This window comes from Parasteatoda tepidariorum, chromosome 3 (assembly GCF_043381705.1).
Source record: "Parasteatoda tepidariorum isolate YZ-2023 chromosome 3, CAS_Ptep_4.0, whole genome shotgun sequence".
Taxonomy (NCBI): Eukaryota; Metazoa; Arthropoda; class Arachnida; order Araneae; family Theridiidae; genus Parasteatoda; species Parasteatoda tepidariorum.
Genome location: NC_092206.1, coordinates 36,330,224 through 36,472,896, shown reverse-complemented (window position 1 = coordinate 36,472,896; position 142,673 = coordinate 36,330,224). Strand labels below are relative to the sequence as shown.

General features: G+C 29.9%; 7 protein-coding genes and 1 long non-coding RNA gene across 17 annotated transcripts in view; 3 read left to right on the top strand and 5 right to left on the bottom strand.

Moving 5' to 3' along the window:
* The window catches only part of LOC107438201 (serine-rich adhesin for platelets-like), a gene marked incomplete in the record, with an annotated part of 4,034 nt that extends 3,425 nt beyond the window's left edge, over positions 1-609 (bottom strand). The window contains 1 exon segment of the mRNA XM_071178494.1: positions 30-609. Within this exon segment, the coding sequence (XP_071034595.1) occupies positions 30-485 (456 nt within the window).
* A 4,679-nt stretch (positions 610-5,288) lies between these two features.
* Positions 5,289-12,295, bottom strand: LOC122274064 (uncharacterized). Its single transcript, XR_006227867.2, has 3 exons — positions 11,574-12,295; positions 7,196-7,289; positions 5,289-5,582 (listed from the first exon to the last, which is right to left on the bottom strand). It is a non-coding gene; the product is annotated as an uncharacterized lncRNA (long non-coding RNA).
* A 9,741-nt stretch (positions 12,296-22,036) lies between these two features.
* LOC107438204 (uncharacterized protein PF3D7_1120600) lies at positions 22,037-52,294 on the top strand. Of its 6 annotated transcripts, XR_006227850.2 has the most exons (11): positions 22,038-22,274; positions 23,752-23,907; positions 26,984-30,190; positions 32,730-32,882; positions 35,412-35,496; positions 37,573-37,694; positions 41,674-43,681; positions 44,560-44,835; positions 46,906-47,076; positions 47,215-47,367; positions 51,361-52,294. XR_006227850.2 is itself a non-coding variant. In XM_043057963.2 (10 exons), exons 2-9 carry the CDS (start codon positions 23,875-23,877, stop codon positions 47,067-47,069), a joined length of 6,048 nt encoding a protein of 2,015 aa, XP_042913897.1. In that variant the 5' UTR covers positions 22,039-22,274; positions 23,752-23,874; the 3' UTR covers positions 47,070-47,076; positions 51,361-52,294. The 6 variants fall into 6 exon arrangements, 5 of the variants coding, with proteins under 5 accessions (XP_042913918.1, XP_042913912.1, XP_042913922.1 ...); XM_043057963.2 differs by lacking the exon at positions 47,215-47,367 and having other exon boundaries at positions 22,039-22,274; XM_043057984.2 differs by lacking the exons at positions 32,730-32,882; positions 47,215-47,367 and having other exon boundaries at positions 22,037-22,274.
* A 359-nt stretch (positions 52,295-52,653) lies between these two features.
* Positions 52,654-77,314, bottom strand: LOC107438199 (ras-related protein Rab-32B). Of its 5 annotated transcripts, XM_043058005.2 has the most exons (10): positions 76,975-77,156; positions 74,954-75,082; positions 73,070-73,102; positions 68,856-68,952; positions 66,497-66,553; positions 66,369-66,401; positions 65,140-65,167; positions 61,611-61,685; positions 60,636-60,744; positions 52,654-56,721 (listed from the first exon to the last, which is right to left on the bottom strand). In XM_043058005.2, exons 2-10 carry the CDS (start codon positions 75,072-75,074, stop codon positions 56,582-56,584), a joined length of 693 nt encoding a protein of 230 aa, XP_042913939.1. In that variant the 5' UTR covers positions 75,075-75,082; positions 76,975-77,156; the 3' UTR covers positions 52,654-56,581. The 5 variants fall into 5 exon arrangements, with proteins under 5 accessions (XP_042913939.1, XP_071034603.1, XP_042913933.2 ...); XM_071178502.1 differs by lacking the exons at positions 52,654-56,721; positions 73,070-73,102; positions 76,975-77,156 and adding exons at positions 72,040-72,072; positions 77,170-77,314 and having other exon boundaries at positions 60,590-60,744; XM_043057999.2 differs by lacking the exons at positions 52,654-56,721; positions 76,975-77,156 and adding an exon at positions 77,170-77,313 and having other exon boundaries at positions 60,590-60,744.
* Positions 77,315-87,119: 9,805 nt separating this feature from the next.
* On the bottom strand, positions 87,120-112,152 carry LOC122273995 (inter-alpha-trypsin inhibitor-like). Its single transcript, XM_071179171.1, has 6 exons — positions 111,994-112,152; positions 108,028-108,214; positions 106,495-106,502; positions 94,688-94,855; positions 89,483-89,650; positions 87,120-87,241 (listed from the first exon to the last, which is right to left on the bottom strand). The coding sequence occupies exons 1-6, from the start codon at positions 112,037-112,039 to the stop codon at positions 87,237-87,239; spliced, it is 582 nt and encodes a 193-aa protein (XP_071035272.1). The 5' UTR covers positions 112,040-112,152; the 3' UTR covers positions 87,120-87,236.
* Positions 112,153-119,513: 7,361 nt separating this feature from the next.
* LOC107454952 (PI-stichotoxin-Hcr2f-like) lies at positions 119,514-122,597 on the bottom strand. Its single transcript, XM_016050433.3, has 3 exons — positions 122,439-122,597; positions 120,959-121,126; positions 119,514-119,632 (listed from the first exon to the last, which is right to left on the bottom strand). Exons 1-3 carry the CDS (start codon positions 122,488-122,490, stop codon positions 119,628-119,630), a joined length of 225 nt encoding a protein of 74 aa, XP_015905919.2. The 5' UTR covers positions 122,491-122,597; the 3' UTR covers positions 119,514-119,627.
* Positions 122,598-138,748: 16,151 nt separating this feature from the next.
* On the top strand, positions 138,749-139,291 carry LOC139425228 (uncharacterized). Its single transcript, XM_071179170.1, has one exon. The coding sequence runs from the start codon at positions 138,749-138,751 to the stop codon at positions 139,289-139,291; it is 543 nt and encodes a 180-aa protein (XP_071035271.1).
* An 885-nt stretch (positions 139,292-140,176) lies between these two features.
* LOC139425227 (uncharacterized) lies at positions 140,177-140,692 on the top strand. Its single transcript, XM_071179169.1, has one exon. It carries the CDS (start codon positions 140,177-140,179, stop codon positions 140,690-140,692), a length of 516 nt encoding a protein of 171 aa, XP_071035270.1.
* Positions 140,693-142,673: the final 1,981 nt, after the last annotated feature.

Sequence of the window (142,673 nt, the reverse complement as noted above, 5' to 3'; positions counted from 1 at the left end):
GATGCAGAAGTAACAGAAGATTCGGAATTAGAATACAAATTAAAATCCTCGGAGCTGTCTTTAAATGAAACAGATGAATTCTTGGATGTTCCAACTTTAGATGCAGAAGTAACAGAAGATTCTGAATTAGAATACAAATTAAAATCCTCGGAGCTGTCTTTAAATGAAACAGATGAATTCTTGGATGTTCCAACTTTAGATACTGAAGTAACAGAAGATTCCGAACTATAATCTTTAGCCGATAATGGTTGGATAAGTTCTTCAGAACTGTCTGCCGTAGGTGAATAAATGCCAATATCTTCAAAACAAATCACTTTAATTCCCGATGATTTATTAACCACATTCTCCTGTTCCCATGCATATTTTTTTACATACATTACCGATTTACTTCGTTTTCGGTTGAGCAGTTTCTTAAATGTATTTACTTGTGTAGGTTCACATTTTTGTTTTTTACTTGGTGGAGGTGACGGATTTCTTTGATCCATGTATAAATATTATTTACCTTGTATACACTATGATAAAAATATGATAAAATTAATTTGATTTTTAGTTTGTGTCATATGAGTAAAATAAATTTTCATCGAATAAAAAATGATATCTTTAACTGGTGGAGGCCATTATCAAATAACTTTTTATTTATTTATTTTGACTATATTTTTGAATAAAATTTTTGTTTATCATGCTGATGCGAATTTCATTATGATGATATCCATAGATAAAGATATTCATGAATAGGTTACAAATCTTTTTAAAATTTAATGATGACCAAGACCTACTTTCATTGACTCATTATCAGTTTCAAAAAAATAATTAGACTGATTGCAAAAGAACATAGAAAGGGAAAGAAGTCCAGCTTTTTGAATACATAACTGACGCGTTGAGCTGCTCGGTTCGGATTGCTATCCCAGAAAAACAACTTACTGGGTGAGCAACAAGCTCAGATTTAGTACAGCATGATATGTACTAAGATGCAGCGCATACGCATAAGAAGCAAAAGACAAGGTGACAGTCGGGATGTACATACGTCACCTGTGAACCGGTTGTAAGTCAACTCTACAAGTATGGTCGTGTACGCTGCCTCCCGCCATTTTATTCTTCCTTTTTAGGCCAAAATGTGTCAGTAGATTTAATCAACATGGATGATATAACGTATTCTCAATTAAATATCTTAATTAATAGTACAGTATACTGTTTATCAATAGTGTAAAAATCTAGAATAAGCGAAAAATAAATTAAAATATACAACTTTTCCTCTCTCCCCCCCCCAACCCCAATAGTGGTTGGGAGGTAAGAAGAGTGCAAACCCGTTTTCAAGACTTCTACTGCTGTGTCCCTAAATGTTGTGTTTTCCTTTATACATCTCACCAAACCTTGGAGGACTGGTTTACATTATGTCAATGGAAGATAGCCTTCTTCCGCTATGTATATTCTTTACTGATATCAAAAATATGAAGAAAAAAAATTGATGGGTATATAAATTTTTCAAATGTTTTGGTATCTTTGTTGATTTTGAAGAGTGGAGACATCTCCAATTTCTTCAATTTTTGCATCAGTCGAGAGAAGTTTACGAACGATTTGCAACTAATGGAATAAAGAAAACAGTAAGTAGGCAATGAGCACCAAATCTTATCATCCATTAAATTTAATTCGATCTTTTATAATCAATTGTAATTTCGACATTTTACAAACGGCTGCTGGTTTAAACTTTTTTGGTGTCGATTGTTGGCACAACTATTTAAAACAATAAAAGTTGTTCAAGTTACGATCGTGTTTATTCTTGTTCGAGAATAACACAACTGAATTAACTTTCTCGTCTCATTACAATCTCTCAAATTCGTGGCGAGTTTAAACATTAGCAAGCCCCTTTCAAGATCTTCCAAATCTTTTTGTTTTGCGAGGAAAAAAATTATATTTTTTTCTATCACTTCACGCAGAATAAATAAGGCCGGGATAGCCTGATTGGTAGGGCACTGAGTCCATGTCCAAGAGTTTGATCCCCGCCGGCTGAAGACTCCCAGTGTAGTAAATGGTGACTGATGCACGTTAAATCTGCCAAGTCGCAAAATCTTCCATGTTCCCATAACAAATCAATACCTCTGGGAGTACTGATCCAGGAGTTTCCTTGTCTTATGGATCAGTTCAGAAAATTACAAGGCTCCGGAGTTGAACATAAGTAGTCGCAAACCCAAAATTGAGTCGGCTGTTCAACGACGGATATAATACAAAATAAATAGAGAAAATCTAATAGAGTTAATAACTTTAAAAAAAATTTAATTTAAAATCCAATCTTTTTCCACGTGAAAGCTCATTATTCTGTTTTACATAATACGTGTCTGAGCTGAGTGATTTGTAGTTGTGATAACGTTTACAACTAAATGCTCCAACTTTTGAGTTTATTTGGTTGAGGTCAATTAATAGGTTTTTACAAATGCTAGACGAATTAACAGATTTAAATAATTGGAGGTAATCTCTAACAGATCCAATGAACAAAGATACCCAATGTACCGTAAACTCGCTTGTATACTCTCCTGATGTTATTATTACTGTGTTTAAATCAAATAAAATACATTCTATTTTATACAGTTGCTATCTTGCAACGTTTTAGAGTCGATGCTTTATAAAGACTCTTCAAAATATAAAAATAATTTATCGGAACAGGAATGGTACAACCATAAAATAGTAATTTGATTTTAGTTTTGAGTAACGTATTTCCCAATCACAGCTGCGTAATGTTACCTTGAGTGAAGATTTTATGGTCTATCACATGTTGATGAGTCAGTTATAGCTTGAAACCTTCGAACAGTTTTATGACAACTAAGTGAAGCACCTGCAAATTAAGCAAACATCGCGCTGCACGATGATATCTTGTGGAAAGTGCTGAACATTGATTGGTGTTCTTAGCTTTATTTATCCACGTACTAGTTCGTAGAGGGCATTCTATTGCACGATTTTTTATTACGCAACCAGGAAAAAAAAGTTTAATACGAAGAAAAACTTTCTCGAGCATTGTCGATTAAACACAGCAACAAAACAGTAAAGGTTAAAAATGTGGTTGATTATTTACAACAAAATACTCCTGCATTTTGAACTAGGTATTCTAAATTTAAAAAAAATTTGAAATAAAAATTTCGAAATGAACTTCAATTGGAATTTGTAAAAAAGGTTGCAAAGTATTTAAAAAAATGTTATATGAAATGAGTTGATGTAATTCATATGCCTTGTACAAGTTTAACAAGTTCAGATTATACAAGTTTAACAATTGTTGCAGAATGATTCAGTGGCGAATGGGTGCATTAATAAAGAAACCATATTTAATAACAAACAAATTTAATAAACAAAATAAATAATATGATACGAAATGGGGCTCGCCAATGAGCCATCCAGTTCAATCCATTGCCTGCCACATAAGTTATACAGAATTATTGTAAGTGATTACAACGCCCTCTTCTGGTCAGGCAGAGATTCGTAACATTAATATTTTCGAAATTATTACGCACGTTATAATAAATGATAGAGGAAATAAAAGAAAAATATACCAAGTTTGCGACAGCTAAAAATTGTTAAATGTTTAGCCTTTTTGTTAGACAACAAGAATCTAAATTAATCCCACACATTTTATAACTTCACACCACCAATGGCTCCCAAAGCTACACAAACGCGCTTTTAAAGCTCTTGCAGTATTTTCAGCAACAGCGGTTCCTAAAACTACGCGTTTGACGTAGCTCATTAAATGAAATCACCTGGTGTAAGGTCCGATAATCTTCGTTGCCACGTGATTAAGGATAAAATTACGAATCATTGCCATTCCTAAACAACAAAATGTATGGAAAACTTGATTAGGGTTTAGTTGTTCGCCACGTGACAAAAGGATCGAGCATCGGACATTTGTAAATAGCATATTTTCCGTTAATTTAGTGTTCCGCTTATTGTAATAAGTGAGGCAATTTTGAAAAAATTAATATTTAAAATCCGGTCATTCATTTGTGTTAATTCTGTATTTGGTAATCTCACAATGAGCTAGCTGATCGTAAGACAGGATTCCCTGTAGATCATCGAAGTCAAGCATCATTGGCAGTGGTTAATATGTGGGGGACTCTCATATCAGCCTGCGAAAGGACGGAGGGTACACGATATCGATCCTTGTTAAACTGTTCTACCGTAAAGTGCTCGACATTGCTCGCAAGTCGTCGGGCTACCATGCTACCAAAGCAGGGGGGATAGAACTTTATCCTCTGCAGAGGGTGAAAATTGTGATGGCATATCTTCAGCTCATCCTCAAGTATGTTTCTTGGTACCCATTTGCCAATAGCCTATAATGAAACTCTATTGTGACGTAAATAAAGAACTACTCTCGTTCCTGTATTTGGTAAGAGACCAGACAAAGCTTTCACGAGCTCCAGATTAAAGTATTTCAGAGTCCCTATGCTTTGTATATATAACACTATTAGTATAATACTATTGGCAAAAATTTGCTAATGGTATCTTATTTTTTACTATTCTGTTCTTGGTTTGAGATATCGACACAGCCTCACTTCGTCACTTCTTTTCTCTCAATGTTAGTCGGAAATAAAAGTCTTATATGTATGTGTGTGGTAGAGAAAACATTGTAAGGTAATCGTAATCAAATGATAGCTTTGTACATGTGATAGTTAAAAAAATATAAAAAAATTTTGAAAAGGAAAGTAAGCTAAAAAAAGAAAAAAAAAGAACTTAAAATAGAGAAGGATTGGAATCGCGTTTGTGTCGAAATTCGTAGCGGACAAACTCTGAATTACACTTTACTAGTCAAGAAGAAGGATTTACCTTATTGGCGTGCTGTTATTCACTGCGTCTGGGTAAATAAGTTCATTTTACTATGTCAACTAATACGTTTTACTACGTTTATTTGTTTTTAAGATAGCCTTATTTATTGGTCATTACTAGAGCCCGGATTTTGATGACCTAAAAAATCCCAATTAATGTCCTTAAAAAGTGCAAAAATGCCCTTAAAAGGTGCAAAAAATGCCCTTAAAAGGTGCAAAAAATGCCCTTAAAAAACGAAAAATGATCTTAAAAAGTGCGAAAAATGCCCTTAAAAATGCGAAAATTGCGCTGAAAATGCCTTATGACATGACTTAAATAAAGTAAAAATATTGAACTAAAACAATATTTTACTCTTTAAAATTATTATGAGTCATTTCAAAGAATATAAGGAAATGCAATACTTGTTCTACGTTCATTAAAGTTTGAAAAATATGTTTTATATCCTAAAATAACAAAAAAAAGGAAAATATATTGACTCCAAAACATTTTCATTTTGTATAGAAACTTTAATGAATACAACAACTTCCATCTAATAATATTACTAAATATCAAAATTACATTGGATTATAAAATTTTTTTGTTGATATTTTGAAATGTAAACGAGTGTCTCATGTCTGAAAGTAAATTTTTATACCTGGAGAAACTTCTTTCAACGTCTACTGATGTTATTGGTGAGTACTTGAAAAAGACGGTCTCACTTACTGACAATTCTTCTTCAATTTGAAAAGATGCTGCTTCACCTGTTAATATCCTAGAGATTTTCTTCACTGTTTGGAAGCCTGTGTAATAATAAAAAATGATAAAAAAAATAATAAAAATTGGAAAAAGATAACAAAAAATTTAAAAAATGTTTTAAAATGCAAACTAAGCCAAAAAATTTAATGAAAAATGCCCTATGAATCTAAAAAAATGCTCTAAAAGACAAAAAATGCCCAAAAATGCAAATATCATCAAAATCCGGGCCTTAGTCATTACGGTTACGAAAAATTTTTTAGTCCACTTTATTATAAGTTTTTTTAAAGATTCATACCTTAACAAACCGTAAGGATTTTTTCCAATAGTAGAATTGTTGTGTAACGTTTTGATAACCTCTCCTCTCGTGGGGAAAAATAGGTACTATTCGATTTTGCCCCTACCCATTGATGTGAGACTATGCTGGGCCGAAGAAAGCTGAAGTGCAGCGGCGGAAAAAGTTTCACATCTAAATTAAGTGTTTAATTTTCTTAAATTGTCACAAATCAATTTCTTCGAATGTTCCTAATTATTATTACTTTTTCAATGGCGGGCACTTGGGGTTTGTTCTATTGGCCACAGAAACGCCAGAACTGCTACTCTCTTCTCGTTACCCAGTGGGCACCTGTGGCGAAGCCACGGCGGTGGAGCAGCGTCGCCCACGTCACACAACCAGAAACCCGTTTATAGGGCGGGTCACATTCACACAAAGGAGAAAGGACCTAGAACACAGAGAGAGAAAGAAATATCCATGCCCTGAGCAGGATTCGAACCCGCGGCCAATGGCTCCGCAGTCAGACACGCTAACCACTCGGCCACCTGGTCGGCTGTTCCTAATTAATAAATTGTCAGAATAGGAGTGCCTGCTACTTTTTCACTGGCCGAAGAGTAAAGTGACTGATACACGCTAAATCTGTCGAGTCGCGAAAGTCCTCCATGTTCCCATAACAAATCAATACCTCTGGGGGTACTGGATTGGAGATCGATCATTCTCTGATTCAGGTCAAAATTACGATCTGTGGATGAATGAATGGGTACGCCCTATAAACGGGTGCGACGCATGATGTGGCAGAAGCCGAATTCTTGGCCATAGATAGCACCACTGAAAAACAAGAAACGCACTCTCTGCCTTAAATTTGCTCGGTTTCACCAAGCAGGCTTGCCCATGTGGCAAATGGCATTAGAATCAACCAACTTTTTCACTGAAATTCTAGTAGCATTCCCATCGAGTTAACATGTGCAGATATCGGGTGATCTGACTTTTCCAATATATATATTACTACTACTCAACTATTCTATAATAGTCAGATTGAATTATGATAATCAGTGAGTACTTCTCGTGATAGCAAGATAGTACCGCTTGTTTGGGTGAACAGTCTATCAACGTTATGGTAAGTATCTCATACAAATTACATCTTTGAGGCAGATTTCTTGTGAAAGACATACAAATAGCAGCTTGAACTTATGGATTTAACCTTAGAAAATGGTTTTATATATTTCTGGACATATAACACGTGTGTGGTAGCATGAGAAATGGTCAATTTTTCTGGTTATTACGCCTCGTCATCATATTTTCTAAGCTAATTAATCTTGTTCTTTCCCTGGGCGTTTTGAGTAAATTATTATTGGATAACGTATGGTTTAAAATTGATTTACTTACTATATTTCCTTAACATTTTCCTTAACATTTCATAAGCGTTTTCCCGATGAATTTATGTTCTCAGATTTTCCACTGAACTTGTCAATTCTTTAATCTGAAGAAAAATGTCACATATGTAGAAATAAAAAAACAGTGTTTTGAGTCGAGTTACATTTTCAAAAAGTATTTACCAAAAGAGAAACAATTAATTAAATAAAAAGTTCCAAAGAAACTCGATTAATGACGATGAAGGGATTACAAAATCGGTTACTGTTACACTCTCCAATAGAATAAAAAAATCTTTTCAACTCGTCTATTATTTTGTTTCATAGACGGCGTTGAACAGCCGGCACAATTCTGAGTTAACGATTACCAATGTTCACCTCTGTCGGCTTGTAATTTTGAATCCAATCCAGAAGACAAAGGAACTCCTGGATCAAGTAATGGGAGAAATTTTACCTTCGTGAAGGACTTATTGATGGAACTACCCCTCATTGGAGGCGAACGCTCTACCTCCTGAGCTCGTCTACTGGACAACTATATCTTTTAAAGACATCTATTATCAGCAAAAAATGTAATAAAAGTAGTTTTCTTCAAACAGACAAATTTCGTGCTGTGATCTCGATCACTATACCATTCTGTAGAGACAAAAGATAATTCTTTGAGCAAATTTGCAAGCGTCCTTGACATGAGGTACAATAAATTAACAACAATTGAAAAGGGAAAAAATAAATAAATATATAAATAAAATAAGTATAGAAAAACTCTTGCAATGGGTGCGTGGAACGAAGTTGAAAAGGAATGTTTCTGCCTGAAGCCAATTTGTCTGTTAGGCAACTTTTTGTATCAGCCCAAGAAAGAAAACTCATGGCGTGAGATGAATAAGTAATTGGCTAATAAGCCGATGGGCATATACTAAATATCGGTTGAAATATGTTCTGTAGGCTGTGAGTTTGGAAATTATTCAAGTACAAGTTCTGACAGATTACTTAAGACGCGTTACTTGTCTGAAAATGCATTTTGGGGACTTGTTTTATTTGAAAATGATGTTCTGTCATAAACTATAACATTTACATGCATATACGATAACGCATAAGCAATAATTACTTCTGTAAAAATATTTTTACAGAAATAATTATTGCTATTAGTAGTAGTTATTTTTACAGAATTTTTTATTGAAGTATGTAAGAATATTTTTACAGAAGTAATTATTGCTATTAGTAGTAGTTATTTTTACAGAATTTTTTATTGAAGTATGTAAAAATATTTTTACAGAAGTAATTATTGCTATCAGTAGTAGTTATTTTTACAGAATTTTTTATTGAGGTATGTAAAAATATTTCTACAGAAGTAATTATTGCTATTAGTAGTAGTTATTTTTACAGAATTTTTTATTGAAGTAGTTGAAAATATTTTTACAGAAGTAATTATTGCTTATACGTTATCGTATATGCATGTAAATGTTACAGAGTATGACAGAACAGCATCTTTAAATAAAACAAGTCCCCAATTGCATTTTCAGACAAGCAACGCGTCTTAAATAATCTGTCAGAACTTGTACATGATTCATCTTTAGTCTTTTCTTTAGTCGTGAATCATCGTTAGTTTAGATTCATCTTCATCGTTACTCCATAGTCTTTTCTTCTCTAGCAGTATAGTTTTATGGGACTAAGTATAAATTCATTTAATAATATAAACGCTTCATACAAATGCAAAAGAATATCCGCTGGTAGTGATGAGGACGATGCATATTCAGGATGTCTCACAAAGATAACATTGAAACATCAAACATTAGTCATATTTAGCATTTTCACGAAGCATCCCACATGTTCATGTGCGTAAGTTCTGTGTACTGAGTTTAAATCCGAATACAGTTTGGATTTTAACCAAGCCTTTGCAGTACAACTTCTTACATCCGTCGTTGAACAGCCCACCCAATTTTGAGTTTACGACTACAAAGGTCCAACTCCGTAGCCTTGTAGTTTTGAACCAATCCAGAAGACAAGGAACCTTCTGGATCAGTACCCCGAGAGGTATTGATTTGTTAAGGGAACATAGAGGAATTTGCGACTCGACAGATTTAACGTGCATCTGTCACCATTTACAACACGGGGAATTTTCGGCCGATGGGGCTCGAACCCACGAACTCTTGGACATGGGCTCAGTGCCCTACCAACCAGGCTATCCCGGCTTTTGCAGTACAACTTAGGAGTTACCAACGACAGCCGGTAAAAGTCCGAAACAAGGGATTAAAATCGACTTTAAATAAGTCCGTCGCCACACTTTTCTGTTCCTGCCAGTTTCCAGGGGCTTTCGAATAAATAATTTGCCCATTGTGCAGCTCTAGTGCGACGTAAATTAACAACGACAACAATCGAATAAATAACTGTGAGACAATAAAATTAGGTAAATAATTGTGGGAAAATTACTATAGTTTTAAAGAAAAAATGTTCTGTGTTAAACTTCAAGAACTTATTTAATCAATTTATGCATCATTGCAAGGTAGATGTTATTTTTAAGAAAACAATTACTCATCCTGTCCTTTAAACAGTTCATTTTCTGCTATATATTCAGAGGCAAGTGGATTACCTTTTATCATCAGAAATTTTTCGTTACGGAATTCACTGAAGTGTAAATTTTTTCATTTGTGATTTCCTATTACCTTTTTTTTTTGGTCTTCTTCCTGACTTTCACCTCTCACGAAGCATCAACAATGGCAGAAGAAAAGAAAGAAAAAAATCATCTCACCCTGAAAAAGATAGTGACGTCGCTTTCGATTCAACCGACGTACACTTTACTTCAGTCGTCCGATTCGGTCGAGCTGATTTTCAGCTCGAATGGTTGTCATTGCCTGTTTATTGTTGTAACTGTTACTGAATTGGTGATCACGTTTTCAAACAATTCAGTTCCACGCTAGTAAATTTTACGTTCATTTTTTCCCCACCTCTTCTCATAAATTTCATGCTTTTTTATATAACAGTAAAATATTGATCACATTTCATGTTCTATAATTTCCGGATTGGAGAAATGTAAATAATGTGCACATTTTCTAATTATTCTAGAGAGGTTTTTAGTGGGGTAAAAAACACGATTTCCAAAAATCAAGTAAGATGTATACATATAGAATGCGCTATTGATAATTCCGGAAGCTTGTTTAAATTTTACGTTAGTTTTTTCCACCTCTGCTCATAAATTTCATCTGTTTTATGTAACAGTAATATATTGATCATATATCATGATATATTATTTTTGGATTGGATCAAGGAAATAATGAGTCACATTTTCTAATTTTTCTTGAGAGGTATTTAGTAGGAAAAAAACACGATTTCCAAAAATTCAATAAGATGCATCGAAGAAATAGATCCAATATATGCATAGAATGTTCCACAAATTTGTTAAGTACTTATCTTAAAACTAGTACGCAACAATTCAAGGTTAAAATGTCACTTGTTGAAAAAGAGTGGTTTTGTCACTTTATTGCCCCGATTTCTTTAATTTAATGAATTTTGTGGCTTAACAACAAACATTTTAAAATAAATTTCCCCCTTCTTTTAACCCTTTGATTGGGGACTAGGAACCTTTGTGCATTTCTGCTAAGGGCAATTAGTTACATACATAAGCAAAGACTATTCCGACATTTCCGTATCACCCACATCAAAGTTACAATTATTTACCAAAACCAATTTTATTTAGCCCATCGTGTATTTTGCTGTATAGTTCGATTATCCTACAATATCGACTTACAATATTTACTTTAGAGAATAAAGAATGCAAGGTGTATAATTTATTCATTTCTCCTGTTGGTCAACACATTTTGTGCATAAAACCAAATTCTTATATTACTCACAATCAAGCTCAATAACACTTATTAATTTTTTTTTTTATAACCGGTATTGCACAGTAGTTGCCAACCCAATTCTGAGTTAACGGCAATCAAGGTTCAACCCCATAGCCTTCTGATTTTGAATCCAATCCAAAACACAAGGGAACTCCTGCATTAAGTGTTGGGCCATGAATCTAGCCATCGTGGAGGACTTATGGATGAAGATTAACAGCATTTGCATTAAATAGAGAGGAAAACCACAAGGTGCAAGGTCAGCACTGTAGTGGGTTCGAGCCGGGAGTCAACTTCGAATCTACCAGGCAGCGTTAGGATTCGAATCTTGGTCCCTGCAGAGGGGAGCGAGCTCATTGCTCTATCCCCTGAACCATCGCGACTCATTAAGGAGAGTTTTATTTTATTTTATTTTATTTTATAATCATCGTTGAACAGCTGACCCATTCTCTTGCGGCTTTTAAGTTTTTTTTCCTGTCTATTTCATTTCTGTAACATTAAGTGTGGTAAATGTATAGTGTATTCTTATTCTAATATTTTATATTATTATAAAGCTTTACTTACTTTACTCCTTACCTTGCTTTACTTCATACGATAGATACTCTACGATATGTTTTACTTTTAAAGAATGATATTGTCAGAAGGTAAACAAACAACTCTGTATCATCATCATTTAAAGCAAAGTAAATCATACGATACTGAATTTATTATGCTTCATTTATATTAAGCGATATCGCAGGATTGAAGATCCCAAGTACAACTTCTCAAAAAAAAAATTTTTTTTTTACAATAAATATGATCATTAAAGCATTATTTATGAAACTAGAATAATACGAGCACAATACATCGGTTTAACCTTCTCAATAAATTTTGCATAACCAGTTTTATTTTTAAAAGAAAATTATGTAACCGATTTGCAGTCGATACTCAAGCCCAGCACGTCTCATGATCATCTTCTACTGTACCCCCTTCTCTTTCGACATCAACAAAATAGAATCATTAATTCTTTTTCTTATTTTGCAATTACTATCACCGACGCACCTTACAAAGAAGTTGTCAGACCGGAATTCATAGCTGAGTCACTCGCCTTCGATGGAATGTTCTATTACACGACATACTTCCAGTTCTATTTTACTTTTATTATTTGTGGCCTTTCTTTCCCGCCTTTCGACCCACTACTACCTATACCAAAGCGTTTACTTGCTGCGACGTCATCGCGTATTCTTTAGTTTTTTGTTTGCAAACGATCACGAAACGCTTCAGCAGCTGTCTGATGTCTCAACTCGATTCTTTTGTCTTTAAAGCACATTTTTTGTTCTTTTATTCATTTTCTTCTTTTTTTTGTTATGTTAGTACTACTTTTAGTGCAAGAAAAAATTTTAATTCTCAAGTCTGGTTAGTGCTCTCGGCTCTTAGGGGTAGGGTCCTCACAAACGTGTGAGAAATGTGGTGATCGAACCGGATTTTCTGGTAACGTCGAGGGCAAGGTCAGAAATGCTTCGATGAATAAGGAAAAAATAATAATAAAATAAAAAGATCATGTGTAAGGTGTAACCGTTTTCGTTTTTGAAAAGACGAGTATTAAATAGTTTCATATAAATTGAACATGAATCAAAATTAGCTTCATAAAATGAATTTGGACTATCTCTCTCTCTGACAATTTTCGAGTAATTTTAAATTCAGTTCTTCACGCTGCCAAATAAATAAATTAATTTTGTTTAATCAAAAATTCTCCGGGATTTTTATATATCTCAGAAATTTCCCAGGTAGAGTTTCCGAAGAAAAAAAAACTACTTTTCCATTTTTTTTCTTCTCTATTGCTTGCTTGAATATTTAAATAAATATTACTAATGAATGTTCACCTATTTACAGTAATAACGTTAAAGTTATTATTTATTTGAAAAAAATGTTTTAAAATTTCCTTAGAATTCGATGTTAATAAATTACTTTAAAAAAAATGCTGTAACTATTGAAAACGAATTAAGTACCTATTACTATTTACAATTATGAATTCAAAACTTTATATATCATAAATCATTTTATATTTAAATCTTGTAATGACATCTGTAAATAGAAAATATTTCATTCAATTCATAGTCATTAGAGAAAAAAAATTTTTGTATGTTTTTTTTTTTTTTTTTTCTTATTGGTAATAAAAATCTGTACAATTCCCTTTATCTAAAATATTTTGAACACTAAGTGATAATTAGTTTGAAATTTATATTTTGAAAAATCTACAAAATTTTTTCTTTTTCGTATTCGCAGCTGTGGTTGTAAATATTGTTTGGTCCAATCTCCCAATTTTTAGTAATTTGAATTGGTACAGCTTTTTTCTTCTTTAACAAGATTGTTAATTTCTCCATCTAGGGCTAAAAATATTCATTGGTTTGATTGAATACAAGATACTCCGCAATCGTCATCCTTAATATATATTTTTTGAGTTCTTGTCAAATAAGAAATCAGATAAACACTATTTACATTAATGGTAGCGAATTGATATTTTAGCTAGGAAAAAATGAAAACGTTCTCATAGTCTGTTTCAAGTCACTAGTAAGGAAGAAGGTATAGTATTAAAACCAGTTTGAGTGCTGGAATTTTTTCTTTAGTTAAAAAAAACGAGCTTTGTTGCTATTAATTTACGTATGAGAAGGGGACAGTAAATATATCGATAATAATTTTTTTTGTGTGGATATTTTGAACCCTTTGTCTCTCATAAAATATCAAAAATTACTATTCACTGAACCCTTTTCCCATTTGTCATATCGTAGTAAGTAATTAGTAAATATACGTAGTACTTTACACTATTATGACTTTTCGCATAAATTTGGATAATTTTTTTTTTTTTTTACCTTCTTTTCTTATGTTGGTAAATACATATTATTGTTTGTTGCTATTTAATGTTTCCATCAATGCCCAACTCTTACTTTCTTATCTTCAAACTTCATCATTATAATTTCATACTATAAATTCAAATTCTTGCAAGATTTCATGTTTTAATATTTTTTTATTCTTGTTTATTTATTTATTTTTTGAAAAATGCACAAAACATTTATGGTATTATTGCTTTTATGCAAAAAATGAATTAAAATATTGGTAATGTAATTTTCTAGTGCTGCCATCTTACTTCATAATGATAAACTTAAAGCTTCCTCCAGCTTCTTAGAGTTATGGGAACACTTCTATTTTATGTAATTGTCAGTTTTGATGTATATGAAATTTAAATAAAGGAAAAAAGATATAAAAAAAGTAAATCTAACCATTAAATATTTTTGGGATAAGCGGATTTGAAAGGTTTAAGCGAAAAAATAGTCGATACTTACTTTTTATAAAATTTTGCAGATGACGACACTGGAGAGTTAGAGATCCACAGAGGAATATAATGAAGTTGTTTGATCGTGGACACAAAAACAATAAATATGCAAAATAATATCTTTTTTTTTCTTATTTTAATCCAAAGGTAGGTCTTTATTTTAGCGTCTTATGTCAAACTTTCGTATTTAGAATTTCATTGTGTGTTTGCAAGTCTTAGAAAATATCTAAAATTTCCAAATAAAAACATCAACTGCTAAATCTTCCGAGTTAATATCTTCAATACGCAATACGTTTTCTCACATAAAATAAAAACAGCATTTAAGAAAGTTTATATTATAACCGTCATTGAACAGCCAACCCAATTCTAAGTTGACGACTACCAATGTTCAACTCCGTTCCGTAGCCTTATAATTTTGAACTCATTCCAGAAGACAAGGAACTCAAAGATCTAGTTTTGAGAGTAATTTGCCTTTGCGAAGGACTTTTTTTCGGAACTAACCCGCATTTGCTTAACATGGAAAGGAGAAAACCTCCCTTGGTTAGCCTGACGGCAAGGGGACCCTTACCCATGATCCGTCTACCACTGAGGATATTTTACGTCAGCTCTCTGTAATCGGTGCGAAATTCGTATCGATATAATCGTATTCGTACAGCCATCACTGGAATTCAAACCCGGTTTACCTCATTGGGAGGCGAGCACTCTATTCCCTGAGCTACCACGACTCAAGGTAGTAATTTGATGAAATTATTTTTTATAATAAAAAAATCAAACCCACCGCTGTTTTTGATGTTTCCCTTGACGTTACATTTTGTTTTGCTGCAGAAGCTTATAAACTGGAAAATATGAAAAGGTGCAATGGAAAATGTAAAGAAAGTACGATGGATTAAAAAAAAATTTAACATTCGGTTATTAGTTGAAAAATTCTTAGGAGGATGCTATTCCGCAAGAGAAATTTTTCATGGAAAATCATATTTCAGCTCCAGAGGAATTTGAAAGTTAAGAGTAAACAATGGATGTAAGCCAAAGTAAACAATGAAGTTTCAAATGCTGAAAAAATGGTTTTAAAATGCAATATTGCACGATAACCTCTCCGTTAATTTGTTTACTTCTTGATATTTGAAGAAAAAAAAAATCAGCTATTGAATTTTGCAAACGAAATGCAAACAAATTATTGCAGGATAACCTCCCCACTGAGTAATCCTACCATAATTTCTTTTTTTTTTTTGCCTTTTGATATTTGGAACAAAACAAAAAAATCAGCATTTGAATTTTAATGGTTTATTTAAGTTTACCAGGACCAAGTTTTTTTCTATACTTTAAATTACTTATGTTTGTCAAAAAGATTTCGTCCGGAAGAGCTTCACCCGCGGTATACATCAGTAAAGAAAGAAAAAGAAAAAAAAAACGTTACCGCTGAACTTTCTAAATATTGTCAAAGACAAGTCAACGAAGATGAGTGTCTGAATACTTGTGTATACAGTTGAATTTTAAATTGCCTGAAAGATGTGACAAACATAATTTTTCTTTAAACCGAAGGCTTTTTTTAATTTCACTTAAAAAATACTCCCCAAAAACGACTTTGTTTCTTTGTCGATAATTGATTTCTTAGTTGAATCAAAAATTACAAAAAAAAGAAGGAAAGAAAAAAAAAAGATGGCTAAAGTTAATACGTCTTGNCAAATATAAACATCAACTGCTAAATCTTCCGAGTTAATATCTTCAATAAGCAATACGTTTTCTCACATAAAATAAAAACAGCATTTAAGAAAGTTTATATTATAACCGTCATTGAACAGCCAACCCAATTCTAAGTTGACGACTACCAATGTTCAACTCCGTAGCCTTATAATTTTGAACTCATTCCAGAAGACAAGGGAACGAGTTTTGGGAGACATTTGCCTTCGTGGAGGACCTTTTGAGGGAACTAACCCGCATTCGCTTTACACGGATATCTGTCTACTGCTGATGATATTTTACGTCAGCTCTGTAATCGGTGCGGAATCCGTATGGATATAATCGTATTCGTATAGCCATCACTGGAATTCAATCCCGGTTCACCTCATTGGAAGGCTAGCGCTCTATCCCCTGAGCTACCACGGCTCAAGGTAGTAATTTGATGAAATTATTTTTTATATTAAAAAAATCAAAAGGTCCACAGCTGTTTTTGATGTTTCCTACGCATACGTTACATTTTGTACAATACACTACGTTACATTTTGTTTTGATGTATAAGCTGAGAAACTTGAAAATATGAAGGTACAATGGAAAATGTAAAGAAAGTAAGATGGAACAAAAAATAAAAAAAGTATTCGGTTATTATATGGAGAACTCTTAAGAGGAGGAGCTTTTCATGGGAAATCCTGTTTCAGCTCCTAAGTTAAGACTAAACAATGATGTTAGAGACATTGAAGTTTCAAATGCTGAAAAAAAATGGTTTCAGGATAACCTCCTCCCCACTGAGTAATTCTGCCATAATTTGTTTGCATTTTGATATTTGAAAAAAAAATTCAGCATTTGAATTTTTCAAAAAAATGCAAACAAATTATTGCAGGATAACCTCCCCACTGAGTAATCTTACCATAATTTGTTTGCCTTTTGATATTTCGGGAAAAAAAATCAGCATTTGAATTTTAATAATTCATTCTAGATTTACTTGAACTCATTTTCTTCTATACTATAAATTACTTAAGTTTGTCAAAGAGAATGTATACATCAGTAATCGTTAACAATAGTTGTTACAAAATACTGCCTGACCTATCTGCAGCCCAGATGGATTAAAATTTGGCGTGTTGAAAGGGCCAAATTTATTTCTATCCTCAATGGTAGTCAAATTGAAAGTTGTAGTTTTGTTTTGGTTTTAAAAAAAACGTTACTACTGAACTTTCCAAATATTGTTGTGGGGGGTGGAGTTACAGACCATGTCAACCTTCATCTATGAAAAGGTACCCCTACATAGAGTCAAGTTAACATGTCTTATATACTAGTGAATTGTAGTGGTAGCGGTGATTTTCAAACATTTCGGAAGATAATGCACTAAGATAACAGACTACGTACATGCCGTAGATCAATACTAACAGTAAGTTTAAATCAGAGATACTAGCAGTAAGTTAAATTAATACATTAATTTAAACATATTAAAGCAACAGTAATTTTGAAATGACCAATCACAAAAAGACAGCAGAATTTCGATAACATACCCTTAAAATATCCATGTGTCCATCCATCCATATCTCCTTGCAATCACAAGTTTGTAAATAAAAAAAAATTTTCAAAAAATAACGCTAAATTTTAAATTTAGTTCTAAAGGAGCAAAAGTTATTAAAAATTTAAGCTGGTCTTCGCATAAATTTAGAAAGATTGCATAGATTCAAAGCCGGGTCACCAGTGAGGGGGGTGGAGTTACAGACCATGTCAACCTTCATCTATGAAAAGGTACCCCTACATAGAGTCAAGTTAACATGTCTTATATACTAGTGAATTGTAGTGGTAGATACGCTACATTGTCAAAGACAAGTCAACGAAGATGAGTTTAACACTTGTGTTTACAGCTGAATTTTAAATTATTCAAAAGACTGTGCGAAATATATATATTTTTAATCCGAAGGCTTTTTTTTTTATTTCACTTGAAACATACTCCGCGAAAACGAGTTTGTTTCGTTGTCGATTATTGATTTCTTAGTTGAATCAAAAATTACAAAAAATAAGATGTCTGAAGTTAATAAGTCTTGAAAAACAGGAATAAATTTTGTTTTTCTATGAAATTCATTTTTCACAACGAGACACAAAAGTGACTACGAAACAAAAGCAATTGAAGGGCTTGATCAGCAAAGTTTAAAAATAATTAACGGCAAAAAAAAAAAATTTCATATATTAAGTCTACGTAGCTCTCACAAATTATTTATGGTTTTATATAGCAACTATCCTTAAAATCAGGTGAAAAAACGTAACATATCATTATTTAGGCAACAAAAGATGGAAACATCAACGTATCATCAAATAAATAGCTGCTGACAAATGCACTTCACGTAAAACAGTGTTTAACCCTTAACAACTAACAAAAAAGATTTGTTGTTTTCAACAAATTGTTTTTCAATAGTTCTACGTGCTCTATAATTTTTAAAAAATGTAATTCTAGAGACTCGTAAGGGAATCAATTAAAAAAGGTTAATCATAAAAGTAAAATGTGTTGAAGATTAGCAGTTCTACCACGTTTCAATGTCATTCACAAGATAATCGACGTAAGAGAAGAGGTGCCTCTTCAACTCGATTTAATCTGAATTATTTTTGCGTGGCGTGCTGGAATGTTAAGAAGCCAATTGAATAATATTTCCTTAGAACAGGTCTAAGATTTCAAGAAAAGATTATTTTTTCAACAATATGTTAAAAAATAGCCCCTAGAGCCTATTTCACCTTTGAGAAGTGAAAATAAAGAATAGAGAGTGCCATTAGGGGCCGAGGCGGGGAAACGGGCATCACCAAAAATCAGATTAATCTGTGGATTCATTCACTTTGTTTTAAAATTGATGAAGTTTGTGATGTTTCTCATGCATTTTTATTATTATTACAATATAAATTAGTTACAGATGTAATTGTGTTTTAAGTGTTACGAAAAGTTTAATAGTTTACATTTGTATTTTGTACCCCCCAATTTTGAGTTTACGATTACCAATGTTCAACTCCGTATCATTGTAATTTTTAACCCAGTCCAGAAGACAAGGGAACTCCTGGATCAAGTATCGGGAAAAGTTTGCCTTAGTGGAGGACGTTTTGGTATTATAGGGTGAGGAAAAACACAGAAACCTGCTACGGTTAGCCTGACAGCATGGGGACTCATGATCCGTCTAACACTGACGATATTTTATGTCAGCATTATGGTCGGCGTGAGGACGTTGTGGAATTCTTAATAATCAACCATCGCTGGGATTCAACCCGCGCCACACAATTGGGAGGCGAGGCGCCATCGTGACTAGCATTGCGCTATCGAATGATACTAGTTCATCGAAAATTTGTCAAGTAATAAAAAAAAACGAAATTCGCCTTCGTGGAGGACCTTTTGATGGAACCCTTTGATTTGCGTTACATGGAGAAGAAAACCACGACAACTTCCCTCGGTTAGCTGGACTGTGTGAGGAGACTCCATGATTCTTATACTACTGAGGTTATTTTAGGTCAGCACTGTGGTCAGTGCAAGCCGGATGCGGAACTCTAATCGACCAGCTACAGCTGGGCTTCGAATTCGGTTTATCTCAAGCGAGCCCTCTATCCCCTGAGCCACCACGGTTTTTACAACAGTAAACGTTCTCTTTCAATATTTTACAGAGCTTACGGGATAAGATATTTGAAAATGTAACGTTAATCGTTCAGGGCCGCTACATCCTTAGACTCACTCTAAAGATCAGAAATAAATTATTATTAAACACAATATTTTTAAAGAATAAATATGACGTATTAACTTTGTATTTTGTCAGTACCCAAAACAAAATTTTTGATGTTTTTTCTGTGATATACCAAGAGGAATAAAATGGTTACCATCATACCTTCTTGATGGTACTATTAAGGACTAAACCATAATCCCATGATAGAAATTGGAATAAATTTATGTTATAGAGAATTAAACGTACGATCTACAATGAGGGATTTTTATTTTTAGAAGTTATGGCATTGAACGCTTTGACGGAAATGGGACACATGTATCCCTTTTATAGATTTTTTCTGACGCTCTAATAACAAGCAAAAATATGTTTTGGTATTTTTGAATTATAAAAAACAGTCCCATAGTTATTAAAAAAATCTGCCACATTATCAGAATTGTATTCGTACTAAATTTAGAAAGGTAATAAAACGTATGAAGAGTAGGAAAACTTACCATGGGACATAGAGTCGGTGAAAAAAACCGTTGAAAAACAACTATAAAAGATATTACAAACTTCATATTACAGCAGTTGTACAAAGTGGCACTTGTTGACGTCATTGCACAGTCTACAACGACCAAAAAAACGATTCGAAGATGCAAGACGTGCTTTTGATGTCTGCCAAAGCGATGGCGATCTATGAGATCTTCTGTCCTGCATGAGTTTATGGCCTTTTTCACCATCTCATCGTAATTTGCGGTCTCATGTAATCGGTAAATTGTCATCATACTGATGCTCTTTATCACCTGTTTGAATTAGCCGGTCAAATTTTGGAACAGCCATAGTTTTAATGATTTTTAAAAATTATATTGGGCTATTAAAAATATTTAATGTTCTTAGTAGCATCGATAGTGTGACACGGTGACGCGTTACTCTTACCTTGCCGACAAAATAAATCTAACTTTATATTATTAAAAAGAAAATTTCAGTCCACAATTAAATTGTACTAAAACGAACGATCTCATCTGTTTTGAAATTTTGTAAAAGTGATATTTGACTTTGGGACAATTCTTAGTTTTAAGGTTCTCTCTGTTCTGTTGTAGTGTTTTCTCTTTTTTCAAAGATTGGTGCGTTAAAAAGTTGCGTTATATGTATATGTGATGTTTACAAACAACTAAAAAATTAAATGTATTGTGTATGCTTACAATTACTGCCTCAATTTTTAATATTGTGACGTAGCTACGTCACAATATTAAAAATTGACAAGTTCATTACAAATGAAATGAAAATTTTTCATACTTCCATAATGTAATTAAAAGAAGCAATTATCACTAAATTGAATTTGAAAATGCAAAACTAATGAAAAGAAAAATTAAATGAAAATATCATTTAATTGTTCTTTTTTTTTAAATTTTTTTTATGTAGAAATACGTACAGGAAAGAGTGTTGTAGTTAGTTTATTTATTTGCATCACCCTGTGGATAAATTATGCATTCAGTTTACGTATTTGATACCTGTAACAGCAGTAACTGTTTGCTGTGTTCGTGACCATTTCAGGTTCTCTAGGCGTGTGGTAGAGAACATTTTTGATTCATTAGTTTTTTCTTGACAATTTAATTTAAAAAAACACACCAGTGTCAACAACAAACACACAACGCTTATGCATCACGCTAATAATGAACGCTATGCATCATCCACCATTAACATCACGTTGGCATACCCGCCAACTTTTTCGATTTTAACGAACAATATTTCTGAGAGAATAGAAAATTTCACTCTTTAATATTTCACTCTGAACTGGTCTTTACTGGTTTGAAAATATTAATTTGAAGTTAATTTCATTACCACAGTTTAAAGAATTAAAAGAAAAAAAAAAAAAAAAAACATAGGCAAGAGCCGTGAAATTATGCCTTATACGTATAAAGCCTGATAAAATTTTAAAAATTGCTGATAATTTTAATGTTTTTTAATTATCTATGAAAAACTTTTAGCAAAAATTGTAAAGATTAGCTGTAATGACTTTGGCCAATTTCCTTTACTATGCTTATTGTTCAAGGACAGGTAAATATATTTTGAGTAATTCCGTATAACTGGGTAAATTGCTAATTTGCAATATTTTTTCTTGGAAAGGCAATATTCATTTCACATTCTTCCACATTCAACAAAACTTCTTCTTTAACTTTATTCCCTAAAAATCATCCTTCAGTTTTTAAATATTTTTAAAACAAAGGAAGGAATAAAGAAAAGTGTTGCTTCATTTGTTTTAAGTAATAAATTCCCCCCCCCCACTAGTAGCACCTGCTGTTAAATTTCTGTTATTGAAAATTAGGAGATGCAATGAAGAACCTGATTGGTAACTCGCGAAAAAAATTAAAACCAACAACTGTCTCTCGCATCTATAAACTTACATGCACAATTTTTTTAATTGCAGTAAGAATGGCACTTCAGTTCTTTCGTCCATTTTTTTTTAATCCCTCTGAAAACACTCATGCTTTAAAACGAGAAGAAATAAGCCAAATTCTACGTTACATAAAAGAGGCAAAAGCTCTTTAATTTGAATTTAACTTCGGGTGTTCGAGTTTTAATAAAAAGATGCCAAAAGTATGCTGTAATTTTTAAAAGTGTTTTAAAATTAGTTTATATATATTGCTAATTGTTTACTTTTATAATTTCTAAACTTTACTATATTTCTTTATTTATAGCAATGTTTTAAATAACTTTATTTATCAAAAACATTGCGTTTTCTCAGTGTTTTTATTTAATATTTAATTAAGTTGAAATATCATAATATTGTATATTATATATAAAAAAAACATTACTTGTTTAAATGGTTAATGAAACGAACAGTTTCGAATTCCTGAATTAATTTTATGACTTTTTGTAACTTTAACATTATTCCGAAGAAAAAAAAAAAGTTCATTTTAATGTCAGAGAATATCAATCTTTTATTAAACATGATTTAATTTCAGAACCATCATTGATTTTTTACATGGGTATTAATATCTTAATATAATATCTAATATTAGGGAAAAAAATATATAAGGAGTTATTCAGAAGAAAAACTTACTCCATTCTGCATTAAGTTATTGATTTTTTTCCAGCTTTCTTTGACAATGGTTTAATCCTGTATAAATTCATATTTTGTATCATAATATTATTTTCAACTAATTTGTGATTTTTAAACATTTTACTAAATTAGAAAAATATTGCTTGAAACACTGTTTTTAAGTGCAAACATTTTTCAAGTTTCATTAATTTAATTTAGAAAATCAACCACACAAAACTTTTGTTCTTCCTGCATACAAATGATGCATCATGCTCTTTCTCTGTTATTTCTTATTTAGATGTGCTGTGATACTTTGTTTTTGAATAATATTAGAGTGTTCAATTTATGCTAGTTTAATTTTTTTTCATATTGTCATTGCAAATAGATAAAAAGTAGAAATTAATGTTTGTTTGGTCTTCAAAGATCTGAAAAATTTTATAGCTTTTATATTTTAATAGAAAAATGGGAATAAAATTTTTTAAAACGAGTAAAAGAAGAAATAAATATTTTTTTACATAAATATTTTTCAAAACATTTTTATTCTAATTTTAACAATATTCTTATTTGCATCTTTTATTGTAAATAAATTGTTTTCCTTATAATAATACATCCCCATAAAAAATTCTGTTAATTGTGCTGCCATCTGTACATAGGATACAAGCATCATTCGTAATAAAGAAAAAATAATGTTGAATTAAAAGTTCATCAATACAGAATTAAAAAGAAATGATTGGGACTTCGAAAAGAGGTACTGGTCATGGAATATATACTATTACAAAGAAATAGTAATAATTATCATATCGTGGGAGAATAATTTATATTCATTGGCTATTATTTTTTAGTAAACTCTAATAGTATCTTTTTGCTCACACATACAAATGGAACAAAATATTTCTCTTTCAATAATCATCTTGAAAATTGCTCAGGCAGGTTTTTCTTTTCCGAGTTTTGTTATCTTCTGTGTAATAGAAAAAATTAAATTCATAGACACCATATTGTATATAGTGATAAAATATTCTTATTCCATCCAAGAATGAAGATTCTGGGTAATAGTTACTGGCTGGAAAAAAAATGGTTGAATTTCTTGCGAAGAAACAATTTCCAGGACATTCATGATGCCGAAAAAGATATTCCCACTTCAAGTTATGCTATTCCATGATGGAAATTCAATCCAAGGAGCCGATAGTAGTAGTGTGCCAGGCCTAAGCCTTAATTTTTTAAACAATTTCCAGCTTTCCCCAAGTGCTGAGAATTATTTAATTTTGTATGTTTTGGGCGATTTCACAGTATTGTGCATGTTGTGGAAATGACATTTACAAAGTTTGATTGCTCATAATTAAATAATTAATTTAGTTAGGTGACTGGTTTTTTTGCATTATAAAATCAGGAGATATGTCTCCTTTTAACCCAATGAATGTTTAAAAGTTAAAAGTAATTTAAACATCTTTAAAAAAGAAATTTGATGTGTTGTAGACATAACACGGAAAAATATGGTTTTTAGAAAGTTTTTCTACATTCACCAATATCTTTATTGGTGAATCTTAAGAATTTTATGAAATAAATTAAAACTTATTTTTAGGTAAGATTTCAGTGTATATTTCTGTAAAAGAAATCACAAGACTTTTGAAGAAATAAAATTAGTTTAATTGAAAATAACCAAATTAAAAGAAACGTGTATGTTGCAGACATGATGTTGCAGACACGACAAAAAGTTTCTCATTATAAATAATCTTCTTAGATGGTCATATATCATTAGAATATTACAGATTTCTTTTGTTAAATAAAGATTGTTTATTCATTTTTTTTAATATTTTAAAATTTTAAACTTAGAGTTTATTATAAAATTAATTATTGTAAATAGTTTTATTTTAGATTCCAGGCAAATGATGTGTAAAAAATTGCATTACAATTAAAGCTAGACAATTAAAATTAAAGCAAGCAGCTGTTTTTATACAGAGCACTTCCTTCTTTCTTGGGCACATACGGTTAATATCCCTAATAAAAAATTGTTTTACTTTTATTTCAGTTTCCTCTGCTAATTTATCATTCCTGGTTTTTCAACTACTAGTTCCAAAATCTGTTCTTTAAATATGCACCTGTTGCCTTTTCCTTTAAATGGCATTTTTAATTATCTGCTTTCTTTATAATGGAGGCTTTATTGATATATCTGCAGGGCTGATTGTGCTCCGGAAAAAATCCGGATTTCCGGATTTTTCGCTGGCAGTGATCCGGAAGTTTCCGGAGATCGAAGGTCCAGATGTTTCAAAAAAATCATTGATCGTAGAAGTTTCCGAAAATCAAATTTTCAATGGTGGAACTTAAAAATACAGATTATTTGTTTGTAAGGGAAAGCCAGATACTTTATAAGCTTATATTCATGATTAATATTCATTTTTTATCAGTAAATAGTTGTTATAATCATAAACTCAAGAAAGAAAGACATATTTGTAAATTTTAATTACTTCTCCAAGTCATCTTAGGTACATGTAAATGGTATAGGTATCTGTAAAATTTTAAATATATTTTAAGTAAACCAAGAAATATTGAGAAAAAGGGAAAAAAAAACTTGCTTAAATTTTTTTCTAATTTTTCAATTTAAACTGTTTTTTTTTTTTTATTCAAGAAATTTTCCGGAATTTTGACTTGGGCTCACAATCACCCCTGTATCTGTTAAAACATAGTTTCTTCTGAGGATATTTTGGCGAAGCATCATTTATTTTCTTTAATAATTGATACTAATTAATTTTCCCAAAGATTATCTGCTGCTGTAGCCAGATATTTTCTTGCTTCATTTTTTTATCTTTTGCTTTCTTCTTTTTACATTCTTTTGTGCTTCATTAAGAACCTTAGAATGGCTATATTCCTATATCTTCATTTTTCAATTGCTATATCTTCATTTTTTGTTCTTATGTGCTCCTTCTGTTCTTCAGTAAGAACCTTAGAATGGCTATATTCCTTTTTTTTTTCTTCTTTTCTTGCTTTCTTCTGCTTTGATAGTTTCATATTTCACTGCTTCAGCTTTTAAAATCTGTTTTCTCAGTGGAGACTTTTCTGCACTTGTTAATGGCATGAGGAATTTTTATAGTTTTCCATACTTAGTTTAGAATTTTATATTCTGTTTCAAGTTTTATTAACTTGAATTGATTATATAATAAACAAACAAATCAACTGGCAAAGATTAAATCTTTTCAAAACTCTAAGAAAAATTTAATTTCAAAGAAAAATATCTGCAAATAAGCATGTGCATAATCTAAATAATTTTAAAAATGTTCTATTCTAAACAATGTTCTACTCTAATTAATCTTCTATTAATTGTTTTGTTGCTATTATTCCTAACATAATTTAGAACAAATACACATGTTTGCCATAAATGCAATTGTTGTTTAAATTTAAAATACATATATTTTTCCCCCCTCAATAAATGGAGGAATCTAAACATGTTTTAAAATGAAGTAATTTGTCAATGTAATTAGCCATTACGAAAATAAATTACAACAATGCAAATTTTATAAGTTTTATGGTTTGTGATACAAATTTATTGAAAGAGTTTTTTTATGAAGCTCAGATCTTTATTAAAAATTAGTGAAATTTTATTTTGCAACTTCTCATGTCTGTAACATTGCAGACATGACCAATTTAAAAATTCTTTAAAAAATATTAAATAAAAAAATAATAATTTTTTAAAAATCAAAATAATTTAACACTGCAAATAGTTGAAAGAAATCCAAATTTTTTAGAAAATAGATCTTTTAATTTCTTTATTTTAATACAATTTTAAAAAAATCATTAACAAGTAAACATGTTATCTTATAAGCACCCCATATTTAAATACTAAACGTAAAAATGACGTTTTTTCAGTCAATAATTATGTAAATACAATATATTTCTTAAAATACCAGGTTTAATTATAAATATTAAATGCTGGAATTGCAAATTTTTTTTCTCCCTTCTCTTTGTCATGTCTGCAACTTTTAAACTCAATTTTTTACATTTTATGCAATTTAAAGAAAGTGCAGTACCTTTTTTTTTAACAAAACTAATTGAATATTCATAAAATACATTTATTGACCTTTAATTTGATATGTAGTTTATTAAATTTAATGAAAATTTTTTTTGAGCATGCAGGCTGCAAATAGCATGGAATCATTCCTTTTTATGTTCTGACTTCTTTTTGATATTTAACTACATAAATGCATATCATACTGTACATAATGTTTTAAAAAAATGTTTGTTTCTAAAATTATTAAATATTTTTTTTTTTTAGGATTCACCTTGCCAAACTAGTTCTCAAATCAAAAGCATAGTTAACTTATTAGATGATAATAGAAATGTTAAAGACTCTACTTTAGAATTCTCTTCTGAAAATGAGAATATTAATTTTCAAGCTGTTAAACTTGCATTGGAAACTGATATTATAACTTCTTCTAAGGATTTGCATTGCTATAATTCGAAGAAAAATAATTTGTCTGGCCAATCTTTTTTGAATGATAATTCATCTGATGCAAAAGTGAAAGAGTTTGGTTCAAATGAAGTAACTGATAAATATATCAAATCAAAACTGATAGACACCCAAGATTCAAGTACACATGTAAGGGAAGTTATAAATCTAGAATCAAGTGATGATGAGGAATTGTACTACCCAAATAAACTAGATGAAAAAAGTATTGATTCGAATGTAGTGGACACGAAAAATTTTATTGATCATGGAGATGTAAAACAAATTGTTGGTATAAATCTACAATCAGTTGATGATGAGGATCAGTTTCTATATGGGTATTCTGATCCTCCTTTAAATGAGGTAAAAACACGTATTAATGAGAAAAAAACTGAGATTTTTTTAAAGTCAAATTGGAGTGACGATGATGAATTTGACCAACAGGAGAATGAAGGTTTTGTTAATAAATTAGAGTTGAAGGTTAGTGACAATGTGGATACTAACATTGTGGATCATCCTCTGTTGCAAAAAAATAAGTCTTCTTTATCAAGTTTGTCATTAACACCTGATGCTAAGACAGCAGTCAATAAGTTTATAAATGGAAGGGCAGAAGATTGTATTTTTTCAAAGCAAGTTAAAATAAATGCAGAAAGAAAAGCTAATCTAACTTCAAGCAGTGCAATATGGAGTGATGATGATGAGTATGAGATTGAGTTTTTTAAGAACAAACTATGTTGTGATAATAGTAAATTGAATGAAAAATCATCTTCATTGAAAGTCAATGAAAACAAAATAGCTAAAGGTATTTTAAAAAAAATAGTGGGGCAAAGTGAGGAACCATCCTTATTATCAAATAATATTAAAGAAGCTAATAATGAATTGGGAAATAACAGTAAGGAAGCTTCTGAAAAAGATGAAGCAATGTGTAGAAATGAAAATGATTTAAGTGATGAAAAATTAAAAATTCCAATTCAATCAGATCCATTTTTCAAAGTGAAAAGTAAATGGGAGAACAGTGAGGAAGAAAATGAAACTGAATGTAATACTTTATTACTCAATGCAATGATATCTTCAAAGACAAAGCAAATTAATCAACCGAGCAAATTAAGTAAGTTAAGCTCTAGTAAAAATTTACCTGAAAGCGGACAAAATAATTCATCTTCAGTAATATCTTTCAATCCTGTAATGATTGATGATGATTTTGAAAAAAATCCTTCAAAAAACTCTGCTACTGAAAGTTCAAAGAAAAATCACAAATATTCAGTTAAAGATTGTGATAAAAAAAAGTTTCTGAAAAATAAAAATAGTTCGAAAGCATATGATCATCAAAGACGATTGGATCATGATTCTAATTCAAAAAGTAATTTGCCTTCTGGCAATCACGTTTCAAATTCTGGGTCTTACAAACAAAAACAAATTATAGAATATTCTCAGACTCAATCTTATTGGGATGAGCAAGACTTTTATTCTATCAGGGAAAAATATACTAATTATTCTAGAGGTAAAACTTCTACATCAAGCTCACATGATAGACATTGTTATTCACCTTTTAGAAGAAAGGGTGGTAGGCCTAGCATTTCTCCTCCTAGACATAGAAGTTATAGGCAAAGCATTTCACCTCCTAAACATAGAAGTTATAGGCAAAGCATTTCACCTCCTAGACAAAGAAGTTACAGGCATAGCCGTTCTCCAATAAGAAGGTATAGTAGATGTCGATCTAGAAGTCCAAAATATTACAGAAGTTCTTATAGTTCTAAATATTCTGCAGAGGGATCCCCTCACAATTTTTCATATAATAGAAAAAGACACTCATTTAGGAGCAGTGATAGTGAAAGTCTTTCTGATTTCTCTTTTTCAAGCTCAGGCAGTTATGGTCAGCAATCAAGAAATAGGCCATTCTCTAGAGCAAAAAACCAAACTATAAGAAAAAAATCTATAACACCTAAGAAAAATAAAATGAAGAGTTCATCAAGATTAAATAAAAAATTAAAGCAATTTGCAGGGCCAATTGAAGTACTAGATTCTTCAAAAGCCAAAGTTCATGATATTGCTCAGAGTTCAAACTTAATTAATTGCAAACTTATGCAAGATGTAAAAGAAGTTGAATTGCTTAAAAAGCAAAGAACTGGCGAGCAAAATATTGATAAGGAAAATTCTGGTTCTGTATTATCGAGTAAAGTTTTACCTCCAGAACAAGTATTACCAGCAGTTCCCTCTTCGTTTCCAGATTCTCAAAAACTTCATAAATCTTATTCTAAGCAGCCACCTGGCTCTTATTATAACATTCCTTGTTGTGAAGATGCTCCTTCACAGACATCTCCCAAAAATTTAGAACCACGTAATTGTTCAGAATACCATAGTTTTTCTCCAATTGATAATGCAGTGTTTCCAACAGCAGAGAATAAACATTCAACTTGCAGAAAAGTTTATTTAAAATCTACTCCAAGGAACAATTTAGTTCAAATTTCCACAAAAATCCCTAAAAAAGATAAGAACTGTAAAAAAACTTGTAAAATAGCTGAACCTGTGAGTCAAATTATTGAAGAAACCAAACTTTTGCCTGATTTGACTAATGCTGCATGCCTTAGAGATAGCAAAGCAATTGATCAAATCATTCCTTCATCCATAAAATCAAATTTCACTTATCCGTCAATTTCTATATCTAAATTAAAAGAGTCTGCTGTAATTTATGACACAGACCATACTGATCAAAAATATAATGCAGATGTTGATTTTTATAAGAAAAACTTTAAAGGTTCTGTTTTTGATGAGAAAATTTTAAAAAAGGCACTAAGTAGTATAATTATGAATATGGCTGAAACTCGTAATTTTATAAAACAGATAGAAAATAAAAAAAATACTTCTAAAAGTGATAAGAATGTATTAAGTTCATGCAAAAAATTTATTGTTCATGCTGAAAAACAAAGAAATATTCTCCTTGGAAAAATTGAACAAAAGTGTGAAGATTTAGAAACTTTACAGAATATGTTTAAAAAAGAGGACCTTAAAGCATTGGGAAAAGAAATTGAAACTAAGGTAACTAAAAAAGGAACAATTTTATACTATGTAAAAAATAATTGTCTAATTTAAGTTATATAATTTTTATAATCGGCTTGTTTTAATTGCAGCATATTAAACAAAAATTTTATAAATCTTAGCCGTTCCCTTTTATGACTTGTTCAGAAGCATGCGAAGAAACACTTAATACCTAATAATGAAGCGGCACAAGACAACATTTCCTGGCATGGGTTCCTATACAGTTTTAATCCTGGTGGTGTGCCCCAACTCTCTTAGAAATTAGTTGTAGTATTTATACGACCCACTGTTATATGTAACATTTTCACAAAAGGTAGACTGAAAATATCATTAAAAAAAAAAAAAAACTAAGGTGGTAAGAAAAGCATTGTAGATTTAAAATCATCAATGTGAAAACATCCAAGATTCACTAAAAAAAAAATATTCTACAGCCGAAAACTAAGCAAAAAAAAAAGTTGTCCGACAGTGTAATCTGTTTGAGACTATTTTAAAAAATATAACAGTAAAAATTTTTAATACATGCCACAAATCTATAAATTTAAAGAGTCTAGAAAATCATATGTGTTGGAGTTAATAATGTTACCCATGTAAAATATGGATCCCACTCTATTGCAAAAAAGTTCCCTGCACCTGACAGCAAAAATGGTGGCACCTACTTTACACCAAAGTAGTGTATCACTAAGTGTTCAAACTGTACTAAAACCAAAGATAGTTCTTAGTGAAGGGAAACACTACTTGGTGTAAAGTAGTCACCACCACTCTTGTTATTCAGTAATACTAAAATTTATAATTACAGTAAGATATGTTACACATAAAAATTGTTGCTTTTATGATACAATGTTAAGCAGGAATCATAAATTTAGGATGCATATTATATGAAATTTCTTGAAATAAAATTAGGATTTTAATCTAACATATACACAGCACAAACAAAATATTAATATGAATTCAAATTACCCAAGTATATTGAAGTTCAATATTATTTTGTAAAATTAACAGATTTATGTAAAGCTTACGGGAACATAATTATCTTTATTATACTACTAAAAACATACAAGCATTTGATAAGAGTTTTTATGAGTAGTTTGTCAATTCAATCTGACAATAAAAATTCACCAGAACACTTAATCTAAACAAACCACTATCTTGCCCGTCATATTGCCTCTATCTTGCAATTGCACAATTAATCTGCTAATCGTCCAAAAGCATTTATTATATGCTTAAAACATGGCCTGCCATCATTTTTCTTAAGAATTTAGTTAAATAGTTCAAACATACATTAATTATTTGCTAAATTAAGGAATTCCAAATAAAAAGATCTTCTTAACCAACAAACTTTAGATTAGTATAAGCTTTATCAATTATTGGTGTTAAAATTAAACATCACCTTTTGAAGTGTATATAAATGCTGGTTTCAGTACTTGTTTTTGATTTTATAAATTTTCATACATGATTTTTCACCGATCGTTTAATTCAACTGACTTAACTACTCGTTGCTACTTAATTAAAAATTTGGAGTAGACTTATACAACTGGATATATGATAGGACTTTTTTTATGTTAGCTGTCGGCTACCAAATGCAATTATCTTAAAACTAATTAAAACATTTTAATTTTACAGCTAACAACTTTTTCATTAAAGTAATCTAGTGTATCACTGTATATAACAGGAAGGTTTCCCACCCTGAAACAAATGCAAATGCTTTGTGTAAAATAACTTGTGATATTTTTTTCATTTGTATTTTTTTTTAATATTTTGAAATTAATAATTTTGTAAAATTAGGTATACAGATTTGCGGAAATCCCAATGTTATTATTCTCAATATTAAATAAATTTTCATTATATCATCATTGCTCTTCAGTTACCAGATTATCGTGATCTTATCATTTAAGTAATGCTTCTAGTTTTCATGTTTTTAAATCAACCACTTACTCAGGATGTGAAAGCTCAATTTGACAAAAAATCCACAATAATTGACAAAATGCTCCACTGTTTCATTTAAAATATATGTTTATCTTAGAAAAAATGAGAGCAATAAAAAATAAATAAATTGCATGCAAGATCCAAATATCTGAAACAACAGAAAGCTGTAATCTTTCTCTAATGACTGTTTCTCACAATCCATTGATCAAATGGATTGTGAGTAAAGGTCATCAGTTCATTCTATCTCATTATTTGTTTTATACTTTACTGTTCATAACTTTGTTAGATAAGCATTTTCTTATAATTTTTACAATGCATTTGATGGTTTTCATTTCCTCATCATTTAATACTATTAATTTCTTTAATTACATTATACATTGATAGCAAGTCATATTTAGTTAAATTATGTATAATGAATTGTTCATTGCTATTTTGTAGCAATTTTTATTCACATGCTTTAGTATTGTGATTGGAATAAAAAATTTTCAGAGAACTTATTACACCACAAAGATGGTTGTGTATTTTAGTTTAAAATTGCATATAATGTGGAATTTATATATATAAAAATTTAGAAAAAATATAATTTTTGATTTAAGTGCAGACATTTTCTGTTTAGATAGGCGAAAGCAGTTTCATACCTCGTAGAACATCAACTCCGATAAAATTTGCAGCATATGACGCCCAACATCACTGGTGTGATTTTTGTTGCAAAGAGTTTATCACTGTGGGCGAAATATTAACTCATTTTTACAGTTCTGAGCATCTAAAAGTAATTGTTTGTGCTTTATTCTCTCTTTTCATGTCTTCCTTGATCTAATTCTAAGTTTAAAACTTCTAACATTGTATGTAGTCCAGTCAAATTATAATGAATTGTTACAAAAATAAGTTGTTGCTGGATAAGTTTAGTACAGTGATGAAAATCAGTTTTCCAATTCCTCCTAGTATTGTGTGAGCTAATCAGAATAGGAAAACGTCACTGAACCAGCCCAGACATGTCCTGAAACTAGAAGTACCCTAATTTTTGTAATCATTCAAAATTTTTGTGAAAATTTGATTTTAATTTGTATTGCAATGAAACAAATTATTTTTGATATTATAAATTTCTAAAAATGTAAATGTTTTTGTAACTTAATTCTTTTATTTGAATCATATTCCTTAGAAAAAAATGGATTAAATTATTCATTTTATTTACTATGTGCTATAAAGGTGTAGTAAAGCACATACATGAGGAAACGCTGTATCCTCAACCCTAACTAGTTTTTTGACTTAATCCCATTAGTTATCTTTGTACTTTTTTTACATTTATAAAATAAATTTTTTTTTAATCATGATTGTAATTAAGTATAATAATGCGAAGATCAATCCCCAGTGAAAACATTAATATGGTTACTATCAACATTTTTAAAACTCTAAATTACATTAAAAATTAAAACTTTAACTTGGTTTAAATTAAGAGAATTTGAAACGTAATGGCAATGTAGTGAGACTTGCCAAGAGTTGCAGACCTTAAACTGATGTCACTTTACCGGATTCACAATTGGTTTTTACTTTAAAAATGACCCTTGAATATCAATTTCAAAAATGAGTTACCGGGAAATGAGTCTTATTATCAGGGCCTAAGCGTAGGTGTCTGCACCAGAGGGCATTGTTACTAAAAAAGAGCACATTTTTTTTCTTAATTATAAATCTTTTAGGAAAATATCATGCCCTGGAGAAATACCTTTTCCATTTGAAGTATTTTATGACAAGCAAAAAAAAAAAGTTTGTGGGTTTGATCCCTGCCAGCCGAAGTAGTGTAGTAAATAGTGACTGATGCACGTTAACGCTGAATGAGTGACGACAACACAATAAAAAAGATACTGCTTTTTAGACACACTGGAAAAAGAAAGCGGGGAAGGCCGCGGTTGAGATGGGCTGACTCAGTGGAGTCTGATTTTCTCGCAATTAATGAAAAAAATTGGAGATCAAAGATAAATCGGAAGTCGTCATTGAGAAATCTTCAGAGGAAGGCATTGGCTCACATTAGGCTGTCTGGCCAACTATGATGATGATGATGCACGTTAAATCTGTTGAGTCACAAAGTTCTCCATGTTCCCATAACAAATCATACCTCTGGGGGTACTAATCCAGGAGTTTCCTTGTCATCTAGATTGGTTCATAATTACAAGGCTACGGAGTTGTACATTAGTAGTCGTAAACCCCAAAACTGGGTCGGCTGTTCAACGACGGATATAAGATATAATATAAAACATAGCAAAAGGTAAGTTCAAGTATGCCATAAAGTTTCAAATGCTGAAAATTGTTTTCAAAATATCAAAATGCAGACAAATTATGGACAAGTTATGCAATCGAGAAGTAATTGCTTAAAGTTTTTCAAAAGTTTAAATTTAATAAAAGTATGCTCGTCTTTAACACAGCTATTAATAAAATGTTTTTCTTAAGCTGCAGGCTGTTTTCAGCAGTGATTTTTTTTTAATTTTCCAGATTTTACTAGGAGTTTGTGTTGTTTTATTGCTTATAACACAAAGCAGCAATTCCGTTAACTAGTTATCAAGCATGAAGTACGTCAAATATTGTTGAGATACAGAATAAAAAGTTATGGCATGTCTTCTGGGACGTGTGATTCTCCATTTAAAAATTAAAAAAAGGATTTGAGTTAGCAAAATTAAGTAAAATTTTAAAAATAAAAAATAAGTATAAAAAGCTGCATCTGTTACTAAAAAAAATATAAACAAAGAAAGATAAATACTAAAGCTATAAACCGATAATGCAAGAATAAATTAAAAATAATTATGGGGATTTCAGTTCAGAATGCTATCACTGAAGAATTTTAAGTAATAATGTCACTGGAGAAAATGATTGTAAGATATATTTGTTTTCAATAGTAAAAGATTTCTTTTAGTAAGAAAGGTGTCTGAAATAGGAATGTCCCTGGTCCTAAGGACCTGTAGTTTTCTAAGTATTGCGGAACCACTGATAAAGAATTTCCAATTTCATTTCAAAAGCATTCCATTCAGAAAATTAAAATTGTTAAATGCCAGATGTCATACATAATGTTCTAAATTTCAGAATAGTGAAAATGTTTTGGAGGTCACAGTGAAATTTAGAAAATTGTTTTAGAATGGGAAGACTTATTGGCTATTTAATTTAAACATGGATTATAGTCTAATTTTAATTTGTTTTCATTCCATGTTTTAATTCATAGTTTTCTTTTAATTTTAAATAAATTTTTTTTGTTTCATTATGAAGTTTAAAAATGCAACCTTTTACTAAAATGTTTCATTGTATTTTTTTGAAGAGTGTTGATCCATGTCATCCTATTAATTTCAAAGAGCCAGTCAAAGAAGTGATTGAAAGTGATTATGTTCTTAAGCCCATTAAAGGTAATTTAATTTCTTTTTATAATTTTTCAATGGGAGTTGTGAAGACAAATTCATTTTAACTGATTCATTACATACTGTCCTGTTAATTGAATACTTGTTCAATTTTTGTGAAAATATGTCATATTCTTTTCCATGTTATTAGTATAGTTCAAATAAAATTTTTTTCTAATTTATAATTTTATCTTTCCTTATGATAATATGCCTTCCTTACCTAAACAATAGTGATTTTTTTTTAAATTAAAAATAACTTAATTTACAGAAGTTATAAAATGTTTTCTGGAGTTTTTAGCGTGATACTGAATTTATTAATATTTGTAAAAGTAATTGACTGTAATTGTTCATTCAGCTCCTTTTTAGTATATTTAATATGCTAAACCGTTTCAATTAAAATGTTAAATGTTAAGTTTTTCAATATTTTAAGTTATCCTATCAACTATAGTTACAATCAGTTTTAAAAGTATGGAATAGATTTTCTTCTTGATGAGAATTTCACATGTTTTAAAAATTTAGTCGTGGTAATTTTTCAAAGATTTAGCAGCAGATAAAAGGAAGCTCTTTGCCTGTCATATTTAAAATCATGCATTCCTATTTATAGCAAAAAAGAGAAATGAAGAAATCATAGAATCCCAAGAATAAATGAAAAAAAAAGAAGAAGAAAAAAAAACGGCAGAGGTTTCAACTATTAAGATTTATATATAATTATTTCGATTTCACCATAAATGTTACGGTCTTACTAATAATAAACTTAATATGCTAATAAAAATTGTGACTTTAGAGACTTTTCATTATATAAAATCTATTTAAAATACATTTACCTTTAACGACTAAGAGTTATTATGTTTTGTTGTGTGTAGCTAATGTATAATAATTTTTAATTTTTTCCCACTTCTTAAACAATTCTAAAAACAGAAATGATTTGATAGAAATTAGAAATAAAAGTAACAAGAACAATGAACACTATCTCGTCTTTTTCTCTTCCCCTTAGCTATTTTTAAAAAGACCATGATGACTGGTTTAAAATTGAACCGAAAACTAAATTAATGATTTCAGTTAATCAATTTATATTTTTATGAGGAAATGTAAAATTTCAGATATTATTTTATTTGGTACTTTCCACTAAGCGTCACTCTTTTTATTTATCAGTAAAATTCATGCACAATTTTGTTAATATTTATACCTATATAGAATTAAGTAATATATATACACCTTAAAATTGTGTTAATTTAAATTTCATTAACACTAGCGTCTATTAAATATATTTGTGTTATTTTATTTTGAAATGCTGATAGCGGTCTTACTAATAATAAATTTAATATGCTATTTAAAATCGTGACTTTTGAGAATTTTCATAATAATCTATTTAAAATAGATTTACCTTTAACGGCTAAGAGTTATAAAGTTTTGTTGTTTGATATTAATGTGTAATAATTTTTAATTTTTTCTACTTAAGCAATTTTAAAAGCAAAAATGATTTGATTTTGATAGAAATAAGAAATAAAAGTAACTAGAACAATGAACACTATCTCGTCTTTTTCTCTTCCCCTTAGCTATTTTTAAAAAGACCATGATGACTGGTTTAAAATTGAACCAAAAACTAAATTAATGATTTCAGTTAATCAATTTATAATTTTATGAGGAAATGTAAAATTTCAGATATTATTTAATTTGGTACTTTCCACTAAGTGTAACTCTTTTTATTCATTAGTGAAATTCATGCACAATTTTGTTAATATTTAGACCTATGTAGAATCAAGTAATATATATAGACCTTAAAATTGTGTAAATTTAAATTTCATGAACACTAGCTTCTTTTAATTATATTTCTGTTATTTTATTTTGAAATGCTGATAGCAAGTTCGGAAAGTACTCAAGTCTGTAACTTCTATTAAATCCAATGTTACTAGAATTATTCATGATGTTCTTACAGATCAAGTAGTTATTTATTAGTTTAATGTTTCGATATTTGAGACAAAATATCTGATTTGAAAAACTTGTGATTAATTTAACATAGACTTATAAAAACTTGGAAGGCATCTTTCCTTTCCTCCTTTAATCTGTTTCATTTTTATTTCTTAGGAGTAGAATTTGTCAAACCACATCATTCATTTTATTGCACTCTGTGTAATGAATCATTGTTGAGTAAAAGCCATGCTCATCAGCATTTAAAAGGACACACTCATACTTTCAATTACTATATGGTAAGAAAAATCTATATATATATGAAACACAATATATGCTTGTGTGTGTATTCCTCATAGAAATCCACATTCCTGACAGTAAGGACAATAAATATTAAAATGGAAGGTAAAATATGTTTCGATAAAATATTGTTGTAGACGATTATTGTTATGGACAGTTTGAACTATAAAAGCACATGTTTGAAACTGATGATAATTTAAACATATGTGATTTTAAATGAAATTTTACATGTGATTATGAAACTACATTAATATAAAATGTTAAACATAAATTTATTTTACAGCAAAAAAAAATATATTTAAGAAATTAATTAGTTAATTTTGTTTGCTTATTTTTTGAAGAATTCAGTCCATCTAATGAGTTCAAATGAACATCAAATGCCTCTGTAACGTTGAAACAAAATCTTGCAGAGTGTTAATTAATGATATATGGCAATTTCAGAACAGTCAACAGTCTCTTCCTCATAATACAAAATAACTTCTGCTAAAATCTAGTTTTTTGCACCACTAAACACCAACACATCATTGTCCAAATGTAAAAATTTATCCATGTTAAATGTAAAAGACGGATTAGAAAATCTTTGGAAAGCACTGATAATTGAAGTTAAACCAACTACATACTCTACATAGTTTTAGTTAGCTCAATTTCCACATTTTCTTTTTCAACGAGAGAAGCTTCCTTAAAATTTAAGATTTTCAACCTCCAGAAATCTAATCAAATGCATTTTTTACATCAATTGCATAAGGATTTGGTTTTAGTTTGAAGTTCATAATCCAAATTATAAATAACGTTCTGAGCTAATATTTTTTGGTATCCTTCGTAACACTTTATTATGCCCAAATCTGATGACTGTAGAATCGATGTGCAAATTGGAGAGAAAATAAAAACAATTGATTGTTTCTCAAACTTAGGGGATTATTGTGAGGTAGGCAGTATTCAACTATGAGAGCTATTTTCTTTTTATTCTTTTTCATCCCTTTATCCACATCAAGCAGCCAATTGTTAAAGATTTCTTGTAATCCGGGTCCTCATGTTTGCCTAATAGGGGAACTGGTAAACTTTTCACAACTTTAAAACATCTAAGTTTGGCATATCTTTCAATAACTAACAGCTTCAACTTATAGATTCTAGTACTGTCAACCTCTGTTTTGATTTTTTTACCACCATTAAAATTTCCTCCTTTGACTGCCATTGTTTTGTTTGGCATGAGCTGATAAACTAAGCCACTTTCATCCACATTGTACATGTTATCAGGATAATTCATTTTTTTCAATCTTCTCCTTTATTCTTTGTTCCCTGGGTGAGGCATGATTGACTGGAGATAACTTTTCTTTACCTGAGATGCTTTTAAAAAGAATTTCCTGTCGTAATACATCCATTGCTAGCTTTAAAAGTCATTGTTGCTTAACAAGGATGCAAATGTTCTTACTTTTTTTTCTGCAGTCATCGGTCTAGAGCGCTGGAGGTTTGGGATGAAGCACTCTCCTCTCAATTAGACAACTCAGGTTCGAATCCCAGTGTTGGCTGCTTGATACGAATTTTGCAACCGGCTTGCACCAAATACAGTGCTGACGTAAAGTAACCTCAATGTTCGATCAATTATGGGTTAGTGTCCCCTTGCTATAAGGCTGACCATAGTTTCCTCTCCATGTAATGCAAATATGTGTGCAAATATGTGTGCAAATATGTATGAAAATATGTGTGCAAATATGTATCAAAAAGTTCTCCACGAAGGCAAATTTTCCCATAATTTGATCCAAGAGTTCCTTTGTTTTCTGGATTGGGTTCGGAATTACAAGGTTACAGAATTAAACATTTGTAGTCGTAAACTAAAAAAATTGGGTCAGCTATTTGTTGACAATTGTAACGTAAAAGAAAAAAAAAACTAATCGGACCATTAATAGGCATATTTTGTTGCATCATTTCATGAAACCATCTTAAGGTAACTTTATCAACATCCTTGGTCACTGCATCTTAAGTATTTTTCTTTTGCTTTCAATTTTATTTGCTTCCACAGCATCTTCGATATCTTTTCTTCAAAAAAGTAGTATTGTAAAATCCCATATTTTTTAGCGGCATCAACTTGCTGCTATCCATGATCAATTTCCCGAAATGATTTTTAACTTCAAATAATGCTTTACACTGAACCATCATTTTTAACAGAAAAAAATTAAATTTATTGCAAGGAAAACAGCCCAAAGTGAGGTATGACTAACTTACAAAAAATATTTGAAAGTAACTATTCTGGGAAAAAAAAACTCTCCCAACATATCTCTCATTAACAAACTCGAAAATCAGAACCTGTTCAGACTGATGTTTTCCAGATGAAACAGGCCCACCCCTCAAAATCAAGATGTAGAGATGGCAAGAATAAATACATGTCACAGCTCTGAACAAATATTTCTGTACAATGGTGGGGAAAGCTATTATGTTCTTTATTCTCTTTTCCCAAAAGGAATTTTTTTCCTCAGAAACAATGAATGGACATCTGAACGCAAGTAAACAAATTCTTTGGCTGGATGGGGTGTCATTTTTGAGTGATAGAAAAGTCTGGTTATGAGTATCATCAGCTTTCTGAAGAGGGAAAGATATTGTTACAGACTGATTTAGCTGAAAATTGATTATCTATGTTAGCAGGTTTAAAATACATTGAATAAATAAAAATTTCACTAGGACCTTACGGAAATATCTGCGCACCTGGAAAGTCATGAAAAATCATGGAAAGTCATGAATTTTGGTATTGAACAAAATTTGTCATGAAATAACATGATTTTAACTATTTTTTTAAAAAAATTATGGAAAGTCATGGATTTAGGTCTCCGAAAAATTTTATTTTAAAAATGGAATCCCCTCCCCCAATTTCATGGTGTTCCGAATATCTGAATTTGTAACAAAATCATATTTTATTAAAATATTATTTTGCTAAAAATATCATATATTTTATTAAAACATAATTTATTACATATTTTATTAAAATATAAAAAGTTTTTATCATTTTCTTTCAAAATTATGGTGTTCTTTAAAAAAAATGAAAGAAAAAATATCATTTCTAGAGCGAAGTATTTTTTAAACTTCTGTGATTTCAGAATTATTGTTAATATTTCCATTTTATCAATTTAAAATTCTAGCTAAAGCAAACCAGTCATTGGGAGATTTTTTTTATTCCAAAATGAGAACAGAAAAATCAGGAGTATTTCTTTCCTTTCTGATGAACAAGAAAAGTATCTTTAGAATATCATTCCGCAGAAAAAAAGAAAAAAAATTATTTTTTCAGCTATTTTATTGCTTCAACTCTTTCTTTACTCTGTTTTTTAAATTAAAATTATACCTATCATTTTAATTAATGTTATTATAATGCTTTTTGAATTTATTATTCTGTTTTTTTGGGAGAAAATATCTTCGTTAAGTCATGAAAAGTTCATGGGAGTCATGAATTTGAAAATCTAAAATATAGCAGATATCCTGTTTATCTTTTTAAATAAGTTTATCTTTCTAAGCAAGTTTTTACTTTATATGCTATGTGTCAAATTAGGGAGTTAGTTTGTAGGGGTAATAATATTTCAAATTTTTAGACTTAATTATATGCTTTATAAATTAAATAATGCAACGACTTAAAAAAGGGCAAACTATTATCAAAAAAAAAGAAAAAGTTACTCAATATGTACCAAATGCTAATTTGGACAATTTATAGCATGGCAAAAGAGGAATTTAGCCTGTACTGTCACTTGTTTCTCCAAAAATGTTTAGAAAATTTAAATAATGCAAGTACTTATTTTGGGGTGTTACATACTGTTAACACTGATCATTTAATCATTAATAAGCTTTTTTTTTAGCATGGCCTCATTTCTTTACTTTGCCTCATTTTTTTATTTTTTTTATTTAAAAAAATATTTTAATTCTTTTAACAATTTGATTTCAAATATTCTATAACAAAATACAATTTCATTTTAAAGTTTATATTTATTTAATTTTATTTAGCATTACAATGAAGAAAATCCTACGTATGATATGTTTAGAGAGGTAAAGAAAACATTGTATAAACATGGTTTGATCAAAAACACCAAACAAAATTTTGCTGAAAAGCGATTAACATTTGGTAAAAGGCGATTTCTATATCCTAAAGCTGATGGTAAGCAGGCAAATATTCTAGTAGATAATGAAAAATCTACTAATTGCAGAATAGCTTCAAGAAAGAAAATTGACATTAAAATTAAAAATAGACCTATGATTGGACAGATGCCCAACTATAAATCTCGTGCAAATCTAAAAAAAATTCTAATACGAAAAGAAAAAGTTGGAGATAAAATCTCACTAACGGAAAAAAATTCTCAAAATAATGAAGTCTGCAAAAACACAGAAGAAAATCAGTTTCAAAAGGCAGAAGAAAATAATGTTTTAGAAAGATCAGAGGTTAATGCTTTATTTGATGAAGAAACAAAAGCTCATAATGAAACTTCTCTGATTAAAGAGAATGTACCAAATAAGGAAATGTGTATGAACTCAGAAGAAAATCAGTTTCAAAAGGCAGAAGAAAATAATGATTTAGAAAAATCAGAGGTTAAGGCTTTATTTGATGAAGAAACAAAAGCTCACAATGAAACTTCTCTAACTAAAGAGAATGTACCAAATAATGAAATGTGTATGAATTTAGAAGAAAACCTGCTTCAAAAAAGAGAAGAGAATTGTGACATTTTTTTAGAAGAATCTACTGTAAATACTTTTGCTCAAAAAACAAAAGCTGATAATAAACCTTCACTAGCTAAGGAGATTTCACATAACTATGAAATACTTAAAAACACTAAGGGGAAACAGCTTCAAGAAAATGACAAAAGTGATATTTATTCATTAAAATCTGAAGTGATGCTTATTGAAGAAAGGCAGAACAAAACTAGCCTAGAACAGAAACTTCCTTTAAAATTTTCCCCTCTCTTTACGCAATGTGGGAAAATGTCATCTTTTCATTTGGATTCTCAAGAGAATAAAGCTGAAAATATGTTTCCAATTACACCTGAAGAAGAAGCAAAAACACGAGTAGATTTATCTTCTAATAGTTTTGATTTAAACAATCCACTCTCATCTTCACCTGCACAAGTTCTTTCTCATGAAATTATAGTGGATCAACCTAATTCAGATTTTGTTCAGACTACAGATATTCATGAAATTCAGGTGAACACAGAAAAGCTTAATACTAAAATGGAAACTGAAATAAATGTCCCTGGTGTGTCACCTCATTCATTTAAAAGGAAGTATTCTGCTTGTGATTCAATTGAGAGAGACACTAAGAAACTAGCAATAAGTTCAGACTCAGAAAATGGAGCGCTTCAGAATATTGCAAGTGAAAATCAATCATCTTTTGAAGCTACTTATTATTTATATTGTAGAGATACTGAAAGTCAATCTTCTCAGTTAAATACTGCAGCTTTCATTACAAACAAAAGTTCAATAACTGAATCTGAAACTTTGTTGGATTGTGAAAAAACTTTAACAAGTTGTATTAAATACAAATTACCAGCTAGATATGTAATTAACGATATTTTTGGAGGTCGCAATACGTCAAGTTTTAGAGTAAAAACTCAAATTGACAAAGATTTTCAAAAGTATACAGTGCAGAGTCAGAAAGTATTGACCTCTATTATAAATATGGTTGCCAAAAATATTGATAAGGAACTTGATACTGTAAAAATTAAAAATAATGAAGCAACTTCTGACTTTAAAGAATTTGCTGTTTCCCTGACATCAGTACCAGACAAAGAGTATATTGAAGAAATGAAAAGTGTAGTTAAATCTCATGATAGCAGTCTACCAATTTCAGCTGCAAATGATGTCCTAGAGCTCAAGAATGATATTCACTTTTCATTGAAAACTAAATCAACTAATGAAAGTATTGCTCAAGAAAATTCTGAGTATGTACTCAGAGAAGGTAATGCAGAGCTTAAAGATGTTTCACTGGTTGATGTGAATTTAGCTGATTGTGGTGATTTTAAAGGTTTGTTAAGTGTTTTTGTATTAATATTTATATTTTTATAACTATTTTATAATATTTGCTTTAGATAGAAATTGTTTTTCAAAAAAATCTGAATCTTGAATACATATTGCAGAACCCAAAAACTTACATCTGAAATTGAATTATGCATGCAAACTAAAAGAAGTTATTATATAGAAAGTTTTAAATACTTAAAATAATTGAATAAATAATTATATTAGTAAAACTAATGTATAGAAAATGTATATGTAATATTTTTTATAGTAAATCTTAAGGTTATAATTATCAAAAATGTATTATTTTTTATTTATTTTTTTGTTGCAAAAATTACTATCATACAGTTTTTAAAGAAAATTTGTTATAATTTTATTCATATAGTATTTATATACAGTAAAAAGATCTTTATAAAGCAAACCTTAAAATGCAAGGCCTTTTATTGTATAGAATTTTGCATTATATAGATATCTTTAAACGTACCTTTTAAACATAGCAATATTAGTCTGGAACAGATCAATCTTAAAATGCTCTAAAATAGTTTTTAGATATAAATAATGAAAAATACAAATATGTTCTTTATTATTTACAGAAAAAAATTTAAATTTTCTGGAACATAAGAACTTATAAACAACTTTATCAGTTTGGAGTTTAGCTTTTGATATTGTAACCTGTTTACAAATAATAAATAAAATAATGTAAAAATTTAATACTTTTTGCTTAGTTACAGAAATTTCTTAAGCTGCAATTTTAATTGTTTACACCCTCAAAGTTTATGTGGTTTATGGAGAATTGCTTTATATAGATTTTGTACTGTATTATTTATAACATGTTTTTTTTTTTAAATTTTGTAAATAACTTATAAAATAATTTGATTAATTTTTTAGGTAAAATTTCAAACGAGGTACAAGAAATTTTGGGTAATTTGATAAATAAATTAGTTTCTGATACTTCAAAGACTATGAAATCAAATATTTTGTTTGATAAAAATGAAAATGTTATTGTCTGCCATTCAAATCAATTTTTTAATGATGCATTTAAAGTAAGTGACGAAACTATGAAAGAGCCTGAATCATCTCAAAAATCTGATGAACTTAAAGAAACAGAAAAGTTACTTGCTAGTTGCAGAAAATGTTCTATTCGTTTGACTGATATTTCGCGAGGTAAAGTATAATTTATTTTATTGTTATATTATGGTAGTCTTTTTACATTAATTAGTATTTGTTTTTTATATTTAGCTGCAAATAATGTCACATTAAAATATTTACCATTTTGTTTCAATTTATCAGAAATTTTTTATTTGAACGTTTAAATTGGTTGTAAAATGTATGATTTACTATTTTATTAATTTACTTAATAAATTTAATTTTGAATGATTTTGTCCACCACTACATACAAACTACTTAAACATATATATGAAACAAATTTTGCATTGAAGTTTTTAAGTGCATATTTTAAATTGTTATTTGGCTACCTGTTCAAATATTCTGAGAGGCTCTAGAACTTTTGGCTATGAATTAAAATGAATAGTTGGAACCAGGGTTGGAACCAAATTGCCCACTTCTCACTATTTTTGATTTTTTCAAATTCTTTTGTATTCATTTTTTATTATAATTTATATAAAAAAAAAACACTTGAATAATGGACCAACAAATCCCGAGGCTAGGGCACCTTAGTCCACCTTATGGGGAATAATTGACCATGTAACAAAAATATATCCAGAAATAATATTGAAAGATAATGTTATCCAATTCAGAAATTTCTAAAGCATATAAAATTCAAAATGCATTTTTGAAGATTAATAAAATGAATCTTCAATTGTAAAATTGTATTGCAAATTGTATTCCCTACAATTATTTATTGAATTTTTTACGAAGCAAAATATTTGGTTTCTGTACTAGTTGACTTTCCATAATGAAACATGACCTAATATGGTTTTAAATAATTTATTACAAATTAAAGTTATCAAAGAGCCTATCAAACTATATCTGTATAATGAAAAGCCTAATATTTCCTGAACAAGATACTAAAAAAAAAAAAAAAAGATTCAGATCATTTTCATGCACTATTATTTAATTCGTATTTGTTGGATTGGATAAGAAAAATACTTTTATCAACATCGCATTACTCAAATTTAATTCACTATTGAACATTAAGACATTAAAAAACACAATATCAAAATCTGTAATTTAGTATGCCTGTTAAAATTTTGTTCTTAGTCTTAATTGCTTTAAAAAATTTTTATATTTGATAAAATTAATTTTTAAAAGAAATTAATACACAAGACATTTCTTGCATATTTTTTTAGGAGTGTAGGTTCTAGATATTCTGTTTAATATTTCTTTTTCATTTAATTATCTTTAGAACTGTATTCTAAACCTTGTTCCATTTCAACAAAAGGTAAAAAGCAATATTTCTGACAAATTTTATTATTTTATGTGAAAAAACTAGTTAAAAGTAATTTTTAAATAAAAATTTTAAATTAAATTAATAAAATGCATATTTTTAGACAAGATGAACTGATAATATAATGAAGTATTTTTTATGTAATATTTCTGGATATTTTATTCATCTTCATTTCAGAATAAGAAATGCTGATGTATTTCTGAATTGTTTTGATGATCCAGCTTATCCCATTTTTTAGTTTACAAAGGTATCCATTGTTTTAAATTGCACAAAAGATCATATTAGTTTTTTCTTCTTCTTATTTTAAACTTTAAATTGCTGCAAGTAAATATTAAAGATCTGACTTTGTAAAATAATTGCAATTTATTACTCTTTTCTCATAGAAACAAATTTTAGAAGGTGAAGTAGTAAAGTTCTAAAAATTATTTAGCAGTACTAAAATACAACTTATTTGAACAAAAAATGTTCCATTTGAACTATACCATATGATTTTTTTCTTAGGTTTTGTAGTATTAGCGGGGTGCAGTATACTAATAGAAAAAACAAACACAAATATCATGTAACATTTAAATTATTGTGCCTGAGCCAACGTTCCCCTAGATCCAACCTACCCCATCTATATACATTAGACTGATCTACAGCATTACTTTATTAGAAGACATTAGACCAAAATGCTTAAAAAAAATGACCATTAACAAATTGTAGCACTGAAAAAAAAGTTTGCAATTTGGTAAGAAGTAAAATGTTTCAGGAATATAATGTTGGTAAGAATATAATGCTGGAATATTATTATCCAAATGCCTAACTTGCTTTCTCGGAATTTTCAGAGTGGAAAAAAAGAAAATATAATGGAAAGAAAATATATTATCTACCACATTTTAAAGGTGTTAGGCTGAAGTCAGAAAATGAGGTTAAAAACTATTGTAAAAAGCAGAATACAGCATTCCCACATTATTTGTTTTCATCTAAGCAAAGGAATAATAAAGACTGAATTTAAGGTAACTATTTGTTTGTAAAAATGACGATTAGTTGGAATATAATTAAGATTTTAAAATGTACTTAAGAATATTTAAGTACCTAATATTATGATGCACCCTGAACATAAATACTGAAGAGTGAAAACTTATAAATTACAGTGATTCTGCCTACATGATATAGTGCATCAAATACAACTAAAGTTCTAGTCGGGACAGGAAAAGAAAGTAGTGACTTTCCCTTGGACACACACTTTTTCCATTGGGTAAAAAACGAATTGGACAGAACTAGTGCAGCTGGTTTATTTAGTTCTTGTAAGCAAAATGAATTTTTTTTTTCTCAATTATTATTATACTGTCTATTAGATTTTTGGTGGAGAAGGTAGTTTGAGGCTATTTTGTTGTTTAATTTATTTTCTTTCTGAGAAAAAGAAATTTTTTACAATAGCTATAAAAATATTCAAATATCTTAAACTTTTGTTCTTTAAAAAATAAGTTGAATAGGTTGAGTTGTGCCGTAGGAATAAAAATGCCTTAAGTTTTATAGTTTTTTTTTTAGAATAAAAAAGAGTTCGGACTACTTTATAATAAAACAAACTTTTTCTTGTAATTTTATTTTTGTATATTTGCTTTCAAAAATTAATTTTAAAAAGTTATTTTTCTATTTAAAAGTAATTCTAATAAAAATTAATTTAATGAAAATACTGATTTCTTGTCTCGATTACTCTCCTTAAATATGCACAGAAAAATGTTTAACTATCAGGGTTCCCACGGTCCTTAAAAACTGCTTAATTTTTATTTTGGAAAATAAGGGCCCTTAAAAGTACTTAATTCTAGTGCAAGGTTTTAAAAAGTCCTTAATTTTTCAGTCTCACTATAGTTGATAGGAACAATTTTTCTGTTTAATTTTTTAAAACAAAAAGTCGTTCTTTTATCACCGAGAATTAGACCGCGTGTGAGAGGGCTATACGTAAGGGAAAGAAAGCATGTCCTTTCATTAATAATATTCTGCCTTTTGCTAAGACTGATACTCTATGCGGAGAATGAAGCATTGTAAAAGAAAAGAATAGAGTGTGGTCAAGGGAAATATTGCACATGGAATAGATAGTGCTTTTTGGAGGGGGGGGGGCAGTTCTAAGGGACCTAAATAGAAGACTCACACTGTCCTTTAAAATTAACAGAATTCAAGAAATTCAGTTCGACTGGTAACTCATCTGCTTATAGGAACGAAGTAAAATCCTACAAAAAGGAGTATCAGAATTTTTTTTTTAACTAGAATCCATTACGAAAACTATTTCCGAAAATCTTGAAGAATTAAATAAAATTGTATAATATATCACTGTGTAATAAATAACTGTTAATTAATCGAAAGCAGTGACATTAAAATTCATGATTGTACTAAAAATTAAGCAGATATGTTGTAATTAGGGTTTTATACCTGCCAACATTAGAGAAATAAAATAATGGACATCTTACTAGGGACATTTTTTAGACTAAGCGCAAAATTTTAATGCATCATCTTGTAAGTCAAAAAAAAATTCAAAATTGGAAGCACTTACATTTAACGAAGTAAAAAATATGTATATAAATCTTAATCTAAAGAAAGTTTTTTTAAACCATTATTTATAATTACTTAAACGATTTTATTTTATGACCGTCGTTGAACAGCCGACCCAATTTTGGATTTACGACTGCTCATGTTCAACTGTGTAGTCTTGTAATTTGAACCCAATCCAGGAGACAAGGGAACTCCAGGATCAAGTATAGGGTGAAATTTGCTTTTGTGGAAGACTTTTTGAGGGAACTAACCCGCATTGCATTACATGGAGAGGAAAACCACGAAAAACTCTCATGTTTAGCCTGACGGCAAGAGGACTCTAACCCATGATTCGTCTACCACTTAAGAAGTTTTTATTTAAACTATTAACACTCAACATACTGTAGTACTGGCAGTTGAAGAATAAAATAAGTATTTTTGCCATCATCGGATATTTCATCAAAAAAAATTTTTTTGATAAATTTCTTATATTTTGATAAATACGGGTAAACAGGAAATAATTGCAAAATACAGGAGTCTTTGTTAAAAAGCAGGAGACTTGGCAGATCTAGGTTTTTCATCAAAAACCTAGGGTCTATTGGGTTTTTGATAAAAGCTGAAGTTTTTTTAAAAAAAACTTTCAATTTTCATTCCTGAGTATTAAATAAAAATGCATGACTTGCTTCTAACAAGAAAGTTAAGTATTTGGTAACTATTAATAGCTTGTTTTTGTTGTAATGTAAATTTTTTTTAAAGTTTTAGATTGTTACGCTATCATTTTTTATTTCTTAAGGATAAGCAGATTATTACAAAAAAATTTAAATCTACTCAATTAAAAGATAACAAACTTTTTTTAATAATGTCTATTAGAATAAAATTCAAACTTAGATTTGAATAATAATTTATTCAGTTTAAATTGCAACTTAATATACTGTTTTTTTTTTCTTCTTAAGTTTTATTCAACTTTTGGTTACTTTAAAATTAGTTAATGTTTTTTTTAACATTATGTCAAGTTAATTCCTAATAACACGTTGCAAAAATCGCCTGGTCCTACTATGGCAAGCCCTGTTAATTAATACAATTATATTACAGGGTTGCCACTCCTCAGGGAGAACAGGGAAAACCTGGAAAATACAGGGAATTTAAAAATCACCTAAAATAACAGGGAAAATGCAGGGAATTTTGATTTTTTTCTTTACAAACTGAGAAAATACAGGGAATTTTGTTTTTACTTTAGTCTTTTAAAAAATGGTGACCACTCAAAGCCTAATCTATGGGATATTTAACCATGATATTTCAGCTATAATAAACTATTTCATTTACTATAGCATTATTTAAGTATGTTCAGCTGTTTTTCCAGCAATTAAAACTAATAAATATAGTTAGCCCAATATAGCTCACACAAGAGTGCAGTAATTGTTGTTTCTTCTTAACATATTGTGTATAATATGTACAGGGAAAACACAGGGAACTTTTTCTCCAGATTTGAGTGGCAACCCTGTATTAGTACTTACATTATTATAAAATTATTTTTTATTTATTTATTGATTTTCTTTTTTAAAAAAGTCAATAATTGGCACTGTTACTGGTGGTATATGTATATTTGATGATAAACAATTATACTATTTTTAGGGTCCTTAATTTTTCTAAAAAGTCCTTAATTTTTGCTTTGTTAAAAGAGTTGGAACCCTGACTATTGTATTTTTGAAACTGTATGAAAAAACTGTCCATTATAGGAACCAACTGTTGCGATTATGGGTATCAATAGTAAATGTCCAATTAAAAGAAAGAATTTTCAGTGAAGAGATAGCGATGAAATGCGGAATAGGGTATCTATTCACTTTTCTTTGATTCCCTTTTACTTCGACTGCCTTTGTTCCTCTAAATCGCTGAAATAAACCCTATGGACAGGTTCTGCTTTCTCTCACCTTGTGCATGCCAACAATGATGTGAAACTTTCACCGTAATAACTATACATTTGAATGCAATTTATAACTTATAAATACTGTAAGATACAATTAGTAAATATTAAGTATGATATCTTATAACATTTATTTCAAATAATTTAGCACAGTTATTGTGTCCCTTTCATATTTAAGCTTTAAATACAATAATGTAAAAATCAATTTAAATAAAAAGTTAGAAACCAAAAACAAAATTCTAGAATAATTTCGTTTTTGTTTCCTAACTTTTTATTTAAATTGTTTACGTAAGACAAATTTGGTTTTAGCGCTTTTCCATTTTGATTTATTATTTTAAAGTTTTCATTTTTCTTAAAATTTGCTTATATCAATCTCATACTTTGTTTGAGTGTAAAAATCAAATAAGTAGTGTAGTGAAAATACATTAAATATTTTGAAATCACTCAAAATTTTGATTTTTTTAAAACAAAATATAAGTAGCTGTAGTAATGTAACACTTATACTTAAAAGCATTCCTGTTCTCCACTTATCGATTTAGTCCAGTCTAAAATAACAATACCTAGTCTAAGCTTGGCCTTTTAACAAAATCAATATTTCTTGAGGTATTTTTTAATTTAATAATGGGAGAATTATTTTATTTCAAGAATTATGTGTTAGAATGCTTTATTTTCTCAGAAAAAATAAGCTTAATTTGTAATTTATTGTAAAATTTGTTAATTTTGTTTATCTACATTTGAATGTATGGTAGTTACAATAAATACTAAATTATTAGAAAATTTATAATGAATTTTAGCTTTTTGAAGATGATTTGTGTGCAACTATTTAATTATTATTATTATTTATTTTTAGATTCCAAGTGTTTTTCCTGAAATCTAGTCAACTACCTGATTGTGGAAAAGTAAATCCTTGTATGATTGTACCTTTTCTAAATTCTATTTTGTTAACTTTACTTTTCTTACTGTGCAATATTAATATTGAGCATTATACATATAAAAAGGGAAAATTTATTATTTGTCTTATTGGCAATACGTAAGGATGAGAGTTAAACGAAATGCTTTATAATCAGTGCAATATTGCATACATTTTTTTTAGTGCTTTCTAAATTTTACTTTATTTTCTTCAGTGATATCTATAACATCAGTTAAATGGCGAAAGTCTATTAAGAGATTTTTTTTTATATAATTAATTATATTCTATTTTATGGCAGGGTGTATAGTAACTTGAACAAACAGAAAAATTTCTAAGTAATATCTTATTATATTTCTTTAATCTTTCAATGCTAGTTTCATGACTTACTTTTGTAACTAGAGTGCATTGAATTTTTTTTAAAAGTTAAAACTGTAATTATGAGGTTAATATATTTTCAAGTTCAATACATATCCTTATTTAACTAAGTTATGATCGCTTTTCATTATTTCTTTACTGAGCTAAGTTACTTTTCTAAAAATCCTTATATTATAAAACTAGTATCTTAAACGTTTAATCCCAATTTTTGAAAAAGAAAAATGGTATAAGAATTTTTTTTGACAAACATTTATTTGTAAATAAATGCAGTTCTTAACCATTTAAAGTGACATTTAAAAAAAAAATTACTTTAGTAGTTTATTAGAAAAATATTAATTCCATTCAGTTTTGTTTTTCTTAAAGAGAGGCACTTAAGGTTAAAGAAACGTAAAATTATTTTCTGTCAGAGTTTTGCATGAAATTAAGTATATTTCATATAACAGTTATGTTTACTATGTTTATTCTATTGTTGTTTAAAATAAATTTTTGTTTAAGTTGCTCCATTATTTTCCTTATTGATACTAATGAAAGATCCAACAGGGAATAGATATTTTGCTATGTCTGTATATACATATATAACGATGCTTTCTAGCAAAATGACCCAAGTGAACATTTCCTGCAGCTATTACAAATCCTGTGACAAATCTCAACATTAGGCATTTCAGCTAAGAAAATATAATTCATCAATAGTTCAGCATGAAAAAGTATAATCTTAATTAGTCTACTAAAGTTTGAGGGGTATTCAACAATATTTTTCCAACATTATAAAAAAAATTTCTTTTTGTTTTACAGATCCATTGAGAATGTATGTAAATTTCATGTGGCATAATGTGCATAAGACAATAAAAAAAGTTAAGATAGGATATGTAATACTTTAATAACAAACAAAGCTTTTACATTGTAAATATTTCAAGCTTGACTCAGTTGTACCGTAAGATCTGTAAAATGGACGGATTTAGCATAGAATGACAATTTAACATTTTTTAAAGCAAAAGGCACTAACATTTAATCAATGAAGACTGGCATTTAGATACTCATAATTCGACAATGAATAACATATTCATATTGTTTACAAATTCAAAAGATATGAATAACAATTTTATACTGATTGTCCATAGACAATAATTCAACTGTTTTTAATTATTAAATTTATTTTTAATATTGCAACAACTTATTAGTTATTATCTTGACCTTAGTTTCTTAGTTCCTAAAACAAACAATTCAATTATATTATTAGTTCTGAGTATAATTATATTATTATTATATTGGAATTAATTTTTATGTCTTTGGAACATAAGCACATTTATCTCAAGAGCTTTTAAAAATAAGTACCTCATAATTATGTTTATAATTTGCAAGCTTTATCAATTATTACATAAAACGTGGAAAAGTCAAGTCCAATACTTTAAACAGTAGCACTATCTTAATAGATAAATTTAAAACTACAATGAACCACTTATTCTAATCAAAAATTGCTTGCATATGGATATATATACTGAGGAAAAAATTAAATTTTAACAAGGATATAAAAATACTTATACTAACTTTTAATTTTAAACAACAAAATCTAAAAGAAATCTATCAATATTTCAGAACGTTAAAATTAAAATTTTTTTCTCTCAGAATAAAGAATTATGTCCACATGATTTAAGACTTCAAAACAGTCAATATTACTCATTACACAAATTATTTATCAGAAGTGAGCAAAAATTTGAAGTCTATTCTACTGCTTCATGATGAAAAGTACTATTCTTGTAAAATTTTTAGCAGTTCTATTAATCATGTCATCGATAAAAACTAATATTTTTAATACACAATACAATCAAATAAATAAAAGTTTGGAATGTATAACAATTAAAATCACAAAACAACAAATATGTTTAAAAACACAGAAAAAAGAAACATTTTTAAAATCACAACCATGCCAAAGATTAAAACCTCAAGGCATTGTACTTCATATTCAACACTGTCTTGAAATGGCAGTAAAAATTAAAATCGAATACAATTGGTCCTGTTAACAAAAGAAAAAAATGAGCAATGGATATGTATAATACAACCTGAAAAAGTTATTTATAATTTAAGATAAGGTAATATTTAACTACTCATTCCCTTCACTAGTTGCTATACATGGAAATCATGAACTAAAAATATATAGAATAACAATATTATTAGTTAAAGTGCATAAACTGGCAATTATATCTAATTTGTAGAAAAAATAAGGAAACTGACAAGTTAAAGTTTGAAATTTCTTTATTTATAGCAATTTTATTTTGGAACTCGTGAGCCGTAACAGATGTACAGCGTGCAACTTTTGATCTGATGATCAGATCTTGAATGTTTTAAGACTCAATATTAATGGCTCAAAAGGAGCAATATGCAAATTATAATCTAACTCAAAAATGTACTCTCTCTGAATAAATATGCCATTCTTTTGACGAATTCGGATTTCTAAGCACAAAACAGAGTGGGTAGCCACAATCTGGGAAATATAAATCATTCTAAACGTTTGGTCAGGAGAGTTTTCCAAAATTTGGCCCCTTAATGTTAATTTTACTTTTTGCATATTTCACCATACCTCGAGGCTTTTTAGCAAATCGAAAATATTTCTAATTGTAAGGTATAAAATTTTTTACATGATTTTTAAAGAATGCAATTTTACATTATAAAATTTGAACAAAAGCAGTCAAATAGTTTCTGAGAAATCGAATTAAAAAATTTTCAACTATTAATAATATCAAATAATGTATAAAAAAAGAATTAATACTTCCCAACTATTTTTTGCAGGGAATTATTTTAAAATAAGTGAATTTTATAATTTTTCAATTTACTTAAAAGGTTCTCGAGATATGGCAAAATATAAAATTAACATTAAGGGGTCCAAACTATGGGAACCATACTTCCCAGATTGCAGCTGCTTTTGGGGGCCAATAAATCCGAATCCATAAAAAAAAAAGGTATGTTTATTCAGTGAAAGTACGTTTTTAAGTCGGATTTCGTAAATTAAAATAATGTTTGCACTAATTAATTTGAGATCACCCCTTTGAACCATTAAGATTTGTTGATTATTAGGTTAAAAGTTATCAGGGTTGGTATGTTTTGAACACTGTACATGTTAAATGGTTTAGCAAATTAAAATATTTGTAACAAGTGTACCAAATGTTACAACTTAATTATAAACAATTTTAAGTTATCTTATTTTTCTTAAGAACTACAGTTATCTAAAATGTTCAGAAAGAGGGATAATTTTTGCATGCAAGACCCACCTGAACTTTATATATATATAAATAATCATTTCATTATGTTTTCAAAAGACAAAGCTTTCTTTAATAAATATATATCTTGAAAGGTCGCAAACTTTTTCAAAGTTTAATATAGTTAAGCTATTATAAATATTAACTTAGATGTAATTGTACTTTAAAATAATAAGAGAAGAAACAGTATCTAGTCACACAGTGCAAAGAAAAAAAGTAAACTATGAAACTATTTATATAAAAATCTTTGGTATACAAAAATATTCATAACTAAAAATTTATATAAATAAAGTTTTTCAATTACTATAGACTTATTCTAACTTTAAATTATTGTCTTTCATAAATACTTTTCCACACTTTTGTACAATATATGTATATACCTTCACTTTCACTAAAAAAAAGTTTTCTGGAAGATTAACCATTTGGGCTGGAAAGAAGTGGCATGCATAACAAATACCCTTTGTCACAAAACCGCGAATGATGTGATGTACACGTCGGCAGGCAATTATCACAGAAAAAAAAGACGTTTATTGTCCATATCACAGAAATAAAAGTTTTTTCCAATTTCTATAAGGCATCGAACGCTAAACGCATTACAGTGATTCACAGTTATGGTACACACATCTGTGAATTTCTTAACAGCCCAAAAAAGTTTTCATTTTTCAGCCTAAACAGTAAAATTAAATTTTATAGTATTGATTGTAATAACTTGAACTATTTAGAAAATATTTGAAATAAAAAAATAATAATTTACCTCCAAGTTCAATATGCAGGTGCATTGTTAGATATTTTTTAGCACTGTTAGCAAACTAAAAACTAAATAAACCTTGTGAGTAGTATGATCACTACGTAAAGTGTTTCATTGTTTACAATTTCTTAAGTACCTTATTGCATTAATTTATTTAGGAAAAATGTATTGCTAGACATACATAAAATATTCCTAACACTAATATTAGTTTTGATAAATGCACAATATACATCTTTAGCTTTTGTGCAAACTGTAGTATAGTTAAAACAACCGTTCAAGAAGAAAACTAGATCAATGAATATAATTTTAAGATCAAACACTCTTGTTTGATAAAAATAAAACAATAAAAAATGGAATGAGAAATATGGATAGAAAAAAAATTAAAATGTAAATAAGCACTGGAAATCTATATATACACTTGTGTAAAAAAAAAAAAATCACACTTTCATTAAAATAAATTGTCCAAACAAACCTAAATACATTTGGCTAACATAAGTTTGATATTGATACCAAGATCAGAACTGAATAAAAAAAAAATGATATGAATATAATGAAATAAATTAGAAGTAATGTAGGTTTATAAAGATGAGTACAATCTTTTGTTCATTAATTACATTAAATATCTTTGGAAAAAATTCATCATACAGCAACAATATTGTATTATACCTTCTGTCAGCATTCGTAAAAATGACCTTTAAAGGATACAGGAACAGGAGGACGCCTTTGTTGCGTTAAACAGATCTCAATCGAGCAAAAACATCAGATTTCTCTTTACATACATTGCTCCTCAACAACATTTTACCTTTTTTTTCTGGACAATTTTTTTATTAGATGAAAGACGGAAGGAATCATTTGGAATTGTTTCTATTTCATAATCATCTTCTTGCATATGAATGATTTTTTCTACCAAATATTTGATAGCCTCACCTGGAACAAAAAAAGTTGCAGATTATAAAATAACCAATACTTTGTATAATAACCAAAAGTTTTGTGTGTAAAAAAAAAAAAAAAACGGAATTTTCATGAAAATAATATTTCAATAGAGAAATAAATTCTACAATCTTAATTTACTCTTTAAAAAATATTTCTGCAGCCTTAGATACCTTCTAACAAAAGCACTTACAGCTTTTTCAAATATAATAGAATTCCAATCTAATAATTCAAATTTCAGTAATCAAAGAGAAGACAGAAATATTAGATTCTCTTATTTTTCATTGCAGCTAATTACACTGGGAAGCAAATTTTTTGTTGCATTTATACACATACTTGATCTTGCCTAATTCGGGTAGGGTGAGGAGGAGTTTTAAATCTGAAATTAGTTTTGCTCTTAATGCTAAAGAAATTTTTTTTTGAAAAATAATATTTTTATCCTTTTTTTTTTTGGTTAAATTTTTCCAAAACGTTTTATGTAAAACATAGGGTTGCATAAATGTTGCGGTGCCTGACTGTGGCTGAGGGTTCGAATCCCGCTCAGGGCATGGATGTTTCCCTCTCTGTGGGTTGTTCTCTGTTGTGTGAATGTGGCCCATCCTATGAATGGGTATCTGTGGCAGTGTGGCGTGGGTAATGTTGCTCGCCTCTGTGACTTTGGTTCACAGGTGCCCACTGGGTAATGTTAAAATGAGCATCACTTTCGAGGTGAAGAACAGAAGTTCACTGCCTGCCGTTAAAAAAATAAATAATAATAAATGTTGCTGTAAGCTTCTAGGAATTTGGGAAAACATCAGAATTAAAACTGCATAGGAACCCATGCCCGAAACCCGCTAGGGGTGCTTCCATTTAATAAATTTGTGCTTCTGAACAGGTCATAATAGCTGTGTCTGACGACATTTCTGGGCATGGGTTCCAATGCAGTTTTAATCCTGATGATCCCCTACTCCCCTAGAAATTCGTTTACACAATTATGTAAACCTATGTTATGTATAACGATTTTTAATTTGCACATTTTGACAAAAAATGTCAGTTAAAAAACTACAGTTTGGAAAGAAAAACAGATTTAAGATGTGAATTCAGAGATACGAAAGTAACTAAGATGTCTTAGAAAAAATAACTCTCACTAGAAAAAAAACAAATTTTTTTCCTCCCATGTATAATTTATGACGTGCAAAAAATTAAAAAAATGTTTCTCTAAAAAACTAAGATCTTTAAGTAGATGCACATTGTCTAGGTATTTAGCATGTTGTATTGAAGAATAATTTTATATAGATTGGAGAAGTGTATTTTGTGAACGCACATTATTTTTTGCCACTTTGAACAATGGTTATTTTAAAACAAATGCAATTTCATGATAGGAAGACTAGCTTAAACGAAGCTTTCAGTAATCCAGTTGATGTTGGACACTATTGAAGACTTGACTGTATTTTTTAAGTCAAAAATTGATGATAATTTTTGAAAAGCATTCAAAAGCTCAAGTATTGTATTAAGTGTACAAGGATAGAAATGATTTAAATACAGTTATACATAAAATCAAATATTTGAAATTTTTTTAATAACTTTTTTATGTGGACAGAATCCTTTTTTTTTCTCTTTAGTCTATGTGTCTGTGTTAACAATACGGATATTTCATTGATATACTAATTTCTCAGATGATTATAAATTTACATGATTTATGTAAAAAGTTAGTTGCTAAAAGCATGAAATAAAGCAGGAAAAAAAACAGGAGTTAAAAAAAATTACAAAAGTTGATATGTCAAAAAAATACATTACACATTATTTATCTTTCCACCTTTCAAAATTAAAAACCTATTAAATGCTTACTAAGGGGCTATTAAATGTTATTTTTCTTACCAACATTAATATTTTCTTTTGCAGAAGTAAAAAACCAAGCTAGAATATTATTCTTTTTGCAGAATTGAGTCAGATAATCAGTAGGGATAGTAACACCAGGAATATCACACTGAAAAATAAAACAAGATTATATTAATATTAATAGTCATAATTAACAAGAGAACAATGTCAACTGTTCAGCCAGGCTTCACAGAAAAATTAAGCCTGCATTAACAATTATAAATAATTATTTATAAAATTACGGTGTTATTCATCAGTATTTAACTAGTGAGCCTTATACAGATCAAAATTGTTAAACATAACTAACATTTTTGTATAAAAAAATTTCTTATTTGAAATTTCTTAAAAAACAATAACTTCAAAATTTGATTGTAAAATATTCTGTACGTAACATAAATGCAGTAGAATGACTTATAGCTTAAATTAAAAACTTGTACTTCAAGTCTTAATAGTAATTACTTTTTAAGCTTATGAATTTAAATATGCCTTATCTGCTTGATTACAGTAACAGAAAATTGAAGTAGGAACAAAAGTTATTTAGAATGAAAGTTTTATATAAACATTATTTTTTTTATTAAAAGAACCAGGGTTCATGCTCTACTATAAAAATAAAATTCAAGTACTTTTCAAGGACTTTTTAAGACTTATTATAAAATTCTCAAGGACTTAAATTTTAGTAAAGATAGACTAAAATTTAACATTTTAAACTAAAATGTTTTGACGATAAATGTTAGTCAATAATAGCAGTACTGAAAAATAAGACTTCCATTGCTCTCTCTTGATTTCGGAAAGTGATCTAAGTATATATATAAAAAAAAAATATAAAAAAACAAGGGTGATTGGCATCAAGTCGAGAATAAAATTCATGATGCATAAAAACGTCAGGTTTGAATTTTGCATTAAGGCTTATTTTAAGCTAGGTATACAAAGTCAGAATAAGCAAAGATTCGGGCAGAAGTAGGTAGGTAGGGGGGAATGTTCTATATAATACTGTGATATCAATTAGATATTTAAAAACAACTCTGCCGGGAGACTTTTATTTAATATTTAAAGTGGCAGAAGCATTTAGACAGTGAAATTTAAATTGTTCTTAAATATAATTTTGAAATTTCGACCACTTTTCTATTTAAGAAAATTAATCAATTACTGGATGTTGTGGCTTGATTATCATTTTAAATTTATTACCAGTCAACCATTTTAAATTGAAACAGTTGCCAACTTTCACCTCAATACCTTCTGATAGATTCTTAGTAACAATTTTGGTCACTGACTTTTTTTATTAACCACTCATACTTGAATTAACTTTTTTTCAGTAGCGTCGATCATACACACTTGACATGGTCACNCTTCCCATGTATAATTTAAGACGTGCAAAAAATTTAAAAAATTTTTCTCTAAAAAACTAAGATCTTTAAATAGATGCACATTGTCTAGGTATTTAGCATGTTGCATTGAAGAATAATTTTATATATATTGGAGAAGTGTATTTTGTGAATGCACATTATTTTTTGCTGCCTTGAACAATGGTTATTTTAAAACAAATGCAATTTCATGATAGGAAGATTAGTTTAAACGAAGCTTTCAGTAATCCAGTTGATGTTGGGCACTATTGAAGACTTGACTGTATTTTTAAGTCTGAAATTGATGATAATTTTTGAAAAGCATTCAAAAGCTCAAGTATTGCATTAATTGTACAAAGATAGAAATGATTTAAATACAGTTATACATAAAATCAAATATTTGAATTTTTTTTAATAATTTTTTTATGTGGATAGAATCCTTTTTTTTTCTCTCTTTAGTCTATGTGTCTGTGTTAACGATACGGATATTTCATTGATATACTAATTTCTCAGATGATTATAAATTCACATAATTTATGTTAAAAGTTAGCTGCTAAAAGCATGAAATAAAGCAGAAAAAAAAAAAACAGGAGTTAAAATTACAAAAGCTGATATGTCAAAAAAATACATTACACATTACTTATCTTTCCACCTTTCAAAATTAAAAACCTATTAAATGCGTACTAAAGGGCTATTAAATGTTATTTTTCTTACCAACATTAATATTTTCTTTTGCAGAAGTAAAAAACCAAGCTAGAATATTATTCTTTTTGCAGAATTGAGTCAGATAATCAGTAGGGATAGTAACACCAGGAATATCACACTAAAAAATAAAACAAGATCATATTAATAAGAGAATAATGCCAACTGTTCAACCAGGCTTCACAGAAAAATTAAGCCTACATTAACAATTATAAATAATTATTTATAAAATTACGGTGTTATTCATCAGTATTTAACTAGTGATTCTTACACAGGTCGAAACTGTTAAACATAACTAAAAATTTTTTATAAAAAATAAATAAAAAATTTCTTTTTTGCAATTTTTTAAAAAACAATGACTTTAAAGTTTGATTGTAAAATATTCTGTATGTAACACAAATACAGTGGAATGACTTATAGTTTAAATTAAAAACTTGAACTTAAAAGTAATTACTTATTAAGCTTATGAAATTAAATATGCCTTATCTGCTTGATTACAGTAGTAGAAAATTGAAGTAGAAACAAAAGTTATTAAAAATGAAATTTTTATAAAAAACATAATTTATTTTAATTAATAGAACTCATATTAATCATGAAAATATAATTTAAATAATTAGAAGATAAAGATTCTAAGCAGCATTTTAGTGAAGATGTGTTAAAATTAGCTTCAAATACAAAGTATTAGTACTTTAACTGAATCACAAAATTTCTGTTAAACAACCCTACATTTTTTTAAAATTTTTTTTTTATGTAATTGTTTAAAAATACAATGAATTGCGGGATTTCAATTGATCTAAAAATAAAATATCAAACGGCGGATATATAATAATACAATTAAAGTTTTAAGTGTGTTAATTATTTCCTGAATTATTGATTTTTGACCATTAAACACACTTATTGATCACAAATCCCAAGTGTGTGGCTCAAAATTTTAACCCTAACCACAAAAAAACAAAAAGATTAAAATATAATATATTAACTGCTTACTTTATTAGCAAGAAGTATTACTGGTAAAGGTTTTCCATTAGGAGTAGCAACTTTTTCTTTTATATCATCATGCCACTAGATAAAGAGGAAAACAGAGATTGTGGTGTTATATTTAGTTTTAATATACCTCAAACATATTTTACAACAATGTTTTACAAATAACAGAGTTAACATTGACCAGGATGACGTCAGACTTAGGCAATATACAATTAAAAACAGAAAATATGAGAAACAAAAGTGTATGACTGGTTTAGTGAACTCCAAAAACAAAAATGAGAAAAGAACAATAATAACATTTACAGTATGAGAATCTTGTGAAAAACAAAACCGTAATCAATGACTCAATGACATACCCCTCTAAGTAGCATCTAACAGTGAAGCAAGAGAGAGAGAGAGACTACTCACCCACACGAGATAATATTAGACATTGTGTACAATTACCCTGAGGGTCAACCATTTAACGTACAATTTAACATATTTTTCATACTTTTTAATTATTTTGATTTTGTATTTAGTTAGATCAAAATAAGTGAAAAATATATTATATTTATTTAATATACTATATTTAGTATTTTAATAACTTATGATTATTAAATTTAGCATCAACAACGGTGTCTTATTCTGAATTAACCCTTTGATGGTTATAAACGGGTTCAGCTCGCAATTTAATTGTGCTTCTATTAAGAAGTACGATTCAATTGCGAGCCGAACCGTTCGTCCGAGCTCGTTTGCGCGCATTAGCGAGCAAACGAGTTCCGCTGGGGAGTAAGATTTCAACCGAAATGGTTAGAAACGATAGCACTAGCCACGCAGTGAAAATTTTCTCCAATGTACGCTGACGAGCTGAGCTCGTTCACCGTTATTATTCTGTATTGATTCTGTTACAAACAAATCCTACTCGCGAAATTTAGTTAGTTTTACTGTCTACAGATGGCAGTATTGGTTCCATGAATTTCTTTTCATAATGAAGGGGGATTTTCTTTTTTAACCTTGTTCTTTTTATGCATATTTGGCGAGTTTTTTAGGGTGTTTGTGAAGTAAAATGGCTCAAAAGAGAAAGTTAGATAATTATGATAAGAAAGCTTATCAAGTTTTTAGTCTGATGAAGACTTTGTTCACAGTATATCAAGCTCAGAAGATGATTCAAGGAAGATTTTTCGAGTGTTCGACAGTAGTGTAAAATTGATTCAAGTTCTCACGCTGCTAGCCGATTTAGTTTTACTGTTGATGTGGGCATGAAAGCTTGCGTTACAAATATTTCTAATCCACTAGATTATTTCGAGCTGCTTTTTACTGATGAGATTGTAAATCATATTGTTACTGAAACCAACATTTTTGCTGCTGAAAATTTAAATAAATTAAAGAGCGAAGAACATTACCAAATTCATCATTGGAATGAAACTAATGCAAATGAAGTGAGAGTATTTTTTGCAACATTAATTTTGCATTGTAATGACCCATTATGTGCAATTCCATGTTTAAAGTATATTACACACAAAAATATTTTTAGGTAATTACTGCATTTAAATGCTTCATTAAGTTTTACATTAGTTGTATTTATTTAGTGCTTTTAGAATTAATTATTACTTGTATAATTGATTATAATCATTTATAATTTACTATTTAATAATTATAATTTATTAATATTTTTAAAGTACGTAAAAACTGTTATTTGTTATTTATGTACTACAAATACTTTACGAAATTCTTAAAATTTGTGAGTCGAGCTATCTACGGCATTGCCAGAGAAGGGTGACATTTTCGGAAGAACCGCGGGGGAAAACAGCTGCCACTTTCGACTACTGTTTACTCGTAATACTGCACGAATTAAGTAAACAAAAACTGCTCATTTCCCTAACCGCCAAAGGGTTAAGGGTAAAACTTTCCAAACACAGCTTACTTCCAAACAATATTTTTTTCAAATTTGCACTTATTTAGATCTAAGAGAAACAGTTATTCATCAATGAAATTTCTTTAATTTACAAAATTAATTCTTGATACATTTTTAAATATGAATGATAAAAATTTATATTTTTACCATTCTATATTTCACTACAAATATAATTCCAATAATCTATGAGATTTTTTTCAGTAACTACTAGACTGTTTTCAATAATTAAAAAATACCAAAATATATTTTGGCTTATAATTAAAGTGCCAAAAAAATATATATATTTATAAAAAGAGACCTGTATTATCTGCTTAAAAGGGTTAAAAAAATTCTTTCTCAAGAGAAATGAATTTTGAGATTCCAAGTAATATTTAGTTAATTTTGTTTACATTAAGGAAAAAGCTTTGTAATTATTAACATTAAATANTCTTCTACATAAGTACAATACTATGTCTTTGATGATAAAATACTATGTCTTTGATGATAATATATTATGTCTTTGTGCTTGAACATTGTGTTCACTGGCGAGCAAGCGCAGCGAGCCATGGTTCACGACGTGAACCACATAGGATTGCGTAGCAATTCTCGGGGGTTGGCGAGCGTTAGCGAGCAGGGGGTGGAGCCTCCTAGTATTCAGTATTTTAATAAGTTATTAAATTTAGCATCAACAACGGTGTCTTGTTCTGAATTAACCCTTTGATGGTTATAAACAGATTCAGCTCGTAATTGAATCATGCTTCATAATGCGCGCAAACGAGTTCCGCTCGGGAGTAAGATTTCGACCGAAATGGTTAGAAACGAGCACTACTCACATAGTGAAATTTTTCCCCAATGCACGCTGACGAGTTGAGCTCGTTCACCATTATTATTCTGCATTGATTCTGTTACAAACAAATCTTACTCGCGAAATTTAGTTTGTTTTACTATCTACAGATGGCAATAAGGGTTCCATGAATTTCTTTTCATAATGAAGGGGGGATTTTCTTTCACAGTATATCAAGCTCAGAAGATGATTCAAGGAAGATTTTTCGAGTGTTTGACAGTAGTGTAAAATTGATTCAAGTTCTCACGCTCCTAGCCGATTTAGTTTTACTGGTGATGTGGGCATGAAAGCTTGCGTTACAAATATTTCTGATCCACTAAAGTATTTCGAGGTGTTTTTTACTGATGAGATTGTAAATCATATAGTTGTAAATCTAGACTGTTTCCCATAATTAAAAAATACCAAAATATATTTTGGCTTATAATTAAAGTGCCAAAAAAAAAATATATATATATATATATAAAAAGAGACACCTGTATTATCTGCTTAAAAGGGCTAAAAAAAATTCTTTCTCAAGAGAAATGAATTTTGAGATTCCAAGTAATATTTAGTTTATTTTGTTTACATTAAGGAAAAAGCTTTGTAATTATTAACATTAAATAACATAAAGGAAAAATTTGCAAAAAAATAATGAAGCTGCTCTAAATCATGCGTCAAAAAAAAAGACTAGATGAATATATTAGATTTGACACATGAGAAATTAAAACATTATACAAATTGTAACAGATACAATGAGAAAAAATAGGAGTAATAAAACAACATTTATCTAAAGAATTATAACAAATAAAATGGTAGAAAAATTTTGATTTACTTACTTTTATCACTGAATCCAATGTGGCTAATCTAAAATAAGGAGAAGAAAAAATAAGAGAAATAGAAACAAACCATCTTACTTTACCTATAACTTTAATTAAAAATCAAATTTTTGATTGGAACAAAAGTTTGGTTCAATATTTTTAATTAGTGACAAAGAGTGTTAATTGATTACCAGGCAGTAGAACTGATATAAAAAAGAACTTACTATCAAAAAGAAGAATTTAACTAAATTGTGATTAGCATATGTCAGAAAATAAGTAAGACTAACTTGTATAACATATTCTTTTATAAAATGCTCCACTAAAGTTAATTAAAAATTATTGAATTATATACAGTACATATAAAATGATGAAACAATTTAAACTTTGTCTAAGCTTTAGTACTTCTTCATCACTGACAAGAAATAAATGTTTTTAAAAAATAAATAACTATGTTTAAATGCACTTACTTTAGGATAAACTTGAAGTTCAAGAGTTTTTGACCTCAAGCTATCCTTTCAGGGTTCCTACAATTATTATGAACTAATTTTCTAGCAATAAAATGTAAAATTTAAGCCTTGACACTCCAACTACCATAGTACAACTGTAGTAGCAGAGTTATACTACAGTAGCAGATTTATTATAGAAGTACTATTTCCAAATGTCAAGGACAACTTTTTTTATGTTTAAAATAAGGTCACACATTATTGGAAATTGAGAAGTAAAATAAAAGCAAATTTAATTCTTACTTTATAGACAACATATACAGTAACCACATTATGAAAAAGGGAACCATAAAATTATATAGGTAAAATTTTAAGTAATGAGAACAAAGAACAAGAAAGGTACCTGTAATATCACACTACTGATTTGCAAAAGTATATAATTTCTTACTTTATTTCACTCTCGTTATAGAGCTTTACAAAAATTAATCTTCTATTATGGGGAAACCTCTCTTATTGCACTTGAAATGTAATAAAAACAAGCTAGCTTTTGAATATTTCAAAATTATACTTAATGAAATAGAATGTTCAGTAAATTATAATTGGTTTGATAAAAAAGCTCAAAAAAAGTTTGAACTATTCTTAATATTTTTATTGTAAAATATATAAAAATTTTCCAAACTAAAAATTATCTACTTACATAAATTCTTGTATATTATTTACATACAGCAATCTAATTAGCAAATTATTACTGAAACCTTTTTGTAAGTATAAAAAATGAAACTATGAGAAAAAAATAATACATACCTAATTAAATCAAAAACTATTATAGCTGCTTGCCTAAAAAAGGTAAAAGAAAATAAATTTCACAGGTTTAAAACTTTAGATGGGACTATTAAAAATAGGAGATAAGTGAAAGGAAAACATTAACTTACGAATGCCTATAATAGGTTCCTGTCATATATCCAAATCGCTCATGGCCAGCTATGTCCCTTAAATAAATAAAAGTAATAATGAAATATTTAAATAATCATAATATTCATAAATTTTATTTTCAAAGTAATTTTTGCAACATTGAGGTATACAACCTGTGGCTCAGGTACCTAAGTGGGCTCTCATATACCTAATGTGTGGCCTTTTGTTTTTGCAATCAAAAATTGCAAAAACCTACACAACTAGCATAAGAAATTTTAAAACAACTTTTCTAAGTTATTTAAATAAACTTTGAAAAAACACTGAAGTTAAAATTCTAAAATGTAGAGGTCAAAAAAATGTTTAAAAAAAATAAATTGAAATTTTGTACACTTTTTTAAAGAAAACTTTCTTTGACTAAAACACATTAAGAGCACACGCAAATCAGATTTGTTTAAAAATTGAAAACAATAATTCAACTGTATATAAATGGCTTAAAAATAACATAACTTATTTCTCTACAGTGAATCTCAGAGAAAATTTAAAACTTAACTAATTTAATTTTTTAAAACAAAATTTCCCATAAGAATTGAGTTATCTAATCTTTTATTCTGTCAAAATTAATTTTTGATATTAAATGCAAAAGATAATAAAGCTGTTACTATATTGGGAAACAGTTATCCTTCAATATTGTTTCTGAATATAATTTAATTATAAGATTTGACTCGTCCCATGTGATGGATCAAGTTACTTCAGCTTCGGGCCATGTTGATTCATTCTTCAAAGTTTTTTTTTTTTTAATTATTATTAAAAAAAATACCAACTGAGCATTTTGAAAAAAAAAAAAAATTCCTGAAAGGGTGAAAGTAAGTGACTTATCTTATAAAAAAAGTCAAGCTATATGGTTAATTTTTTAGCGAAATATGAATTAAAAAGTGGGCCAATTAACCTGGGTTGACTCCCTAAATAATTTGCTGTACTTTGCTGTTTAATTTTTTAAACAAATTGATAATGTTCTTATTACATTCAATAACATTTAAGTTATTTATATAAAAATAATTTGTGGCCTTTTACAGGGACCCTTTTCCGAAAAATTTGAAAATTCTTAATGCACTAGATTAATTTTTTTTCTTTCTAAAAGAGTGTGCTGAATATTTTCCTTTTTTTTTAAACTGAAAATTTCTTTTAATAGATCCTTAAATAGTAAAATCATTTTTGTCAAGAAAAATAAAGGCTAAGGTAATAAAAGTAAAAAAAAGTACAATAATTTAAAATAGTGATTAAAATACTCATGTATGATGATCTTACTTCAGCAACAATATTTACCTTGTTGTTGTAGAAATAAAATACTTTGTTTACGGTATTTTGACTTTTAATGGTTGAAATGAATATTTATTATCACTGTTATTTAAGACAAAAAGGTTAATTTTTAATTCGTAAGTTTAATTATATTTATTTATGTAAAAGTAATAGAGTGGCATAGATTTTTTCTGAACATGAATGGCAAAATTTTAGAAATCTTAGATTCTAATCTTAATCTTTTAAAATATACTAAGAGATTCACTGAATAAAAGTTACAGATAGTTATTGTGCATGGAAGTACAAAGTTTTTTTTAAATTTTTCTTTTTTAACTATAATATACACAATTTTGGTACTAAAAAAAACTTTATTTATATTCATTTTGAAAAGTCTTGAAAGTTTTCTGACTCCCATTAGTTAACTTCTTCATATCAATTAATAAATTCACCCCTATTAATAAAATTCACTAACAGTTATGAGAAGTCAAGTTATATTACACTTTAGTTATTCAAACAGTGGGTACAGTTTCAAATTAATTAAAAAGAAACAGAGGATGCAACAATATATTTTACCTAATTATGAAATAGAAAAACATTGTTCATCAGGTAATATAGATTATAATAAATGCTACAATTTACAAAATCCGCCACAGATTTTAAAATATTTTCATTCTATCAAAACATAACATTGCATTTTGATCTAATAAAAATATAGATTTATTAGGAGATTCATTTTTATAAATATATGAATTCTTTAATTAAAAGCCTCTTAATTTTAATTCACAATTTACTAAATTGTATGACACACTAGTTTTTAAAACCTACATGGTATATTTTATTTGAAAATACATGCAATTATCTTTAGAGGCTAATTTTTATAAATATATGAACTTTAAAATTAAAAACAGCAAACAAAACTTAAACTATTTTCACAGTAGTTTTAAACAATTAGCTAATAAGAACTCAAGAAATATTTCAGCACTATATGAACCAACAACTGTTAAATGACCTAACCTTTATAATTAATTAGAAAATAATAATCCGGAATTAGACAATAGAAAAAACTAAATGTTATAAAATTACCATAATTGAAGAGTAACTATAGTTTTTTCATCCCACTGCAATCCCTTGATAGCAAAATCCACACCAATAGTTATTTTATAATTTTGAGTAAATGTGCCTGTTGAAAAAACAATGAACATATGAATCAGATAATAATAAACAATTGTGGCAGCAGAAAAAAATTGTAATATCAAAATTAATTTGATTTAAATGAAACTGCTCCAACATGCAATTTTTGCCAGGAACCTCTTACAGTGAAACATTTCTTGACACAGTGTTTAAAATTTAAATTAAAAAGAAGCCAGTACTTTAACTGCTACTTTCCAACTTTATTGTATTTACTTGGAGACACACCTCATCCTAACTTAATGCTTTAGCTTATAGACATCGGATTTTATAATTCAATTTAGTTCAAATTCTAATAAATTAACCAGTCTTATCTAATTATATTGATTTTAGCTAAATTACTTCAGTTGCTTTGATTGTAACCAAGATTCTTCAAATTAACCTCGTGTTTGGATTTAAACTAAGTTACATAGATTTTAACCTTGTGTTTTAATTTTAACTATGTTATATGCCCTTTTAACCTAGTTTTAGGCACGGTATAACCAAACTATGGCTCTTGCGCCAAAAATTAACAACACTCACTCACTCAAATGAAAAGAATCATAAAAATGTATAATTTGTATGTTAAATCCCTCCTATTTTAAAAATGTCCATTGCTGTCATGATGACTTCATAATATTAATGGTCAAAATTAAATGAAACACAAAGTTTCAAACAGGTACACAGAATTTCTATTCAGGTCACCTTACTATTAAATGGCAAAGGGCATCATATTTTTTAACCATGATGTACCATTGGTATATATAAACATTATTAAATATTAGTATAAATAAATATAATAATAAATATGAATATCATATTAACTTTATTTGATGAAATTTAAAAAGGTTCTAGGGAGAGCGGATGAAGCTAGGTGGGGTCATACTCCCTAACTGATAATTTTATTAGACGAATTTCCAGAAAAATATTATTTAAGTTGAATATATTATTTAAGTTGAATATATTATTTAAGTTGAATATATTATTTAAATTGAATATATATTATTTAAGTTGAATATATATTATTTAAGTTGAATATATTATTTAAGTTGAATATATATTATTTAAGTTGAATATATATTATTTAAGTTGAATTGACAACACAAACTTGTAGACTTATTGCTGGAAAATGTAAGTATCAGTAGACTGTTACGTGACACAATTAAAAAATTCACCAATCATTCTTACTACCACTAATAGAACTTAAGAGCATCATAAAAATAAAAACAATTATTTAATTCACAAAAGGAAAATGTGAATTCTAGGGGTTAAATTATTCATTTATCTTTAATTTCCAATGAATTTATCTTTAACTGTTCTGTCAAATTTGGAAATTTGTGTATTTGATGTATGTCAAATTGTAACAAGCACATTCTGTAACAGAAACAATTGATGTTAAAATTGCAACAGTTGAATTGACTCTGATATAACAATGGGCAAAGTGCCATCTTTGAAAAATATTTTCAACTGGACAATGTGCAGAAGTGTTGTTATGCGTGAAAATTAAGGTATGCAAGATTAAATACAGGAAAATAATATGGTTTCATTCCAGTGCAATCAGTTAAATATTACATGCGGGGAGTAAACACATTAGAGCAGGGGTCCCCAACCTTTTTGTACCTAAGAGCAAATACCAGAATATCGGTCAAATGGCGGGCACCATTTATTTTTTCAAGATAAATTTATAGTTGGTAGACATAGGCAATAATACACACTACATATAGTGCACAAAAAATTTAATTTTTAAAATTAATTTAACATATGAATATAATTAGTATTAATATTCTTGTGTAAAATAAATGATTACTAAATTGCCTTCAAAACATACGAAGTATAAGAATTATTTATAAAATACAGTTAATGTGGTGTTTGGTATGGCATTTCTATGGCCAGCGCTATATAATTGGGAGAATATGATGCTCTTTTAAAGAATGGAGTTTATTCCTTCAACTATATTCCAGAATTTCTCATGTGATATAATAGTTTTGAGGATAATGTCATTCTGAAGATCCACAATTTCTATCTCCAATTCTTCTCGCTTTACTTGAAGAAATTCTGAAATGTATGTTGCTATTACGGTTACGTTTATTTGGTTGATAAAAGGATTAACAAAAAAGTTATCAAAAGCTCGATGATATTAAATTGTTGAAAGCGCTTTTTAAATTGATCATGAAGCAATTTGAGGTTGATGACAAATGTTAATAAGTCAATTTCCCTGTCACCTATCATTTTTTTCATGACTATCAAGTACTCATTTCTATCAAGTACTTTGCCTTTACTGAGCCAGCGTACCTCAGTATGTATTTGCATAGCATTTATCGCGAAAATGGAAAACTGAAATATTTTATCGTTGGGCACAAGCAGCGGGCTAACCTAGATCGATCAACGGGTGCCATGGTTCCCGCGGGCATAGGGTTGGGGACACCTGCATTAGAGTTTCTAGTTTAAGCAGGCTGAAGAAGACTTTTTTTATTTTATTTTCTAAACTATATTAAATAGTTTTTTCCCCTTCATTAAATGTTAAATAAGAAGCAGCATATCATAGATGAAATATACTACCATTCATGCTGATACTTAATACCAAAATGTTTTCTAAAGCTTATAGAGGTTAAGAAAATATTATAAAATAGCATTTTCATCTAACCGAATTTGTAACAAAAACCTTCTCTTTGAGTGACATTTTTAAATCCTTTTGAGAGAGAAAAAAGAGTTAAACTGTTTTTTTGAGTTGAAAAGGAAGAAGCTTGGAGAAACAAAGATTTGTAACAAAAATGTTCTCTTCCAGTAATATTTCTGAAAACCTTTGAAATAAATAAACAGTAAAACTTAATTGCTTAATGAAAAGTAACAAGAACAAAGAAAAATTTGTAACAAAAATATTCCCTTATAGCTATATTTCTGAATACATTTGAAAAAAAAAAAATTGAGTAATAAGACTGGTTTGTTAAGTGAAAAAGTAACGAGGTTTCGAAGCAAACAGTGGAAATTTTCTTCAACACATAGATATAGCACTTGTAATCGTAACATTTGCTTCAAACAATTTCATTCAGTAAAAATAGACTAAATGTTACAAAATATTTAGAAAAATCATAATAATCACCTTCAGTATAACGTCTAATAACGGCGGTTTTACCTAAAAAATGAAGAAGATAACTTTGAAATAAACATATTTTAAACAATATAATCAAAATGAAAAAATATATATGAAGTTAAAGAGAATTTTTCTTATTGAAACTGGAACTTACTTAAGTTTTTTTTNAACAGTTGAATTGACTCTGATATAACAATGGGCAAAGTGCCATCTTTGAAAAATATTTTCAACTGGACAATGTGCAGAAGTGTAATTATGAGTGGATCAAAATTAAGGTATGCAAGATTAAATAAAGGAAAATAATACGGTTTCATTCCAGTGCAATCAGTTAAATATTACATGCGGTGAGTAAACATATTAGAGTTTTGAGTTTAAGCAGCCTGAAGAAGACTTTTTTTCTTCTATTTTTTAAACTATATTAAATCGTTTTTTCTCCCTTCATTAAATGTTAAATAAGAAGCAGCATATCATAAATGAAATATACTACTATTCATGCTAAAACTTAATACCAAAATGTTTTCTAAAGCTTATAGAGGTTAAGAAAATATAAAATTGCATTTTCATCTAACTGAATTTGTAACAAAAACCTTCTCTTTGAGTGACATTTTTAAATCCTTTTGAGAAAAAAAGAAAGAGTTAAACTGGTTTTTTGAGTTGAAAAGGAAGAAGCTTGGAGAAACAAAGATTTGTAACAGAAGAGAATTTTTAACAAAAATGTTCTCTTCTAGTAATATTTCTGAAAACCTTTAAAATAAATAAAGAGTAAAACTTAATTGTTTAATGAAAAGGAACAAGAACAAAGAAAAATTTGTAACAAAAATATTCCCTTATAGCTATATTTCTGGATACATTTGGAAAAAAAAAGAGTAATACGGCTGGTTTGTTAAGTGGAAAAGTAACGAGGTTTCGAAGCAAGCAGTGGAAATTTTCTTCAACACATAGATATAGCACTTGTAATCATAACATTCGTTTCAAACAATTTCATTCAGTAAAAATAGACTAAACGTTACAAAATATTTAGAAAAATCATAATAATCACCTTCAGTATAACGTCTAATAACGGCGGTTTTACCTAAAAAATGAAGAAGATAACATTGAAATATACATATTTTAAACAATATAATCAAAATGAAAAAATACATATGAAGTTGAAAATGAACTTACTTAAGTTTTTTTTTTGGGGGGGGGGGAAACCCCCAAAACTTACAAGGTTGAATTTGCTACTTCTTTCTAACTTAATTAGTTAAATTTGCTTTTAAAAGAAATTCTAGTTTAGCCGTCTTTGCTTTTCAATAAAATAAAGCAGAATGGAGGGAAAGTAAAATACTTGTAAAGAGATAATATATATAAAACAATACAACTTCGTTTAAAAAAAAAGAGCCTTTGTAAAATATTATCTCTTTGTTTTTAAGCAATAAATTAGATTTTCAGAAACATGATCACTTATGCAAGATAAATACTTCATAAGTGATCCTGCTATCTCTAATGAACTAAAAGGTTAGAAGACAATATGTATAACATTTATGTAAACATAATCAAGAACAAATTAGTTCAACATAGTAATTTTCTTTCTCTCTCTTTTTTTTTTTAAAAAAAAGAAAGGTTTTTCTTCTGAAACTACAATATTTTCAAAATGTAATGAAAGAAGAAAAAAAAATTATAAAGGAAATGACTATAAAATAAGTCTGGGCTGTCATATTTTATGCATAACATGATGAATGAGCTTTACCTGGAAAAGAAAAAAGGAACAATCGAGTCACACCCTACACTTTCTACTATACATGATGGATTTAAAATTTTCACCAGAATTCATTTATATAAAATAAATATTAATAGGTAAATATAAAAAAATATTTAGAAAGAAACAATAATTTTGAAAATAACAATTTTAATAATTTTTGGAAATTATAAAATAACATAAAAAATGATTAAAATAGAAGAAAAAAAATAAATTTCAGGGTATTTTTCTTATTACGAAAAACAGAAATTCTTTGTTATTTAATGATATTGCAATTAATCAACCTATGGGATCTTTAAAAATGTATCAATATCACAAAAACAAAATAATGTTACGATAAACATGTATATAGTGTATAAAAATGTAAAATTTCTAGAAGCCTGGACCAATTTTTAGGTTCAAAATATAAGGTTATACAATAAATAATTATCAGAATATCAATATAGGTTTTTTAACCCATACTAATGTTAAATGCTTTTTCCTTTTATATAAAATTTTCCTAAAATAGTAGGTGCCAGTTATGATGAATGGTTTGGCAACCAGGTATCCAATATTTGTTGATTTCTGAGTATACATATACTAATTTTAGAGTTATAATTGATCAGTTAAAAAAAAAATTTCTCGCTGAAAATAATTCTGAATAATCGTCCTTAACAGCATTAAATATTGGCAGCCAATATTTCAGGACTCTGTACTATACATATACTAATATTAGAGTTATAATTGATGTTAAAAAATGTTTTTGATGAAAATAATTTTGAATAATCATCCTTAACAGCATTACTGTAAAATACTGTATAGACAGCTAATATTTCTAGACTCCTGAGTATACAAAACTAATTTTAGAGTTATAATTGATCAGTTAAAAAAAATGCTTTTGCTGAAAATAATTTTGAATAATCATCCTTAACAGCATTACTGTACTATATTGTATAGGCAGTCAATATTTCTAGACTCCTGAGTATACATATACTAATTTTAGAGTTATAATTGATCAGTTATGAAAATGTATATGTCAAAAATAATTTTGAATAATCCTCTTTAACAGTATTACTGTATTATTTATGTTCTGCACCATTGTAATATAACATTGTTAACATTGCAAAAAGGCTAAAAAAGGATACAATATCATAACAATAGCACTAATGGCCATTTTAAAAATATATGTGTATTCTATCTACTTACCAACACCATAATCACCTACAACTAGTAGCTTAAACATAAGTTCTTTCATTTCATACTTAGATTCATTTAGATCTTCTGTACCTTCAGTATAAGTAGATGGAGTAGTATAATGATTATTCATGTTAGCACCTACAAATATTAGGTATACATCAATAACAAAATCATTATTTTTTATATTTATAAGACACTTAAAGAACAGTAAAAGGATTCATACAAAATTTGATTTAAAAAAGTTACAGAATTCAGTACATTCATCTTTGTAAAAATTTTTATTTCTCAAGGTTAATTGCAATTACCCTGAATTTCCCACATTTTTTTCTTATTCATTCTAAACAAAGGAAATTCGGAATATATTTAAAAAATTTATTTAATTAAAAAATAATTTTATTTTTATAATTTTATAAGGAAATCAAGTTTTATGATAGTAGTGAGCACATAATTTAAATAATTAGGTCTGCAATTTACCAATACACTGCATAGCAAAGCTTTAAAAATACCTAAACCAGGAGTGCAAAACATCTATAGGGAAAAAATGCCTCTGAAATATTTTCTAAATTAATCTGAAATAAAAAATTATCTGAAATTTCTAAAATAACCTGAAATAATCTCTGAGAGTCCTAAAATTATCTTGAATATTAAAATATGAGAGAAATCTTTTCAAGGATGCGCTTTAGAACAGCAAGTTACAAATCAAATTTAGTCTTTCTTAGAGTATCACTTCACAGTATTACATTTTAAGAGTCAACAGTATTACATTTATTTCATTTTAAGAGTTTTTTGAGTTATGACAAAGTGTTTAGAAGAGGTGTAATTTTTTTTACAAATAAAATAAAATAAAAAAATTATTATTTCAATCATAATCATTACATTAATCTATCAGTATTAGTACCAATAAAAATTTATTTAGACTGAATAATAGTAAAAATTAAATTTTGAGAAGGAAAAAATTTGAGTTTTGTCATTTTTTCTATGTCTGTAAATTTTTCATAATAATATGCTTAGTTGGAATAATTTACTATAGTTATTTTCTTAGATGGATTTATTTTACTAATTTATTTGCCACCAAGGAAAATATTTAATTATGTGTAAGTCATTCATATTAATTTAAGATAGAATTTATACACACTTTGCATTGTTAAGATTCCAGTTTTATTTATAATACTGGCACCATCACCGAATTTAATTTCCATTATTTCCATTCCGAATTTAATTCCACTTTAATAAAATGGTTCTAATCCCTGCCATAAACAATAATTTTTAGTTGTTTTCATTACAACTTTTTAATAATTTCAATTACATTGGTATTGCATTGCATTAAAAGATAATATACACATATCTTTGTAATTAATATAATATAGACTATAATTAACGATATTGAACAAAAATTATTTGTTACAATATTTTTATTTAAAAATCAACATTGTGCAAAATAATTTAAAATATAACATGATTTTTCGACGTAAGCATTCTGCTTTTTCTGTTGATTTAAAAATAAACAAACAAAAACTATATTTTCATAAGTTAGAAGTTAATGAAGATGCTATTTAAAATTTCATTAATATTCAACATAGAATGGGAAAGTTAAATAAATAGACTGTGCAAATGTCTGAAAAGTAAATTGTGTACATTTAGAGTAGTAAAAAATTCAGAGCATGACTACGTAGAACACTTACATAATAATGACAACATAATTGTTCTAAATATTTAAAAATAAACGATAAAATATTATTAATATTGAACAGCAACATTATAAATACCAATATATTATAAAAAATACAAAGAATTTCTTTATTTTAGCAGAAAATAATAATAAATTAAATATCAGAAAATAATTACTGTTGTAAAAATATTACTAATGTGTATGAAAATCTAAATCGCGTATTCTTGTTATATTTCAATATTTATTTTAAAAAACAACCAAAAAAATTTTTTTTTATGAATTGACTAGTATTTTCAACCACACAAAAATAGTAAAAAAATAGTAAACAAATCCTAAAAATCAACAAAAATGACAATCTTACGTAAACAATGGGAAGCGTAACGAGAAATGACATGCAATCACTCGACTGATTTGTTTACTCAAACCACGTGATAATCCAACTTGCAATAAATAAGATAAAACTAATTTTTCTGTTGTCGTCACTTGTCGGAATGTAATAAAAATAGATAATAATAAATTTTGATTATAGCGCCAAAAAATTTAACACAGTACTCACCTAAAAATCTTTTCAACTATTCCACAATTTGTCCCCTGTCCATTTAAAACGTAAAAAACAAGTTTTACTGTGACTCATCAACTATTGCCTCTTTTTCTCAGAAGTAGCCCCTACCCTTAAAAGTTTCTCTGTTGCATGCTGGGAAAAATCGATACACCTGTGGCAGAAGAAAATGTAGTTCACAATGTTATTTATTGGCGCGATGTTTCGTATTTTTTTTATTACCATTCCATTCCCTTTATTATTTTTTCGTTCGCTTTTAAATAAATAATTCTAAATGTATATATAACTAATTTTCTTAAATTTGGATTCATTTTTTAGACGTTTTCACTAACTTTTTAACGTTTCTTCTCCTCAATTTCTTGATTTGATATGATTTTTTATTTGTACATTCCTTTTTGAAGGTTTTAATTTTTTATTTGCATTCCTTCTTTATTAATTTTCTTTTTGTATCGCTAAGTACTAAAGAAAAAATGTTAAAAGGAAGAACACGTCAATTGGAGCGTGGTTGTACATTCTTTTTCCTTACTCCTTGATCAATATTTCATTCGTTTAAAAACAGAAATAAATCATGCGAATTAAAGTTAATTAATATTCTGGTATTTAGTATTGTTTCTTTGTTCTTCACTCATTTTTAAAAAAATTTTCCCACATGTTTTACTCACATTTCTTTGTCTTTTTAGCTACTCTGATATTTTTACCTGTCCATTTAAAAAGTAAAAAGTTTTTACGATGACTCATCACCTAGTGCCTATTTTTCTCGAAAGTAGCCCCTACCTGTATAAAAGTTTCTCTGCTGCATGCTGGGAAAAATCAATACACCTTGGCAAAGTACTAAAGAAGAAAATGTAGCGCAATGTTTTATGTATTTTTTTATTACTTTTCTCTCTGTAATTTTTTGTTCGCTCTAAAATAAATAATGTTAAGTATATTTATAATTAATTTTCTTTAATTTGGCTTCATTTTTTAGATTTTTTCCCACTTATTTTTTAATGTTTTTTTCTCTCCATTGAATTACATGATTTTCACATTCCGTGATCCTTTCTGCAGATTTTTATTTTTCTAATTGTATTCCTTCTTTATTTTTTTTTTCATTGCAAATACTGAAGAAAAAAAAATTAAAATGTAGTATATATTATTCGCGCATTGTTTTGTATTCGTTTTTTTTCTCTTTCTTACTCCCTTGATCGATTTTTTGTTCGCTTTCAAATAGAAATAAATATAGGTTACGCGGATTACAGTTATTATTAATATCCTTAAATTTAATTGAGGTATTTTTTTTCCACTTGTTTTGCTACATTTTTTGTTGTTGCATTAAATGATGCATGTTTTGTTTAGATTTTTTCTTTTCTATGTCTTTTTCTCCCTTTTTTTTCTTTCATGCTCAGGCAAAATGTAATTTGGTTCGTTATTGTTTTTTCGAACGTTGGGTTCGAAATAATTTTTTTGCTCTCTCCTATTATTAATTATAATAAATAATTTGAAATAAAGTTATAATTAGTTTTTAATCAAGTGACTCTTCTTTTTTTTCCTTTTTATTGTGCAAAAATTTTTTTTCTCCGATGCGTTTTTTTTTTTGGTCTTTTTTTTGTTTCTTTTCTTTACTTCATTATTTTTCTTATTTCATTCATTTCTTATTTCTATATTTTTTTATTCCTTTTCTATTTAAAACTTACAGTTTATAATAATAATTTACTCTCATAACGATTGACTATATTTAAAAATAAAAGTTTTGGTCGCCGACCACCGCATCTCAAATTATAGGTTTACAAACTTTTTTTTTTAAATATTTATTTATAAACTAATTTGTCTATACTTTCTCTAAAGTTCAGAGCATAACGCTATTATGAGACAATTCTCGATTTTTTAAAAATAATTTTCAGTATTGTGAGAATTATTTAAAACCGGAAATCAAATTTCAACTGGTAATCCATTAAAAATGTAAGGACACAAAAAGTAAGTTTCGAAAAAATAAAAAAAAACAATTAAAAAATGATTCTCTTGATCCCTTTGAGGGACTTCCCTTCATTATTTATAGATATGGCCATTTTCTCTAAATAATAAATAAAATTTTCTCAAATGAATTTGTTTATTTTTCTGGTATAAATATCCCCACATATCAAAATTAGAATCTATCTCACTCGGACAAAAATTCTACTTAAATTCTACTAAGAAACTACATCTAGTATACAGTGAAGAATTTGGACTAAACTGCTCTGAAAGTTCGATCAGTATTATGCATGATTAAAAACGACACCACTTCTAAGAAAAAGGTGCAAGCATGATGTTTCAATTTGTTTCCAAAGGTTTTGTCATGGAGAAACATTTTCTGAAGATAGAAGATTGTTTGCATAGAGTTAGTATAGAAGTGTTTCCATTTTTTGTTCTACCCCCATATTTTACATTTAAGAGAGAGAACTTTATGAACTGCCATTATGACCGCCCTCTACTCAGTGGCGGATCCAGCGGGTGGTCATGACCCCCCCCCCCAAANCCCCCCCCCAAATTAAAAAAAAGAATAAAAATTTTTTTTTTGTAATAGTTTACAAAAGAAATTAAATATTTTAAATTTTTTTTAAGGGGGCATATACACCTAGGTAGGTTGGAAAAATCGATTTTTTTCCATCTAATTATGTTCTTCATTGCTTCAAGAATCATAATCCAAAAGTGTCATAATCCGAGATTTTTTACCTCGCCAAACTGTTAGAGAAGAAGATCTTATAGCCGTACGTGAAACTGCCGAATTTTATAAGAATCTCTTACATGCTTCTGTAAAAGTTGTCGAAACAGAATTTCGTCTTTGGGTGGCAAAATGGCAGCGTGAAACAGAAGCAGGACTTGAAGTGCCCAACGATCTTTCCAAAATTATTAATGCCTGTGACATCGATTTGTACGATATGTTGTTGAGAATTTTAATAACTCTTCCAGTTTGTGCAGCAACAGCAGAACATTCCTTTTCAACTCTTCGACGTCTCAAAACTTGGCTTAGAGCAACTCAAAATCAAGAACGATTAAATGGACTCGCATTATTAAACATTCATCGAAAAATTTATTTGGAAGTTGAAAAAATCTTTGACAGATTTGCCAAAGTTTCTAAAAAGCGCATTGCATTTATTATTTAAAGATTTTGAATACTTGAATTATTTATGTATTGTTCTATTGTTCAGTATAAAAAAAAATAAATGAAAAGAATAGCATGAAAAACCCCAGTTTTTTTTCAAAAAAAAAAAAATTAAACAAATTTAAAAAAAATTAATTTAATTGGGGAGGGGGGAATCTGAGTCTGTGACCCCCCAGGAAAAATTTCTGGATCCGCCCCTGCCTCTTCTGTAGATGATATTTATTTACCCATTTCAATAATTTCACTGCTTGCTATAAGCACTATGGTCTCTGCAGGCCTGTCAACTACTACGCTTTTTGAAAAATATATTATAGAGTGGTATAGATTTAAAAGCCAAAGTTTTCAGAAAATTTAGTAATTTTGCCAACATTTTAAACGTCTTATAAGCTGGAACAAAGTGGCGTTGCATATGAGCTTTTGAATCGTTTATATGAAGTGGTGTGGAAAACAAACTGAAATGAATTAAAAATAATCTAAATCTATAGAATAGGCCTAAAAACTAATAGCTTTATTTTTATATTAAAATATGATTCACTACAAAATGAGGAAAATTGTGATCGCCGCAAGGCGATCACAGGTTACCCATTGGCAGAATGGTTGTTGTCTAATTTTTTTTTTGGAAAAGAAACTTTATTGTGGTTTTATTTTGGACATCTTTAACTGTTGATCCTGAACTGCTAGGTACACAATTTCGCAGACGTATTTAAATGTAGCTCAGGCGCATTTTGTGTAAATTCTTTTGATGATGACTGCCATATAATTTTCAAACTTATCGGAAAGCCAAATGAAAACAATAATCTTTTATTATAAGACGAAATCCTCCAACTCATTTAGTAAACATGAATGCAATGAACCATCAATCCTCTATAATCATAAAATATTGATATCTTGAGCCACAACACAGTGCAACCATAGTAATCCAACTTGTATTGAGAAATCAATTTCAAGAAGCGCGATAATATGGATAACGCCTAATTAAGGTTACCGCAAACTTGTATTGTAATATCTTTTAAGTTGCATCAAAATTTTTCAAAGTGTCGAGTTGAGCCGTTATGGCTCTGGGATAGAGCGTTTACCATCGAATTAAATGAATTGGGTTCGAATCCCACTGATGGCTCATCGAATCGAATTTCGTACCCGGCTCGCACCGACCACAGTGCTGACGTAAAAATATCCTCAATGGTGGACGGATCATGGGTTAGAGTTCCTTTGACATCGGGCTAACCTTGCGAGGTTTTCATTGTTTTTCTCCCCTTGTAACGCAAATGCTGGTTAGTTCCATTAAAAAGTTCTACATTAAGGCAGAATTTCTTCCAGTACTTGATTCAGGATTTCCTTTGTCTTCTGGATCGGGTTCAAAATTACAAGGCTACAGAGTTGAACATTAGTAGTCGTAAACCGAAAATTGGACCGACTGTACAACGACGGTTATAAAATTAAAGTTTAGAGTACTTATACCATGTGCACAGTTAAGTAACTTTGATCGGTTTAATATATTTTAATAAGAGGGTATCTAAATCGCTAAAATTAAAAAAATTGGCTTAACAATGCACTTTTCTGCTAAGATTATTGTTTTACTAGGGTTTAATTCTGCAGTTATTTAGAAAACAAAAATTTTGTAACTATTAATAAATTGCTAATTCATTTAATTAAATTATTTTTACTTTCTGTGTGAAACAATGTAAAAAATATCGTACAGCAGAACTTAGTATAGTTCGAAACCTCAATAAAACAGAGCAGCGGTGGCTCAGGGGATATTTAATTATGGAAAACGTTTCCAGCTGTGGCTGGTTGATACCAACACACAGTGCTGAAATAAAATATTCTCAGTGGTAGACGATTCATGAGTTAGTATCACATTGCCATCGGGCTAACTGTGGGAGGTTTTTCTCTCCATGTAACGTAAATGTGCGTTTCTTCCAACAAAAATTCCTAAACGAAAACTAGTTTGTCCCTATGCTTTATCCAGGAGTTACATTTTTTTCTGGGTTGGGTTCAAAAGTACAAAGTTACGGAGTTGAACACTGATAGTTTCAGATTACATTAACAAGTTTTAAGGGCATAAGTATTAACAAACTAAACAATTGGTGACAGGTAACCTTAGAAATACTGATTTGGTGACGTAGTCTTCCTCTGTTACTACGATCACGTTGATTATTCAGATAATCTAACATATGGAACAAAAATTAATTTAATATTACAGAATGCTTAATTAGCAACCTTTTCGATTAAAGCTTTATGATATCCCTCATGTTATCTTTAAAATATTTAGCAAAACTTAGCCGCCTATAGTTGAAAATTTAAAACTATGGCTTCCTTTAAGTCAACGAAAAAATTCCATTTTGTAAATGTTTCTGAATTAAAAATATGTTTTTTTAAAAAAAAATCGAAAATCGAGCTTCGTAATTTGCTTACAATTGTATTTATTTAGGTACACTAGGTAAAATGTTGAATGTCGTATTGTATTTTCAGTGACTATATCTGCAATCCAGTATGCAGACACACACAATTAATTTATTTTATTATGTGTATAGATTACCATATATGATATTTACACACATTAATAACACAATAATCTGAAAATTTTACTGCTTAAACTTGTTTGTTCTAGACATTTAATTATGGAAAATTTCAACTACGAAAAAAATTAAAGTATCGTTATTAAATGCAACTTTAATTCAATTGAGAATATCACTATAAAGCTGCAACTGGTATATCACTACTTACTAGCCCAGCATGTTTGACTGGACATCCAAGAATCAAATGTGAAATTAATTACAATTTTTTATATGATCGAAGTGTTCAGATGAATGCTGGTGTTTTTTTTCCGACTTCATACACTAATATAAAGCAAATCATAAGTATTTTCTCATAGCTATTCATGTTTGAATCACGAAATGTTCTCTGGTCTCCATGAATTTTCTTTTACAAACCTGTTTATTTATTTTTTTTTTTGAAAACAAAGCAATTAATTTTCCTTTCGAATTAAATGAATCTGGAACTTTTTACCTATCTTAATACACAGAATACCATACAGATACCATGATAGGTTATACCATTATGACCATTCTTAATTAAAAAATATTAAAAAGTAAGGGAAAAAAAGCATACACATAATGGGTTCCAAAATAATATTATAGCAAGGAAAAATACAAAATCCAACTAATCACTTCTGAGCAAAGTGTGAAACTGAAGATATAAAAACCTGTTTCACTACCTAATAGAAATTGAAGGGAGTTAAAAAAACATTATAATATACATCTATAAGTTTTCATCCGGCAACCAAACTGGTTTCGATGTTTTCGTCTCGCTTTCCTTACTACTGATTCTAGAGATATCAAATTTTTCTTCTTCTTCCTATTAGTTAAAATACTCGTTTGCAAAGCTACAATGTATGCTTTGAGAAGTCTTTTGAAGAATTTAAAAAGAAAAAAAAATCATCTGGCATAAAAAAAAAATACAACATATTTTTACTGTCTGTTATTACACGTTTCTAGTAAATTCAAGCCTTTATAATCGGTTGCCGTAGCTACTCGAAATTAAGAGAATTTTGAAGGAGGAGCAGAATATGTTACTTTGATAACCGAAGAATGAAATTCCCCTTTCTCAGTATCAGCAATATAAAAGCCACTTTTTCCAAAACAAACCAAGTATCGAACAGTCGAATTTTTGTTTTTTTTTGTTCTTTTAATTTTTCAGACGAATTTTTTTATTATTATTAAAATGATTAATAAATTTTCATTTAACCCTATTTTTATTTTATATTATCGTAAGGGAGAGCATTTTTTGAAATTTGAAATCTAAGAAATCATTTGGCAGAATTATTATTTTGTTTTTAATACTTAGCGGTTTTATATTTCTTGATAAAAGCACTAACTATTTTACATCGTAGAGAAATTTTTTTGCTTAATTTTAAGTGGTTCTAGAGATATTTTTAACCGTGCCCCCAATACCAATACATTTTTTTTTGATAAATAGGTTTAAGAAAATTCAACTGTTTACAACTAACATGAAGTAAAATTTTTTCTTGCAAATCATATTTACCCATGACTGAACAAACAAAAGCCTATTTACTACATTCTTTTAAAAAAAAATATTAAATTTTCGATTTGTCTTATTGTTAAATAAGTTAAATTTTTTTCCAACAATATATCTAAAAAAAATCTATCTATATATATTTTTCTCTTACACGGCGACAAAAAAAAAAGCCTCATTACAACTCCCCGAATGGCAACGCTAGAAAATCGACCAATGATTGCAACTAAAAATGTCACATGCCAAATTTAGCTGAGATGGCTCAACATATAGCGCTTTTAAAAACGGAAACTGAAATAACCAGAGAGAGGATAAGTTAGGCAGATGCGAGTAGACTTTGTCGATAGATCTCTATTTTAGTATTTTGTCGAAAGCGTTTTTTTTTTCCCACGATTTTATATATTACGAATTTATTTGACGATTTTTGATTTATATCACGAATTTATTTGTTTTAGTAGAATTTATTTGTTTATGCAGGTTTTTCCATTGCAATTCACTTATTTCAATTTTCAATAGACTTAATTGTAGTAAAAATTTTAAAATTTTTAAAGAGATATCAGTTTTGGAAATTTTATCTTAAGATTTTATACTATAGCACATTTCTAATAGGTTTAACGAATTACATGTCAGTTATTTGAATTCAAATTTATTTTAATGACTCAGTATTTACTAAAAAGATGTAGTTTCTTTTTTTAAAAAAAAAAGTTATTATATGCATTTGAATGATTGTTTTGAATTCTTAGAATTTTGTGCATTTGCAATGTACCTAAGTAAGTAGCAATCGAAGCGAGCTTGGTTTGCGAAGCAAACCATATAAGATTGATTAACAATTTTCGGGGGTTGGCGAGCGTTAGCGAGCAGGGGGCGCAGCCCACTAGTTATAAAAATTCGTCTTAATTCGATTATTTGTTACATTTGATGTTCCGAAGTTTAGCATTTCCCAGAAATACCAATAAATTACTGTCTGCTTTAGCGACACAATTTAGAGTCGGATTTTTCATCTACTTTGGAGCATTAATAATACTTGTATAAAAGCACTATATATTGAAAGTGACATGTGTTTAAATAGTTTAACTAACGATAGACATTGTCAAAAGTAAACTAATGTTTAAGAAACAAGTAACGGTGACAAATATCTTCCGTTATTATTGAATATCGAATATGATAGGATATATATTTAATATCTCATACGTAATCTCATAAAATACAAATTACAAATCGTACAAGTCATTATAACATATCATCTTACAGGTTATCAATAAAATATGAGTATATAATAGAAATATAAAAATATTTTCAAATAACATTGTCCTCACTCTCAAATAATACTGTCATTAAATATGCTGTTATTAAATATACTGTACGCCGTTTTAATTTAATCGCACTATTTGTTTTCTGCAAAGAAATTTAATAATTTTGAAAGTTAAATGTTTTAATTAACTCATCGCTAATATAAGTACTGCATTCTACACAAATTAATATTAAAAAATTGCAAATAAAAGCTTCATTTACTGTTAAAATCATTTTCTTAGACAAAGGGATATCTGCCCTGCAAGTGACGTAGTGGGGGTATCTCGATCCCGATTGGTTGTTGAAACGTGGCATTTGTTTACGTTAGCAACTGTTCTTTCCATTCTAGTTCGAGTGAGCCAAGTTCGTATCTTAAGTGACATATTCTATATTCTTTCATTAAGTTTCTTTCATAAAGATTTCAATTCTTTAGCTATATATTTCTTCATTAACTTAAAGCAGGCACGAAGTCATGTAAAATATAAAAAACTAATTATGCCAGGTATACAAAACAGAAATATACCACTGTTACTATAAAATACATAAACAAAATATAAATCTAAGTTAAGTAAAAGATGTAGACGAGGAAGAATTATACAATAACAAATTTGATGAGCGATACGAGCGTTGTATTTATTTAGGTTCACGTTAATTAGCACTCTAACTTATGCGGAAAAATTTAGCTCGACTTTAACATGCCATATTGTATGTAAACGATCAGCTGGCACTGAGATCATAGGTCACGTGTCTATGTTTCAGTGATCGTCTTCTTCTCGAGTTGCAAGTCGAGTTGCATTGATCTAGACTTGAGTACACTCATCTTATAGCATTAGTTTCTAAGTTTCATAAATCAAATTTTTGCTTCAAAACCAGGGATTTCACCAGCTTCAATAGAATTCAAATAATTTTCAACCCCAACCTCTATCATATTATAAAAGTTAATAAATATGTAAAAATTACACGCTAATTATCAAACAAGCTAATTAAATAAAAAAAAGCAAATCGATTGTTCTAAAACAAATGGCAGCAAACGATTTCAGTTGGTGATCATTTCGATTGGTTATAAGGCGTAAGTGACTGGAAACTGATTTCACAGCAGTTACTGTAAAAATAACAGCAATTTTTTACCCTGTAATTCATTGTGAAATTATCGAAATGGACGTCTTTAAAGTAATTTTTTTTTTACTTCCCTTTACTCCCAATTTTTTTTTAAAAAACAAACAAAAGAATTTCTTCAAAAAATGTATTTTTCTAAAATAAATTAATTAAAATGCTGTATTCCATAAATTAGCTGTATTTCCCGAAGAATATTTGAAAATAATCTTCGGAATCTTGTTCTTTTTTACTTTTATAATAATTTATTTATTCGTTTTATACATTTTGTCCAAACTTTGGCATTTATGTTCGATCATCAGTCTTTGGCATTTATGTTCGACACTATTTATCTTAGTTTTTTAGTTAAAAAGCTAATTTGAGCACTGTTCATAAAAATCACTCAAAGGACTCTTGGAAAAATGTTTTTATTTGACATGTATAATTATTTTTCTGTGTACATACTTTCAGTCTTAAGTATTGTTATCCAACAGCACATATTCTTCTTTTTTCTTTCCTGTTGATTCATTCAAGCTACAAAAGTAAAAGAAAATTTAAGATATTTTAAGATACAACGTACAAGTTAAGAAACATTCACACAAGAAATAATTTTGAAAAACAAAACTCATGTTTTTAATTAAGATTTTTTTAATGACTCACAAAGTGTCTATAGAATATGTATGAAATAGCATATTGCTTGATGAAGGGACTTACTCGCATACATAATTTGTCAAAATATTTAATGTCCGTTTTGTATAAGTTGGGTTAAATTTCGTTTAAAAGGCATTCAATTTTATTTCTCAGAGCATAGAAGGTCGTGGACATGTTGACGTGAACTTAGACTTTCAAACAGCGGGTCAAATTTCATGATCTGGATGGTGTCCTGATCACGATAATGGAAAATCACACTTCTACTTAGCTAAGACAACACGTTGTTCACCTGTGAAGCGGTTCGAGGCGCTTAAGGTTCGAATCCCAGTGATGACTGGTTGATATGAATTCTGCCCACGGTTCTTTCTTACCAAAGAGCTGAAGCAAAATTTTTTCAGTGGTAGTTCAGACTCCAGACTCCGGAGACTCCGGAGGGGCCTGGGTTTGATACTCGACTCTGCAAAGATCCAACGAGTACATGCGATATACGTGATCGTAAAATCCGTGGAGCGAAAGTCTTGGTGTCGGTTGCTGAACAGTATCTTAGTTGCAGAGATCTGGAGAAAATTTCCTTTCCCTTCAGAATAACCCTATGGCTTAAGTGAGAAAGTTGCCTTACAAATTGCGATGGCAATGTCTTCGTATCACCCTCAAAGATGTTTTTCAGACTGTCGCCAATAGCCCTTTGTGTAGTTCCAGTGTGACATCAATGAAATGCCTACCTATCAGTACTAGGGCTATTCTCACTGCATGGGAAAAACAGCGTGTGCAAATTTGGAGATGCAAGCGAGAACCTGATTTTATGAGCTTTTTGCGGGTTAATTTATGTCCCGCAGTGGACTGATCGTTAAGACACGGTTCCCAGCAGAACACCGAAGTCAAGCATCACTGGCTGCGGTCAGTGTGCGGGTGGGTGACCACTTGAATCGGCCTGCGTAGGGACCGAGGATGCGCGGTATTGGTCCTCGTTAAACTGTTCTACCGTAAAGTGCTCGACTTCGCGTGCAGGTCGTGGGGCTACCGAAGCGGGAGTGCCATCCCCTCCGCAGAGGATCAAAATTGTAATGGCATGTCTTCGGATCATCCTCAGGGATGTTTCCCAGACCGTCGCCAATAGCCCATTGTGCAGCTCTAGTGCGACGTAAATGAACAACAACAACAACGGGTTAATTTATTTTATCAAAGAGGGTAAATATAAATAGATTACTCATTCACCATTGAAGTTCAATTCACACACATGAATTTCATACTGTATGCAAAAAATTCATATATTCGCATTGTTTGCAAGCAGTTTTCATATGAATTCATTTCTACAGGACCATTCACATTGACTGTGATTTTTTCTGCATTCGAATGAGAACCAGATTGGTGGAAAATATTTGCCCGCGAAAAGCTTGTCAATAAAATCTTCAACCACATGCAAGTTTTTCATCTTGCAAAAGTCCCGCAGTAAATCGTTAAGGCACGGTTCCCAGCAGATCACCGAAGTCAAGCACCACGGGCTACTGTCAGTGTGCGAGTGGGTGACCATTTGCATCAGTCTGCGTAGGGACCGAGGGTGTGCGGTACTGGTTATCTTTAAACTGTTCTACCGTAAAGTGTTCGAATTCGTGTACAGGTCGTCGGGCTACCGAAGCGGGGTGCCATCCCCACTGCAGAGGATCAAAATTGTGATGACATGTCTTCGGATCACCCTCAGGGATGTTTCCCAGACCCTCGCCAATAGCCCATTGTACAGCTGTGGTGCAACGTAAATGAACTACTACTACATTTCTACAGGACCATTTACATTGACTGGGATTTTTTCTGCATGAGAATGAGAACCAGATTATAGAAAATATTTGCCAGCGAAAATCTCGTCAATGAAATCTTCGTCCACATGCAAGTTTTTCTGTTGCAAAATAATCGCATCCTGTAAGAGTGGCACTGTTGTTCGTTTCGTTAGGAATAGCTCTTTCGCTGTGAAAATGTCATTGAAGACTAGAATATCTATCATCACTCCTCATTGCTAGTTTGCCTCATTGACCATTTATACATCTATTTAAATTGGCTTTATTACAATGTACAATAAATTTGTCGAGTTTCTTAATTTATTTAATTCTTTAAAATAAAAGTAAAGATTACCGCAAGCGTCTTGGCATTCTTTTTCAGTCTTAAAATTATTTCCATTTCCTTGGCATCCTCCATAAACAAACTGTTTGCATCCCCCAGATGCTTTATCGAAATGGAATCTTAAGAAGCCGGCTCTACAAGGTCCGGTCTCGAAAGGCAAGTTGCACAAATCGTCAGCACCTTTACAAAATTTTGAAATATTAATTTACTAATATTTATTCCAAAAATACTGACTTATACTGATCGAGTCAAATATAACCCCTGACTAGAATAATTAATCCAAGAATAACTGAAGGAGAAAGAAATGTACACTTTGTTGTACTTTGTTTAAAAAGTAATTTTATTTTCTCTCAAATACAAAAATTAGTTCCAAAGTTCATCAACAGATGGCGCAGCAGATTAAAAACTGCGAAAATATGTCTTTCATTGCAAGTCAAACGATTCAAAATTAAATATTTGTAAGGATGTCTGTTGATTTTGATTTTAGGCTGTGCGAGATTATTGTTTCAAATGTTAGTTATTTTGAAAACAATATTTCATAACTTATCTCAGATAAAAGCGAATTTTCTAAGACGAACTTTGTAATAAATTTTGAAATTTGGGGAGAATAAATTTTCTGCTTTCGAATTGAAGAATATTAGTCTGAAGTGTGTCGGACCAGTCCCTAATTTAATTTATTTCAATTAATTTAATTATTGAATTTTAAATAGTTATAGAATTCTAATGTAAAGTGCCAAAAAAAGAAAATAAAACAAGTAAAAAGAATTTTCACGTTCTAGGACTCGATCTTAATGGTTCGATGGGGTGGTCTTAAATATGTTAAGTAACTACTACAAACGATATTTTAAGTTACGAGATCAGACACAAAAACGTATTTTGTATGAAAAATCACGCATTTGGATTCCTTATCCTCAGAATATAGGGATTAGCCGCAATTTNACAAAGACTACTCACTTCTGCCTAGCTTAAGGTTATTTCCGTTTCCGTTTTGAAAAGCGCTATATGTTGAGCCACTTCTGCTAGATTTGGCATGTGACATTTTTAGCGGCAATCATTGGTCGATTTTCTAGCGTTGCCATTAGGGGAGTTGTAATGAGGCTTTTTTTTTGCCGCCGTGTAAGAGAAATATATATATAGATACTACTAGTATAAAAGCACTACATATTGAAAGTGACAAGTGTTTAAATAGTTTAACTAACGAGACAATGTCAAAAATAAACTAATGTTTATGAAACAAATAACGGTGACAAATATCTTCCATTATTATTGAATATCGCATATGATATGATATATATTTAATATCTCATACGCAATCTCATAAAATACAAATTAAGAATCGTACAAATCATTATAACATATCATCTTACAGGTTATCAATGAAATATTCGTATATAATAGGAATATAAAAATATTTTCAAAAAACATTGTCCACGCGTTTAAATAATACTATTGTCATTAAATATGCTGTTATTAAATATACTGTACACCTTTTTAATTTAATCGCATTATTTGTTTTCTTTAAAGAAATTTAATCGTTTTGAATGTTAAATGTTTTAATTAACTCATCGTTAATATAAGTACGTTGTATTGTAAAGCGTTGTATTTATTGAGGTTCACGTTATTAGGTCAGCATTCTAACCTATGCGGATAAATTTAGCTCGACTTTAACATGCCGTATTGTATGTAAACGATCAGCTGACACTGAGATCATAGGTCACGTGTCCGTGTTCCAGTGATCGTCTTCTTCTCGAGTTGCAAGTACCCAATTGATCTAAGATTAAGTACACTCTTCTTATAGCTTTAATTGCTCAGTTTCATAAATCAAATTTTTGCTTCAAAACCAGGGAATACACCAGCTTCAACAGAATTTAATTGATTTTCAACCCCATCTCTATCATATTAAAAAAGCTTATTAATATTATGTAAAAATTACAACAATACAAAATTACTAGTTGTAGTTGTAGTTCATTTACGTCGCACTAGAGCTGCACAATGGGCTATTGGCGACGGTCTGGGAAACATCCTTGAGGATGATCCGAAGACATGCCATCGCAATTTTGATCCTCTGCAGAGGGGATGGCACCCCCGCTTCGGTAGCCCAACGACCTGCACGCGAATAAAAAACTACTAATGTCAACAAAATTACTAATTATCAAACAAGCTAATTAAATAAGAAAAAACAAGCTAATCCACTGTTTTAAAACCAACAGAAAAATGGCAGCAAACGATTTCAGTCAGTGATAATTTCGATTGGTTCTAAGGCGCAAGTGACTAGAAACAACTGATTTCACAGCGAAAAATATTTTCATTTATTGTTACGACATTGGTGTTGTAAAAATATATCAAAGGTTACTGTAAAAATAACAGCAATTTTTTACCCTGTAATTCATTGTAAAATTATCGAAATAGACGACTTTAAAGTAATTTTATTTTACTTCTTGTTATCCACAAATTTTTTTTTTTTTGAAGCAAACAAAAAAATTTCCAAAATAAATGAATTTTTCTAAAATAAATTAATTAAAATGCTGCATTCCTTAAATTAGCTGTATTTCCCGAAGAATATTTGAAAATAATCTTCGGAATCTTGTTCTTTTTTACCTTTAAAATAATTTATTTATTGATTTTATACATTTTGTCCACCCTTATAAAAATATCGTTGGCACTTATGATCGACATTATTTATCTTAGTTTTTTAGTTAAAAAGCTCATTTGAGCCCTGTTCATAAAAATCAGTGAAAAAACTCTTGGAAAATTGTTTTTATTGACATGCATAATCATAATTATTTTTCTGTACATATACTTTCAGTTTTAAGTATTGTTATCCAACCACACATATTCTTTTTGTTCTTCTTTCCTGTTGATTCATTCAAGCTACAAAAATAAAAGAAAATTTAAGCTATTTTAGGATACAACGTGCAAGTTAAGAAAAATTCACACAAGAAATAATTTTGAAAAACAAAACTCATGTTTTTAATTAAGAATTAAAAACATGATTTTTTTATTGACTCACTAAGTGTCTATAGAATATGTATATTGCTTGATGAAGGGACATACATAGTTATCAAAATATTTAATGTCCGTTTTGTATAAGTCTGGTTAAATTTCGTTTAAAAGGCACTCAATTTTATTTCTCAGAGCATAGAAGGTCGTGGGCATGTTAACATAAACTTAGACTTCGAAAAAAAAGGATCAAATTTCATGATCTGGTCTGTGTGTCCTGATCGCAATAATGAAAAATTACACTTCAACTTAACCAAGACAACACGTTGTTCACCTGTGAAGCGTTTCGAGGCGATCAAAGTTCGAATCCCAGTGATGACTGGATGATATGATTCCTGCCCCTGCTTCTTACCTACCACAGTGCTGAAGAAAAATTTTTTAGTGTTAATCGGATCATGGGTTAGAATTCACTTGCCATCGTGGTTTGAATAAACATGCAGTGAAAATACGGGTTAGCTCCATCAAAAAGTCCTCCAGGAAAGACTAGTTAATCTCAATGCTTGATTGAGGAGTTTCTTTGTCTTCTGGGTTCGGTTGAAGATTACAAGTTAATGGAGGTGAATATTTTTAGTCGTTAAACCTAAATTGGATCAGTTCTCAGTGCTACCATTTTATAACCTCCCCTAAATAGCTGAAATAACATTACACTGAATCAACAGCTAATTATTCTGTTGTCAACATTTTGTAGTAAAATATAGGGCAAAATTATAATCTCGCAGCAAGAATTTTATGCACTATCTTCTGCGATTGCGCAAAAATATTATTCGACACCTATAAAGTGGCCATGCTCACTGCATCCGATTGTTCTGTGTGAACGTTTAGCGACTGCATGAATACATTAAGGAATTACAGGAAACTATGCGAATCAAATTTGCGGGTTTTTGCAAATGTGAATTACGTACGGTGAGAATGCTCTATAAATGAAAGGTCGTATTAAGCCAATAGTTAGAGAATCGGACTTCAGTCCGGATGGACCGGGGTTCGATACTCGACTCTGCAAAGACCAACCGAGTACATACGATTTACGTGATCGTAAAATCCTTGGAGCGAAAGTCTTGGTGTCGGTTGCTGAACAGTATCTTAGTTACAGAGATCTGGAGAAAATTTCCTTTCCCTTCAGAACAACCCTCTATCTAAATTGAGGAAGTTGCCTCACAAATTGTGATGGCATGTCTTCGTATCATCCTCAAAGATGTTTCTCAGACTGTCGCCAATAGCCCTTTGTGTAGTTCCAGTGTGACATAAACGAAATGCCTATGCCGCCTGTCAGTACTAGGGCTATTCTCACTGCATGGGAAAAACAGCGCGTGCAAATTTGGAGATGCAAGCGAGAACCTGATTTTATGAGCTTTTTGCAGGTTAATTTATTTTACCAATGAGGGTAAATATAAATAGATTACTCATTCGCTATTGAAGTTCAATTCACACACATGAATTTCATACTGTATGCAAAAAATTCATATATTGGCATTTTTTGCAGGCAGTTTTCATATGAATTCATTTCTACAGGACCATTTACATTGACTGTGATTTTTTATGCATGCAAATGAGAACTAGATTGGTGGAAAATATTTGCCCGCGAAAATCTTGTTAATAAAACCTTCGTCCACATGCAAGTTTCTCACTTGCAAAAGTCCCGGAGTGGACTGATCATTAAGGCACGGTTCCCAGCAGATCACCGAAGTCAAGCATCACTAGCTGCAGTCAGTGTGCGGGTGCGTGACCACTTGCATCAGTCTGCGTAGGGACCGAGGGTGTGCTGTATTGGTCCTCGTTAAACTGTTCTACCGTAAAGTGTTCGAATTCGCGTGCAGGTCGACGGGCTACCGAAGCGGGAAGCCATTTCCACTGCAGAAGATCGAAATTGTGATGGCATGTCTTCGGATCATCCTCAGGGATGTTTCCCAAACCCTGGCCAATAGCTCATTGTGCAGATCTAGTGCAACGTAAATGAACTGCAACAACAACAATCACTTGCAAAAAAATTGCATCCAGTAAGAATGGCGCTATGGTTTGTTCTGTCAGGAATGGCCCTTTGGCTGTGAAATTGTCATTGAAGACTAGAATATCTATCATCACTCCTCAATGCTACTTTGCCTCAAAAACCATTTATACATCTATTTAAATTGGCTTTATTATAATATACAATTAATATACTATAATATACAATTCTTAATTTATTTAATTCCTTAAAATAAAAGGAAAAGTAAAGATTACCGCAAGCGTCTTGGCATTCTTTTTCAGTCTTAAAATTATTTCCATTTCCTTGGCATCCTCCATAAACAAACTGCTTGCATCCCCCAGATGCTTTATCGAAATGGAATCTTAAGAAGGCGGCTCTACAAGGTCCGGTCTCGAAAGGCAAGTTGCACACATCGTCAGCACCTTTACAAAATTTTGCAATTATAATTTATTAATATTTATTCCAAAAATACTGACTTATACTGATAGAGTCAAAAATAACTCCTGTCTGGAATAATTCATTCAAGAATAACGGAAGGATAAAGAAATGTACACTTTGTTGTACTTTGTTTAAAAAGTCATTTTATTTGCTCTCAAATGTAAAAATTAGTCACAAAGTTCATCAACAGATGGCGCAGCAAATTAAAAACTGCGAAAATATGTCTTTCGTTGCATGTGAAACGATTCAAAATTAAATATTTGTAAGGATGACTGTTGATTTTGATTTTAGGCTGTGCGAGATTATCGTTTCAAATGTTAGTTATTTTGAAAACAATATTTTATAATTCATCTCAAATAGCAGCGAATTCTCTAAGACGAACTTTGTAATAAATTTAGGAATTTGGAGAGAATAAATTTTCTGCTTTCGTATTGAAAAATATTAATCAGAAGTTTGTCAGACCAGTCCCTAATTTAATTTATTTCAATTAATTTAATTATTGAATTTTAAATAGTTATAGAATTCTGATGTAAAGTGCCAAAAAAAGAGAAGAAAATAAAGCAAATAAAAAGAAATACCCCTGAATACATCGGATTTTCACGTACTAAGACTCGATCTTAATGGTTCGAGGGGATGGTCTTAAATATGTTAAGTAACTACTACAAACGATATTTTAAGTTACGAGATCAGACACAAAAACGTATTTTGTATGAAAAATCACGCATTTGGATTCCTTATCCTCAGAATATAGGGATTAGCCGCAATTTTGGAAATATAGTCCCAATAGTTTGGTTAGGAGAGCGGTCTAAAGTTTGGATCCCTAAGTGTTAATTTTACTTTCTACGTATTTCGCTATGTCTCGAGAACTTTTTAGCAAATTGGAAATTTTTTTCACACAATAATAAAATTCGTTTATCCAAAGATTAATCCATGTAGTAATTAATATTTAATTATTTTATTCATTATTTTATTTAATAATAGTCGAATAATGACATCAGAAAATAATACACCGAAATTTGACACTGGTCTGATCGAAAAAAGCTCTCTATCTCTAGTTTTGGTGGCATATGGGGACACATTGCTGAAAATTTTATTAAGCGCTTACGTCTATTCAAAAGGCAAGCACTTAGAAACCAATTAAATTTATTTATTGGTAAAATTCTAATCTTATTGTCATCTGATTATATTTTGTGAATTTTTTTATTTTTGCTAAAGGTATTTTTAATAAAGATATTTTAAAAATTATTTCTCCAGTTTTTTATTTATTTATTTTTTTTGCACCTGTATTTTGGAATTGTTATTATTTTTTTATTATTTGACTGTGCCATTTGCAGCAGTAATATGACGACATGATATGCACATTTTGCTTAAATTGTTTTACTCTAATATCCCCCTTTTTATTTATTTATATTTTCGAAAATTATCTATCTGTTTGGAATAATGAGGAAGCTTTGCTATATTTTTATTAGCAGAGCGTGCATTTTGTCAGTGATAATATACATTTCGATGTGTTCTTTTGTATAACCCTGGTGCTTTATTGTTATTTTTGTTATTAATTAAGGTACATAATTTGCCAAAATTGCTTCTGAAATAATTTGATGGTCTTTCTATGTAATTAATGATTGAATATTTTTTATGATTAAAGCCCTGATTTTGATAGCTTATGCATTTACTTCCTTTTAGGAAAATTTGTCTATATAAGGTTGTTTTTACGGGTTCTGGTGTATTTTTTTCCTTGTAAGGTCTTTTTTACATGGGAAACATTTATATTTTACTGCCAAGATATCTTTTTAACAATTTATGATTGTTTTATATTGAGTAATTTTTTCGTCTGAAATATTTCAAACATATTTGCCTTTTACTTATCGTAATTCTCATACAACCTTGCAAAAACCATAAAACACTTTTTCTTACTAATATCTATTTCAAGATTTAATGGAAATCGCCACTCGAAATAGATTGATATTATTGATTAATAGATTGATTAATAGATTGATTGATATATGCATTCATATCAAAAATATATGCGATTCCTGGGAAGAAATAATGCTTCATATTAAAACTCTTGTTTATTTTATAAATAATGTTTCCCATTTTTAAAGTATTTTTAGATGTTTTTAAAGAAATTTTTGCTATTCTTAATTTTAAGGGGAGTTTTAGAGATTTTTTTAGGATTGTTCGTCACTGATGGACTACAGTTCTCAAGATTAAAAACTAGGAAGCCAAAGTGCTTTTGAAAATTTAAAATTATAATTTAAAATTATCATATTGATTATTTATGACATATTTTTTTTGCAGATAACAATGAGTGAAAATTAAAATAAAAAATTTGTAATGAATATGAGTTTGTTTTCTAGTTCTCGGTAAAAAGTTTCAAAATCATATGGACTCCCCCTAAAATTTCTTATCGCTTAGGACTAAGAAACTGGTTTAGATCAATTTTAATGCTATTTTATCTTTGATTTAAAAAAAGAAATACTTAATTAAGGTTACTTATACGTCACAATGCCATACAGTAATTGTGAAAGAATTAAGAAAGCAAAATATAACCATTTGTTCGTTTCATTTTCAATTACTATCAAAAATAGTTACTTAATTTAATTTTTCCCGAACTTACCACAGACAACAAGAAAGAGTGCCAAAGTGCAGAGAAGAATGATTGATTTCATGATGTTAGCCTTGATCGTTCAAGTGATGAACCTATAATGATAACCAGCTTTATACTGATTTGAAACGATAACTTTTAAGAGCGCAGCAAAGAATATTTAACTGCTAAAGTCATAACATACACGTTGTTATAGAACAGCTGAACAGCACCTTTGCATACTTAAACAATGTTGTTTAAATACCTTTAGTCAATTTTATGATTTCGTTTTAAGTTGTGTATTTAGAACATATAATGCAATCATAATATATTTTGCAATGGCAATAATACTTCTAGATAATGTTAGAATAATTAAATGCCTATTTAAATCATGCAGATACATTCTCCTATAACTTCTGATCGTATTTTATGCTATATTCGGATGGGGGGATGTCAGAATATATTTTTAGCAAAGGAATTCCAAAGTTTCTGTACTTTTTTTATAGTTTTGATACATTTATCATGGAAACTAAGTAAAATGTGCTTCGTAAAATATTTTGTAATCCCTGTGTATATTTCCTCACAGGATAATTTCCAGTGGATTCCCTCACATGTTGGGGTTGATGGGAATGAGAGGGCTGACTTCCAAGGCCAAATCCGCTGCCTGCCGAAGAGAACACTGATCATTGTGGGAAGCTTACCTTTAGTGAAATTTCTTCCGTGGCAAAAATGAAATTAAACAAGACCATAAGAACTCCTCCTAACCACTCTTGGTATTTCGCAAAAAAAAAATCGGGAGAATCTTTCAATCTTAGACTGAGAACCCATCAAACTGCCTCTTCACGCTTCTTGAGTGGCCACACTAGATACCTTACTTTCAACCGGGACCAAAAAACTTATCCTGAATGTCATTGGTGCTCGACAGACATGGCCACCCCAGCGCATATTCTGACTTGTTTGGGGTTCGGTAAAGATGAGGTCCTGCGAGACTCCAGTCTTTTTATGGACTTTTTGGAGATGTTCGGATTCATGGGAGTCGTCTAGCGCTGTTAGACGATTCCGAGATTAGCAACAACATATTTTGTCATGTTAGTTGGTTGGAGTTTCTTAGCACAAGAGCCAGGAATGGCTATACTGTGCTAGTCACTAGGTCAAAATTGGTCCCTAAGTCAAACTGATATATTTTTTATTGTAGGGAATAAACTCCTATAGTCTTGATAAACTTTAAAAGCTGTAATGTATAGGGTCATCAAGCAAAGATTGAAGATCAGGATAAAAACTGCCGAAAAGTTTGCATCTCAAGCATTTGAATCGTTTGCAGTCTGTAAAAATATGTTTAATAGTGATAACAACTTAACTTAGTGAACAAATTGGTGCTGATTTGCTTTTCAACAAATGCATATGGGTACAACGAGAATGGTCAATGAAGAAGCCTGTTTATTAAAAACTGAGTTTTGCCGTCAACGGGTATTATTTTATAGTTATAAACAGAAGGGAAAATTTCAAGTGATTTGTTATCATTTTGTGTATTCTAGTGCTCATTCCAGGCTTGATATACTAATGATTAACAAATTCGATTGATGTCTAAGGGTGCTAAAATATTCCTGCGTATATTATACTGCGGACTTTTTGTAACTACATTAGCTCGTTCATTCCCGTGTGAGGGGATCCACATGATCCCGATCAACATGGGATGGTATCCAGCAGAAATAATTATCGAAACCTCCGTCATATAGCCGTGTGATGTACTTTCGGATTTTTAGAGTCACTTTGTTTAGATTTTGCCTTGTATATGTATATTTTGTATGTACATTACATATCTATTATCCCTATGTATATTTTGTCTTTGCCATATCTTTGTATCAAGCAAGCAAGCAAAAAAAAAATTATTAAAATTTTTTGCATATTTTAATTCTAAAGTGTATACAAATTTGAAATATATAGTAAAAAAGTACGAAATTTGCAAAAAAAAAAAGAAAAAAAAAATGTATATATACACTACCGGTCAAAAGTTTGCGAAAATTTTGAAATCTACAAAAAAAAGTTCTAAATTCAAATGTTCATAGAACTGCGAAAAATCATTCAAATGGCATGAAAATTTGATATGTTCTAATGTGAACTCTTTACAGTTAGTTACATATGATCAAATTGCAATACTTTGTTTTTTGCGAACTGAATCCACCTTTTCATCATGAGTTGTTTCTATGGTGAAAAAAGTTGTTAAGTTTGAACACTTGCCAAACTTGCAAAAAAAATTTTTTGTACTTTCTGTTAATAGAAAATAGTTATTTGAACAGTTCTATGTAAGTCCTCAAAATTTCAAATCGATTTGATTTTTTTTGACGAAGTTATAGAATTTTGAAAAACATGTGTACTTTTCTCGATTTTTAAGCATTCCACATTTGCGGTCCTTTGGTCTATACATCTTCGACCAAAGAACTTTTTAATTTTAATGTTTTCTATATTTTCAAATAATTAATATTGATTATAAAACAAATATTCTTATTTATTATTGTAATTATTGTTACTACAAGGAACTTATTATGAATATAATTAAAACAATATCTCATAGATGTCACATTTCATCTAAAATTTGTTTGTTCTTGCAAACGATGCTCTGATATTTGAATCGAAGTCAGTTATGGGACATTTTACAACAGGAATGGAACTCTATATCACTTGAAGTGATTAATGGTTTATTAGAACGAATGCTATGCATATGTAAGGCTATAATAAAAGCAAAAGGTGGATGGTTCGAGGAATCTAAGATTTAAATGTTAATTTATTTAATTACAAAATACGAATAAGAATATGTTAAATATTTGACCTGTTGTAAATAAAATAGTTTAATAAAAATGCAAATTTTTTATACTATTGTTATTATTTTTTTAGAATTATTTATGTAATTATTGTTATAACTTTTTAATTTAATTTAATATAAAGTAAAAATATCACAACAAAACTAATACAGGTAAGCAATAAATATAAACAATAAATATAAACAATAATAATTACAATAATGAATAAGAGTATTTGTTTTATGATAAATATTAATTATTTGAAAATATAGAAACATAAAAATTAAAAAGTTCTTTGATAGAAGATGTATAGACCAGAAGACTGCATATGTGGAATGCTCAAAAATCGAGAGAAGTACACATGTTTTTCAAAATTCTATAACTTCGTCAAAAAAAATCGAATCGATTTGAAATTTTGAGGGCTTACATAGAACTGTTCAAATAACTATTTTCTATTAACAGAAAGTACAAAAAATATTTTTTGCAAGTTTGGCAAGTGTTCAAACTTAACAACTTTTTTCACCATAAAAACAATCCGTGATGAAAAGCTGGATTCAGTTCGCAAAAAACAAAGTATTGCAATTTGATCATATGTAACTAACAGTAGAGGGTTCACTTTAGAACATATCAAATTTTCATGTCATTTGAATGATTTTTCGCAGTTGTATGAACATTTGAATTTAGACCTTTTCTTTGCAGATTTCAAAATTTTCGCAAACTTTTGACCGGTAGTGTATGTGTGTGTGTGAATGGGAAAGAGCATGCGTTTGCGGACGCAATTAGAATGCTCCCAAAATGTAGGAAAAAAATCTAGTTTATCCTAGCAGCAAAATAAATTGGGCCTTCATTGGATCCAATATTCACGAATTTTGGCTTAATAAGAAATTATTTTTCAAAAAAGCCATTATTTTCCCGATATTGAGCTTATATACATATGGGTTTATTGATGTGGGATTATATAGTCTGATTCATCTGATATCTTGCAGCCATTTTACAACAAATATCGGCCCTATATAGATTTGTCAGGTTCACCCGATATTTTATATTGATTATTCAGCCAATATGGGCCCTATAAAGGTCATTCTAGTACCAATATTAAAAAATCTAGGTATTCCAATATTGGTCCCTTGATGGCATAGGACCCACTTTATCGTTTGGTGGAACTTTAACTTAAAAGCAGGACTTAAATTTTAAATCAAAACAGTCTGGAGGGGCATTTGGCAGCCGGGTCAGTGAGAAAAAAAGTTCGATTGTCCCGTCAAAAACGGGACGCCTGGTCACTTTTTAAGGAGGAAAAGAAGTGATTTTCAGAGTTTCTAACCAAAGAATATTGTAGGGTTTTGTTTAATAATATTTATGAAATTTGTAATCTTTACTTTAAAGAGATTCAAAATATTTCTAATCAAATTTTGGCACTTTTATATCTAACATTGTTGAACACAATGTTCATGATTTACGTAGCATTAAAGAACGACTACTAAAACCAAAATTTTTCAATTGAAGAAAAATTTAAACATTTTTTGAGCTGTCTGTCAACGTGAGCATTTCTCGATGGCCCTGAAAAAAATGGTCCGTTTTTTTTTCTGATAAAAAAAAATTAACTAGAGTAAACATTTAATTTAAATATTCGAAATTCGCAGAGCTTTTAAGGTGAAAATTCTTGACAACTTTTCAAAGCTGAAGTTGAAGAAACAGAAAAAACTTTGAGGCATAAATTAATAATTATTAGCTAAAAACAATGAATCCTGACCAATCAGGGTCATGGATACGCAAATCTTACCAAATATGGTATATCTCCCTCTTGGGGAGGCGTTGAAAAGGAGGGTAGTTGTACAAGAGGGGAAAGAAGTAAAAATCTGATTGGCACCAATCAAGAATCTGTCATCGATAAAGGCAAAAAAAAAAAAAAAAAAAAAAAAAAAAAAAAGAGGGAAAATAAAGCAAATATAAATAAGACTCCTGATGGTAACTGTCTAACGTTTTTAGGGTTTCCTATTTATTTTTCTAGAGATTTTTGGACAATAAATGGTGATTGAGTTTTAAGTTTCTTCTCTGTCGAATTCAGAATTAGAAAGCTAGCTTTAGTTGCATCGTAATTAGGGCATTTAGACAGATCAAATTCAGGTGAGTCGTTGTTGCAACTTTGTGAATCATTATTTGTTATCTCCATAACTCACGAGGACGTTCAACTGGACACTCCCATCCCTATCATCGAACCCACGAGGGGAACAGAAATACCGGCTCTTAAAACTTCAGCCTCAGTACTAGGTCCAGGATAGTTCTGGGTATAGCACTACAGCAGGAGCGCGTGGATCCGCCAAAACTATCAGAGCTCAGGGGCACTTCCCTGATCCAGCACGTAGTCCCTAGCAGGGTGCTAAGTATGCTCTACCAGTCGGTTGCAGGAGGCTAGGCTCCTTCCTCTCGTCTAGAGTGAAGCCAAAGAGCACGCAGACTGTAAATTCCGAGATAAAATTGCCCCTTGGGAGCAACACTCGAATGAAAATACAGACGGGTAACTCCAGAACTAGATATGAACTTTCTCTTGCAAATAACATTAATAAAACGAAATCAAAATGTTTCCTTTGAAGAAAAAGGTAAACAAATTTAAAAATCTGAAATTATTAAAAATATTATGGAAAGAAAACTCTAACGAAAAAATACAGAAAAAAGGCCAAAGAATAATTTAAAAACGAAAGCAAAAAATTCTGCCTCCCACTGGTCTATTATTCCCGACATTTTCAAAGAAAAATACTGCTAGGGTATAACAAGGATTTTTTTTTTAGACGCAAATAACTTCATAACTTTTTATATAGTTTCAAAATAAATAGCCTTATCGATTTCAACACTCCTAAACTAATTAAGAAAAACTTCCGTTGATATTAAAATTTTATGTTGGTTCAACATTTTAATGCTTCAAGTTCTGAAGTCATTTCTTTGCAAATGAGAAAACTCTATTAATCTAAAATTTTTTTTTTCCTTGTCCGACTTCATCATAAAAATAGGCCAAAGTAGAGCCACGCAGGTAGGTTTAGTTCAACATTATGAAAAACTTCTTTCAATATGGCAGAAGGTTTTTAAAATATCTGTAGTTCATATACGATTTGGTTCAGTGTAGTTTTACAAAACACGTCAGAGATGCCCATGTTTTATCACAGAAATATTATTCACCGGATGAAAGAAATTTAAAATTGTTTTCAATACAAATTTTTAGAATCATTGCTAAACAAAATATTCATGTAAATATTAGAGAATTTGTTATGCATTCCGGATGTCAAAAAAAAAATTGCATTCCGGTCCAATCAGACAAATAAAGTGGTTTGGGTCGAATATTGCAAGAATTCTAGATTCTAGAAAAACAGATCGGATTAAAAATCCAATAATACAAATGAGAAACTCATTTAACAGATAACAACAATGATACCGAATTGGACCTTTAAAATTCTGTGGAAGTGGGCAACTTCAGAATCTTAGATAGGAGTTCCTATTTTTTATTGCAGATTTGGATTTAGAAAGTATTTCAATTTGACTAGCGTGTTTTTTTTTAGATCACAGATGGCATTAGCGTACAATTTTTTTCAAAACTGAGGCATCTCGAGACATACTTGCAAGATCAAAAAAAATTAAACTTGGTATGACTCCCAGAGAGTGGTGATAGAGTTTGGTGTGTTAATTAATTCTTTTTACTTAGTTTCGCCCCACATATTCAAAAAATACGGAGATACATTCATTACGGCTCCCTCTATACAGTCTTTCTACAAAACTATTGCATTGGAGCTCTGTTACAATGGTTTCTATTCTCAAAATTTATAGGTAGAGTTTGCATGACGTGAACTTAGTAAACTTCAATAAATAATCAAATTATTTAGTATAATTTGAGAATTTTTTAATTTTTATTCTTATGTGTGTGCAGACAATACAGTTAAAGGAATTTCGATTTATTATTTAAAAATTTTTGGATAATTTTTTCTTTCAAAATCTGATAGTTAAAGTTTCCAGATTATGTAAATTAGAGACTAAATCTTAATAATTAATTTTTTGATTTACTGACCTAATGCTATAGCGCCTTTAAATTGCACAAAAGAGAATAAAGAGAAACCTCATGATAGTGACTTGACTATATCTTAAACTAGTTATAGAAATTGTAAACTCCCCTTTTACAAGAAATTTTTTATAAGACACATGTCAGCTGAAAGTACTGGTTAAACTATAGCATGTATCTTTAGGAAACCACGAAGGGGATAAAATCAATAAAAAAGATTGCAATTAGGTACTTGCACTTCAAGAAGAAGACCTCCCGTACCCACACATGTGGCCCATGACGTCAGCTCCAGCTAATCTTAATCAGAAAAATATCATATTAAAGTTGAGCTAAGTTTCTCTACATAAGTTAGAATGTTAGCTAACGATAAATTAATTAAATACGCAGCCGTATCGTATATCGAATTAGTTGACATATAATTCTTTCTATCCAGAATATTCCCCCGTGCTTCCCTAAAAATATAGACTGATGGTAGCAGAGGTGAGGGAGGAATTTCCGGTAGTGGAGTGTATATTCCAACTCCTATGGGTGCCATTGAATACAAGATCAAAAATCCCAACAACAGTTCAGTTTTTAGGTCTGAGCTTATTGCTATCAGAAAGGGCTTGAAAATTTGCTGCTCGGGCAGATTATTTTCAAGATATTTGGATATTGACTAATAGTCGTGCCTCAATCCAGCATATCTCTAATTGGGATATTATTGGAGATCAGACCAGCCTTGATATTTTAGACCTAATTGACAGACCAATTCATCCAACCATTCTATACACTTTCAGTGGATTCCCTCACATGTTGGGGTTGATGGGAATGAGAAGGCTGACTTCCTGGCCAAATCCGCTGCCTGCCGAAGAAGACACTGATCATTGTGGGAAGCTTACCTTTAGTGAAATTTTTTCCTTGGCAAAAATGAAATTAAACAAGACCATAAGAACTCCTCCCAACCACTCTTGGTATTTTGCAAAAAAACCGGGAGAATCTTTCAATCTTAGACCGAGAAACCATCAAACTGCCTCTTCACGCTTCTTGAGTGGCCACACTAGATCCAAATTTCGAGTGTCGGGTTCTAGATTTGGTTCCTAGGTGACGCACAAGGTGTATTTAATAAATCTACATGTACACCCCTGCTGGAAGCCATTTTTATGTACTTTTGAAAGAGTTGCATCACAAAAGATATTTTCACGCTACGTAAGTACTTTTTTTGGTATTAGAATATTATATTGTGACAAAGTAATTATGTTTAAACAAATAAAAATTATTAACCAAATATGTAAGTGGACACCTAAATTAACATTTCAATAAAAAAGAATTAGTTTTGTTAATTAACTAGCAATGTTGTTAACAAATGAAGCTGAAATGGCGTCTTGGGGACGATTGTAGCAATAAGTAAATGGACGATTGTAACAGCTAAAAATAAATAATCTTATGTTTACAAACCATTACTTAACTCTTTAAGAACCACCAATAGTTTCCTATATCATTTATATTATGTTGCATGTGCATTTTTTTATTTGTCACCTTTCACAGCATAAATTAAAATTTTTAACCCCTTAAAGTTAAAAGTTTAACCCTTTAGGTCTCTGCTCATTATTATTTTTACTCCTAAAATATCACTACTATTTTGATCAATAAAAAAATATATCACAACTATGATAATATGTATAATTAACTATGTTTTAGTTGAATTTATGAACTGTTACAATGGACCTCGTAAGTGGGGACAATTGTAACAAGTGCACGACTCAAAAATTGTTAATAACTAATATAATAACATTTAAAATAAGGTATTTATTTTTTTTCTGGTAGAGGATAGTCTACTTTACTCGTCTGTCAACTAATACTAATAATATATTGGATTTTTTGTTAGTTAAAAATAATTAAGTAAAAAATGTTACAATTGACCCCACTCTCCCCTACTTCTAATTATCAAAATTACCTGAATTCTATGTAATGTTACGTTTTCACGTCATTATTGTCTAGAATTGCATTAAAATAAGTTCAGAAGCAGCTATTTTATCAAAATTTATTGACTTGGTGACTAAATTGACGAGCTAGACAATTGCAAGGGAAATTTTGATTCACATTCGTCAAATTTGTGCAAAAAAAACAAAAACAAAAAAACATTTTAAGTGAAAATTTCGTAAATATCTGAAAAATACAAATATTCCGTTTAAGGAAATAAATTACCATAACAAAAATTGCTCTTTTTGCTACAAATACATTATTTCAAAAATGTTATTCGTTCAGTTAGTTAGGCTTCATAATGAATCAAGGAAAAAAAATCGGAACAGCGCTTTCAGGAAAGGCAATCAAAAAAGTGCATATACCAGAGAATTCTTTTAAAGAAAGTTAGAGACAAACTAAAAAAGTATGATTTACACGACTTAACAGCAAATTTTGTAGCAAAATAATTATAAAATAAATTATTTTTAATTTCAGAACTGCTTTGTATAAAACAGAATATTTTCACAGTTTTCAGTAATTTTATTGACTGAGCATTGAACAATTCATAACAGTTATTGACCAATACATATAGAAATTTTTTATATTACAGTTGCATGGAAAAATAACCAGTATTAATTGATAAGTAAAATTGTTAATTGAGTTTCTTGTTCTTAAAATGACAGAATTTCTCATAAGTACTGAATCTTGCTGGTAAGGCTATATGGCTGAGCCATTTATTTAATTAGTGGAAACCTTGACACCGGGAAGATGAAAAACTAAGCAGTTTTATGAAAAATTGCCTACAAAAATTTGATGATGATTCGATAAAATTAGAATTTCGTTCTGTATATAAATTCAGACAATAAAACATTACACATATTAACACATGTTGATTTAAATTTATTTTAACATACTTTTGATGTTGTACTTTAATTTAATTATACATGCTTTGCTGCACATGTGTACATGAGTGCATGAAAGCTAGGTTCTAGAAGAATTATTCATTTTCAGGTGCAATAATATAAACTTGTGAACAATGTTGAAGAAAACTCAAATTTTAGAAAGGCTAATAATGATCAATGTTGAAAACTAAATAATCTGGAAAACTAAGTTTCATAGGATCAAGCGGATTTCTATTTTTGGATTTTATTTTGGATGCTTGAATTAGATGTCTATTTTCTTCCCTTTCCTGAAAAATACAAAAAGAGAAATTTGTTACTTAAATATAATAAGGATAATGATAAATAATACAACATAAAATATATATTTTTTAAAAAGTATATTTTTAATTGTTCTGTTTATTTATATGATTTGATACTCTCGGTTTCTTATGAAACATTTTTAAGTAATAAATATCAAAAGAGCTTTTATTAGATCTTTGTAAGAAACTGCAACTGTAGTTGAGAGAAGCTTAACCATGTTAGCTAATAATTAAAATTAAAAACGATTTGATAAAAAAACATAATAACTAAAAACAAAAATGCTTTTCTAAAACTAAAAAGGATGATCGTAGATCTCTTCTGTCTACCGATACAAGTGTAGGGCTAATAATCCTGCGTGTCCCAGAGGCTTGTGCCATTAAGTTAAAAATTTCTTGAACTCTCGTGCAATTGCTGTTGTAAAGACGCGTTAAATGTTTTAGAATACTTTAATCTGGTTGTATGAGTTAACTAATGTATTAAACCAAGAGGAACGTATGGCAGAATTCATCAAAAGTTTGTTGATTAGAAGCAACCTTAGACGTTAAAATCTTTAATAAACCTTATTTTCGAATGGTCAGTGAATTAAAACTATTTCAACTTACCACATGCTTTCTCACATTCTTCTTCAGTGTTGAATTTATTTCCATTTCCTCCACATCCACCATAAACAAATTGTTTGCATTTTCCTAAGTCTGCATCGTAGGCATATTTATGAAAAAGGGCCATGCACATTCCTGTTTCTGCTGGTAAACTGCACACATCCTCTTCACTTTTAGCTGTCAATAGAAATAGAAAAATAAAAACCTCATGTTTAGATTAACGAACAGTAACTGATTTCGCTTAAATATGTCAACAGATGATGATTGGGTTTGGAGGCCCCCTCTGATGCATACGGGGCAGTTGCCCCGAGCCCCTACATCAGAGGGGGCCCCCAAGGTGAATATAAAGTTTATTTTACGTTTCCTTCCTTAATGAACTTTTTAAAAAAAAAAATATCAGTACCGTTTAAAATCCGTCTGGTTTATGTTAGCTTCTTCATTAATCTATTGTATGAACACAATCTATATGTCGTAAATCCATGGCTTTCCAGGGCTGAATTCAGCTAAGCTTTCGTAATTATGATGAACCAATTTAGCCAACCAAAAGCCTGTATTTCTACATATTGCAAAATACGATATGTTTACAAAAATACAGGCTTCTGATTGGCTTCATTGAGCCATTGTAATAGCGAAAATGTAGCTGAATTCCGCCCTGATGTCAGCAATGATATGAATTTTTCGCAGCTAGATGACAATTTTAACAATTAGTAAACCACATTCAGCATGATGGACGTAGAATTGTCAGAAAATCAATAAAATGGATAAAATGATATTTCGTCTGACCTTTGGAGGGTGGGGACTTTATACCTATTTTGGGTTCTAGTCAATTTTCTTGTTATCTATAATGAGAAGATAAATGTAAATACCTCCATAAAGTTCGGTTCTTTATTAACTGAAGTGGTGAAACAGTGGGCATCCCCACAGAAGTTTTTGCCTCAGGCCCCAATAAGGCTAAGTCGGGCCCGGCTTCCTGGTTATGAATTCTTTTATTGTATTATTCTCAAACTAGATTATACGGTATCAAATCAACCACTGAATTTATGCAAAACTTATGCCGATTGTTGAAAGTACTCGTATTCGTGAGAACAAACATGGAAGGTACTTCACTGCGAATCGTCACTTAAGATGAATTTATATACAAAAGAGACTTTAATGTCACAGATTGAGACGTAAAAAAAGAAAAGAAAAGGCAAAGAAACCCAACTTTTTTGGTCTATTTTTCCTTAATATGAGAAATACAAACTATTAAGTTCGAACTTTGAAGAAAAAATGTGAGACGAATAATTTGTATTAAAAATTGCACTTAAATTTGCTCTTTTAATACGAGTGGAAAATTTGAAAACGATTGCAAAAATTAATCGGTAACCATATGCTATGAAATCGTAAATTTTTCTCGTTACTATATAAATGTATTTTTTTGTTTATTATTATTTAGAGTATAATATAGCTTATAAGAATAGCTTCTGGGACGAAATTTAAACATATTTCTCATTGAATTAACATAAACGAAAAATCTACAAGTAATCTTACTATTAATCTTAAGCGCCCAACATTGTTCCTCGCTTACCGGCTAAAAGAATTCGTATTCGGGATGAAAATTGAAATTTAAAATATCAATAAATAAAAAACATCCATTTAAGTTAGCCTTAAAGTTCAAAATTTCGTAACTGATGAGTGACACTTGGGGTGCATTCCTTGCTGGCTCGTGTCATTCCGTCAGACACAAAAATGTCAATTAGAACAATCATGAGCGCTTAATAGTTATGCAATAAACTAAGATTAGTTATAAGATAACAGACCTTTTTTACACACAGTAATGAACTTATTTTATTTTTATCTATTATAAAATGATTCAAAATGCAAAGCTATTGTAAAAATTTTGATTTGATGTAAACATTTCTGATTTTTTTCTCTTTCACCTCCTATTAAAAAGAAAGCTTCAATAAGATTTAAAAAAAAAATATTTTTTTAACATCTTTTACTGCCATAAAATTCGGAAATTTTGAAGTATTATTATTGCAATTATATTAAAATACCAGTCTGAAGTTTTTAATAGAAGCGAGCGTAATCGGATACTTCATACTTCAACGGATATAAATGTTTTATTTTTTATTTTAAATTTTTGGTCTATAAACGCTTTTTTTTTAAATTTTTTTAGCACATTCCTTTTAAAATCATCAAATTTTCTGAAAATGGTAATCGTTTGTAAAAAAAAAAAGGAATTATATATTTAGTAACAAATTAATTAATTAATCATCACACGTTTCTTTACTTGTTATAATTTCAAAGAGGAAAAAAATAGATATTTGACAGTCTGAAAAGTGCATGATATTGTTCTAAGACAGTTTTCCTCTGAAAAAATATTTTGGTGCTTAATAAAATCAAAGACAACCTCTATTATAGCTCTATAAAAAGATATTTAATGTGTTGGAACTTTTATCAGTTATTAGTCAGGGAAAAAAAGATTGTGTGTGCACACATAAAACTTTTGTTTCTATAGATGTTTCTGGAGCAGGGGTTTCCATTTCCAACTTACATGAGGCCGGGGGCCACAATTAAAAACACACATCAAATGGCGGGCCGCAACTTTATCAAAATTTTATGTAGGTCTCTTTTATGTTTGAAGGAACATTAAATATTACTCTCAGACTTTTACCAAGTTGTTTAAAACAAAGGTATTGAATTTTAAATTAAAATAAGAAGTAGATTTTTAAAAATATTTAATTGCATATTAAAACATTCGAGCTACAATAACTTTAATGTGCACCTATGTATTAAGCAATTAATATGCAACAGATATCTAATTGTTAAGATATAAAACTTTAAAAAGGCTGGTATTGAAACTTACATAGTAGCACAAAAAATGATCAATGTGAAAATTGAGGTTTGTCTTCTGCAACCACCCGAGAATAGATATTTACATTTTAAATTTGCAAATGTGTGTGTAAATATTTTCGTCCAAAATGAGTGGTTTCAGAAAGTTAAATATGAGAATTTCTTCGAGAAAATTTTTGATGCACACATGGTAAATTNAAAGATATTTAATGTGTTGGAACTTTTATCAGTTATTAGTCGGTGAAAAAAAGGATTGTTTGTGCACACATAAGACGTTTGTTTCCATAGATGTTTCTGGAATAAGTAAGCGAAACTTTATTTACACTGTGATGCAAAGATCTTCTCAAGTTTCAATGCCGTCTTAAAAAGCGAGCATTCATGAAATGTTCATCCTATCCATTGCAAGCCATCAATTTTAACTGTAACTTTTTAATTGACGAACAGTTGATTACTTAAAATTGCAACATAAACAGTTTGATTGCATGTCTACAGCGGTTTTAAATCATGAACATTTCACCGACCAAAATAAATTAAAATCGAGGTTATGAAAACTGGGTTATACTTCTTTACATGAATTGATGACAAACTGTTGCAAATAAGAGATGAATATCTTTTAAATTAATAGTTAATGTGGGCTATTATAGAAAATTGTCTCTGATGCAACGTATTTTAGAGAAAACATGATAGTTTTATTTTATTTATTTTGGTAAAAAAAACGTAACTAATAATTATCCATATTTAGTAGCTATATTTCATCTTGGAAATTAAAAATTTTAATTATTTAAAAACTTTAATTATTTAAAAAAAAAAAAATTCATATTTACGTATTTTAAAATTATTTCCTAGTTTATGTCAATTTTGTTTCGGAAATATAAGAGAAAAAAGTAAAAGTTTTTTTTCTATGCTACTCTGGATTAAAGAAATTTATTTGATCAATCACTTACTTTCGGAACCATTTATTTAACATTCAAACTTTTAATAAAGTTTAAATTGCAAAAAAATAACTACTTGGTTTTAGTGCCAAACATTTTGTATTTGCTTTTTAATGACATTTCACTTAAAAATTTAATCTAAGGTTGCATTTAAATTTTTTTAAAATTAAAAATCACAAATCTTCTTACCAAAGGCAAAGAGTGCTACACAACAGATAAGTACAAAAACCTTCATGGTGATTTTTTTTAATTCTATAACTTACCAGAGAAAGAAGCTATATTTATACTACCCTTTAGAGCTCGAAGCACTCGTAAAAAATTTATTTATCATGTATAAACAAGAGCTATATGATTTGAAGCATTCTCTAAAGAAGAAGAATTCAACGTAAAATTAGATTTTGTTTTGTTTTGTTTGTATTTTTATGTTCTTACGTTATCTACAATAAAAATCTTGATTTATTGATGGTTGAGTAAAGATCATATTTTTTAAAATACTTGATCAGTTGCTACTTAATAAAATAATGATTTGCATAAGTTATAATAAATTATATTTCTGGTAAATTTGGATGCAAAAGAGTGGATGTATTTGAGAGTTTATCTTTTTAGGGGCAAGACAATTTAATACGATCTTATTAGAGAAAAAAAAATCCACATTAAAGCAAATACCTTTCGGAGATGAAATAGCATTAAATAACAAGTAATGACTGTAAGAAAAAGCTTACAATTTTTATGAAGATTAACCAGATATAGTTTATAATATTGCAAATAAAAAAGTACGTAAGTGTAATGTAAGTATTATATTTTTGTCTCTATTTGCAATTAAAAAAGAACTAAAGGGGAAGTATGCTGTCTCAGGAAAACCGATTTTCAATATGTTAATGCAATGAAATAAAACTGATTTCTCACAAAAATATTTTGAATGTGCATACAGCATTTGTCTCCATTTGCAATTTAAAAAAAAACTAAAGGGAATCATAATTAAAAAAATAACGCATACAGTCTCAGAATAACTGATAAATTAATGCAATGAAATAAGACTGATTTTTTACAAAAATATTTTAAATGCGCATACAGCATTATATTTTTGTCTCTATTTGCAATTAAAAAAACAAAAAACTAAAGGGAATCATAATTAAAAAAATAACGCATACAGTCCCAGAATAACTGATTTTGAGTAAGTTAATGCAACTGATTTTTTTACAAAAATATTTTAAAAGAGGCTGCGGCAGAAGATATTTTTNAAAAAAAACTAAAGGGAATCATAATTAAAAAAATAATGCATACGGTCTCAGAATAACTGATTTTGAGTAAGTTAATGCAACTGATTTTTTTACAAAAATATTTTAAAAGAGGCTACGGCATAATATTTTTGTCTCTATTTGCAATTAAAGAAAAAAAAAAAAACTACATGTGACTCTGCAGTGTCATAATAATGGTTTCCATACAAAATAATACAATCTGATCAGTATTTGTTAATTGGCTATAAGGCATAAAATACCCTATTAATTTTTATTATTTGTTTGTCAGGGATTTTGTAAGTTTTAGAGATATTCTAATATGCTTACAAAGAGAAGATAAATTCATTGATGTAAGTGAAAATGAGAAAACTATAAACACAAAACATGTAGTTGCTTGTAATGTTTTGAGGCAGTCACTTGATCATTTAAATTACAAGAATATCCATATGAAAATGAACTTAGTAATTTCACGTGTTCAGAAATGAAAAATGCCTTTCTTTACTTCTAATAAAAAGTTTACAGGTCTTTCTAATGAAGATAAAACAACGTGAGGAAATTTTTATTCTTCTAAAAACTCTTTCCTGCAGTTATTTGTATTTAAACAATTATCCATATTTAAAAACAGTGAACTTTTTACAGACAATATAATTTTTATCCGAAAATGTGATTAATATATAGAGCCCTGAAACACTAACCTGAGATTTAATACCTACTATTTATGCTTTGTTTTAAAGTTGATTAGTTTCATAAATATTTCAGAGGTCAAAGTTACTAGAAAAAAGTGCATCAAAGGTATATTATAATAACAAACTAATATATATTTGTTAATAATCTTTACGATTTGGCCTTTTTTATCCATGCAAAGCTTTTGTTTATCTTTAAAAACCATACCTCACATTGAGGGCCGGATTAACCTATAGGCACACTAGGCACGTGCCTAGGGCCTACGAAAAACTTGGGAGAAAAAAATTTGTTGACAAAAATAATTTAGCTTTAAAAACAACAAGTGTATTTTGCACAAAATTATGAAGATACAAATAAAAATATAATATTTTTCGGTAATAAATTATTTTGCAGAATCTTATGATCTAATATATTACTTTTTTGCGATTTTTGGATTCAACGAAATCTTGTATTATGCTGTCGAATTCCAAACTACGCAAAATGTCGTATTCAATAGACATAAGTGCGAGCGATGCCAAACGATCTTGATTCATTGTTGAACGCAAATAATTTTTTATCAATTTTAATCTGGAGAAAGATCTTTCTCCTTCTGCATTTGATCCAAGAATCGACAAATATATTCTTAATGCAATGTGTGAACGTTAGGAAAAGTATTCACTAGTTTATTATCTTTAACATAGTTATCAATCGAACTAATCATAATGGTATTATCGATATCAACTGCAATATCGGCAGTATGTCGGTATTGCAGATAAAGTTCGATAAACAAATTTGTAAATTAAAATCCATATTAATAAAAATGTAAAAAAAAATATGCAAGGAAATTTCAGCATATATTTTGAAAAGAGGGGAGGAGTGGGGGAAGGAGGGGAGGGGCCAAAAACGGCTATGCCTAGGGCCCACGAAAGGTATAATCCGGCTCTGTGCCTAGGGCCTACGAAAGGTATAATCCGGCTCTGCTCACATTCATTTCAATAATAATGAAAAGAAATACCATTCTATGCTTGAGAATTGCATTAAGGAAAATATAAATTTATTTTTATCATAGCCAATATTTAAGCCATTGCAAGATATGTCATACGGTAGAAAAATATCGACGGAAACTAGTAATTAACAGCAATATCATAACTAAAGGACACGTATTTAGATAGCATAATCACCACCGGTAAGCTTTATACAACTGACTATGAGCAAGAATCACAAGTAGTATTCATGCTACAGAATTTCAAATTGAAGCGACAAATAGCTACACTTCAATAGACTAAATATCCCAAATTGGATTATTTCAGAAGAATTTTTGGGTTCATACTTTTAAAAAGACGTTTGCTCCTTAAAATACAGTCAAAATCATTCCTTTTTTTTTCAGGTATGATTCATATATAATCAAATTGAAAGATTTCTTACATCGGAGCCACATTTTTTAAATTTTTTTTCATTTCCTATGAGCTGCACAATCAGTTTTCCCGATGAGCAGACCTAGTGCGCTCTCCAGAAGTGGTATGCACTCTTTCAGGACCACCACAATGGGTGAGATACCGTTGGCCATGTTAATTTGGACGTCTAGTTTCAGCCACACTAGATGGCAGCACCGAGACCCTATTACATTTTTTAAACTTAAATTAGCGTTATTAACGTTCAATTATATTAAACGTGGGTTCGCTGAGGTTAACCTGCCATCCACACTTGGATACTCGTTTTGCATTTTTTCCTTAATTTATTTTCTCTATGTGTCCAAACCATTGATAAAATAAAATTGTAAAGTATCGAAAAACTTTAATCATCATAATGACAAACAAACACTTATGAGACGAAATGTTAGCCATACATCTTCTTGGAAAGTTTGAGTAAATCAAGTTTGTATGTTGTTATTTTTAATTTCATGCATGATTCCCAGAGCCCATTAATAGGACGACTTCTCCAATTTACTCATGATAAGGATTCATGCTTGAAAACGTTTGCTCGCATGAATATGTAGATCAGAATATGGAAAGAGCAGCATGCTCTAGTTTTTTTCAACTAATGGAATACCTGCAAGTGATCTCGATCCTGATTGGTTGTTGAAACATGGCATTTCTTTACGCTAGCAACTGTTTTACGTTTTCATGTTGCGTTTACGTTACGTTTCAGGCCGATGGCATTTCGTAAAGGAGTTGAAATGTCTATGGGGAGGAGGATAGTGGAAGAAGCACTTGAAGCCTTATTCCCTGGTGGTCTGTAAGAATTCCTAGAAAGTTCGAATAGTTTATTCATTACATTGAGGAATCAACAGACTTTTGAATGGCTGATGAGGTTCCTCTGTTTATTTCTCAGGTGGTTTTTATGGCGGACTGTCAAAATCTTTCAACATGCCAGAGTAATGTGGGAAAACTGGGGAAAATTAATGTGGGTAAACTGTATCCTACCATGTGATTTTCCGGCGAATAAAACTGCACCAATAACAATGGCAAACTGCGACGCCATCACTAGATATTTATACATAGTAAGAAACATACCTTTTTCTTTCAACGAATTTAGATTTTTGGTCATCAAAATATGAGAAGGGGGAGGGACACAGCATCAATCGGGAGAAATATGGTCCCGAAAGTTTAGAAAGTTTGAGCCCTTTAATGATAATTTCACTTTTTTTGCTGATTTCTTTGCTCATTTCTCCATAAATCGAGAAATTTTTAAGTGAGTTTTAAGTAAAGTTCATTTATTCAAAAATGATTTTTTGTAAAAAATAATTTTTAATTTTTATTTATTACTTTTTATTACTGTATTTCATAAGGTTCGAAAAAAAATTATAATTCCCAGGTATATAAGATTCACACCCTTTTAAACTATACAATTTTAAAGGACAAAATCCAAAATTTTTAAATCGTTTTAAAACCCCAGATTTCGATAGCTCTCCCGATTAAACTATTGGGACCACATTTTCCATATTGCGACTACCTCCATATTTAGTCGACAAAAATACATACGAGTCTAAAAAGGGTATTGATTGATGGATGTAAACTTTTGGCTCAAAAGCCAAGGTTTGGTTATACCGCACCCTAAACTAGGTTAAAATTACTGTAACTTGGTTAAAATCAGAACAACTAGGTTCAAATGAGCAACTTGTCTCAAATTAAAATATCTAGTTTAAAACTTATCAACTCGGTTATAACTAGAACTAAAGGAAATTGCAAAAACCGATAAGGTAGAGTTTTAAGTTTCGATGAGGTGCGTCTCCAATTAAAAATGATAAAATCGTCTTTTAGATTTATATTTCATACACTGAGTCAGAAAGTGTTTTACTGTAAGAGACGTTTTGCAATAATTAAATTGTGGAGGTGCTTCATTTAAAATTAAATATTTGTGTGTCAAGCGGGTGAGCCCAATGTGTAGTCAGTTGATAAGAACCTGCTTTTTCATATTGTAGTTAGTGAATGGTGCAATTGGCTTAATATCTGGTTTGATCACATACAATTTGCTGTTTAGTTCAGTATTTCAGTTGATCTATTTGAGATGGGTAATAGAGTCAGTCACTAAATTTTGAATGTCAGGTAAACAGTGTGGCTTATTTGTAAGATTGTGTGTCGATTTGGCTATTGAGTCTGCTGTTTCGTTACCCTTAATACCCATATGTCCAGGAATCCAAACATATATTATTTCGTAGTTATTGTTAGTGAGTTCAATGCATTACTTTAAAATATGAGGGATAATAGAGTGAGGCTTACTGTTGGAGTTTCTTATATCATCCATATAGCTTTTTGAATCAGAAAAGATAAACCATTTTTAATGCATTTGTTTTGAAAGAAATTGTAGAGCAAGAAGAATAGCGCAATATTCCGATTAAAATGTCGAAAAATTTGAAGGTAGGTTTCTCTGATATCACTCCCATGGAAAATTATACTGTTTGAAATGATGTAAAAAATTGTGCACCTTACAATTCAAAATTAATAAACAAAATAATAAAGAATGAAATCATTTTCCAATAGTTATTTTTTGGATGGTATTACCTTTGGATAAACGAATTTTATGTTTGTGAGCTAAAGATTTTCAATTTCGTTAAAAAGTCCTAGAGATGTAGCGTAATACGCAAAAAATTAAATTAAAATTAAACGATCCAAACTTTGGACCGCACTCCTGAACAGCCGTTTTTCCCAGATTTTGGGGGTCACATATCCGAATCCGTCTATAAAAAAGGTATATTTATTCAGAGAAAGTACGTTTTTGTTTCTGATTACGTAATTTATTTAATAGTAAGAGCTAATGAACTGCATATTTGAGGTGTTTTGAACCATTAAAATTGATACTTAGTCGGTGAAAATCCGATTATTAGAAGAAAAGTTATTTAGGATTATATAGTTTTATTTTGAGCACTGAGCATCATTTGAACTTATTTCCAACTTAGAATTGTAAGCCTTTGTATTTAGAAAACAAATAGACCATCAGGCAAGTTATCTTCCTCCTTACAAAAGAATAATTCTTCTGATATTTTTAAGATGAAAGTCAAGCAAAGAAGATAAAGCACCATAAAGGGAAAAGGGCCGTCACAGCCTGGCTGGTAGGGCATTGGACTTCCGAGAAGTAGTGAGTTCAATCTCTGCCGGTCGAAAACTCTCTGTGTACAAAATGGTGACCGGTGCAAGCTAAATATGTTAGATCGCAAAGTCCTCCAAGGGGGTATTGGAACGGAGATTGATCGTTCAGGTCAAAATTGCGATCTGCGGATGGATGGATTGTGTGTGAATGTGTCCTCTCTGCAAAACCGAATATAGCGTGTGTATGTTGTCTTCAGATCATCCTCAGGGATGTTTTTCCAGACCGTCGCCAATAACCCATTGTGCAGCTCTAGTGTGACATAAATAAAAGTACTGTACCGTACTATGGAGGAAAAAACGATTTTGATTAATAGAAGATATTTTTCTGTAAAGTAAAATCTATACGGATATTTGGCGATGAGGCAGACAATTGTGAGTTATGCAGTTTTTCGCATTCTTGCCAAGCTTATAGGGCCCTAATTGATAATTCTTAAATAAAAATATTTTTGCTCGAAATCATTTTTTTAAAGCGTTTTAGAATTACGAGCAAACTTTTTTGAGAAATAATTGCAGACGTAAGCGAAGTGTGAAATGAACATTAAGAGGGCTAATCTTTCAATGTAGTCAGCACAAATTAATTAGCATGCTTAACCATCTCGTTCTCATGGGCCTCATATGATGATATATGTATATTTTTCGCTTCGCAATGCTATTCAGGATCACATTTACGCTGTAATTTGAATGTAGCCCTCATTTGGAGATTTCAAACAGTTTTTGGCCAGTCATCTGGAACACCAGATGGCAGGCAATTCAAGAAAATTAAAAGAATGTGTTCTCATCGGAAGTCAATGGAAGATTCAAGAAAAAAATTGGAAATTTAATACGAAAGAAGGAAATTTAATTAAATATAAATATTTTGGAGGATATATTACAGTACTGGAATGGCTAGTATTATTTTACGTTTTCGTATAACTTATAACTGAAGTTTGAACATTAAGTTTTTGCATGATTAAAATATATTATTTATAAAATATACCACAACAACATATGTCCTCACTTGGACACGAAAGCACCAATTTTTGACCATGTGGGACAAAAATTTCCAATCCTGAGATACTAAATGGGTTTGTAGCAGATCTAAATATCTTTTATAATTCGTATGAAAAATTCATGCATGATAGGGTAAAATCAACTCCTCGTCATCATTTAGATTGCATTTTAATCTTTTAGTTCAAAAGCTAATTTGCACTATGTTTATAATAATAAAAATCATTGAAAAAAGTCAGTGACAATTGTCTTTATTGACATTCATAACACTTTTTCTACATCAACTTTTTCTTCTAAATTTTATCATCCAATGACAAAAAAATTCTTCTTTTCTTTCCTGTTGACGCATTTAAGCTGTAAAAGAAAATTTAAGCAAATATAGGAATAAGTTGTAAAACTTACAAGTTAAGCAAAATTCACGAAAGAAGTAATTTAGTTAAAAATAACCACAGGTTTTTAATACAAAAGTGTAAATTTTCTTTATTGATTCACTCAAAGTATGCAATAAATGTATAAAATATGTATGGATTATGTATGAAATGCATGAAATAATATTTCGCTTAATGAAGGGACTTTTCTGTTATATATACACTTTATCGAAATATTTAATGACAGCTTTGCATAAATCTGGCTGAATTTCGTTTCATAGTTCTCAATTCCATTATTCAAAGCATGGTTGGCCATGAACTTGTTGACGATAACCATATACTTAAAGAATAGCATTAAATGGCATGATTTGGGCGGTCAATTCTGATCACCAAAACGGAAAATTATGCGATCACTCAAAAGAGAGAACATGTTATTCTTCCGTCGTGTAGCATTTCATTTACGATATTACACTGATTTGAGCCGTGATGGCTCAGGGGATTGAGCGCTTGCATCTTCATGAGGTGGCCTGGTTTCGAATTGCAATGATGATTGGTTGATATTGAATTCTTTTCCCGGCTCACACCTACGGATAGTAAACGGATCATGGGTCAGAATCCCCTTGTCATCGGGCTAACTGTGCTAGGTTTTCGTGACACAAAAATGTGGGTTAGTGTCCACCAAAAGCCTTCCATGAAAGCTAGCTCATCACTCTTTCATGGAAAGCTTGCGTATGGGAATCGCATGCGGAGAGAATGATCCCCAAAAGGGCCATTCTCTTTGCATGCACGAAAAAAAAATCGCGTATGCGAATTCGGAGATGCGAAAGAGAACATGACTGTTGAGTTTTTCACCTGTAAATATATTTTACCAATCAAGTTCTCGTTCGTATTACTGAATTCGCAAATATTTAGCATATAGTGTAAACTAAAGATGCAGTGCAGTCCATAAATATCAACAAATTCATATCTACCAAATCATTCTCACTGTCAGCATTTTTTTTGTATGCGGAAAAAATTAGTATGCGAATAAGAACAATAAATGGTCGAAAATATTTACCCACAAAAAACTCGCCGTCAATTAGGTCTCACAAAAAAATCGCATCCATTAAGATTTGACCTTACGCAGGCTATCCGTGTCATGTAAAATCGTTATTGAAGGCTAGAATATCTATCATCACTAACCATTTCTACTTTGCACCCAGTGACCACTGAGACATCGATTTAAATTGGCTTACTTAATATAATATACAACACATTTGTTGAATTTCTTTCTTTTTTTATTCTTCGAAATTAAAGGAAAAATAAACTTTACCGCAAGCGTCTTGACATTCTTTTTCAGTCACAAAATTATTTCCATTTCCTTGGCATCCTCCATAAGTAAACGGTTTGCATTCCCCAGATGCTTTATCGAAAAAGAATCGTCTGGCGGCTGCTCTACAAGGTCCGGTCTCTGAAGGCAAGCTGCACACATCGTCAGCACCTTCACAAAATTTCAAAATACAATTAATTAAAGTAATTTTTATTCCAAAAATACTGAGTTATACTGGGTGACTCAAAAATACTGCTACCTGAAAAAATTAATTCAAGATAAATGGAAAATTTGCTTTGTTTAAGAAACCATTTCCTTTCCCCGAGCGTAAAAATTATTTACAAAGTTCATCAACAGATGGCGCAGCTAATAAAACTACAAAACTATGTTTTTGTTGCTTGTCAGACCATTCCAAATAAAATATTTTCAAGAATGTCTGTTAAGTTTTCGCCTGACTGCCGCACGCGATTCTTAGAAATGGTAGTTATTGTGAAAATAATATTTTATAATTTATCTCAGATAGCATAGTAAGATAAACTTTACAAATTTTGAATTTTGTGACAAATAATAGTAATTATATAAATTTTCTGGTTTCGTATTAAAAAATGTTAGTCTAAAGTGCGTCCGATCCATTCTTTATTTTATTTATTTACTCATTTGTCGAATTAAAAAAAAAAAAGAAAATATAGAACTCCAATGTATGTGTCGCAGGCTAATTTGAAAATTTGATTTTTGCAAGCTGCTGTCGTTACACGTTAAAAATATTGCAATGAACCTTGTAGATGCCTTGCAAAGCAAATAGCTGGATTTTCTAATTAGCTTACGGCTAATATACCTGTCAAACTCAGAGCTGTTAAGTTTCAGCCTGTAAAACTAAAACTTACAATAGTACGGAAAATCAGTATACTAAGAGATATTTATAATAGGATTTAAGATATTAAGTACTCTCATTTTCATTCTAATAAGTACTCACATTTTCGAATTAAACTACATAAGTCATAATCTTAGAAATATTTATATGTTGTTGTAAATATGACCTCAAAAAACACATTTTTGGATTTTTTCTAATTTAAATTATTTATGGGAGTATTTTTTTAAAAAATTTACTTCAAAAGTATTTTATGCTTTTCATGAAAACATTTTCGTCTATTTTTATGAGCAGTTTAAGAGATTGTTTCAGGACAATGGTTGACCACTAATGAACCGCTATTACAGATTAAAAACCGGACTGAAAAAAAAAATTTTTTTCAGTCATAAAATGCACAAATACATTATTCATAAAATATTTTTAGTTTGTAGATAACAATGCGTGAAAACTAAAATAAAGACCCAATAAGGGAAATGACTTTTTTTTCACGATCTCGATAAAAGGTTTCACAAGTCTAGTTTTACCCTATAAATACCAAAAAGTTAATTTGGCTCATTTTATTCTAATTAATATTGAAATAAACAGTTACATAAGTTTTTTTTTTCCGAAACTTACCACAAACAGCAACAAAGAGTGCCAATGCGCAGAGAAGAATAATTGACTTCATGTTGTCCTTGATTGTTCTAGAAATGAACTTAAGATGGCAACTAGCTTCCTTCTTTTATATTGATTTGAGCGCTGTAAACTGCTAAAGATATGATAAATACGTGGTTATAGAGCAGCTGAATTGCAGCTTTGCATGTATAAACAATGTTTAAATATCTGTGGTCAATTTTATGACTTCGTTATAAATAATGCAATCAGGAAACATATAATGCGATCATTTTATGGTGACATTTATAGTTATAAATAATGTTATAATATTTAAATGCCTATTTTAAATAATGCAAATACATTTTCCTAAAAGTACATTCATTTTATTTCAAAATTCCAATCGTATTCTACACAGTCCTCAGACTGGAATGTTAGTTATTATTTCTAGCAAAAGAATTTTAAGAGCTTCCGTACTTTGTTTGAAGTTTTGATTCATTTATCATAAAAACTGTAAAGTGCATAACGCTAAGTTCTCTGTCATACCAAAGTAGGCATATTGAATAATCTCAATGCATTTCATATCTATTGGTATTAATAAGTTAACTGAAAAAGGAATTTAAACCATGGGCTTCAAAGATGTCCAATTTCTCGTGGAGTGGACAGTGAAACTAAAATACACAAGTAAAAAAAATTTCATTGAGAATTTGAGCAAAATATAGGGAGAGTGTGAACTAATAGTAGGAATTGAGAAGAAAAAAAAAAAAGGCACGCGGTATCAGAAAATTGTAAAAGTATAAATTCGGTGACGTGGACCACTGTTGCCATGTGATGACCCAACATTGAGAATTTGAACAAAATATAGGGAGAGTANTAATTGCCATCAGCTCTGCCTCAAAGACTGAACAATAGTCAGATGCTCTGGAGGAGGATTTTGCTGTAGTAATTCCGTTGAATTTTGTAACGATGCCAAAACCTGTTCTAAATTGTTGTGGTTCGACCTCCATCCTAGAGCCATCTGTATAAATTTCCCATCCAACGTTTTTTGGTGAGGCATATCCCCAGGGTACAGCGATCTGAGTGGCTGGATGTCTTGGGGTAGTTATTGTCATATTTGATCTGTTTGAGATTGAGTCAAAGACTGTTTTTGGAATGATTGGAAAAATATCATCTTTCTTCCAGCCCCATTTCATCCTTTTATCGTAAATTGTTTCAATCACCCTCAAGTGTATTGGTTTTATGCCCGCCAGTATCTGGATAGAATCCGTACTCACTGTGGAGTAGCATTTTGTAATGGAGAGCAAAGGAATTCTTTGAATAGAAGCAAGCTTATTATTGATTTTGACAGTATTTCTATACCATACACTGGCGGCGTAGAGTATTATCTTTTCGCTGGCCAAGAGATATATCTTTTTAAGGATGAATGAACTTAGTCCCCAGGTGGCTCTCGCTACCCTTTTTGTCATTTGGTTGAAATTCGTTATCTTATCCTTAATATCACTTAAGTGAGAAGTCCACGTCAAATGTCTATTGGTATTATTAAGTTAACTGAAAAAGGAATTTAAACCATGGGCTTCAAAGATGTCCAATTTCTCGTGGAGTGGACAGTGAAACTAAAATACGCAAGTAAAAAAAATTTCAAATTTAAACATAAACAAGTAATATATAATTTTTTTTAAAAGTCAATTCCTACCTAAGTCAACAAAGAACATTTTTGTTTTGGTTACCTTTAATTAAATAATTAAAAAAAATTTTCTCCCACATAAAACTAAAATTAATTAATTAAATTTAATGAATTAATCTCTGAAAAAACTGTATTAACATCAAGTGTCATCCACTACAAGTTTAAAAAAATGTATTTGAACTTGAGTGGATGAATAAAAATTATTTTATTAACGATTGAAAATTTGAACAAGATACATAAATATAGGGAGAGTATGAACTAATAGTAGGAATTGAAAAAAAAAAAGGCACGTGGTATCAGACAATTATAAAAGTATAAATTTCGTGACGTGAACGACTGCTACCATCTGATGACACAGCATTGAAAATTTGAACAAAATATAGGGAGAGTGTGAACTAATAGTAGGAATTGAAAAAAAGAAAATTTTTCTCACTTGCTGAATATTTTCAATAAAATTAATTTTTTTTATTTTTTTAACTAAATTTAAATCAGCAACGATCAGGAAAATTTCTTTTATTTGTTTGATACATGGAGGGAGAGGGGGTTCCTACATATGCCAATGACGTTCATAGTTTCATTCTGCGTCAAATATACCTTACGAAATATTGTGAAGTATGTACAAACCTTGTGATGCCTCTAACCTTCTAAGAGTTTACAATATTACTGATTACTGTGCAATTTCAGTTGTTTCAAATTGGAAAGTTTGTATGTATCTCTTAACCATTGAGTTTTCTAACCTTCTTTGATTGCCGCGGAAAGAACGTAAGAGGCAGAAACGAAAAATTCAAAGCAGGTACAAACGATTAACTGAAAACTACTAAATATAGTACTAAAACAATTGATAATTACGCCTATAATAAAGAGTTTGTCTGTCTGTGTGGGTAGGTGTGTCTTATAAGTTCAGAAAAATTTGTTCTATCATCCTGAAATATTAATAGTGGCTGCAAGGAACAAATGTTGCCCCGGATTCTGAAATTCATTCGAATTTTTTTGTTCGTTCGCTCGATTGAGTCGTTAACCACGTGAAAAATGGAATTTTTTCATTGATTTAGAATTCGCTATTGATAAAAATGACTGCTTGATTTAGAATTCGCTTTTGATAAAAATGACTGCAGATGGTTTTTTTTAAATTTCAAATATTGCAACAGTGATACTTGCTAGTTTTTAACTCACATTAAAAAAATATTTTTTTTTGCACGCTTTTTAACATTTAATTAATTTTTATTTGTTATGCGGAAAATTCCCTAATTTGCCTACTTTATTCTCACTTTATTCAACGGCAAAGCAAAAACGACTAGAACTTTATGGGTTACCTTATATCCGAGTTCAAATACATTTTAACTATAATGATAAAATCCTGCACTATTTCTTATTTTATTTTTCTGGAATGCGCTTAGCAGGAAAAAAATATATAAAATAAATATTTTGTGACTGCTAAAAACTCATAACAGTTTTTTTTCTCAATAATATTATTATTCGATTAAAATAATTTGTGCTTTTAAGGTGTAGTCAAAAGTGCCGTCTATAATGTATATAAATCATGCTGGGGCTGTAAAGAAGCAAATTAAGTTATAAAATTGGGCAATGTAACAGTAAATTGCCATATTTTCAAACGTCGTCATAGCGATGTTTTTTTTAAAAAAAAGTTTTCTCATTGCACATCGTTAGTATTATATCTTACTACAAATATCGAGCATAAGATAAATATCAGAAACTATAAAAAGCCGATCACTATCGACATCGATAAAAATGGAATAGTGTGATTAATGTGAGTGTTGATAATAGTTAGGGCTGCAAGTTTGTCGCGGGAAAAAAGACCCGAAATTAGCGGGAAGTTTTGAAAATTACGCAGATTCATAAAAAAAAAATTACTATATAAATGATGCAAAAGACTGAAATTGCGCAAATAATAAAAAAAGCTTACAAAATACACAACAAAAGTAATTCTTTTAATTTCAAGCAATATTAATATTTTTATTTAAATGAGCAGCATTTTGGTACAAGGTATTATACATTGTCAGATTATTCTCTTATGCTTCGTCTTTCATCACTTGATGCATTTTTATACTTAGAAAACTATCTTTCTGCGTCCACGCTGTTTGTAGGCACCAACAAACATCGAATTGCCACTTTTGGATAGCGTTCCGTCTTTGATTTCCAAAGCTCCATCAATCTTCCTTCCTCAACATGCAATTATTTCACCGTTGCTTTGTAAGAAGTAATTGCTGTGAAAACTCAAACATTCTACATTCAAACTACTAGTTAGTTACAAAAGCCTTTTCTCCTTCTCATCTAAGAAGCTGATTCCTATTTAAGAAATCACAAGAAGCCCCCCCCCCACGAAAAATTGTCTGGATATGTAGAAAGGCAGTAGAAATTTCATTGCCCAGTGCAATAGCCTGTGTAACAATTTTTCTGTCAAAGATTTGATTTATAACATTTTCCTTCTTTTATGTTTGCAATTTCTTTTGCACTCTTACTGACTTCAGGAAGTTAATCCTATCAGTCTATTACCCTCTCTAAGTGTAGAAAGACCACCTTATGTGACAAGATTGTGATTATCTCTTATCTCTCACCTATGTTCTTCTCATTTTGCTATTGATTCGCTCCTCTAAATATCTAATCAATTTTACATGTTCAATTTAAGGCTTCAGGAAAGTAAAAAATTCTGTTTAATAAAAATAATAAATAAAAAATGAAAAAAAGAATTCAAATTTTAAACAATTTTCTCGGAAATCAAAACATATAAAGAAATTCGCGGATTTTAGAAAAAAAGAAGACAATTTCGCGGAAATTCGCGCCGCGACAGACCTGCAGCCCTAACCATAGTTATCCCCGTGATTGGCAAACTCAGTCAACTGAGCCAATTACTACGAACAGTTCAATGATTGAAAGCTCTGTTGAGAGCCACGCAGCCACATTTTTTAAACTTAAATTAGCGTAATTAACGTGCAATTATATTAAACGTGCATTCGCTGAGGTTGACCTCCCATCCGCACTTGGATACTCGTTCCGTGTTTTTTCTTTCATTTATTTTCTCTACTTCGTTACGTGTTCAAACTATTGATAAAATAAAATTGTAAGGTATCCAAGAACTTTAATCATGATAATGACGTACCAACACTAACGAGATGAACAATTGTCTTACAACAATTGCTTGGATAGTTTTAGTAAATCAGGTTTGCATGTTATTGAATTTGATTTTAAGCATGATTCCAAAATTTCATTATTACGACGACTTCTCCAATTTACTCATGATAAGGTTTATGCCTGAAAATGATTGTTCGCATGAATATGTGCATCTGAATATGGAAAGAGCAGCATGCGCTAGCTTTTGCAGCTAATGGTATACCTGCAACTGACTTAGTGTGAGTATTTTGATCCTGATTGGTTGGTGAGCATTTGTTTACGTTAGTAGCTGTTTTTTCCCCATTCAATTTCGAGTAATCCAATTGAAAAACTTGAACTGTCGCCTGTATTAGGTCTTCTGTCTGAGGGACAGATCCGAAGTCGTATTATTTTGTGACACTCGAACATTCCTTGATCTTCCAGAAATAATCACCGGACGAGTAATATTAATTTTTGCAAATCGAGTGTTTTATCCAATCGGGGTCTATTAAGTTCTATTAGTACTATTAAGATCTGTAACTCGTAATCCTAACTATAGTCTTAAGAACTCTTCATGTAGAAAACAAACAAAATCAAAAACGTATAATAACAGAACAGATAAATACCTTTAAATTAGGGATGCAAAAATATATATAGGAAAACAATACCATGATGACTTATAATCAATTTTATACTGATGACAACCAAACTAATATGAAAATAATGCTGAAAACTGGATCCTACCATATGATTTTCTGGCCAATAAAAATACCCCAAAAACAATAGAAAACTGCGACACCATCATCGGATTTTTATATATAGTAAGAAACACACTTTTTTTCCCCAACGAGTTTAGATTTTTGGTCATCAAAATAAGAGAAGGGGGAGGGGCACAGCGACGATCGGAAAAAATATGGTCCCGAAAGTTTAGAAAGTTTGAGCCCATTAATGATAATTTCACTTTTTTTGCTCATTTCTCCATATATAGGGAACTTCTTAAGCGAGTTTGAAAATTTTGAATGAAGTTTGTTTATTCAAAAAAAAATTTTTTTTTTGTTAAAAATAATTTTAAATTTTTATTTATTACTTTTTATTATTGCATTTCATAAGGTTCGAAAAAAAATTATAATTGCAAGGTAATATAAAATTTACACCCTTTTAAACAATACAATTTTAAGGGACAAAATACAAAATTATTGAATCGTTTTAAAACCCCAGATTCCGACAGCTTTCACTGTTAAACAATTGGGACCACATTTTCCGAATTGAGATAACCTCCATATTTAATAGACAAAAATCCATACGAGTCTAAAAAAGGTATTGATTGATTGATGGATGGATGGATCTAAACTTGTGGCGTAAGAGCCAGGATTTGGCTATACCGCACCCCAAACTAGGTTAAAATTACTGTAACTTGGTTAAAATGAGCAACTTGTCCCAAATTAAAATATCTAGTTTAAAATTTGTCAACTCCGTTATAACTAGAACTAAATCAAATTGTAAAACACGATAAGGTTGAGTTTTAAATTTGGCGAAGTCGAGAGATCGCAGTTAAAGCAGGATTTGTGATTTTTATGATTTAAATCGGATTTTTTTCATTCCTATTCAAGTACACTGTACGAACTTTAATTTATGATTAAAAATTTTTATAAATGCTTAATCAAAATTAAATTAATTTTAAAACTATATTATAACAATATTTCAGAAGCTCTAACTTACTAAAATAATTTTTCATTATAATACATAGCTTTGAATGCATAGCAACCATTTTGAAACAAATGCAGGATTGAAATTTAGTGCATGATTGAAAGATGAAACGTATGATTGAAAGACTAGATGAAATATAGAATTTNTCTAACTTACTGAAATAATTTTTCATTATAATACATAGCTTTGAATGCATAGCAACCATTTTGAAACAAATGCATGATTGAAATTTAGTGCATGATTGAAAGACGAAATGTATGATTGAAAGACTAGATGAAATATAGAATTTAAGGAATACTTCAGGGGTCTGTCAGGGTTTTTCTGAGAGGTACCTATTTTGTGAAAATGTAGACATATTAAAAATTATATTAAAAAATCAACGCAAACATGGTAAAAATATGGATTTATCGTTTCTTACAAGACAAAAAGATAAAATTTGAAGAAAAAAGTATTTTGTGAAATTATTCCACCGTTTTTCCTAAAATTGAATTTCTTAAGGTACCGCTAAACGGTAGTGAATTTGACTTGGCCAGACCTCTGTACTTTAACTATTAAAACAAAGCTTCAATTAGCAAACCATAATTTTAATTTAAAATTGCGATTTCTCTTTTTTTCTCTTGATTTTTAAAATGACAAAATAAATGTAACAGATTGTGTTTAGAAATGTAGTCATTCATCAAAAAATAAATAAATGTTTAATCTTTATATTTTTAGATCAAAATATACATTTTTATATCAAAATAGATAAGTTAAGCTAAAAAAAAATTTTTTAAAAAATCTATGTACTCATTGGAATTTTTTTTCACAAAATTTCTTTATAGAAAATCAGATAATGTCAAAGATACTGTAAACATATTATGAGAAAAAAATACCAGTTAATAACCCTGCTGCTTCAAATAGACTTTGAAAGAGTTTGAATGGGAAGAATGACACTATATCAGGAAAAAACTATCTGAATTCATCAGCCTTTTTTTTTTCTTTTTTTTCTTCCTATTTTTGACTTAGTAGGTTAATTTCTTTTTGATATAACCTCATGCTTCAGAAATAAGCATTTTCCACTGATAAAATATAATGCAGATTTTAATTCCACTCCTTTTCATTCAAAAGGTAGAATTTTAATTAACATTATTTGCATTATTATTTGAAAAAATTTCGTGTTTATTAATTACTTTCTACAGCTATGCAACACTATATTAAGACAGCATTAAATGTTTACTTTAATCTTTACTTTCAATCTCAAGAATCAAAAGATTTTTAAAAATGTAATTTCAAATGCGTTGGAATTTAACACACACCAAGAGAGAAAGTAATTTTGTTAACTAAAATTAATTAATTTCAGCAATTTATTTAAAATAAATTTTAAAACTAAGAAAAGAAAATAATAGAAGTATCAATAATTTAAAAAACTGTTTTTTAACTTTTAAAATCAATATATACATATAAAAAAAATTAGTTGATTTAAATCAATGATTTTTTTTAAAAAATCATTATATTTAAACAATGTTTTAAATCGTGATTTAAATCAAGCTGATTTAAGTCAATAAACCCTGAGTTAAAACACTGTCGTCCTTTAGATTTAAATTTCATACACTGACTCAGAAAGTGTTTTACTGTAAAAGACTTTCAGCAATAATTGCATTGTGGAGGTGCTTCATTTAAAATTAAATATTTGCGTTAATCGGGTGTGCCCAATGCGTAGTATGTTGATACGAACCTGGGTTTTCATATTGTAGTTAGTGAATGGTGCAATTGGTTTAACATCTGGTTAGATCTCATGCAATTTGTTGTTTATTTCAGTATTTCAGTTGATCTATCTGAGATGGGCAATAGAGTCTGTCACAAAATTTTGAATGTCAGGTGAACAGTGTGGCTTATTTGTAAGATTGTGTGTCGATTTGGCTATTGAGTCTGCTGTTTCGTTACCCTTAATACCCACATATGTCCTGGATTCCAAACAAATATTATTTCGTAGTTATTGTTAGTGAGTTCAATGTGTAACTTTAAAATATGAGGAACAATGGAGTGAGGTTTACTGATGGAATTTTTCATAGCATCGATACAGCTTTTTGAATCGGAAAAGAGAAATAATTTTTAGTGCATTTGTTTTGAAAAAAATTGTAGAGCAAGAAGAATGACGCAACATTCCGAGAAAAATACAGAAAATTTTGAAGGTAGATTTCTCTGATATCACTCCCATGTAAAATTATATTCTTTAAAAAGATGTAAAAAATTGCGAACCTTACAATTCAAAATTATTAAACAAAATAATAAAGAATAAAAACATTTACTAAAAATTATTTTTTTGGATGGTATTACCTTTGGATAAACGAATTTAATAATTGTGCTCTACAAGATTTCAATTACGTTAAAAAGTCCTAGAGATATGGCTCAATACGCGAAAAATAAAAATAACGCTAAATAATCCAAACTTTGGACCGCACTCCTGACCAACCTGTTGGAGCCGTTTTTCCCAGATTGTGGTTACACCCGATATTTTGGGGGTCAGAAATCTGAATCCGTCGATAAAAAAAGTGTATTTATTCAGAGAAAGTACTTTTTTGTTTCTGATTCCGTAATTTAGATAATAGTTAGCTCTAATTAACTGCATATATTTCAGGTATTTTGAATCATTAAAATTGATACTTAGTCGGTTAAAATTCGATTATTAGAAGAAAATTTATTTAGGGTTAAATAATTTTATTTAGAGCACTGAACATCATTTTAACTTATTTCCTACTTAGAATTACCCTTTATATTTAAAAAACAAATGGACCATCGAGCAAGTTATCTCTTCCTTCTTGCAAAAGAATAATTCTTCTGCTATTTTTAAGATGAAGGTTAAGAAAAGAAGATGAAGCTCCATAAAGGAAAAAGGGCAGACACAGCCTGGCTGGTAGGGCGTTGGGTGTCCGAGAGGTTGTGAGTTCAATCCCCGCCGGTCGAAGACTCCCTGCGTACAAAATGGTGACCGTTGCAAGCTAAATATGTGGGGATCACGAAGCCCTCCAAGTTCCCATAGCAAATTAATACCTCTTGGGGATACTGGAACGGAGATTGATCGTTCAGGTCAAAATTGCGATATGCGGATGGATGGATTGTGTGCGAATGCGTCCTCTCTGTAAGACCGGATGTGACGTATGGATGTTGTCTCCAGATCATTCTCAGTGAAGTTTTTCCAGACCATCGCCAATAACCCATTGTGCAGCTCTAGTGTGACATAAATAAAAGTACTGTATCGTACCATGGAGGAAAAAACGATTCTGATTAATGGAAGATATTTATCTGTAAAGTAAAATCAATACGGATATTTGGCGATAATGCAGACAATTGTGAATTATGCAGTTTTTCGCATCTCTGCGCAATTTATAGGATCCTAATTGATAATTCTTTAAAAAGAAATATTTTTGCTCGAAATAATTTTTTAAGGAGTTTTAGAATTACGAACAAACTTTTTTGACTTCCAGAAATAGTTGCAGAGGGAAATAAGCGAAAAGTGAAATTAACATTAAGAGGGCTAAACTTTCAATGTAGCCTGCACAAATTAATTAGCATGTGTGAGGAAACTTTATTGCTTCCTTCATTAGCCGTATAGGGTTGTATAGTGGAATATATGAATGTTCATTTGGACCAATATTGAATGAATAAAACAAATACGTTTCCAGGAAATAATGTACAAATCGTTGAATGTAAATTTAGATTTTATTAAGCATAATTTGAAAATTAGAAAATGGCCATTTCTTCATAAAAAAATAAGAAATCCCCTAAAGGGATGAAATAACAATACTCTCTATTGAGAGATCATAAAGCCAGAACAACATTTCTGACGGTTAGAAAATTGAGACTGGGAGGCCCCCAAAGGGCTCCCAGCCTCCACAAATTTGAAATTAAAAGTGAATATATTTATTCTCAACGGGCAGAGAAAGAGTATGGGTAGGAGATCCAAAATTTGGCGATTTATCATAATATATCATAGCCAAAAACAAAGCCNAGGAGTTTTAGAATTACGAACAAACTTTTTTGACTTCCAGAAATAGTTGCAGACAGAAATAAGCGAAAGCGAAAAGTGATGAACATTAAGAGGGCTAAACTTTCAATGTAGCCTGCACAAATTAATTAGCATGTTTAACCATCTCGTGCATATGAGTCTCATTTGATGATATATGAATATTTTTCGCTTCAAGATGTTATTCAAATTCGCATTTTTGCTTTAATTTGAATGTAGCCCTAATTAGGAGATTTCAAATAGTTTTTGGCCTGCCATCTGGTGGCAATTGAAGATAGTTAAAAGAATGTGTTCTCATCGGAAGTCAATGGCAGATTCAAGGAAAAAAAGTGGAAGTTTGATACTAATAAAAGGAAATTTAATAAATTTAATTTTGGAGAACTTATTACATTGCGGGAAAGGGCGGCATTATTTTATGTCTTCTTACAACTGATAAATGAAGTTTGAACATTCAGCTTTTCCATGATTAAAATTATATTTATAAAATATACTACAACAGCGTATGTCCTCACTTGAACACGAAGGCAACAATTTTTGACTATATGGGACAAAAATTTCCAATCCTGAGATACTAAATGGGTTTGTAGCACATCATAATGTTTTTTAAAATTCATATGAAAAATGCATGCATGATAGGGTTAAAATCAACTCCTCGTCATCATTTAGGTAGCACCTTAATCTTTTAGTTCAAAAGCTAATTTGCGCTTTGTTTATAAAAATAAAAATAATTGAAAAAAAATCAATGACAATTGTCTTTATTGACATTTATAACAATTTTTCTACACAGACTTTTTCTTTTAAACTTTATCATCCAATGAAAAAAAAATTCTTCTTTTTTTCCTGTTGACTCATTCAAGCTGTGAAAGAAAATTTAAGCAAATATTGGTATAAATTTAGACAAATATAGGAATAAGTTGTATATCTTACAAGCTAAGCAAAATTTGCGCAAAAAGTAATTTTGTTAAAAATAATCACTGGTTTTTAATAAAAAAGTGTACATTTTCTTTATGGACTCACTTAAAGTATGTAATAAAGGATTATGTATAAAATACATGAAATAATATTTTGTGTAATATATACACTTCTGCTATATATACACTTTGCCGGAATATTTAGTGACCGTTTTGCGTAAATCTGGCTGAATTTCGTTTATACGATTCTTAATTCCGTTTTTCAAAGCATAGTTAGTCATGTACTTGTTGACATTAAACTTATACTTAAAGAATAGCATTAAATTGCATGATCTGGGCTGTCAATTCTGATCACTAAAACGGAAAATTATACGACCACTCAAAGGTGAGAACACGTTGTTCTTCCGTGTAGCATTTCATTTATGATATTACACTGACTCGAGCCGTGATGGCTCAGGGGATTGAGCGCTTGCATCCTGATAAAGTAGCCTAGTTTCGAATTGCAATGATGATAAGTTGATATGGAATTCTTTTCACGGCTCAGACTGACATGGTAAACGGATCATGGGCTAGAATCCCCTTGGCATTGGGCTAACTGTACTAGGTTTTCATGGCTTTTCTATTTTCATTAAATAAAAATGCGGGTAAGTGTCTGTCAAAAGTCCTCCATGAAAGTTAGCTCATCGCTCGTTCATAGAAAACTCGCATATCGAAATCGCGGAGATAATGCTCCTCAAAAGGGCCATTCTCACTGCATCCGAATCGCGTATGCAAATTCGGAGATGCGAAAGAGAACATGACTGTTGAGTTTTTCAAGTGTCAACAAATTTTTTAGCATATAGTGTGAACTTTAAAAGTAAATATGCAGTGGTAGTTCATAAACGTAACAATTTTACAATTTTCTACAATTTTGCAATGTACATTCTTTTACAATTTTTTTGCATTCAGAAAAAACTAGCATCCTCATAAGAACTAAAATGGTAGAAAATATTTACCCGAAGAAAACTCGCAGTCAATCAGGTCTCACAAAAAAATCGCATCCAGTAAAATTTGACCTTACGCAGGTTATTCGTGTGATGTAAAATCGTCATTGAAGGCTAGAATGTCTATCATCACTCCCCATTTCTATTTTGTACCCAGTGACCACTGATACATCTATTTAAATTTTCTTACTTAATATAATATACAACGCATTTGTTGAATTTCTTTCTTTTTTTATACTCGGAAATAAAAGGAAAAATAAACTTTACCGCAAGCGTCTTGACATTCTTTTTCAGTCTCAAAATTATTTTCATTTCCTTGGCATCCTCCATAAATAAACTGTTTGCATTCCCCAGATGCTTTATCGAAAAAGTAACGTTTGATGGAGGCTCTACAAGGTCCGGTCTCGGAAGGCAAGCTGCACACATCCTCAGCACCTTCACAAAATTTTAAAATACAATAAATTAAAATGAATCTTTATTTTAAAAATGCTGAGTCATGGTATGTGACTAAAAAATGACTGCTACCTGGAAGAATTAATTCAAGATAACTGGAAAATTTGCTTTGCTTAAGAAACCATTTCCTTTCCCCGAGCGTTAAAATTATTTACAAAGTTCATCAACAGACGGCGAAACTAATAAAACGACAAAACTAAGTTTTTGTTGCATTTCAGACCATTCCAAATAAAATATTTTCAAGAATGTTTGTTTAGTTTTCCCCTGACTGCCGCACGCTATTGTTAGAAATGGTAGCTATTTTGAAAATGATATTCTGTAATTTATCTCAGGTGGCAACAAACAAACTTTACAACAAACAAACAAGCAAACAAACCAGACAAACTTTACGAATTTTGAAATTTGTGACTAGTAATAATAATCTATATATAAAAATGAATGTCTGTCTGTGTGTATGTCATTTATAGACTCCTAAACCATCCAACCGAAAGTTATGAAATTTGGCATACAGATAGTTTTAAGCACGAAGAAGGTCACTGTAAACATTAAAACATTCAACGACAATTCTTTCTAATAGAATGACCGAAAAACGAAATGGAATTTTCTGATTGGTTAAGCCTTAGCCATTCTTTTAAATTCAACGAATCAATTTTCACATATTTTAAAGATACATCAGTGATAACTGCTAGCTTAGAGCTCTATTTGATCAAAAATTAGTTTATTGCACGTATTTAAATATTTAATTATTTTATATTCGCTATGTCAGAAGGCTCCTATACTATCAGAGCTGAACTATCGCAAGATATCGTGATGTTAGTATTAGCGCGAGAGTTTGAAGACTATTTGGATACCTAAAATTATTGATATGCGTGGTTGTGCGGCAGTAAATTGCACAAATAGTTCCAAAAAAGTATTTCGCATGTTCAGATTTCCTTCAAATGTGAAAAGAAAGAAGAAATGGACAATAAATTACAGAAGATACAACTGGCAGCCTGGAAGTGGAGCTCGCTTATGTGAGGTAAATACTCATTTATTTATAATTTATTAGATTTATTTACTTATGTATGTAGTATATAAACGATATTAAGTTGTTATAATTTGTTTTTAAATGTTTGTTTTCGTCTATTTTTTAAAAACAAATAAACAAATAACTTGCAGGGCTACTTGAATTGTACAGTTTTAACTATGTACAAAATATAGGAATATTCATTGAAAATTGCATTTTTGAAGTATATATTTATTTAAAATATGAATTTTAAAAAATATTTATTGATTTTTTTTTAACAATTTTAAGTGCTTATGTGCAATAAAACTAATAAATAAAGGCAAAAGATTGGCTGAATAAGCATTCGCCAAACTTATTTCAGAATCGCAAAGTTTTGCATTCACTTTTAAGTATTTCTTCTTGTTAAAAACAAATATTTACCTGTTTTTTATTGTATTCCTTTTAATTTCACTTAGGTCTAGTAGTTATTTTCTAAATCTTGTTTAATTTAAGCTTGTTTTTTAGTCAGATATGGTAATATATCGCCTGAAGTTCAAGCGATTTGTTTGCATTTATCATAAGATATCTATTCAATATGCGATCTTTCATCTATTTTTGGATCTACTAATGTTTTTTTTCTTTAAAATTCTTGTGCAAAATTGCTGAAATAATTAGTTTCTCTGTTAGAAAATTTCATGGCAGTATGTTTAAAAATTGTAAACTCTAAATTTTTCTTATGTGATTTAATTTAAGTATGAAAATAAAAAATAAAAAAACGTATTCTAACTATTTTTGCAGGTTCATTTTGAAGAATTTCAACTAGAAATAAATAGAAAAGATGGTCACAATAAATTAAGACCTGCTGGTGGGCTGGTACTTTCTACCGTAATTTTCTATTCTAACAATTTTTAATGCTCAAAATTCCGAAAAAATTCCTAAAAAAAAAAAAAAAAAAAAAAAAATACTGAAAGAAATAGGCTGTCCAAAGCCTCGATCAGATTTAGATAAGCTTGAATCTACTATACGTATAAATTTACTAATTCTTCTCCATTTACTTAGTTTTTATTATTAAAGAACAAAAAATGTGTAAAAACTATTTCTATCTAGCAATGAATATCATAGAGATATATTTTTTTAAAATTGTATTCCTTATTTATGTATTACTTACTTAAATAAATGTTATGCAAATGTGAGTTGAAAAAAGATATTTATTTAAATAAATTATTTAAAAATTTATCATGCGTCATTTCTTCTACTCCTCATAAAACTCTAGTTTCTATTTATTCTATTAATTATATTTATATAATAATAATGCCTAAAAATCTTAATTCGTCTTGTCCTTTTATGTTTCAAGGAAAATTCAATGTATCAATTAAAAACACTAATTTTAAATCAATTCTTGATTTAAACAAAATTTATTGCTTCTTATGATTGTAGACATTTTGTTGTTGTTGTTGTAGTTCATTTACGTCGCACTAGAGCTGCGCAATGGGCTATTGGCGACGGTCTGGAAAACATCCCTGAGGATGATCCGAAGACATGCCATCACAATTTTGATCCTCTGCAGAGGGGATGGCACCCCCGCTTCGGTAGCCCGACGACCTGCACGCGAAGTCGAGCACTTTACGGTGGAACAGTTAAACGAGACCCAATACCGCACACCCTCGCTCCCTACACAGACTGATCCAAGTAGCCACCCACCTGCACACTGACCGCAGCCAGTGATGCTTGACTTCGGTGATCTGCTGGGGATCGTGTCTTAACGATCAGTCCACTGCGGGACTGTAGACATTTACATTTAGAATATTGCATAAGAAATTTAATTATTTTGATTTTGAAAACATACTTAAAAATATTTGATGTCAAAACATGCTTTTTTTTCCATTTTAATTTCGTTTAAAAAAATCTGAAAAGAAGTTTAAAAAACCCATATCTAACTGAAATACAAAATTTAGTACGAAATTTACTTTGAAATTTACTTTGAAAATTATAAAGAAAAATTGATGTAATTGGCATATAAGCACATACACAGTTTTTTTTATTTAAACCTTTAAATCGGTCATAAAATTTGCCGTGAATTTGTATAAGCATAAAAAAAAAAGTTTCCGAAAAACAATGTTAATCGTTGCGCGCTTTTCTTTACCGATTATCCTATAGTTGAGGTTAACGTCGTTTGTAGCGATAAGTCGCCAAATCTTGTAGTTTTTCAATATTGCAGGAATATTGCTTTTGCTCCAAAATAAATGATAAGTCGGCCTTGAATTCAATGAACATTACGTGTAGCACGTGTGGTCTACGTCACCAAATTTATACTTTGTCTGATACCACGTGTTTTTATTTTATTTATATTAATTCTTTTAAACGTGTTTCTAGAAAGTTACTTATTTAAAACCAACGGTAATTAAATAGAAACAAAATATTTATGTAATCAAAAGCGAAAACTAATGGGAAATAAGGCTTTTTGTGCCCAGTCACTCTACCTCCTAAAATCATAGTACACATGCGGACTCTTAAAATAGGATGGGATACAGAATTACCAGAAAATTACCGAAAAGAGTTTGAGACCTGGTATGACGATTTATCCTTATTGAATGATGTTAAAACTCCAAGATGCTTAGGTATGAGTGATTTAAAAACTGATTTTAGTATTCATGTATTTTGTGATGCCAGTAAACTCGCATACAGCACCGTTATAGTCCTTCGAAAGGTCCAAGAGGAAAAAGTATCTTTACATTTTATACAAGCCAAAAGTAGAGTAGCTCCACTACACAAGATGACTATTCCATGGTTGGAGTTACTTGCCTGTTGCATTGGAGCGCGTCTTGCTACGATAACAATAAAAGCGATGGATCTAAAAGAAGTACCTATCATTTACTGGATCGATTCTTCAACCGCGTATTGTTGGATTAAGAGAGAAGAGCACTGGGGTGTATTCGTCAATAATCGAGTGAAAGAAATCCGATCATTAACGGAAAAGAATTCATGGAGACATACCCGAGGAGCAGAACCCAGCAGACTTACCTTCCAGAGGTTGTTCCGCTGAAGTCTTCTTAAAATCAAAGTGGTAGGAGGGACCATCATGGTTAAAATTGCGTGTAGAAGAAATGATCAAAAAATGAATTCAATGAAGAAGAGGAGGATGTTTTAAAAGAAAGACGAAGAAGTATAATTTCTTCTCTTGTTTGTAATGATGCAGATGCTCAATGGTACTGCAGACGTTTTTCTAAGTACTCACAAATATTGAGAATGATTGCTTGGATGTACCGATTTATCAATAATACCCGAAAAAGCGCAATTCAAAAGGAAGAGTTCTTTCAGTGAATGAATTGGAATCGGCGGAGAAAAAATTAATGAAGCTTGTGCAATTTGAAACATTGAAGGAAGGATATGTAAAAGCTCTTTGCACTTTTATTGACAACGACGGAATTCGCAGACTAAAGACAAAAATCAGCAGAAGAAATGATGATAATGATTTTTTGTGCCCGATTGTTCTTCCTTCAAAGCATGAGATTGTGGATAAATTGATACTCGAGAGAAACTTGAAGTCTTCACATGCTGGAGTACAATTTGTGTTGGCTGATATCAGACAACACTTTTGAATATTGAGAGGGAGAAAAACCATTCAAAGAGTGATCTTGAAATGTGTCCGATGCAGGAGACATGATTCAAGGGGAGTGGAATCTGTGCCAACACCCTTACCAGAAGATAGAATTCGCGATTCTTTTGTATTTGAAGTTTCTGGGGGTAGATTTAGCAGGCCCGCTTCATTTGAAAGATGGCAAAAGAGCTTGGATCCTCCTGTTTACTTGCGCCGTATATCGAGCCGTGCATCTGGAACTAATTCAAAGCCTGTCAACAAGCTGCTTCATGTTAGGTTTCAGGAGATTCATCGCTGGACGAGGACAGCCCAAAATAATGTATAGTGACAATGGAAGTAATTTCGTTGGAACGGATAATTGATTGGGAGAAAATCATTAATGATGCTTCAATATTCAGGATACAGGGAAAATTTAACCCACCCACTGCAGCATGGTGGGGTGGGTGGTGGGAGAGAATCGTTCAAATGATTAAAAGATTACTAAGAAGAGTTTTAGGAAAAGCCTGTCTCATGTATGAAGAAATGTCAATTATTTTGTGCGATGTCGAAGCTGTTATCAACGGCAGGCCTTTTACTTACATTTCAGAAGATTCAAAGGACTTTCTCCCACTCACCCCATCAATGTTCATTCAAGATATACGAGCCATCGGTGTACCAGATTTGAACCACATAGATACTGCTAACATCACAAAAAGATGGAGATATCAACAATCTTTAAGAGACACCTTTCGAAAAAGGTTCACGGACGACTATCTAAGTCCTTTGGTCCAAACACCGCTCAAGAATAAACATCTAATACGAGATTTAAAACCTGGGGATGTTGTTTTGATAAGCTATGACCATTAAAAACAAATAGATTGGCAACTTGGGAAAAATAATTTCCATATTCCCAGGAAAAGACAACCATGTTCGAGTGGTAAGAGTAAAAATAGCTAATGGAGATGTTGATAGACCTGTCCAAAAAATTTATCCATTAGAGATATATCATCATGATCCACTGTTTAGGAAGAAGTCTTTTAATGAAACTTTTGAAAATCAGTCCAACGTTCCAGAAATAACAAAACCAAAACATGTTGATATATGTACAGTCCGCAAAAAAAAAAACGAATCACCCTGAATAACTTTTGTTCTAATGATCGGATTTTCACGAACTAAGTGTCAATCTTAATGGTTTCTGGGGGTGACCTCAAATATGTTAATTAATTAGTGCTAACTATTAATTAAGTTACGAAATCAGACACAAAAACGTACTTTCTCTGAATAAACATATATTTTTTTTTGCATATTTGGAATCTAGACACTTGAATTAGGGGGGGGTAGACAAAATTTTAAAAAAATTGGGTGGTAAATTGGGTTGCAATAAAGGTTTATATATTTGGCGATAGTCCAGAAAACCGCAAAAAAAAGTCGCCTGCGCTAATGAATGTATTAAGATAACCCATTGCCTAATTCAAAAGAGGAATGCGTAATTTCACTAGGTTGCTAGGCAACCACGCTCTGACTGTAAAAAAAATTGAAATAATGTTTGTGACTGATGGGAGAGGTTTAATTATTTGTTAATAGTAAATATTTCGATGTTTCTAGGCAATAGACAATTTTTAAGCTGATTTCTGTCCAAAAAGCAAAAAAAAAAATTTAATATTTTAATCCCCTTTGAAAAGAAAATTTGTATCGATTTATAAATTATTTATGATTTTCTAAGTTTTTAGAATTTAAATACATGAACTTTTTATCTGATATTATATAGATTATGCTGTTTTTGCTATATTTATTCGAGGATTTCATACTAAAATTAAATTAACATAACTTATTATAGCTGAATACAAAATTTTAGGGATAATCATTTTTACAGCTTTAATCGAGTCTTCTAAGCAAGAAAGTTTGAAGAAAAAAAANGCGGTATCAGAAAATTGTAAAAGTATAAATTCGGTGACGTGGACCACTGTTGCCATGTGATGACCCAACATTGAGAATTTGAACAAAATATAGGGAGAGTATGAACTAATAGTAGGAATTGAGAAGAAAAAAAAAGGCACGCGGTATCAGAAAATTGTAAAAGTATAAATTCGGTGACGTGGACCACTGTTGCCATGTGATGACCCAACATTGAGAATTTGAACAAAATATAGGGAGAGTATGAACTAATAGTAGGAATTGAGAAGAAAAAAAAAGGCACGCGGTATCAGAAAATTGTAAAAGTATAAATTCGGTGACGTGGACCACTGTTGCCATGTGATGACCCAACATTGAGAATTTGAACAAAATATAGGGAGAGTATGAACTAATAGTAGGAATTGAGAAGAAAAAAAAAGGCACGCGGTATCAGAAAATTGTAAAAGTATAAATTCGGTGACGTGGACCACTGTTGCCATGTGATGACCCAACATTGAGAATTTGAACAAAATATAGGGAGAGTATGAACTAATAGTAGGAATTGAGAAGAAAAAAAAAGGCACGCGGTATCAGAAAATTGTAAAAGTATAAATTCGGTGACGTGGACCACTGTTGCCATGTGATGACCCAACATTGAGAATTTGAACAAAATATAGGGAGAGTATGAACTAATAGTAGGAATTGAGAAGAAAAAAAAAGGCACGCGGTATCAGAAAATTGTAAAAGTATAAATTCGGTGACGTGGACCACTGTTGCCATGTGATGACCCAACATTGAGAATTTGAACAAAATATAGGGAGAGTATGAACTAATAGTAGGAATTGAGAAGAAAAAAAAAGGCACGCGGTATCAGAAAATTGTAAAAGTATAAATTCGGTGACGTGGACCACTGTTGCCATGTGATGACCCAACATTGAGAATTTGAACAAAATAT

Excerpts from the sequence above, each read along its gene's own strand:
- LOC107438204 (XM_043057963.2), top strand. The coding sequence starts at position 23,875 with ATGATGGAAATTCAATCCAAGGAGCCGATAGTA. Across the intron at positions 32,883-35,411 it reads ACAGTTCTGAGCATCTAAAA|AGTGTTGATCCATGTCATCC; the intron begins GTAATTGTTTGT and ends ATTTTTTTGAAG. Across the intron at positions 43,682-44,559 it reads TGATTGTGGTGATTTTAAAG|GTAAAATTTCAAACGAGGTA; the intron begins GTTTGTTAAGTG and ends TTAATTTTTTAG.
- LOC107438199 (XM_043058005.2), bottom strand. The coding sequence starts at position 75,074 with ATGAATAATCATTATACTACTCCATCTACTTATACTGAAGGTACAGAA. Across the intron at positions 65,168-66,368 it reads ATAGTTTTTGATTTAATTAG|ATTAGCCACATTGGATTCAG; the intron begins GTATGTATTATT and ends TCCTTATTTTAG. Across the intron at positions 61,686-65,139 it reads CATTGGATTCAGTGATAAAA|TGGCATGATGATATAAAAGA; the intron begins GTAAGTAAATCA and ends CTCTTTATCTAG.
- LOC122273995 (XM_071179171.1), bottom strand. The coding sequence starts at position 112,039 with ATGAAGGTTTTTGTACTTATCTGTTGTGTAGCACTCTTTGCCTTTG. Across the intron at positions 108,215-111,993 it reads TGTAGCACTCTTTGCCTTTG|CTAAAAGTGAAGAGGATGTG; the intron begins GTAAGAAGATTT and ends TTCTATTGACAG. Across the intron at positions 89,651-94,687 it reads AGAATGCCAAGACGCTTGCG|GTGCTGACGATTTGTGCAAC; the intron begins GTAATCTTTACT and ends AATTTTGTAAAG.
- LOC107454952 (XM_016050433.3), bottom strand. The coding sequence starts at position 122,490 with ATGAAGTCAATTATTCTTCTCTGCGCATTGGCACTCTTTGTTGCTGTT. Across the intron at positions 121,127-122,438 it reads ACTCTTTGTTGCTGTTTGTG|GTGCTGACGATGTGTGCAGC; the intron begins GTAAGTTTCGGA and ends AATTTTGTGAAG.
- LOC139425228 (XM_071179170.1), top strand. The coding sequence starts at position 138,749 with ATGCGGACTCTTAAAATAGGATGGGATACAGAATTACCAGAAAATTAC.
- LOC139425227 (XM_071179169.1), top strand. The coding sequence starts at position 140,177 with ATGGAAGTAATTTCGTTGGAACGGATAATTGATTGGGAGAAAATCATT.